The sequence below is a fragment of the Bos indicus genome, chromosome 12 (assembly GCF_029378745.1).
Source record: "Bos indicus isolate NIAB-ARS_2022 breed Sahiwal x Tharparkar chromosome 12, NIAB-ARS_B.indTharparkar_mat_pri_1.0, whole genome shotgun sequence".
Taxonomy (NCBI): domain Eukaryota; kingdom Metazoa; phylum Chordata; class Mammalia; order Artiodactyla; family Bovidae; genus Bos; species Bos indicus.
In genome coordinates, this window is record NC_091771.1 from 12,619,030 (window position 1) to 12,763,208 (window position 144,179).

A 144,179-nucleotide genomic window follows, 5' to 3' on the forward strand; every position below is an offset into this window, starting at 1 on the left:
AATTATGGGGTGTAATCATTAAAGTGGATGATAGAGCACTTCTTTGTGGCCATGGATATTTTCTGTCCCTAAAGAACAAACTACTCAATTCATAATTAAAAAAAAAAAAAAAAAGTGATGTACTTAACACGTATTCCATCTCTGGAACACTACTTCTTCCTACTCTGATCCTAACCCCAGGACTTTTGGGATTAGGTGGATTTTAGAGATAGGACGAGTCTATTTGATACACAAATAATCCGTAATTTAAAATCAAAAGCTTAAGGATTTATTTTTAGTGTCACCAAATAGCTGTGGATGTTAAATGTGACAGCCAAAAAAAAAAAAAAAAAAATAGGGTTCAACTTTTACTTATCAGGGTAATATTTATTTATGAAGAGTATTTATTCATTTGGGCTTCCCAAGTATCCCAAGGGCTTCCCTGGTAGCTCAGATAGTAAAGAATCGGACTGAAATGCCAGAGACCTGGGTTTGATCCCTGGATTGGGAAGATCCCCTGGGGAAGGAAATGGCAACTCATTCCAGTATTCTTGTCTGGAAAATTCCTTGGACGGAGGAACCTGGAGGGCTACAGTTCATGGAGTCTCAAAGAGTGGGACACAACTTAGAGACTGACACTTTCACTTTCAAGAGGCTCAGTGGTAAAGAATCTGCCTGCCAATACAGGAGACACAGAAGACATGGGTTCAATCCCTGGATTAGGAAGGTCCGCTGGAGAAGGAAATGGCAACACACTCCAGTGTTCTTGCTTGGGAAATCCCATGGACAGAGGAGCCTGGTGGGTTACAATCAGTCCATGGGGTTGCAGAGTTGGATATGACTGAGCAATCAAGCATGCGTGTATTTATTTGTGAAAAGGAATACTTAAAATAATATCAAGAAAAAACAAGACACACATATGCACATACAATGCAATCTAAATAATATAAACATATTGATATGAATATACAGATAGTCACATGCCAAATTATTTATATGAATTTCACCAGTGAGATATGATGAGTGGTTACTTTCTTCTTAATATTTTAATATATTTTTTCATATAGGGGCATATAGCTTTTTAAATTAAAAATTTATAATAAAAGTATTAAAATGACTGTGGGCTGGATTGGGTTAACCACCAAGGAGAACATATTGATGGAAAATGCTTTTAAATACTTGAAATGAGATCCTTGGGTAAAATGTGTGGCTACTTGCTCCCAAGAGTTATGGAAAAAGGATGCCCACTTTTCTCCCTGAAAGTTTACTGAATCTGAGGTGTGGGCCATCCAGGTCACTGGTACCTCTTATGTTCTAAATACCTGTTAAATTACGGAGACAGAGCAAGGATAGTTTAGCGTTGCAGCATGCAATGCTCATGTTTTTTTCTCTTGACCATGGTTTTTCTGGAAAGTGCTTTACTACTGACATGGCTTGAAAATTTATCCCAAGGACATAGCTCTGTTGGTAAGTTCTCTATTGTTTACTACTTTACTACACTCAAGTCCCCTTTCAGTATAAGCCCCTGTTAGCCAAAGAATTGATGCTTTTGAACTGTGGTGTTGGAGAAGACTCTTGAGAGTCCCTTGGACTGCAAGGAGATCCAACCAGTCCATTCTAAAGGAGATCAGTCCTGGGTGTTCTTTGGGAGGACTGCTGCTAAAGCTGAAACTCCAGTACTTTGGCCACCTCATGTGAAGAGTTGACTCATTGGAAAAGACTCTGATGCTGGGAGGGATTGGGGGCAGGAGGAGAAGGGGACGACAGAGGATGAGATGGCTGGATGGCATCACTGACTCGATGGACGTGAGTCTGAGTGAACTCCGGGAGTTGGTGATGGACAGGGAGGCCTGGCGTGCTGCGATTCATGGGGTCGCAGAGTCGGACACGACTGAGTGACTGTACTGAACTGAACTGAACTGAACTGATAGACGGTGGAACCCTTGAGGGCTGAGTTCATCTACTTCTCACAAGGCTTCCTATGCATTGTGCAGTGAGAGGTGCTAATGGATTAGATGACAGCTTTAGATAACAAAGCCAGAAGCAGCTTAAGCTGAACGGTTTTTTTTACCTTGCAATTGGCTGTGACCTCTACTCTCAAACCCTGAGGTCCAGCTTTCTCAGGGATATAGACCCAGACTAGGATAGGTAGGCATCAGAAGAGGACAGGAGACTCTCCTAAGGTTTTCAGTTGCCTTTGAGGTTCTCAAAATATGGCCAGCTCTCTTTGTGACCCTGTGGACTGTAACCCACCAAGCTCCTCTGTCCATGGGATTCTCCAGGCAAGAATACTGGAGTGGGTAGCCATTCCCTCCTCCAGGGGGTTTTCCCAGCCCAAGGATGGAACCTGGGTCTCCCACACTGCAGGCAGATTCTTTACCATCTGAACCACCAGGGAAGCTCAATATGGCAACACTAAATAACGAATGGAATCACATACTTGGGCAAGAAAATACATATCTCCGGAATAAAGTTAAAGGCAATATCATTCATTTCATTAATAATTTCAATTATTTGGAGGCAGGACATGGAAGAGGGTGTGTTATGGAGCAGGAATTTTATTCCCATGGATCCTGACGAAATACCACTTGGACCAGAAGCAGCCCGTATCAGTCTTCGTTTTCCTAAAGCCAACTTTGGGAGAATTGGCCTGGATGCCGGGGACCCCTCAGAGCTTCCCTGGCCTCTCCGGGGACAGTCTGGATCCTGAAGATGCTTCCTAATTTATTCTGGGCAATGGGAAAAGAGGGAGCCAGGGGAGAGAAGTAGCAAATGAATTGTTGTAACTGATTTGCGACATTTTGGGTAAAGGTTTCCAGGGGAGGAAAAACAGCTCCCATCTTGGGCAGAGGAGCGCCTTGGTGTTTTTTCTGGCTGTGTGTTCATGGTAGTAAAAAGAAGACGGCGGTAAAGAGGTCATATCCCTCCCAAGAAGTCTATGGCCCTATACAGAGATGGAGCTGGAAGAGGTCTGTGATCATTTACTGGAGATGCCGTAGCAAGGTTCCATGGACTAGGGGCTTAAACAACAGAAATCCATTTTCTCACAGTTATAGAGGCCAGAAGTCTGAGATCAAGGTGTCAGGAGGGGCGGTTCCTCCTGAGGGCAGTGCGGGAAGGATGTGTTTCAGGCCTCCGCTTTAGCTTCACACCATCTGCCCTTTGCATGAATTTGTATCCAAATTGCTTCTTCTTATAAGGACCCCAGTTACATTAGATTAGGGCCCACCCTAATAATTTCATTTTATCTTAATTACCTCTCGTCAGACCTGATCTCTAAATATGATCACATTTTGAAGTACTGGGGGTTAGAGCTTCAAAAAATACAAATTTTGATTTGATTTCTGTGGCATTCTTTTCCATTCTAAGTAAGGTGCTTTTATGTATAAGAGAATCATTGGAAAATACCCTGATTCTGGGAAAGATTGAGGGCAGGAGGAGAAAGGGGCGACAGAGGATGAGATGGTTGGATGGCATCACCGACTCAACGGACATGAGTTTGAACAAACTCCAAGAGGTGGTGAAGGACAGGGAAATCTAGTATGTTACAATCTATGGGGTCGCAAAGAGTGGGACACGACTCAGCGACCAAACAACAACTTGTAAATATGCTAGAGTAGATGCACAGTGCCTTAGAAATACTGTTGTTGGGTTTTTTTTTTTAATGAAAACATCTTTATTCTTCCCTAGACATAAGAGTTTTCCAAATTGAATCAAATTAGTGCTCTAATCTCAAAAAGATATAAATTTGGGAGGATATACAATTTGATCCATAACAAAGCTCATTCATTTCTGGCTGTGGTAGACTCTGGCAGAGGAGTATTTCTCAGTCTTCAGAGTCTATAGGTCTGGGGTTCTCCACTCTTTATCCTAGTGGGAGAGGGGTGGAGAAAACCAATCAGCAAACACATTGCATGCAAAACTTCAGTCTTACAACAGGGCACTGCGTGAACCACCCACTCAACCCCAGCCTAGACTGGGGACCTGCTCTCCTTCTAAATGGAGCAGTTGCAGAAAAAGCAAAGTTCTATGGTGAATCCAAAATAGTCCGAAACTATGAAGCTGGGCAGTTTGGCTGTGTGGTGGAGCCCATTAATTATAGTGTGCCCTGATCCTGTTTATTTGTCTAAACTCTTCTCAGTGTGGCAGAACCGCCCCGCTTAGGCATTAAGCAACAAGAAAACGAGAGCCCGTGTAGTGATGGTCGTCTGCCTGCGGCTGCAGGTCTTGGTAGGGAGGAGTGGGAAGGCAGGCCGCATCTCACTGGGCTGGGGCCCTGGGTGACAGAAGTTCAAGGGTCCCCTAGAGAGAGACGTTCCTGAGGGCCGTGGTGGGTTGCCCGGAGTGGTCGCCAAGACCAGCTGCCATCTTGTTTATCATCAGTCAAATGCTTTGTGAGCAAAAGCGATGGGTTGTGAGCCAGGGGGTTGGGTGACGAGGTGAAAGGAACACAAATCCTTTCCTAAAATGCCTTTTGTCCCTGTCCCAGACTGCGGTAAAAGAGAGCAAGGACCAGCTGGCCAGACTTGTTTGTTTAAGCTGTTGACTAATCTCTGAGTTCATGGGCTGACTTGGTTCATGAAGTTCTTGAACTTTTATTATCCTTGGACTTTTGGTGCAGTAAAAATGAAATAAGAAACTGGTGCTTTTCTTTAAAAGAAACGTATGGGATGGAGTGAATGAGATGTTTGAATTCAGAGACTCAAGGGATTCAAAGAAAATTTGCGTGGTGTTTTTTGACAGATACCCTGTGTCAGGCACTGTGCTAGGATATGGAACTGGAGTCAAGCTGAATTTTCTTCTCAGGTCCATCAAGAACTGTATTCACGTGGGCTGGCTCTAGAGTTATTGGGTCACAGTGATCCCGAGTTTCTGTGAAATGATGTTTTAAATGCAAAATACTAAGAAGCATTTCTAAATCAGTGTTAAAGAAAAGTGAATATAGATCTGTACTTTCCAATATGGTAGCCACCTATCTCGGTGGCTGATGAGGGCTGAGGAAACTAATTTCCTCAGTTGAACTAGCCACACTTCAAACGCTCTCTAGCTATGCTTGCCTAATGGCTACCATATTGGATGACACAAATCAAGAACATTTCATCATGGTAGAATGCTCTGTTGGGCAGCACTGGTGTAGACAATGAACAAAGAAATACAGATTCATATGGAATATTTATCACTTCAAAACATTTTGCCAACTGCAGCCTATGACATCTGGAAAGGCCAGGTAAGATTTTACATTTATATCTCAGGACTGGAAACATCTTTAAAGATGACCTAGATCACCTACCTAGCTGATGATTAATCCACTCTGCAACAATTCTCTGTCTATTTGGGGCTTGAAAATTCTGAGAATAGACAGTTGCTTTACAAGGCATTGGATTTTGTTCTGTGAATTCCCCCTAGTCCAAAATGGCTGATCTAATTCAGTACAAGGCCCTTAGCAATGTTACTTTTCTTCTTTGAAAATATTAAAGAAGTCCATATTCTTATTAATACCTTTTATAGATGCCTCACACAATTTCATTACAATAGTGTATAGGAAGAATAAATGTCAAATGCAAATACAAATGTCAATAATAAAATGAGATTTTGTGTCAACAAGGACCTACTGTATAGCACATGGAAATCTGTTCAATGTCATGTAGCAGCCTGGATGGGAGGGGAGTCTGGGGGAGAGTGGATACATGTGTATGGATGGCTGATCCTTTCCCTGTTCACCTGACACTATGACAGCATTGCTAATTGGCTATTCTCCTACACAAAATAAAAAGTTTATTTTTAAAAGAGCTGAGGTTATGCAATTGTCTGCTCTGTGTCCTATGGTATGCTTACAACAACTTAAAATTAGGTCTGGGCATACTAACATGAATGACCAAACAGATGACTTACTACTAATACTGATCTTACACATTTCTCAATGATTTTCTTTCTCAAAAATATTTCACCATTGAAAAATGAAGGAATTTTCCAGATAAAAAGTTAATAAGTTTTCTTTTTCACACTCCCACATCATCAGAATGGAAAATTCAAGCTTGATGGAAATATTTCCATAGAATGTCTAAGCTTAATTAAGCAGGGCATACTGACACAGCCAACTTTCTATGAGGGTCTTGCCCTCAGCCCTGGAGTACTGACCCCGGTCATCACACCCCCGAGGCTCACTAGCTGTGGAGCTCTGCAGCCACTCTGCTGTGCGATCCTTACTTGTTCAGTCATTCTTCAACTCTTCCACTGCTCTCACCAATCATTTCTAACTGCAGTTGGCCATCCTGTACCACAAGGGAGATTTTCCTGTTTCAACGCTTCTGTTTCTTTTCACATGTACAGAATTTATGTTTGAAGATAAGAGCCTGAAACAACGATTCTTCTAAGATTCTTAATTACCGCCGCTAAATACAGGACATAGGCTTTGGCACAGCTCTTTTCCTTCGTGCCTGTCCTCCTACTTCTAGTCCTGACTGATGATGACAGACAATCTCCCTGGCTGACAAATGATGCTGCATAGTACTCACAGGAATAACATCAAAAAGAGGAGGGGGAGGGCAGGAGGAAAGAAGAAGAATGAGAAAAACAGCAACCTGCATGGCACCACTGACTTGCAGGAGGCAGAAACCTGTGGGTATCTTTGACTTGGTCCCTGTGCCTCACTGTCCACAGCCAGCCAGTCACCAAATCCAATGCATTCCATTTCCTAAATGGCTCGGGAACCCATCGCTTCTCTCTACTGCTCTTGCCATCACCTGTGTACCCAGGTGGGCGATCAGAGAGGAGACCATCTGAAGATGGTATTAAATGGACTCCATCCACGCACATATAGAGAACACACTTATGGACAAGGGTGGGGGAGAGGAGAGAAAGGGTGAGATAAATGGAGAGAGCAGCATGGATGCATCTACACCACCATATGTAAACAGACAGCCAATGGGAATTTGCTGTATGACTCAGGGAACTCACACTGGAACTCTGTAATAACCTAGAGGGGTGGGAATGAATGGGAGGGGGGAGGGAGACTCAAGACGGAGAGGACATATGTACACCTATGGTTAATTCATGTTGATGCATGACAGAAATCAAACTGATATTATAAACCCATCATCAATCAATTAAAAATACATAAACATCTTTTAAAAGTAAAGTAAAAAAAATAGCATTAAAAAATTAAATAAATAAAAGGACTCCATCTGAAAAAGGGCTTTCAGCCAGAGACAGACTGTGGTCAGAAGACAATGGGATACACTTATTAGTTGTAGAAACTGAGGGGGAGAATTATAAATATTTACCCAGAGGAGGGGGAACAACAGAGGCAGTGAAGGAGGGATAATGCACTTTTTTTTTTTCTTTTTGCATTTATTAGGTTTCTGTTCTTTCAATGTAACTGTGACATCTGTCTTAGAATGTAAGCCCTACGGGGACAACATCATACCTCCTATGCCTACCACAGTGCCAGACTCATCGCCGGTGTTCAGTAAGTTCTTGTTGCATGAATAATTATCAGCATGAACAAAAAATGCAGGGGTTTGAAATAAATAGCACAGTGCATAGGGAAATTATAACTTATCCTTTATGTTCTAAAACTAGAACTTTAAGTACAAGGCAGTGAGTGATGGGCGATGAGACTAAAGGTACAAGTGGGAAAAAAAATTAAGAAGGCATTTGTAAAGAGCTCGGATTTTATCTGAAGTGATCATAGGCCACTGACCAGTTTCAGATGGGAGAATGACACAGGCAGCTGCTCATGATGATTAGATTCTTCTGGAAACAGGCAGTAGCAGAAGGTTGGCAAAAGGACAGCAGGGAAGCCACTTTAGTATGAGAGGCAAGAAATGACGAAAGGCCGATTCAGATACAGATAGCGGGGAACAATAATTTTGGGAAGATGGCAGCATCAGCAAATGTCTTTGTCACCCTCTGACTCTCAATAAAACAGATAAAATGCAGGAGGTTTACCTGAAATTTCACATCCTGAGGACTCAGCAGAGAAGCTGAAAAGCATTGGCTAATTTCTGGATGAAATTACTTATGGCAATGTGTAGATCTAAGAATTAATAGATTCCATAAAATCTTAAAAAATAATCCCATAGCTTACTGAGAGACTCTGGCCAGGTGATACCCGTGCATCCTGAAACACACTGGGAATTATTTGAATCCCATCAGACGTTCCTAAGTCAGCCTCCTGGTGAGAAAACACCTTAAAAAAAAATTGGACTATAATTGCTTGACAATGTTGTGTTGGTTTCTGCTGTACAACAAAGGGAATCAGCCGTATGTATACAGATATCCCCTCACCCTTGAACCTCCCTTCCGACCTGGCCTGTTTCACCACTCCAGGTCAGCACAGAGCACCGAGCTGAGCTCCCTGCGCTATACAGCTGCCCTTTCATCCCCACTTCCCGTGTGTCCATCACTGCCTAAGATGCCTCCAGTAACCGATACACACAGGTCAAAACATCACTGAAAGGACCTCAGAAACTTGATAGAGGAGCCAGCCCAAGTAAACGAACTGCCTTGCAGAGTAGAGATGAATGTAAAAATGGTTGTAAGGAGAATTCTTAAAGAGACACAAGAAAGCATTGCAAAAGATCAATCAGAGAGGGAAAAAAGACTTCTTAAAATAAAATTTAATTCTGAATTTAAAAATCCAACAGATGACTTGAAGAATAGAATTGAAACTTCTGAAAAATGAAAACAAAGACCTAGAAGATCAAATGAAAGTGTACATTCCTGATGAAAAGTAAAAATAAAACAAAAGAATATTACAAGTTAAGTGATCATGAGATCATTACAAGCGATCATGAGAGATACACCTGAGAGACCCAATATAGTGAAAACAGGATTTCCAAAGGGGAGGAAAGGAGAAATAATAATTACTTTCTGAGCAAAACTGAAGAGGGGAAAGATTCAGATAACATTTAGGAGATACATAAAGTAAGGTTCTTCACTATCATTAATCCCATTTGATGATGTTTTCAGAAACAGCTACAATCCCTTTGATTAATTCCTGTATTTCCCAAAACTTTAGTTAAGAAGTCTAATACTTCAGATGATTTCATCTCAAGAATAAGTCTGTTCAGTTCAGTTCAGTCGCTCAGTCGAGTCTGACTCTTCGTGACCCCATGAATTGCAGCACGCCAGGCCTCCCTGTCCATCACCAACTCCCGGAGTTCACCCAGACTCACGTCCATTGAGTCAGTGATGCCATCCAGCCATCTCATCCTCTGTCATCCCCTTCTCCTCCTGCCCCCAATCCCTCCCAGCATCAGAGTCTTTTCCAATGAGTCAACTCTTCGCAGGAGGTGGCCAAAGTACTGGAGTTTCAGCTTCAATATCATTCCCTCCAAAGAAATCCCAGGGCTGATCTCCTTCAGAATGGACTGGTTGGATCTCCTTACAGTCCAAGGGACTCTCAAGAGTCTTCTCCAACACCACAGTTCAAAAGTATCAATTCTTCGGCGCTCAGCTTTCTTCACAGTCCAATTCTCACATCCATACATGACCAGAGGAAAAACCATAGCCTTGACTAGACAGACCTTTGTTGGCAAAGTAATGTCTCTGCTTTTGCATATGCTATCTAGGTTGGTCATAACTTTCCTTCCAAGGAGTAAGCGTCTTTTAATTTCATGGCTGCAGTCACCATCTGCAGTGATTTTGGAGCCCAGAAAAATAAAGTCTGACACTGTTTCCACTGTTTCCCCATCTATTTCCCATGAAGTGATGGGACCGGATGCCATGATCTTCATTTTCTGAATGTTGAGCTTTAAGCCAACTTTTTCACTCTCCACTTTCACTTTCATCAAGAGGCTTTTGAGTTCCTCTTCACTTTCTGCCATAAGGGTGGTGTCATCTGCATATCTGAGGTTATTGATATTTCTCCAAGAATAAGTCTGAGATGATGTTAATTAGTTAAAAACCTATCAAACACAAACAACAAGTTCCCACTGCACAGCACAGGGAAATGTATTCAATATCCTGTGAGAAATCTTAATGGAAAAGAATATGAAAAAGAACATATACATAGATAGACAGATAGATAGATAGATTTCAGGCACTTTGTTATAGAGAAGAAATTAACACATTATAAATAGACTATACTTCAATAAAAACTTGTTTTAAAAAGCCCTATCAAACACCGTTGCTTCCTAAAAAGCTGGAGGTAAAATGACTTCAGATAGTTCCAGCATTGTGCACAGAGGAGCCACACCACTGCAGGCAGGTTACTTCCTTCCTACGTGATCAAGATTTCTTTTCACCTCCACTTTACCATTCAAGATTCCCTGGAGTCTCATAATTTACCATTAGAAATGCACTCCTGGACTTTCCTGGTGGCACAGCGGACGGGAATCCACCTGCCGATGCAGGGGACACGGGTTTGATCCCTGGTCCGGGAAGAGTCCACCTGCCGAGGGAAAACTAAGCCAGTCAGCCACCAGCTACTGAACACTGCACACTCGAGAGCCCGTGCTCTGCAACGAGAAGCCACTGCAGTGAGAAGCCCGTGCACCGCAAGCAGAGAGCAGGGCCGCTCTTCGCAATTAGAGAAAACCCACGCACAGCAACGATAGACCCAGTGCAGCCAAAAAAATAATAAATACAATTAAAAAAAAATAAATGCACTCCTTTAGGGATATAGCAGTAAATTTCACAACTGAATGCAAACATAAAAGCTTAATTCAACCGCCTTTCGACACAAATCAATGTTAACTTGTTACAGTTTATTAGTTCATTTGTTATCACAAGGGAATGTGATGAGAACAGATTGCTTATAAAGGGTAATGGAAATGATAGGTTAGATTTTTAGGGAGGTCAGACCCAGATAGGGGATTTCAATGGGTCCTCAGAGAACGATTGAAACAGCTTGGACCTTAGATCAGAAGAGGCAGGGATGCTCAGGGGAGAAAGAAGAGTGTGTCCAAAATAAAACTCACCACATCTTTTTGCCCCAATCTACCTAACACCTAATTTTTCTCTTGTGTTCTCTTTCTTTAAGATTCACAATGACTTGGGAGTTCCCTGGTGGCCCAGCAGTTAGGATTCTGGACTTTTACTGCCTTGGCCCAGGTTCAATCCCTGGTCCACACAATACAACAAAAAAAAAAAAGAAAAGAGAAGATATTCACAATGTCTGACTTCATCACTAAAACGTTTTATATTCTTTATATTCTGGGTTTAGGGCACGTCCACCCTGCTACCCCAGCCAATACTCCTGCAAGCCACCTTCCATGTTCACTCATCAAGTTCTATTTTTTCTCTTACATATTTAAAAATGTCTCCAAGACCTTTGGATCAAGTGTTTGCTGTATCTAACAGAACTAAGCTGTACTGTGTACAAAGTGCCAAGATGTGCCTCCATCTAACAGATTACTGCTACTGCTAAGTCACTTCAGTTGTGTCCGACTCTGTGCAACCCCATAGACGGCAGCCCACCAGGCTCCTCTGTCCATGGGATTTTCCAGGCAAGAGTACTGGAGTGGGGTGGCATTGCCTTTAGTGGTTCTCTAAATGTGGTCCTCAGACCTCTGAGGTCTCCGAGACCTTTTCAAGGGCTCCTCCAGATCTAAGCTATCTTTATGGTATTACTAAGATCATAATTTGCTTTTCTACTCTGTAGCCATTTGCACTGATGGGTAAGATGATGGAGCCATAGCATAAATCAGTACAGTTGATGTGAAAGTGAGTTAGCAGTCATGTGCTCATCACTGCTACACACTTCAGAGTTGGTTTTTTTTTTTTTGACAGCTTCACTTAAGAATATCCTTGATGGAGTAAAAACTATTATTTTTCCTGTCTTAATACTTGAATACACATCCTTTTTATATTACATGGAACAAAATGGGATGTATGCCGTTAAGCACTTCTGCTACATAACTAAGTATGACTGTCATGCGAAAAAGCACTCAAGTGATTGGTTCGAGTTGCCAGATGAATTAATGGCAAACATTATGCTTTTCAGACTTGGGTATCTGGCAGATATGGTCTGAAAAATGAACAAAGTGAGCCTGTCAATCTAAGAAAAGCAATTGGCAGTATTTTTTTGCCAAGACGATGCAAGCTTTCAAGGACCAATTAGAATTTCAAAAAGCTCCTATTTGCCTCTCTGAACTTAACAGCTTCCCAATACTAAAGACTTTTCTGATAAAATCCGTGGTGATATTAGTGAATGCAGGTTTTTGATATTGTATAATGAAATAGGTCAATACTTAGAAAATCTGTGGAACTCAGTAAATGAGTATTTTCCAAATGACCAATGCCTGATGCTACAAAATCATTCCTGGGTAAAAGATTTATTCAAATAAAAATAGAGATAAAGATAGCCTTGAAACAGAGGAGGAAAATTTCACCGAAGGTTTTAGATTCCACAGTACAGATAATGGCTAAGAAGTGACCAGTTGTTGAGTTTGGCGGTAGTATGGCACCCCACTCCAGTACTCTTGCCTGGAAAGTCCCATGGATGGAGGAGCCTGGTAGGCTGCAGTCCATGGGGTCGCTAAGAGTCGGACACAACTGAGCGACTTCAGTTTCACTTTTCACTTTCCTGCATTGGAGAAGGAAATGGCAACCCACTCCAGTGTTCTTGCCTGGAGAATCCCAGGGACGGGGGAGCCTGGTGGGCTGCTGTCTATGGGGTTGCACAGAGTCGGACACGACTGAAGCAACTTAGCAGCAGCAGAAAAGGAAAACACCCTGTATAATTGTATCAGGAAAAGCAACTAAAATATTCCTATTTTTTTCAAACTATATGTTTGTGTGAGGCTGTATTTTCTTCATATACGTTGAGGAAAAAAATGTGCCACATCAGAGTGCAGAAGCACTTAAGAAAATACAGATGTCTTCTATTAAAGAGATTTGCAAGCATAAACAATCCTATTCACCTTTATTTTTATTTTGAAAGTGATACATATTTCATAAATGATGTTATATATTGTTACCACAAATGAGTAGACACTTCTGTGAATTTTTAATATGGTAAATATTGACAGCTACAGGCCACATTAACAAAAAATGCTTTGGGAAGTTTCCATTGTAAGAAAGTAAACAAATTCTGAGGCCAAAAAGTTTGAAAGCTGCTACAGTGTAGATAATTACATAAAACTGAAAGTCACCCAAGTTCAAATTTTCTGAAGTTCTACAAGCTTGATATTAATTTTACAAAATTGGCATTAAAATTTCTATATGTGTGCCTCCTTATTGTCCAGGTATGATAGGCCCTTACGTTTGCTGTGCTTCCCCAGTTAAATTGGGTTATTGGTATAGAAAGTGATGTTATTTGGGCAGTTTCCTATTTGACACTTAGTATTCTCCCTAGGTCAGCCCTCTGTTATCAGAATGTCAGAAACACATTATGTTCTATTACTTATTCATTCATTCCACAAACCATCATGAAGCACTGTGGGAAGGCGGAAGGAATACAAAGCTCATGACTTCCCTCAGGCAGCCTGCAGTCTAGTGGGTGAGACAGAGACAGAGAAGAAAACGAAAGATCATAAAAACAAGTTTCACAACTACAATAAACATATTCACATTGCGTCATAAAGGATCAGAAGTAGCGCTCAGCCTGGGGGTGGGGGGCTAGCAGGAAAAGCTTCATGGGGACAAAGGACCTTAGCTGAATGCTTGAAAATAAGGCAATGATCAAGTGAAAACGTCAGGGCAGATCACTCCTGGCAGATGACATCGAATGAGTGCAAGATATAAAGGCATGAGGGGCTGTCCACGTGGCTCAGGGGTACAGAATTCGCCTGCCAATGCAGGAGATGCAGGTTCGATCCCTGGGTCGGGAAGATCCCCTGGAGGAAGAAATGGCAACTCACTCAGTATTCTTGCCTGCAGAATCCCAAGGACAGAGGAGTCTGGCCGGCTACAGTTGCTGGGGGTCATAGAGTCAGGTTGACTGAGTGCCTGTGCGCACATAAAGGCAAGAACATGCGAGGGTGAAAGCTGTCCCATGTTGCTGGGGCATAAAATGTGAGGCCGGAGGGGAAAACATGCAGCAGGAAGGAAGCAGGAACCAGAGATGATCTAAGACGCGGTAACCAGCTTGAGAGTTCACTGATGGGCCAGTGGGGTTTAGGGCACTCCAAGAGGCCCTGGCAAGAACAGAAAACTGCAGGTCTGTGGTGATAACTTGGACAGCCAGCATGATGCTTTAAGAAGGATTTGTACTGTACATCGCAAAGAACTCTGCTTGATACTCTTCAATACCCTAAGTGGGAAAAGAATTTGAAAAAGAACAGAGACATGTGGATGTATAACTGAATCATTTTGCTGTACACCAGAAACTAACACAACCTTGTCAATCAACTATATTCCAATATAGAATTAATAAAAATAAATGGATCTGAATGCTTTTCTCCAGTTTGGCACAATCTTTAGTATCCTCGGTGGTCTTGTTCAGATCCCTCCTGCTCTTTCAGTCCCTCTCAGTTCCCCCTCTACTGACTATTTTACTGACACTCAGGCCATTTTTGTTTCACTGTCCATTCGTGTCCTATAGATGCTTCTCATCTGTTTTTTTTGGGTTTTTTTACCCAACTTTGTTTCTTAAACCCTTGGTATGTGAAGCCTCCCTCCCCCTGGAAAAAAGATGAGAACTCTTTGGAAAACAGAGAATTCCAAATCCCTTTATTGGAGATTTACAAAATACATGTGTACATTAATGTCACCGATAAGATCTGTGTTAAACAAAAAGCAACTACTGTAATTTTGTTTAATGCAGAATTTTCCAAAGGAAGCCGACCATGGGACCACCCCATTTATTAGGCAAATGTTGAATAATTAGGGAGTGGAATGTTGCCAAATGAACAAAAAAATTAATAGGTCAGAAAATTTCGTTACCATTGAAGAAGCAACACGTGGACTGACATTGGGGTCTCCAGTCCAGCCTGTGGATGTGGGAACACCGTGGGATGGCATCTTTGGGATAAGAAAGGAAAATAACTGCCGTGCAGGTAAGAGTGTCACATGAAGAATTCCGTAGGAGTGTAATTTATGGGCCTATGCATGAAGCTACTGGGTCAAGCATTTGTTGTGGTTGCTGATTAGTCACTCAATCATGTCCAGCTCTTTTGTGACCCCATGGACTGTAGCCCGCCAGACTCCTCTCTCCGTGGGATTTCCCAGGCAAGATTACCGGAGTGGGTTGCCATTTCCTCCTCCAGGGGACCTTGCCAACCCAGGGATTGAACCTGAGTCTCCTGCATTGGTAGGCAAATTCCTTACTGCTGAGCCACCAGGGAAGTTTGGGCCAAAGGCGATTCAGAGAGTTGAGGGAACTCGTTGTAATCTGAAGAGCAAGATGCCAAGGAATAAAAGACTTGTATAAAGCATTGGAAAATGGGACTTCCCTGGTGCTCCAGTGGTTAAGAATCTGCCTTCCACTGCAGGGGACGCAGGTTCTGTCCCTGGCCTGGAACCTAAGATCCCACATGCCCAGGGCATCTAAGCCTGCACACCGTAACTACTGAGCCAGCATGGCAATGAAAAATCTCACATGCCCCAACTGACAAACCTGAGGCAGCCAAAAAGAAACTAAGAAATATTTTAAAAAACACTGAAAAAGAATGGATAGGGCTATACATGAAAATCACTGTGGGTTTAGTAGTTATCACACATTTTAAAAATCTTTGAACTCAATAAAGATTTGTAAAAAGGATGAAATATAGAATTGTTTCCCCAAAGAAGAAAAATAATGAAGAGGAAGAGAGGGAAAACAACCCTGATTTCCCAAAGTGAATAAACAAAAAGTAGGAAGAAACCTAGGACCTCGCGAAGTAGACACGTTTGCTGTTTCTCTACTGGAGTTTGAAAGCTGTTCTCCCGTTTCCCCCATCAAACCTGAGATGCATACACGTATACATGCTAAACACAATTTTTAAAGTTTACTTATTTTTAATTGGCGGAGAAGGCAATGGCACTCCACTCCAGTATTCCTGCCTGGAAAATCCCATGGACGGAGGAGCCTGGTAGGCTGCAGTCCATGGGGTCGCTGAGGGTCTGACACGACTGAGCGACTTCACTTTCACTTTTCACTTTCATGCACTGGGGAAGGAAATGGCAACCCACTCCAGTGTTCTTGCCTGGAGAATCCCAGGGACGGGGGAGCCTGGTGGGCTGCTGTCTATGGGGTCACACAGAGTCGGACACGACTGAAATGACTTAGCAGTAGCAGTAGCAGTATTTTTAATTGGAGGACAATTACTTTACAATGTTGTGTTGGCCTCTGCTATACATCAACATGAATCAGCCATGGGTATACATACTTCCCCTCCCTCTTGAACCTCCCTCCCACCTCCCACCCCATCCCACCCCTCTAGGTTGTCACAGAGCCCTGGGTTTGATCTGAATAGGAACAAATCATTTCATTTGTTTGGGTCCTTTTTTTTTTTTTTAACCCATCCCAGTTGCTCTTCTTCAAAGCATGATGAGTTCTAAGTGTTCAACCGAGAACACAAACTTTGGTGACTCAGAGATGTGCCATTGTGAAAAATCTCCCCTCTTGGAAGTGTCCTTTCGAGAACTATGCAAAAAGGGGACACAAACTGAAAACATACGGACACAAACTGAAAACATCCGAACTTTTTAACTGTGTTTACCTTGGCCAGCACCTCCATTCTCTCCTACTGAAAAAGTTTCAAAATCTGTGAGCAATGTTCATATTTTCATTTTCTCGCCAAGGGGTACAATTCTGAAGAGAGACTTTTGAAAAGCCCTAGAAAGTTTTCCTTAGCAAGGAAACCCAACATTTAAGGCCAGCTCAGCTTTGGGTAACATTCTCCTTTCCTGATTGGCAGCAGGATGGGCCCTCCTGGGTGGCCCACCTCCAAGTGTATACTCTTATTTTTAGGACATTGAAGGAAAATAACTGCCAAGCGGTAGGAATGGCATATGACCCAAATCTCTTAACATCTATGGTCCTATATGTGACCTTACTGGATCCTCCCTCTGTACCATTTCTTTCTTCTTCTTCTTTTTTTTTAAGTCTGACTTGGTTCCTATAAGCTTTCTGCTGCCACATTCAAAATCTGCCTCATTTAAAGCCACTTTGAGGGTGCAGAAACCAGGGTTTGGGGGAGAGGGTTCTGGTTTCCTAAGCTTGCCAAAATACATAATCAGAATCTATATTTGGAACCTATATGCTAGAGGCTGCACCCTCAGTGCTCCTGAGGATGCTTCCTGCAGAAAAAAAAATGGCGGGGGGGGGGGGGTGGGGGTCGTGGGAGGAAAGAGGAGGTGAGACAGGCAGGAAGGGCCTTCAGACATCACTAAGTCCGACTTTTTAAATCCTGTAGGGGAAACTGAGGCTCAGGGATGCAGACTGACTCAGGAACGTCTGTAACGTCACCTTCATCCTTGACCAAGGCATTGCCTCGCCTCTCCCCCTACCCAGCTCTTGGACTTTCAGAAAGCCCATCTCCTCGAGCTTCAGACGGCGGGCAAGTGGTGTCTGGGAACCGCTGGACCAACCCACAGCCTCCACCCCCGAGGGCCCCGACGGGGAGGGAGGAGGCCTTTGAGTGAGAGAGGCAGGGAGGGAGGGCGAAAGGAAGGAAGGGGAGCCCGGGGTGGGAGTGGAAGAGGCAGCTTCGCCCGGGGCGGGTTGGCTCGCGGGGCCAGCCCTCCCGAGGCGGTTTATAAGAGTTGGGGCGGCCGGGAGCCCTCCCCGCCGGTCCGCGCGCCCCCGGAGCAGCGCCGGGTTCTGAGCGCCCCGCGTCGAGGCCCGCCTGGCCGCGCGCCGGCTCGCGCCGCCTTCGGACTTGAGCGCGCGGCAGCCCAGCCCGGGAGGGAGGCGAGCGCCGGAGCGAGGGGGCCGAGCGCCATGCGCCGCGCCAGCAGAGACTACACCAAGTACCTGCGCGGCTCCGAGGAGATGGGCGGCGCGGGCGCCCCGCACGAGGGCCCGCTGCACGCCCCGCCGCCGCCCGCAACCCCCGCGGCCGCCGCCGCCTCTCGGTCCACGTTCGTGGCCCTCCTGGGGCTGGGGCTGGGCCAGGTCGTGTGCAGCGTCGCCCTGTTCCTCTACTTCCGAGCGCAGGTGAGTGCTCGCCCCACAGGGCGCGCGGGTGGGGCGCGCCCACCTCGACCCGCCAGCACTTGGCAGGAGGTGGAGTTTGGTTCCCCCCCCGACCCCGGCCGGGCTTCCCCGGATCTTGCATATTCCGGAGGGGAAAGGGACTCTTAAATAAAAGAGAACGTGTGACTGCGGCGCAGCCGGGCGCGGGGCCCGGAGCGCTGGCCTCGGTCCCCGCGGGCGCAGCCCGGCCAGGCTGTTTCGCTGAGGCTGGGCTCGCCCGGCGTGGTGCGTTTGAATTTCCCCCGTCGAGACCGCATTGGTCGCTCACCTCTTTTGGAAACGATTACGCGCTTTTCTCCCCTTCTGTATCCTTCTTGGAGCAAAGAATGAACTTATTGATGTTCACTTAGGAACAAAATGGAGCGTCTCCAGTCAGGCGTCACCGACCTTTTCCCTTCCCACCCACCCCCCAGAGATTGCGGGGTCCTGGGGCCGGTTGCTTTGCACCGTGCCGGGGTGCGCGCGGAGCCGAAGGTCGCAATGTGTGCGCTGCCCGCAGCCTCTGGAGCATCGGGTGGAGATGCCCAAGGCATACAGATGGACCAAAAGACACAGAGCGGCCAGGGACGCCTAGTCTTAGGAACCGGGCTCCTCTCGCTCTGGGTGAAAGAAGAGAGAAGGGCCCACGTGCCTTCCCACGAAGGTGGGCGGAGGAAGGAAGCGAGACGTGTGTGGAGGTGGTGAAGTTCTCTGCCCTGGCACAGCCTGGCGACAATCTAGCAAATAACCAAGCTTTTCAAAGATGGGGAAACCGGCTAGGGACTGGGGAGAGATAGTAGAAAGGAAGGGGTAAATTTGTAACATTATGCTTTCTGGTGGTTTCTGCTCTTGTGTTTTCTTGGAAATTGCTGTGCAGTTGCTTGGATTCATTCAAATATTCTTGTCTGGTGCTGTGAACTCTTTCTCAAAGGAAGTGGGGGGCTGACTGTGCATTTTTTTTTATGGGAAAAGAGAGTTGGGTTTGGACTTCATTGGTTTTCAGATTCAAAGGTGATTACTAAACCAAATTGGATGCATGAGACATGGCATTGCCTGGATTGTACAGGTTTTTGACATGTGCCAGAGTCCTGAGCTTGTCATCATAGACTTTTTGCTAAGTATTCAGTATCCACTAATTTGCATTTTGTAGAACTAGTTTATGAACTGAGACAGAAGTAGACATACTATGCACAGTATTTTAGAAAATTTGTATTTGTATGTTAATAAACATATTTTCCTGTTGAGAAAGTTTTTCTAAAACCACAACTTTCAAGTAGTTTTCTTGCAACGTTGTCATTCAGTCGCTCAGTCCTGTCCCACTCTTTGCGACCCCATGGACTGCAGCAGGCTTCCCTGTCCTTCACTGTCTCCCTCCCGGAGCTTGTTCAAACTCATGTCCATCGAGTCGGTGATGTCATCCAACCCATCCTTTGTCGCCCCCCCTTCTCCTCGTGCCCTCAATCTTTCCCAGCATCAGGGTCTCTTAGATTACACAAATCTATATGAAAGTGATGAAACATTTTTCTTTCATTGGACTGCACTGCAGCCAAAAATGGCTGATTTATCCATTTTCTCATCCGGTATATGGTCCTGCCCCCTCCCCCGTTTAATTCTTACATACTGAGTGCCTGCGCTGCACTTGGCACTATTCAGTGGTGCGGAATACGAGTTAAGAATCATTTAGTCAACATACAGTGCCCATCTGCTGTGTTGCATGCATGATGCCAGGTAATGATGGGGACTATAACAAAAGACTTTAGATTCCTAGTCAAATAAGAGAGAAGCATTGAGGAAAGAGACAGAAGATGCAGTCGTTCCCTCTTTTTAAATTTAATTAATTAATTAATTTTTATTTCTTGGTCCTGGGGCATGTGTGTTCTTAGTTGCCACCAGGGATCAAACCCAACTCCCCTGCATTGGAAGGGCAGTGTCTTAACCACTAGACCACCGGGGAAGCCCCAGTACTTCTCCGTCTTTTATCTCTTCTAACACCTTAGCGTTACGGCATTTTCATAGCAGGAATTGTGAAGTGAGTATTCAGCACTGAAAGAGCTAGGGGATGAATGGATTGTAGGGACCAGGAACAGCTTAGATTGACAGGAACCATGGAAATGTGACCATTTCAAAAAGAATGACTTGCTGGGCTGTTGAAGAAATTGTTTGACCTCTTTGTACGGAGTCCCAGTATTAATGGTCTGGCGGGCTGAGAAGTCTAGCCTTCTCGTGATCGTTTAGCAGTCTTGACGTCACATGGATAACAGTGAAAACTTCCAACAATTTTTTTCAAAGTCCACATGTAAGTTAATAAGCCTGGCTAGAAAAATTTCATTTGGAGAATTTAATGTCATCGAATTTCTGGGTACAGTTTTCCTAGATGTCATGAAGATTGGGATTCTCCAATATTTATATAAAATGTATTAGCCATTATGCTGAACCCAGCTTTGGGCTGCATTTTTAAAAAGTGGCTTTCTTCAGTAAAGAGTAATATTTGGAACAATGTTTTCATAGGAATATCCCACTAGATGTGGTTAGGTTTTGCTGAGGATGATATCTAAAGAAGTCCTAGACATTTAGAGATACATTCAGAAGAAGGTACAAATGAAATAGAATGTTTGGAATTTGTTTCAAAATAATAACATGTTTGCTTATAGATCCACTGGTAACTGTTGAAACTCTATGGTCAGTACCTGTAGGTTGAGTCTACAGTTCTTTACACTTTTACATTTGCTGGAAGCCTTCTTTGAAAGTTCTAGCTGAGAGAATAGACCCAGTTTGACCTGACACTGGTTGAATGTTTTCACTTACATCAGTTCCTTTGGATGAGAACTTGGTACCAAATGAGAGATAGATTTTTGATTTCCACTCAGTTTGTGGGTCACTTACTTGGGATTCCTGAGTGCATTTGAGTTAGAATGAAATCATCTAATATCAGGTAGCATGTTTGCAGTTTATAGTAAAAAAGAAAAGAAAATGGAGCCAGTTTTATTGTTTTTGTTTAAAAGTGAGAGAGGGAAGTCCTGAAAATCCTCAAGAATCACAACATTGTTAGTTGGCTATACCCCATTAAAAAAGTTCAAAGAAAAAACAGTTCAATTTAGTTTTAAATGCATTCAGAAAAATATCCCCAAATAATGTAAAAAAAAAAAATTATAGTGACTTAAAACAAGTTTCCCTTTCTCAACTCATGTTTGAATAGTTAAAAGTGAATGTGCCTCCCGAATGTTTGCAGATTGCTTGTGCCTAGATTAAGGAAAAAAAAAAAAAAAGTACTAGATCCAGTGTAGATTGGCTTTTCCCCCACCAACCTTGCCAAAGAAAAAATAGCGTGTGGTTTGTGCTATATATTTACCACATAGTATTCATACTTCGGTTTACAAAGAAAAAAATCCCTTCCAAAAAGTTGCTTTTAAATATTGATGTGTATTTAAACACACACACATATACACACAACATCCATATAACCATATTCAAAGTTTAGAACTTAGCTATAAGATAAGTTTTTCAGAAAACTCAATCTCTCTTCCCTTTTAACTCTTTCCCCAAACCCTCAGCATGCACACCAACCTCCCTGGGCTGTTCTTTACCCAAGAAGGAGAGCCGTCACTACCAAAAGTCTGATGTGGAGGTGTGTGGGCTGGCGGCTTAAAAAACCAGAAAACGCAGCAGCACAGATGGCAAGCATCCTGCCTCATTTAACCCTACAAGCGATGAAGTTTCAAGGAAGCTTTCAGACTGAGTTACTTGCATGTGAACCACACCATCTGATACATGTATTTTTGAAGTCCAGTTTAAATCAGATATTCAAGATTCACTTAATATTTTCAGTCATTTCTAGTACAGTGAATTCATTTGTAAGTCAGTTTACTGTGATTTGGGGATTCCCTGGTGGCTCAGACAGTGAAGAATCTGCCGGCCGTGCAGGAGACCTCAGTTCGATCCCTGGGTGGGCAAGACCCCCTGGAGAAGGGCATGGCAACTCACTCCAGTATACTTGCATAGAGAATGCTATGGACAGGGGAGCCTGGTGGACCACAGTCCATGGGGTGCAGACAGTCAGACCCGACTGAAGCAACTTAGCATGCACGCACATGGCTGGCCCTGCACCCCTGCACCTCTGCTCCGCCCTTTCTCCTGGTCTCTATTTGCATGCACGGAGAGTTGCAAGGGCAGCAGACTAACATAGACATTTGGTTGTAGATGAAAAATAAGTTCCTAAGACACTTGCACCACTGTGTCACAGTGGCATGTTCACATTAGCCGAGACATGAGGACAGATGTCCACTGACAGATGACTAGATTAAGACAATATGGCACATATAGACAATGGAATATTACTCAGCCATAAAGAGAGTGAAACAATGGCATTTACAGCAACATGGATGGATCATTCTTACTGAAGTAAATCAGATAAAGACAAATACCATATGATATCACGTATATGTGGAATCTAAAATAGGACACAAAGGAACTTACTATGAAACAGATATAGACTCAGACATAGAGAACAGACTTCTGGTTGCCAAGACAGAAGGTGTAGGAGGGACAGATTGGGAGTTTGGGATTAGCAGATGCAAACTGCTATATATATATACACACACACACACACACACACACACACACACACACATATATATATGTAAAAAACTCAATCACTTTGCTCTACATTAGAAAATAATACAACATTGCAAATTAATTCAATAAAATAAAATTTAAAAATAAATTTCTAATGTATGACCCTTAAGTAAACAAAATAAGTGAGTATAATATCAAACTGAATGATGTCACACTTTCATTTCGGAAAATAATTGGTAACATTTATATATGTTTAGCTCTAAATGTGCTTCCCTGATGACTCTGGTAAAGAATCCACCTGCCAATCCAGGAGACGCAGGTTTGATCCCTGGGTTGGGAAGATCCCCTGGAGAAGAAAAGGGCAACCCACTCCAGCATTCTTGCCTGGAGAATCCCATGGACAGTAGATGGTGGGCTACAGTCCATGGGGTTGCAAAGAGTCAGATATGACTTAGCAACTAAACAACAAACAAGCCCTACATGACCATCTGAAACAGTGGTTCTCACTTACACATTAGATACACTCGGGGAGAGAGATTCAGTTGACCTCAACTCTTAGGGATATTGAATAAATTGGCCCAGGGTGGGACCTGGGCAGGGCTATTTTTTAAGAGAGAAAAGACTAAAATCTTTGCATCATATTTCTCTTCATTAAACCTTTAGCCATTATTGACCATATCAGTATTTTTGTGCTAGCTGATATTACTTGTGAAAAAATTTTAAAAGTGGGTATCCAAGGAAATTTGGAGACATTTTAATAGTAGACAATTGATATTTGTACCTTTGGTATTTGAAAGCATCCCTTCTCAAACCTTAACGTGCAAGAGAATCACCTCGAATCAGAGTTAGAATGCAGATCCACAGGCACTGCCCAGGGTGGGACCTGGGCACCTGCATTTCTAACAAAATCTGGCTGATCTTGTAACCCTGAAGATGACAGGACTATACTTCCCACAGCAAGAGTCATGGGGGCTACTGTTTCTGTTGATGGCGCTCAGCTTGTCAGCGGGGTTGGAGCTTAACCAATGTTAGGGTCCCCAGGCGTTTCCCCACTAATACCACACTGTCTCTCTAGCTCAGCGGCTTTCTGGTGGTGAGCCAACTGAGGCCTTCGCAGGAAACTTCTTTCTTGAGGTCTAAACCCAGTGACCCTTCATATCAGTTGCCCAAGCCTCTCTGGTTTTGTGGGAAACTTACTGGTGTAAGTGGGCTTTTAAGCAGAACTATGGAATGGAAAGCTTGCCTTATATGAAATCTCAGATATTATGATTCGTACTCATTATCTTAGAGACATAAAAGACAAATATGGGTGGCAAGTAGTTTTGAGTCCTGAGTGACACCTCTCCCGTGATTTTAGACGTTACCAATCCTTTAATGTACAAGAGTGGAATGATAAAATTTGCATTGGTGGGTGCACATTTGTGGAAAGGCTATCATTTTGTTTTGAGAGTTTTGGATATGGGTAGGGTACTTAGTTTACTTCTGACAGCTGGTTCATAAATCTGCACATCTTCCACTGACTTTTAGAAAGATAATTAAACCAGGGATTGAGAGAGCTGGTATTAACTGACTGTGCTTTGGTTATGGCAGACTTAGGTAATTCCCTCCCCCCTCCTTTTTTTTTTTTAAAATCTAGCCTGTACCTAAAAAGCAAGTGCACATGAAGTACCTTGAAGTTTTTGAAAGGAGAGAATGATAAATTAAGCCACTATTATTAAAACAATTAGGTAGCTAATTACCTCTCCTCTTTACTTGACAGTTGAAACCACTACAAAGGCTCGTCAGAGCCCCAGGAGGAGCTGGCAGACAATTTAAAAAGTAATATATAAAGAAATGCTTGTGCTGGTACCTGTTGTAACTAGGCGACCAGCTATAACTCTGTGGGGATATTTTGGGTGGGACTATCCCACGCACTTCAAGAATTTTAGCATTCCCTCAGCATGAATATGTATAGGTTGCTCATGAGCCCCCTTCACCCCAGCTGATCCCAAGCATCACCAAACATGTTTTCAGTCACCTTCTGAAAGATGTAGCTCTCCCATCTAAGAAAACTGGTGAGAGGTTCAACAAAAAGGGAAACTGCTTCTGGCTGCAGGTTTTCTTTGGGGCTAGGAAATGGATTTCTTCGGCTGATTAAAACACACATTGATTAAGGGAAAAGGCTAGGCAAACATGGCAGCTGAACATGATGTTAATTTCACCTGATTTATGTAGGTTTCATGCTTTGAATATCCAAGTGGGCTTCATAATCCCACATAGCGTGCTCCTTAGGACTTAAAAGGCTTGCTCTTCCTGTACTGAACACCGGTAGTTTCGTTGATGCCCTTCCCCTCAGTGAGGACTTGAATAACGTCAGACAATTTTGATAATTTCCCCTTGAATTAATGTGTACACATGTGTTGTGGATGATAGTCAGATACTCATAAAAGCAAATTAGAAGTCAATGTTTGCACCAACTGGAGGGTAATTGTATTAACTGTTAGCTATTGGGAACCTGCATTCATTCTTCCAAGAATGAATTCTGTTGTCTTAGTCACACTTGACTCAACAGCAGAGTGATCAATGATAACCACTCTTACGTTCTCACACTTTTTTCCCCTTCTCAGATGGATCCTAACAGAATATCAGAAGATGACACTCACTGCATTAATAGAATTTTCAAGCTCCATGAAAACACGGATTTGCAAGACACAACTCTGGAGAGTCAAGACTCAAAATTAATACCTGATTCGTGTAAGAGAATTAAACAGGCTTTTCAAGCAGCTGTGCAGAAGGTGAGTCCACATTGAGATGATAAGTCAAGAGCCCTCACTGACTCTACTAATGCTGAAAATTAAAATTGGCTAAGTGCTGTTGACTTTGTTCTTTTTTATTTTAATAATTTGTAAGAGAGCTAAAGAGAATTTTTTTTTGAGGGATTAGCAGAATCCTGTTGAAGTTGGTAGTGGTTAATTGGGCTTCCCTGGTGGCTCAGATGGTAAAGAATCTGCCTGTAATGCAGGAGACCTGGGTTCCATCCCTGGGTCAGGCAGATCCTCTGGAGAAGGAAATGGCACCCCATTCCAGTATTCTTGCCTGGAGGATCCCACGGACAGAAGTGCCTGGAGGGCTACAGTCCATGGGATTGCAAAGAGTCAGACATGACCGCATGGTTAATTATAGTGACCATCGGTGTTCATGCAAATATTCTTTCCTTTCTTTCTTTCTCTCCCCTTCCTCTCTCTCTCTCTTTCTCTTATTTTGGAGGAAGCATTTAAATTCACTCTTGAAAGGAGGACAGGGATGGTCTGTGGTAGTCAGGGAGCCAGTGTGCTGGTTTGAAATCCCTGCCTTAGAAACCATTCTCTCTGCTCAAGGATTCTCTACTGGCTACTTCCTTTATGTTGGGTCTTGAAATGGGAAGACCCCCTATTCCCCATCTGTGTGTGGATCCAGGGTTCTGTGGAGAATAAGTATTAGCTGGTCCTCTGTTGTCATCTGACTTGTGAGGGGAAGTGAAGTAGAGCAGGAGTTGATGTTGGGGGAGGGGAAATTCTCTGGACCTTTTCTGATTTTCCAGGAGAGCTGAGTGAGAAGGGAGGGGATGGGGATACAGAAGACAAATGACTTGTCTACAGTGACAGCCTCAGTGGAGAAATGCTGGAATAACTGCCTGTTTTGTTTTCCTGGATACAGTCCCCTGAGAATTCTGCAGCCTTGGCATTATTTTACTTACTGACTCCAGCAAGAACTGGGTAGAGCCCCCCGACTCCAGGGTGTGCGCATGCGTCCACATTGATGCCTCGCATAACACATCTGATGGGTTCTTGCGTCTGCTTGGACATCCCAACCTCTAGTTTGCAGCTCCCCGGGCTAACTCTGATAATCTCACAGTAAATTCTAAATTTCTCAAATGCCTCAAACCTAAGTTGAAATTCGAGTTTCTTTTTAAAAAATTCACAAGTACTAATCACATTTTTTAAAAAGAGGATATTATTGGATATAGAGGTAGGGAGAGATAAAACTGTTTTGTATAACCCTTCAGGCTGGTATTTGCTATATTTCAACAAATTTAAGAAACCACAAATTTTCAACTTACTTTATTATTTCATGCATCACAAAGAGAGAAAAAAATTTGACAAAAGAATTAAACATAATCATTATAGATTCTAGTTGCATCCAGTTCAGAGATTCTGAAATATAAAAATATATTTATCATAGAATCAAAGAAGTATATATCGTTCTAATATCTATAAGAATGTTGTTTAAAAAGATTGTGTTTTCATTATATTTAGTGTGTAGATGCTTAGCTTTATGCAGTAGATGCCTATTTTATTTATTTTTGATGCCTATTTTAAAATGTAGGTTTAAGTTGGATCTTTTGATCATCTATTATAATTTTTGAGCTATACAGCAACAGTAATTCCATTAGTCTAATTCATTTTTAAATGTTCTATAGCGTTTTCTTTTTCTGCTTTTGCAAAAAATTAAACTACTAAAAACAAGAGAAAAATGAATAACTTCTGATTTTTCACTATTGGAAGCAATTGGAAATTGAATGACTGCTATGCTGTATTTACCTCATCTTAGGTTAGGTGGCGGAAAAGGCAATGGCACCCCACTCCAGTACTCTTGCCTGGAAAATCCCATGGATGGAGGAGCCTGGCAGGCTGCAGTCCATGGGGTCGCTAGGAGTCAGACACTACTGAGCAACTTCACTTTCACTTTTCACTTTCCTGCATTGGAGAAGGAAATGGCAACCCACTCCAGTGTTCTTGCCTGGAGAATCCCAGGGACAGGGGAGCCTGGTGGGCTGCCGTCTATGGGGTTGCATAGAGTCGGACATGACTGAAGTGACTTAGCAGTAGTAGCAGTAGGTTAGGTGGCACAGCAGTAAAGAATCTGCCTGCCAATGCAGGAGACATGGTTCAATCCATGGGATGGGAAGATCCCCTGGAGAAGGAAATGGCTACCTACTCCGGTATTCTTGCCTGGAGAATTTCATGGACAGAGGAGCCTGGAGGGCTACAGTCCATGGGTTCACAAGAGTCAGACATGACTGAGCAACCAACATTTCACTCTCACTTTCAAGTCTTTCCAAGTAGTGCTAGTGGTAAAGAACCCGCCTGCCAATGCAGGAAATGTGAGAGATGTAGGTTCAATACCTGGGTCAGAAAGATTCCCCCGGACGAGGGCATGGCAACCCACTCCAGCATTCTTGCCTGGAGAATCCCATGGACAGAGGAGCCTGGCGGGCTACAGTCCGTAAGGTTGCAAAGTGTCAAACACGACTGAAGCGACTTAGCACGCTTTCTTATCATTTTAATCATGTATATTTTGTGGGAGAAATTGTAGCATGTGAAGTCAGACTTATGTTTGAATAAATGTGATCTTGGGAGAGTACTTGATATTTCTTCACTCTGGCTTCCTCATCTTTAAAAACTAGAGTTCACAATCCCTCTGTAATAGGATTGTGGTTGATTTGAATAAAAGATGTAAAGGACCTAAGCACAGTCCTGGAAATAGAGTATGCACTCATTAAATGTTTATATATTACTTTACCACCATTATTACTAATTCATTGTTATTGTTGATGATTTAATCAAAGACATATTTTTAAAGTTTAGATAGAACATGTTTGATCATTTTTCTAAAATTGCATTAAAACAATGCAAACAGCGAAACAGGTTGCAGAAAAGCACTGGGATGTTTTTATTACGAGCAACAGTAAATGTGTTAAGTACATATTATCCTTAGGAAACTTCCAGGTCTATTTAAGACTTAGACTTGATTTAAATAATGCAGTGATTCAGAATATAGAGAGCCTGTTCTTGAGACATTTATAAGCTGTGTTGTGAAGGACAGTATACTAGGGGAGGAAAGACATAACATTTGCAAGACCCTTAATTTAAAATTATCTTCAAAAATTCTGATCCACAGTGGGAAAGGGGACTTACTGCGCTGTACACTGTGAAATCTAACACTCAATTAGCTGTGCAGTTGATTTAGAATATGATGTTAGTTTTGGATATACAGTGATGTGATTCAGTTATTTTTCCCACATTGTAGTCCATTATAGATTATTACAAGATGTTCAGTATAATTCCCTGTGCTATTGTATGGATAGTAGTTCGTATTTGTTCATCCAGGACTCCTAACTTGCCCCTCCTTTCTTTGATCCCTTTGGTAACTATAAGTTTATTTTCCGTCTGTGAGTTTATTTCTGTTTGTTTATAGATTTATTTGTATTATTTTCTAGATTCCATGTATAAGTGATATAATATTAAGAGAGAAATGAAATACTGCCATTAGTAGCAACATGGATGGGCCTAGAGAATATATATAGTGAAATAAGTCAGAGAAAGACAAATTCCAATTCATTTTTATTATTTTGTTCTATGTTTCATTTTTGTTCACTTTTAATCCTGCCTCTGAGATATTGAGTAACCTATCTGTAAACAACAATTACAGGTACTAGAGGTCGTGTATTAGTTCAAAACTGAACCCCTAATTAAGGTAATTCTGGTTATGTAAATGATTGCTTCCTAATTTTCTATTTAGATCAACATATATTGAATCTCCTTACAATGGAAAGAAGACAAACTTTTAATTTCATTGGTACCCTGGTTCTTAAAAATTATGCTTTGGGTTTCTTCTGGAAAAATGAGTATGCAAAATCAGCCAAGATAATTTAGAAAATAAGTAATATTAAGAACATATACCATTAATGTTTACTTATGGGAATGCAAGGATGATTCATTTTAACAGGTCAAAGAAGAAAACGTTATCATTTGCTAGATAACTGAGAAGTGAGTGACACAATTTTGCACGTATTTCTGCTGTTTAAAATCCATTAGAAAGTAGAACTAGTTGGATTCTTGATGTTATCCTAAATAGCTCAAACTAAAAGTTAGCTAATGATGAAAAATAGGAGCATTTCTCTCACTATCAGGAACACAACAAAGATATCCACCGTCCCCATGTTATTTAACATTGTTCAGAATGTGCTAGCAAACACAATTACATATAGGAATGAAATAAAATATATAGAAGGTGGAGTTTGAATGTGATGTGCTTGTATACTTGGGAAAATTCAAAGGAACTGAGAGGCTACAAGAAAAATAAATCAGTTTACAAAAGTAATAGGTAATAATCACTAGCTGTCCCCATTTCAAACAATAATTAGAAAACATGAATGAAAGATTTCATTCATAATTTTTAAAAAGCCCAAAAAATTCATTTAACAAGGAGTATACAAAGCTTAAGAATCGGACACGACTGAGTGACTGAACTGAACTGAACTGATACAAAGCTTATGAAAATAAAACCAGAGAACTCTACAGAGACTTTTAAAATAGGATTGGATAATGTAAAGATGGAACTGTGCAAAGTCATAATCCATAAAAGAGAACAAACACCTTAATGTAGACCTCATTGTGTGTGTGAATATGATTGTGTGTATATATATAATTTAATATAATATAAATTATTTTGTATAAGTGGGTATAGTTTGGGTTATTAAAAAATGGAATTAGGACAGTTTGCTATTTTTAAAAAGTGATAGTGTTACCTCATGTCTTGCGTGCGTGCTAAGTCACTTCAGTCGTGTTCAACTCTTTGCCACCCCGTGGACTGTAACCCACCAGGCTTCTCTGTTCATGGGATTCTCCAGGCAAGAATACTGGAGTGGGTTGCCATTCCCTTCTCCAGGGGATCTTCCCAACTCAGTGCTCAAACCCAGGTCTCCTGCACTGCAGGTGGATTCTTTACCATTTGAGCCACCAGGGAAGCCCGCAGGATGAGTAGAACTTTTTATTAATTTCACATTTATTTTTGTTGTGCTATAGTATTTTACATGTTATTCATGGGTAATAATGTTACACACAGGTAATCCTTTTTAAAGAATAAGAAACTGTCATAATATACCATTGTGTGTTTGAAAGTAGAAGATGCCATTTTTTCCCCAACAAGAGACTCTTTAGGTCAAAGCTGCATGCTGTTCATATCTTATCATTAGAGTCAAGCAATGTTCATGAAGGGTGCTACTGTGCTAGGCACTTTGCTATAACTTCTCCAATAACCAAGGATTTACCTTTCCCTTGAAGTGAAGTGGAAGTTGCTCAGTCGTGCCCGACTCTTTGCGACCCCATGGACTCTACAGTCCATGGAATTTTCCAGGCCAGAATACTGGAGTGGGTAGCCTTTCCCTTCTCCAGGGGATCTTCCCAACCCAGGGATGGAACCCAGATCCCCTGCATTGCAGGCAGATTCTTTACCAGCTGAGCCACATTACCTTGGCCAAACAGTGATTTGCCACATGTGTTATCCTATGATAAGGATTATTGGTTAATGTGACAGCCTACGCATCTTGCCAGAATAATCAGACTTCTCATTGCTCTTGTTGATGCTAAAAATAGAACAGCAGGCGTGCACAGGTAGGTGTGACTCTGAGTTTTAGTTCTAATGCAGATATTGGGTGAACCCGTGAAACAAAATGACATTGGCGGCTGCAGTCATTACTGAGAGCTCGCCCCATCCAGTGGTAACAAATGCCAGACATAAGCACAGTATCACATTCTGTGTGTGCAAAAACTGCTGTTTACCCAGCCCGTCTTTGGTCAGACTAGTAATGCTGTTTTTCTCCCTTTTTTTGTTTGCGGCTGGGTTGTCTTGGCTTTTTTTCCCCTTTAGCACAGAACTCTGAAAGCCTCTTAGTGATCTAGCTCTGCCAACCACAATTTACGAAGTCTGTCATAACAGTCTATGACAATAAAGAAAACACTAGCACAAATAGGGTGTCCAATTTATAAAGCAGTTCTTGTTCCGGCTTTGGTGGCCTCTCTGGCCTCTGCTAGGCTGAAGAGCGATGTGGGCGCTCAGGCCTGAGCAGGGGTGCGTGGCCCTCAGACCTCCCGGCCAGGCTCAGTTTCTACACTGTTTATATATCCTGAGACCTGGGAGGTAACTCTACTTGATGTTGCTGTTAAGTTTAAGTGTTCGTCGCTCAGTCGTGTCTGACTCTTTTCGACCCAATGGACCGTAGCCCCCCAGGCTCCTCTGTCCGTGGGATTCTCCAGGCAGGAATACTGGGCTGGGTTGCCATGCCCTCCTCCAGGGGGTCTTCCTGACCCAGGGACTGAACCCATGTCTGTTACGTCTCCTACATTTTCCGGCTGGTTCTTTACCATAGTGCCACCTGGGAAGCTCTGATGTTTCTATGCTTGCTTGCTAATGTCACGTTGGGTACCTGTTTGTGAAAAACTTCCGGAAACTTATTTTGAAATGTATCTGAAAGGGTGATACGGAGCAGAGAATCCATAGACAAATCAGTCACCTTGTTCTCCAGTGTGAAGGGCTCAGTGCATTCAAGGTGACCCTCTAGGATGTGGGAAGGAAGGATGGTGACTTACATGTATGCGTGCGTGCATGCTAAGTGGCCTCGGTGGTGTCCCACTCTTTGTGACCCTATGAACTATAGCCCGCCAGGCTCCTCTGTCCATGGGATTCTCTAGGCAAGAATACTGCAGTGGGTTGCCATCCCCTTCTCCAGGGGATCTTCCCGACCCAGGAATCGAACCGGCATCTCTTACATCTGCCCGCATTGGTAGCTGGGTCCTTTACCACTCGCGCCACCTGGGAAGCTCTTACATGTATATGTATTTTTTAATGTTAGCTTTAGAATATTTTATAATGTATCTAATATTCAACAATGTTTTAATACTTAAGTAAAAAACTATGTAAGTTTGGGAGCATTGAATTTTTTCCTTCTCTCAAGAAACTGCATAATCAGAAATGTTTAGAGGTCTTGGAACAAAACTGCAACTCCATCAGGACAAGAGCTATAGCCTTTTTGCTCACGTTTGAATATATCACATCTGACTTAGACTCGAGATGGAAGGAAAAAAAGGACTGATGACTTCTTAAATTCCGTAAACTAATTTTTTAATTAAGCACAGGTCTTTGATCAGTTCATAAAGCCATTCATAAAGTTGTAAGCCTGATTTTCATGCATTGGTTGTCTTACCAATGGTATAGTTGATAATTGTTACTATTATAGCCTGAAGCAACAGTACCTCCATTGTTGCTGTTGTTTAGGTGCTAAATCGTCTTTAGCTCTTTGTGGCCCCATGAACTGCAGCGCACCAGGCTTCCCTGTCCTCCACTATCTCCCGGACTGTGCTCAGATACATGTCCATTGAGTTGATGATGCTATCTAACCGTCTCATCTTCTGCCGCCCTCTTCTCCTGTTGCCTCTATGCAGTCATATTTTGTTGAAGGTTATCTTTAGGTGAACTTCTTGCTTTAATCATGTTTTTGGCCCCTTCATGGCTTGTAACCTATATAGAGGCAGGGCCATAATGGGAACTGGAAACATGGCTCTGGCTTCTTACATGCTCTTACAAAACTCTCTATTTCACCCCAGAATATAAAAGCCAATGGCAATGACTACCAATAAACTATGTTGTTAGCACATTCCTAACTAACCATTTCATGGAGTCAGTAGGTCACTGAGCCTCAAAACATTTACCAAAAATGGGGAGTCAGACCAGAGTCATAATCATCGAACAATTGATTCTTACCTGGAATTCTTATTTTCTTCCTCAGGAATCAGCACATTAGTTGATCTCCTTCAGGGTTCACAGTATATGTGAAACTATCTCCTGATACTGAGAATGATGTAGCCAGAGATTTGCAGTCCTTTGATCCTTGGTCATGCGTTCACTGTTCTTTAGTACAGTCTGTGCTGCTGTAACAAAGAGACCCATCACTCAGTGGAAGAAATAAGATAGAAGTCTTTTCTCTCATGTGCAAAAATCTAAAGGTAGAAGTTCAGGGCTGGCAGGAAGGCACCTCCATCCTCATCAGGTGCTTTCATCTCTGGATCCAAGTTGTCTTCTCCAGACGTTGTCACTCCCAGAAAGTGGAAAGGGAGAAAGAAAGGGTCAAGGCAGTACTTGGAAGTGGAGACATTATCATCTCTAGTAGTGTCTTGTTGTCTGGAACTTGCTCGTAAGCAGACACTTGGATGCAAGGCGGGCTGCACATTGTCGTTTCTGGTTTAGCAGCTGTTGGCACCAAAGCTGGAGCAAAGAGGGTTGCCTATCACTAGTTGCAAAGAGGAAAGGATGGATTCTAGGAGGACAATGACTGGTCTCCGATACTCACTAAATCCTGTTTAGGCAGGAAAGTGGGCTCACTGTGTGAGCAAGAGTTAACTCTAAGTACATACAAGTATACAAAAAATTGAAACAGTCAAGATTTCATTTTCTAAAACTTAAAGTACTTTAGGATTATTTAGATTCCAAAAGAGAGGAAATTTGAAAGTAGATTTAACAGCATGCATCTTCCTGAGGAACTTCCAAAGGTTTGTTTAATCCATGTATCTGAGATCTTTGAATAAATTTTGATTATCACTTTCCCAGTTTTTGGTAGGTTTTGTGGGTTCAAGAACATAAATTTAAAACCAGAAAGTTCATCAGACTGAGTGGTTGTTTTTTCCATCTGTCAAACTGATTCCTTAGAATTCCAGTGTCAATTATTACAGGAAACATATTTCCACTTTTAAAACCAAAGTCTATAAAAAAGCATGTAAAACTGAGTAGATCTTAACAACTTATGAAATTATAAGCACTGCAGTTGTTATATAGACATTATTTTTATTTGCTTTTTAGTTAAATTCACATGACAAAAACAAGAGGAAAAATTAAACCCCGTTCATTATCTCTTTGCCTTTGTATATAAGAGTATGTGTCCCAAGAAAGTTTCTTGTAAACCCACAAGGCAGCTTGGGGTTTGGGGGCACTGACGTTCCCAAGTCAAGATGTTAGTCATGTAGTGGTTTTCCAATGGGATTTCATCCCTGCCATAACAGTTTTGGGAACTGCAATTCAATCAACCCCAATCATATCTAGCATTTATAAAAGCTGCCTTTATGGGAAAGCCAAAGCACGACCCACAGAATTTTCCTACAAAACCAAGCCATCTACTGGTTTTTGTCCAACAATGACCCATTAGCTGTGATGGGCTCAGTCACAGGGGAGACCCAGGGCAGAAGGTAGGAGGGTTTCCAAAAGGGAAATAACCAGTGAGTGGTGTTGTAGGAGTTGGGCTTATCTTCATGCCAGAAGTACTCCAGGGTAGAAGAAAAGATATTCTGGCTTGACATTAAAAAAGAAAACAGAAGACCAAGGGCATGCCTAAAAGAGGAGCATCTCATTATGTGACATAGGCTCTTGGGCTGCAATTCCAGAAGTCAGTAAGACTGCGGGTCCTCAGTTGGAGGGAACCTGGTGAAGGATGCTTGGATTGCTCCACCAGAAGCGGCTCCTCCTAGGAGAGGGCCAGCCTGCGGAGCTGGAAGAGAATGATGTGCCCTTGAGCAGCATTTCCCAAACCTGACTTGATCTTAAAAATCACTTGGGGAACTTGTTTAAAACAGAAACGAAAGGCTCCAAGATCTGTTACAAAGATTCTGATTTGGTAGTTCAGGAGTAGACTCTATGATTTGGGAAATCTTTCTTAGAAGGGCTGGTCTGTCTTCGGGAAGGTTTCAGGGTAAATACTGACCAAAGAGGTGTTCTAAGCATCTTATGGAGAAGGACATGGCAACCCACTCCAGTATTCTTGCCTGGAGAATCCCATGGAGAGGAGCCTGGCGGGCTGCAGTCCATGGGGTTTCAAGAGTTGGGCACGACTTAGTGACTAAACCACCACCAAGCATCTTAGGAAGAGGTGAGAGCCACTGGGGGACAGGGAAGCCACTGGTGAATGACATGACTATATTTGAGAAGCAGGATTCAGCCTGTGTGTTACGGAGAAGACGGGTCTTGGAAGTCGCACAGAACACTCTATGTCTGAGATGTGTGCTGTGCTGTGCTCAGTCGCTCAGTCCTGTCCGACTCTTTGCGACCCCATGGACTGTAGCCCGCCAGGCTCCTCTGTCTACAGGATTTTTCAGGGTTCTCATAACCTCTTCCGATGATCTTCCCGACCCAGGGATCAAACCCAGGTCTCCTGTGGCTCCTGCATTGGCAGGTAGATTCTTGACCACTGCGCTACCTGGGAATCCCATATCTGAGATGACCAGGCAGCAAATATTTGCTTGAACTTTTCAAGATTCAAGGTCTGAGAGGTCCATCCTCACATAGCTTCCTTATCACTAGGGTGCTCCCTCAGTTCTCGGGTTTTTCTCTTTGAGAGCGCTGGGTGGTGATGGTGGTGGTGATGGTGGTGATGGTGATGCGTGGTGGTAGGGGTGATGGTGGTGATGGTGGTGGTGATGGTGGTGATGGTGATGGTGATTGTAGGGGTGATGGTGGTGATGGTGGTGGTATTGGTGATGGTGGTGATGGTGGTGGTGATGGTGGTGATGGTGATGGTGATGGTAGGGGTGATGGTGGTGATGGTGGTGGTATTGGTGATGGTGGTGATGGTGGTGGTGATGGTGGTATTGGTGATGGTGATGGTAGGGGTGATGATGGTGATGGTGGTGGTGATGGTGATGGTAGGGGTGATGGTGGTGATGGTGGTGATGATGGTGGTGATGGTGGTGATGATGGTGGTATTGGTGATGGTAAGGATGATGGTGGTGATGGTGGTATTGGTGATGGTAAGGATGATGGTGGTGATGGTGGTGATGGTGGTTTGTGATGGTAGGGGTGATTGTAGGAGTGGTGATGGTGATGGTATTGGTGATGGCAGGGGTGATGGTGGTGGTATTGGTGGTGGTATTGGTGATGGTATTGGTGATTGTAGGGGTGATGGTGGTGGTATTGTAGCAGAAGCAGCAGTAAAAATAATGATAATTATAAACCGTAACACTCATATTCATCAGAAACTTGATGAACTCAGAACCTTTTCTCCTCCATGCGTATAAATGCTTCTCATCCGATCAACCCTTTTGTGGTGAAGGACAGAGCCGTCATCTCCATCACCCCAAACCAGAAGCCAGAAGATGGTCTTACAGGCTTCCTCTAACTTTCTTACCTCACCCTCACCTGTGGGTTCTACCTCCTTCCTAAACTTTCAAGCACTTCTCTCTGCACCGTGTCACGACCGTTGGCCCCTCAGTACAGGCGTCACCGTCCCCATCATCACTGTTCACCTGGACCACTGCCAGGCGGCCGCCCTGCCCTATCACACTGCCTCTAGCCCACCCTCTCTACAACTCAGCGATTTCTCAGATGCCAGTTGAAACGTGTCTCTTGCTTTCCTGCTCACGAAAATCCTTCAGTGGACCCTTGTAGTCCTCAGGATAAAGTCTGAGCTGCTGAAGATGGAACACCAAGTCTTTTGTGTTCTGGGACCCTCCTTCCAAGCTCCGCCTCTCCAGCCTCATTATCCTGTGGCTCCATCTCCTCACGCTCCTCGGCTGTGCTCAGCAGCCCCACCTCAGTAAAGGGTTAGAAGTTCCCTAACCTGGCTGTGCCCGTCGCCACCCTCCACTTCCTGCCTCCTTCCCGTGACTGTAAGCACAGTGAGGGCAGAGAGGCTGTTTGTCCTAGATGCACAGCGTCTTGGCCTCCCGCAGGACACCCTGCCCTTGCAGCCATCCGTGACCTCTGCGGAATGGACGGCTGGGTGGATGGATGAAGTATAGGTCTCTGCGCGTGTTCTGTGTGTGCCATTCCAGGCTTCTCTTTGTGTACAGTTTTTATTTGTCTTTCAAAATTTAGCTCAACCATTTCTTCACACACACAGAGGTGAAAGTGTTCATCACTCAGTCGTGTCCGACTCTTTGTGACCCCATGGACTGTAACCCACCAGGCTCCTCTGTCCATGGGATTCTCCAGACAAGAATACTGGAATGGGCTGCCATTTCCTTCTCCGGGGGATCTTCCCCATCCAGGAATTGAACCTGGGTCTCCTGCATTGAAAGGCAGATTGTTTACCACCTGAGCCACCAGGGAAGCCCCCAGTGATGCCTACCTGCCCACCTTTGGGGTAGGAACCCCTGTGGTGCACACTTGGGGCTTCTTGTATTCACCCCAGCATAGCATTGACGCCAGGGGCCTGGTGCTGGCCTGGTACACCCAAATGCAAGCTTTCCAAGGGCAGAGACTCTCTGATGTTTTGTTTCTCTACCCAGTGGCAGGTATGTAGTTGGTGCTCAAGGAATGTTTAAAGAACCAGCTTAATGAATTTATGAGTGATCTGTGCTCAGCCTTGCTCTTGATGTCATCAAGCAGATGATGGTTTAATATTGCAAGAAGCTGGCCACATTATCAGTGCCCGGAAGATTCTCCTTAACGGCTGGAGGGCGTTCCCAAGCGTGGCTTTTTAAGGCATGAACGTGACAGGGACTGTGAGGCTGGAGAACCCTCACGGCCAACCTCTCCCCTCCCTCCCTGGCCTCACTGGTCCACAGTGGCTGCCCTGGTACCTCTGTCCCGCTTCAAGCTCCATTCCTAGCAGTCAGAGATACTGTGGGGAGAGACTATGCAAATAACCTTCGGTTGGGGGGCGGGGAGGGGGATGAGGCTTTGTGGATGTCAGAAACTCTGCCAGTGTGCGGTGGCATGATTATGTTGAAAAGTGGCAAAAGAGGACTTCTCTGGCAGTCCGGTGCTTGAGAATCCACCTGCCGATGCAAGGGACACAGGTTCGATCCCTGGTCCTGGTAGATGCCGCATGCCATGGGGCAACTGAGCCATGCACCACAACTATTGAACCTGTGCTCTAGAACCCAGGAGGCACGGCTACTGGAGCCTGTGTGCAATAGAGCTCATGCTCTGCAACAAGAGAAGCCACCGCAGTGCGAAGCCCTCCCACCGCAATGAAGAGTAGCCCCTGCTCGCCGCAGCTGGAGAAAAGTCTGTGCACAGCAACAAAGACCCAGGATGGCCAGAAGTAAAGAATGAATTAATTAATCAAAAAATAAAAGTGGAAAAGAGAGCAGAGATGCAGTAAATAGCACAGTTAGCCCAAGATGCTCCACTGCATTCAGTCGGCTAAGCCCTTAGATGAAACTTTGTAACAAGTACCCTAGCGCAAGACATTTTAAAATTGAGCTCTTTATGAAGACTAATATTGCTGTCATAAGGCCACTTTATGAAAACTCGAGGGGACCTTTAACTGTAGCAGAAACTTCCTCATTTAAACCATGAAGGTTAAACAATAAAAACTAATTTTCTATTCCCAGTATAGCCATCGCCCGGCCAGGAAGGCATCACTCTGCTTTAGGAAAACAAGGGCATTGTATTCTTCAGCCCTTCGGTGGGTAGAGTCCATTATCTGTGTGCAAAGACATGTCTTTTCCAATCAGCAGCCTCTTCTGGGAGAAATGAGCCCCTGCTCACCACCTGTACTTAGTGGGAGAGGAGGAAACTGGTCCACATCCTGGTAAAGCTCTTCCCTGAGAATTTCCAGGGATGGTCATGGCTGGGGTGGGTGATTCAGTGAGGAGACAGAGATGAGGAGATTCAGAATGGGCTGTGTGAGGGTGGAGAGGCAGAACCCCTATTTGGCTTTGAGGGATTTTTTTTTTTATTGGAGGATAGTTGCCTTATAGTTGGAAGGTTTGATTCTGAGGCTGTAACTCCAGTATTTTGGTCATCTTATGTCAACAGACAACTCATTGGAAAAGCCCCTGATGCTAGGAAAGATTGAGGGCAGAAGAAGAGGGTGTCAGAGGATGAGATGGCTGGATGGCATCGCTGATGCAATGGACATGAACTTGGGCAAGCTTCAGGAGATGGTGAGGGCCGGGGGGCCGGGAGTGCTGCAGTCCGTGGGGTCTCGAGTTGGACACGACTGGGCAACTGAACAACAGCAATTGCTTTATGATGTCATGTTAGTTTCTGCTGTACTGCGAAGTGAATCAGTCATATGTGTACGTAACACCCCTTCCCTGTTGAGCCTCCCTCCCACCCCCCCTACCCCAATTGTCTAGGAGAGAGAATTTTTTAAAGCAATAGGGTTTGGTTAAAAATAACAAATTTTAGGGAACAAAGGGTCAAATTACAAATTCAGGTCTGAGATGGCTCTTACCTTCAGGGTTAGTGGGGCATCTGTCGTATCTCCCCCCGCCCCGACCCAGACACTCTCGGAGCCCTGGACCTCACCCCTCACCCCCACCCCAGGGGGATGGGTGGAGCTGCCCCGCCCCCTTCCTAGTGCTCCTGCCCTGGTCCTGGCAGCCGGTACCCCCAGGGGCTCTGGGCCTGGGAGCACAGGCTCCACTCTGCCTGAATAACAGACGTTTAGGTGGTGGTGTGCAGTTGCCCAAGTCGTGTCTGGCTCTTTGCGACCCCATGGAGGGTAGCACGCCAGGCCTCGCGGTCCTTCACCATCTCCCAGAGTTTGTTCAAATTCATGTCCGTTGAGTCAGGGATGCCATCCAACCATCGCATCCTCTGCCGCCCACTTTTTTTGCCTTCAATCTTTTCCGGCATCAGGGAACCCCTTAATGGCTCCTGTCCTTAAAGTTCTTTGCCTTGAGGTGTTTTCAGAGTCTTAACCATTGACTCTTCACAACAAGCCAGGAGGTCTCCGGCTCCATCCAGGTGCATACAAAGTGTCCCCCGACATCCTGTGGATTAGAAATTCCAAAGCGAGCATTAGCGGAGGGACAAAGAGGGGCTGCGACATCGATTGTAAATCAACCCTAACCTTGTCTCTTGGACTTCCCTGGCAGTGGTCCAGTGTCAGTGTAGGGGGCGTGGGTTCAACCCCTCATCAGGGAACTAGAGCCCACGTGCCAGGTAGCTCGGCCTAAAAAAAACCAATCCTGTCTCTTTTGTTGTTCCATAGCATCTGGTGGTTATTCTTTCTGTGCTTTGTGAGCCAAGAATGCCATGGAAATAAAATCTTTGCAACTAAAGATGAGCTCTCGATAAGACAGTAAGATCTCTCTCCAGGGGAGGAGCTGTGTGCCAAGTCTGCATGGATGGAAGCGCAGGAGACCTGCAGGAGATGACTCTGAAGTGGTGCCATGTGGCTTGAACACCCAGAGTGTTCTCAAGGGTGATGGGCTTTGAGGATGCAGGGGAGGAGTGGCAGGAGAGCCTGGGGTGGTAACCAGCCCAGTCATGCATGGCCCAGGTTAGGAATTAGACTTGTTGCTCAAGTCTGCCCGCAGCCCCTGGAGGGTTTTCAGAAGAGAAGGGACTTCATCAATAGAGGAACGGATGAAGATGTGGTACATATACACAGCAGAATACTACTTTGGCCATAAATATTAATATTTATATTAATTGCCCATATATATATTTGTATATAATTGGGCAATATATATAATTTGGCCATAATATTACTTGGCCATAAAAAGAATGAAATAATGCCATTTGCAGCAACATGGATAGATAGACCCAGAGATTATCATACTAAATGAAATGTCAGACAGAGGAAGACAAATACCATATGATATTGCTTATATGTGGAATCTAAAGAAAAGATACAAATGAATTTATTTGCAAAACAGAAATAGACTCATAGACATAGGAAACTAACTTATGGTTACTGTCGTGGTCTGGGCGCGGGTTGGAAAAGAATTTCCAGGCATGAGGCAGAATGAGAGGGAAATAAAGTTTATTAGAATAGGAGACACTGTTAGAACAGCGGGCTGGCTCAAGGGAGAGCCGACGTTGAACAAGGCTCCTTAGTCCACTTTTATACCCGGGATACAAGGAGTGGGGTAGGGGTCTTGCGGGTCATTTGCTATTGGATGAGGCATATATACTGAGTTGGGGGAAGAGTAAGGCAAATGGGTAAGAGGGGAGACAGGTTATACCACTCAGGAGACTGAAATCCATTAATAGTTACAACACGGGGGAGGGAAGGATGATAAGGGTCCAGTTTATCCGTTCCTGCATTCCAGGACCCTCCTTAGTTTTATCTGCTCTTTTATCCTTGGGTCCCACAGTTACCAACCGGGAAAGACAGGGGAGGGATAAGTTAGGAGTTTGAGATTAACATATACACACTACTATATATAAAACAGATGACCAGCAAGGACCTACTGTGTAGGATAGGGAATGTTACTCAGTATCTTGTAGTAACCTATAAGAGAAAAGAATCTGAAAATGTTTATCCACACCTGATGCTAGGAGCCAACTCATTGGAAAAGACCCTGATGCTGGGAAAGGTTGAAGGCAAGAGGAGAAGGGGGCAGCTGAGGATGAGATGGTTGGATGGCATCACTGACTCAATGGACATGAGTTTGAGCAAACTCCGGGAGATAGTGGAGGACAGGGAAACCTGGGGTCACAAAGGGTAGGATAGGACTTAGCGACTAAACACACACATATATATCTATGTATAGATATATAGTATCCGAATCATTTTGCTGCACACCTGAAACTAACACAACATTGTAAGTAAACTGTATTTCAATAAAATTTTTTTAAAAAAATTTTTAAGAAAATAGAAGATAACGGCCTTGCTCCCTTTCAGACTTTCTGACACTCACTCTAGCAGCATTGGGCTGGTTTGAGGAAAGCAGGAGCCCAGAAGAGGGGGTAGGAGGCTATTATAGTAACTTTGGAGAAGGCAATGGCACCCCGATTTAGTACTTTTGCCTGGAAAATCCCATGGACGGAGGAGCCTGGTGGGCTGCAGTCCATGGGGTCTCGAAGAGTTGGACACGACTGACCGACTTCACTTTCCCTTTTCACTTTCATGCACTGGAGAAGGAAATGGCAACCCACTCCAGTGTTCCTGCCTGGAGAACCCCAGGGATGGGGGAGCCTGGTGGGCTGCAGTCTATGGGGTCACACAGAGTCGGACACGACTGATGCGTCTTAGCAGCAGCAGCAGCAATGAGAAATGATGACGGCTTGAAGGAAGGCAGTGGTCCTCTGGCTGGAGGCATGAGGATGGATTTCTGAGCTCTTTGCAAGGTGCAAGTCTGCAGGATTTCTCTGCAGGAATAGGAAACTGGCTATTCATTTTCAGAAACAACCCTCGTGTGGCATTCATGTGCTAACTCGGCTGATGAATACACTATTCTCGTAACTAGGTTGGAGAAGAATTACAGGAAGGGTATCATTAAGATGTTAAAATGAATGCATTACATATGTTAACAAGTGTATGAACCCTGTATTATATCTGGCAAACGGGGTGTTAAATCCTTGTTCAACCAGCCAGATGTCCCTGCAGCTGCCTTTGGGATTGCAGAGGGAGGCAGCCACCTGAGACCCCAGCTAGGAGCTGGTGCCAGTGGCTTCCAGAAGCATCTGGCTAGACAAATTGCTCCTCCTGTGCTCTGACTGACAGGTACCGCATGGATGGCGCAAGTCACATCGCAGTGCTCAGGTGGGCTCTTTAGTCTGATGAGACCAGACTCCAGCGACTTGACTTTTCTCAGGGTTATCTTTACAGTTGGGAGTATCCTCAGTGAAGATTTGTATCTGTTTATCCATATGATTTTATAAGACCAAATTAATAACGTTCACTTTTGAATTGGAAGGCTCAAAGTCTTGTTGGGGGCGGTTATCCAGCTGAGTTTGCAGAGGCTGGGTTGAGCGTTTGCTGTCAATGTTTAAATAACCTGGAGCAAAATTCCCATGACTGCTCAAAAGGAGCTGAAAATGCTGACAGGTGTTTATATTTATTCTTATGGAGTGCGATCTCTCCTAAGTGGCTCTGATATATTAAGATTGAGCCAGTTCTGGGATGTCTCTCCCCTACTTCTCTTTGGCAAAATGATCCGAAAATAATATAAGATGTTCAGGGGCGCCTGGCACAACAGTCTCCCCATCACACTCCCGGGAATCGTACTTAGATGTTGAATTAAGGCGGAAGTTGAAGAGAAGCCATCCTAGAGACCACAGTTACACAATCCTATTGATCTTTTGTGTACTCTCTTTCTTGAAGGAGAAATTGTGAAATCCCAACATTTTTCTCTGAGTGAAATAAAAAGTGGAAATTAAAGAAAAAGGAAATATCATACCGGTTGTTTTCTTGTCCAAATGTACTGTGACGGCAAAGATGAAAAAGTCAGTGCAGTCTAAATAGGAAAATACCACAAGGAGATTTTCAAAATGTTTGGTAATTTCCTCATCATCTATTGTTTTTAGAACTTTGTGGAGTTGGGGCAGAAGGCAGTTTGAAACCTGCAGTCTGGCTTGTCAATGTTAGACAGTGTCCACTAGGTGGCAGCATGTCAGAGGATTTCTTTTATCCTTGAATTGGCAGTGATTTCTTTGGCTGTCTACCAGTAGTTCGGTTTTTCTTTTTTGTCCCGTTTTGAAGGGTTAAATGAAGCTCTCACAATTTAGACGCAAATTATGCTTATTTAAAAATGCATAAATTAGCTGAAAAGCCTTCTTGTTATAGTGTGACCATAAATATAAGTTCATTCATGCATGGGATTTTCCTAGGAACTTACAGGTAAGATCCTACCAGTCCTGAGTAGGTTTTGGAAGCCAGCGGGTAGGTCTCTTTGTCCTTGAATGTGACAGACGCTAAACATGCTCTCTTCTGAGAAGGCAGATCGCCGATGTTCCTGGGGAACAGGACGCTGGTTTTTCTTTAGGAGTTCTCAGCCAACAGAAGATAGAGAGGGCGGTCTGCCCAGCTTTCTCACCCTGGAGACTGTTTCTGGCTTCTGCTGGAGGCTGTTCGCTGGGAGGCGTGTCAAACCTCTCTATACTTCTTTATGCATAGCTGTGGGCATTCTGGATGACAGGAGGGAGACAACCTATGATTGTACTGTGTGTGTCAACTTAAAAACGATTCCCAACCTAGAAGTGGAGAGTTACGTTTTATTCAGTGGGAATTTTTAGGACCTCAAGCCTGGAGACAGCATCTCACATGACCGCGAGAGAACTGCCCTGAGGAGGCGAAGGGAGGAGCCAGGTTATACAGAAGTTTTGCGACCAAGGGCCGGGAGTCTGAACGTCAAACAATTAATGCTAATTAAAGGAGACGGATAACTGAAGTTAAGGCATTGAGCGCTTTCCTGTGTGTGAGAAGATGCAAGAGTCTGGGCTCACTCAAATCATTCCCTTGATATGCCCCTCAGCTCTGGGGCTTCCCTGGTGGCTCAGCAGCTAAGGAATCTGCCTGCAGTGCAGGAGACTCAGGTTCAACCCCTAGGTCCGGAAGATCCCCTGGGGAAGAGAATGGTACCCGCTGCAGGATTCTTGCCTGGAGAATTCCGTGGACAGAGGAGCCTGGTGGGCCACCGTCCACGGGGTCACAAAGAGTGAGAGGCTCCCGCTTTCGCTTTTCACCCTGTCATCTGGGGCCGCGCTCCCGTTTTCCCGCCCTGAGTGTCTCGCCACAGGGTGTGGCTGCTTTTCCCGCCCTGAGTTTCTCACCACGGGGAGCGGCTGCCGCCTGGTGTTCTTTGCTTTCTGAGCTCCCTCGGGGCTCATCCACTCATCAGCGGGAGTGGCTGCGATCGCCCGGGACTATGAACATCCTTGTTTACTGATCCAGCAGGAAATATTCCATTTCTCAATGTGTGTCCAGGGAGTTAACTAAAAAAAAAAAAAAAATTACAGCTGGGTTTAAAATAAGATAAAACCCATAAAACATTCCTTAAAAGATCTCTTTTATGTGAATAATTTGTTCAGAGGAAAGGAGTTTGGATGTTCTTTGTAGTGTCTTCCCCAAATTAGACAGATCAGATCTTTCTGAATTCAAAGAAACCAGAAGCAGTGTCTGAATGATAAGATTTAGGACTAAAGAACTCTGCGAATTTTAAAACACTCTAATTAATGTGACAAAAGGAGAGGACGGCTGTGGATGAAAATAAATGTAAATGCAAAGCTTGGGAGATAAATAGAATTGTACTCCTTCAGAAGAGTCTCCTATAATCTTGAAAATTAAGAATATTAGGAGGCCATTCAAGAGAGAACTGCATGGTATGTACATAGTCAAGTATCTGAGCTTTGAGAAAAGGGACCAGGGTGGCCCTGCTCTGTGGCGGGACCTTGATGGAGTCACTACTGGAGATGTGAGGCCCCCACACCCAGGGCCTGCCTGGCTGAGTCCGGAGGCTCCTCCACCCGACAGGCAAGCTCTGAACTCCTCCGGCAGGTTCTGAGCCTGCTGTTCTCTGAAGACTCCCTCCCTCCATCCCAGGAATTCTGAGACCGTATTTCCTGATGTTGAGGTTCCTTTTTGTCAGATCCCCTGGTCCAGGTGGGCGAGAGGGGGAAAAAAAAGACTCTTTCCCCCTCTCCCCACTTAGGTTCACCAGTGGGGGTCCTATAAATTAGACTGACAAAAGACAAGTTAATAAGAGAAGCCATCCCAGTTTATTTAATGTAGGTTTTATGTGACACAGGAGCCTTCATAAGGAAATGAAGACCCACGGGAATAGTTAAGCTGAGTCGGTTTTATACTCAGTTTGATGAAGAGTGGAAAGGTGTAGGGAAAAAATGGGACAGGACAGGGTCTCAGTGAAGGGTGGTGCACTGGGGGAAACTCAGCAAGGCCCGTTCCTTCATTTTTTTTTTTTCATATTTAAGCTGGATCTTGCAGCAATCACTTTTTCTCCCAAATAGGAAAAAAATAGGATAATGTTTTTGTTAATTAACCTCAGACACAGCTCTGTAATATGATTTTTTCAGTATTTGTTATCCACATAGTCTTTGTTCCTTTATATGAAAATTGCATAAACTTTTTTTTTTTTGAACTTTTTATTTTATATTGGCATATAGTTGTTGATTAATGAGGAAGGCATGGCAACCCACTCGTGTTATTGCCTGTAGAATCCCCTGGACAAAGGAGCCTGGTGGGCTACAGAAAGGGGTTGCAGAAAGTCAGACCTGACCAAAGCAACTTAGCAGGCACGCACACATAGCCGATTGACAATGTTGTGATGGTTTCAGATCGACAGCAAAGTGACTCAACTATACATACACATGTCCATTCTCCTTCAGTTTCCTCTGGGTGTTGTCCCATCTTAAGAGATGAAGAGGCTCCCTTCTTCCAGATGGGGAAGGTACCTCTCACCTGAGGGTCTATGACCTGCTTCAGGGAGAAGAGGGAGGCCAAGAGGTTCTTCCTGCATCCACCATTTCTCAAAATCATATAAATCACTATATTTGGGGGCAGCATGTCCAGAACTCCATCACAGGCCACTGATACTTTCCTGCCAGCCTCCTAGAGTATAGTCTTCTAAAGAGGAGCATGTGCGTGCTCAGTCATGTCTGACTCTTTGTGACTCCATGGACTGTAGCCCAGCAGGCTCCTCTGTCTGTGGGATTTCCCAGATAAATTGTGAGAATATAATCAATGACTAAATAGAGCTCTCACCAAACCACCATTCATGGAAATGCTCAAATAGTAATGTTTCTCTATGCCTGCTACATATTAGAATCACCTGGGGAGATTACTGTAAAAAAAAAAAAAAAAGAAAATCCAGCAAGTCAATATCAGACTAACTGAGTTAGACTGGCTGGAGTTGGGCCAGGGCACCCCCAAACTGTAGTCTCTTTGTTATGTTCATGGTTAATGTGTACACATAAATAAGAATGATCTTAGAGTTCAAAAGATTGGAGGTGGGGTAAGAATATAAGAACAGACATTGAGTCTACATTTTTTGTACTTTGCTTTTCATGTGGATGGTTTTTGAGAAACCTGTATGGCTTTTGAGAAGAAACTGCAATTCTTGGATGCCCAAAATTGTATAACATGAAAGCAGCATTACCTCATGGGTCTTTTGCTTGAGTTTTAATTCATCCTGGGTCATGACACTTTTTTTTTTTTTAAAGCAAACATTGAAAGTGCTTCAGAATGGCTCTGGTTATTGCATTTTCTTGTAATAAAGAGATTCTATGACAGCACTGACCTAGCAGCTGCTGATTAAATGGACAGAAGTTCATTCCTGGGTGGGAGAGAACAAACTTTCCCTGCCCACTTAATCAGTGACTTTTGTCTGCTGCGTCTCTGGCCTGGTCTCAAGCTTTGAGAAACTCTCAGAGGTGCACATCTCTGAAGTCTTTGGGGATGGGAGTGGGGTTGCTCTTCTCAAATGGAGGCCCCAGGTCAGCCATGCCAGCTCACCTGCGAGAAATGCGCATTCTCAGACTCCACCCCTGGGAAGTCAGGCTTCACATTCAAGGCTGAGAACCTTCGAGCTAGCACAATGGTTCTCTCCTTGTCTTTCTCAAGAATAAATGTGTTCTGCTATTCTGATTTCCTGATATATCTCCATGTATAACACTTTCCAATTAAAGGAATCATACAGCTGTTCAAAAAAAAAAAAAAGAATAAATGTGTTCTTCTCAACAGGAAAGCTCCCAGCAGGCAGGCGTTCGCAGGCCTGTGTCACACCGGGTGCTGCTCCCTTCTTCCATCCCCAACCTCCTTTTCAACGTGATTCTGGGGCTCCGGCAGGAGATGAGTACGCGTCTTTCTACTTCGCTGTCTTGAACCCCGTTCCCCCCTCTTCCTTCTGATGATGAGGTCCATCAGGGCTAGAGGGAGAATGAGAGGCAGCTTGAAGTCTCTGAACTCCTGTCATCCAGGTTCCGACTCCTATTCCGTCTTCTCAGAGCTAGTAATCAGATGAAGATACGTTATAGACACCTATAGAAATAGATAAGGAGATGCACAATGTATAAAGATATATTTAATCATAAATATGTAAAGCTATATACACTGTATAGTAAACATTTCATATATTGGGTTGGCCAAAAGTTTCATCCATAAGATGGTACAGAAAAATCTGAACAAACTTTTTGGCCCACCCAATATGTATCTTCACTTTATATGTATAAATATATATAATGAATAAAGATACATTATGTATGCAATATATTACACATTTGTAACAGATGTATACAATGTATCATTGTGTATATATAAATGCATAAATACACACACACTGTAAAATAGGTAGGTTGTGCATGTATAAATCTTTGTTGAGATTGCAGGGAAGGCTAGGAAATTCCAGAAATCAGGATCCCATTGGGAACCCAGAGATCATGAGAAGAGAGTCAAGGGATGGGCAGTCAGCAGGGGAGAGAAATAAATCTTGGATGGAGTGGGAGAAGGAAAGGGCCTGGTGAGGACCACTGGACAGCCCCAAAGGACCAGCCACCATTTGCCCCAGAACTGTGCAGGGCAGTGCCCTGAGCAATAAGGGCAGCAGGTAGTCCTGGATGAGGCTGAAAAGTTTCCACTGAAAGTCAGAAAACACATCTATGGATACCAAAGGGAAAGGGGAGGATGGGAGGAAGTGGGAGGCTGGGACTGACTTACATACACTATCAATACTGTGAATAAAGTAACTAATGAGAACCCACTGTACAGTGCAGGGGATCTACTGAATGCTCTGCGGTGACCTGAAGAGGAAGGACGTCCACAAGGGACGGGATTTATGGATCTGTGTTCATTTTGCAGGACAGGAGAAATTAACACAGCAGCGTCAAGCAGCTATACACCAATAAAGTTTTTTTAAAAAGATCCCAATGCGCAAAAAAAAAGAAAGTTAGTCACACTGCGTGTAACTTCTTTAGGCTGTTAGAACAGGTAATTGAAGACAGCACTGCTGTGTCCTCCAAGGGCCTTTAAAAATAAGATTCTCCATGTCTGCATCTCCATTGCTGCCCTGCAAACAGATTTATCAGTACCGTCTTTCTAGATTCCGCATGCATGAATTAATATGTGATATTTGTCTTTCTCTCAGGGGAAGAAGGGAGTGGGACGGATGGAGAGAATAGCACAGAAACAGATACATGACCATATGTAAAATAGATCGCAGGTGGGAACGTGCTGGGTGACACAGGGAGCTCCACCCAGATACACGCTCTGCGATGACCTAGAGGGGCGTGGTGGGGAGGGAGGTGGGAGGGGTGTTCAGGAGGGAGGGGACCTGTGTATGCCTGTGGCTGATTCATGTTAATGTGTGGCAGAGGCCAACACACTATTGTAAAGCAATTATCCTCCAGTTAAAAAATAAAAGTAGCTTAAATGCTCTTCTCTCTTGGGGATCCTGAAGGCAAACAGAAGAATCAGTGTAATTTTATCACTTCTGTTAGCAGTTGGAAAACTGTGTTTCTGCCTCTATCTACCCACCCATCATCTGTCTCAAAGCCCTTGTCTCCACACACTCAAAGAACTTGAGCTATCTGGCCCATCTTTTAAACATTGTGGAGGGTGGGGTAGTTATCATGGATCATCACCCCAATAACACAGAAATTCGGATTCTCTCCAGAGTGTTTCTAGTGTTAATATTACTAATAATTTATTTTTAAAATATCTATGTATCTGTTTATGTGTCTGCATCGGGTCTTAGTCATCGTGCCATGTGGGATCTTTCCTTGTGGCAACAGGCTGCATAGTTGTGGCACAACTTAGGGCTTAGGGCTTAGTTGCCTCTCCGCATGTGGGATCTTACTTCCCCGACTAGGGGTCGAACCCGTGTCCCCTGCATTGCAAGGCGGATTCTTAACCACCCAACCACCAGGCAAGTCCCTCTAGTAGTATTTACATGTATGGCTTTACCAGAGCCTTTGCTAAGTGCCTACGTGTATGAGCTCATTGAATCTTCACAACCACCTATGACAGAGGCCCCCTGTGGTCGGGGTGTTGTTAATATGTATGTTAGTACATCCAGGGGCCTGGGAAGGGACTTGACCTGAAGTCAAAGCCTGAAGTTTCATCTGCATCACTTTACTATTTAATAGGAGCTAAGGTCTTGATTCGGAGAAGGTAATGGCACCCCACTCCAGTACTCTTGCCTAGAAAACCCCATGGATGGAGGAGCCTGGTGGGCTGCAGTCCATGGGGTCGCTAAGAGTCAGACACGACTGAGCGACTTCACTTTGACTTTTCACTTTCACGCACTGGAGAAGGAAATGGCAACCCACTCCAGTGTTCTTGCCTGGAGAATCCCAAGGACAGGGGAGCCTGGTGGGCTGCTGTCTATGGGGTCGCACAGAGTCGGACACGACTGAAGCAACTTAGCAGCAGCAGCAGCAGCAGCAGCAGCAGTTACCTACTGGACCCTTCACTGTCAGGGCTCAAATAGAGACAGGCAGTTAGCTATACTCTTTGTGTGGGGTTTCCCCAGTAGCCAGAGGTAAAGAATCTGCCTGCCAGTGCAGGACACATGAGTTCGATCCCTGGGTCGGGAAGAGCCCCTGGAGAAGGGAATGGCAACCCACTCTGTATTCTTGTCTGAGAAATCCCGTGGACAGAGGAGCCTGCGGGCTACAGTCCATGACATTGCCAAGAGTCAGACACGACTTAGCGACTGAACAACGACAATGCTTTTTATGTACTTGAGCTCTTTTTGTTTCTGCCTTGAGCTTCTACACCTCTATTTGTGGCAATATTTTAAGTTAATTACTGGTGATCTAAAAGCTCTTGGACATCCATGTAGTACTTTAAATACACCGTGACTTTTTAAAATAAAAAATTAACCACTGGGAGCCAGGCATCTTTCTCTTTCTTATGGGGTGAGCTTCAACGTTAGAACAGGAATTCACTAATGAAATAGACATAAAAAGAGCCTCCCTAAAGATTTAAGAGGGTCATACATTCTGTGGTAATTGTTATTTTCCTAGTTAACTTCATCTTCCTTTGTGTACCTGCTACAAATGTTTCATTATGTTTGGTGATTCCATGTTTTATAATTTACACTGTCTTTTATTTCCTCTTACTGTCCGAAGTATTTTGTTGAATAGTATGTGTGTAATCTACTTTTTAAGTACATCAGATAATTCTTTGGAGATGAACTTCCCCTGATGACTACTTAGAACATCAAGAAATTTTACTACCTATGTATTTTTGGCATATTTTGAGGGAAAGAGGATTAATTTATTGTATGTCTAACAGTCCTGAATTCTTAACTGCCTTATCAAAAGAGTGAGTGTATAAACCAGATTTTTTTTCTTTTTATTGCAGGAAATGCAACATATTGTTAAATCACAGCACATTAGAGCAGAAAAAGGTAAGCGTGGACCTGTACAAATATTTGAAAACCCCTAGGGTGACTCCTCCTTGGGCTAACGTGGCTTCTCTTATCTCCAGCCATGGTGGAAGGTTCATGGTTAGATCTGGCCAGAAGGAACAAACCTGAGATTCAGCCCTTTGCCCATCTCACGATTAACGCCACTGACATCCCATCAGGTAAGTTCCGTTTGCATCCAGCCTGAACAATATTTCAAGAGTCATTTGTCACCCCAGCTGAATACTCAGACCTATTCTTAGCCTGTTACCAAAATTTTGAGAGCCCGTAACTTCTAGACCAGAAGAAAAGTCATCTGGTCTTTGGTTTGTCATCCACACCATGGAAACAGTGATTCTCAATCATGCAGGAATCCACATTATCACTATATTCATTTTCAGACCATCAGAGTGACTTTATGTTAAACAACTGCCAGGTGAGGTGATATAGCTGAGAAGAATGGTCTCTTGGTATACTCATCTCTGTTTATCCAGGCCAAAGTTGACAAATCCCCGTGACTGGCCTGTGAGGTGCATGAATTCCTCCAGGTAGTCATATACTCTGGGCTTCCCAGGTGGCTCAGTGGGTAAAGAATCCACCTGTAATGCAGGAGAAGTAGGAGATGTGAGTTTGATCCCTGGGCTGGGAAGATCCTCTAGAGCAGAGCATGGCAACCCACCCCAGTGTTCTTGCCTGGAGAATCCCATGACAGAGGAGCCTGGCAGGCTGCAGTCCACAGGGTCGCAGAGAGTCAAACACGACTGAAGTGAATGAGCACACACACAGTCATACTCAGCCGTCTCCTGCAGAGTGCCAGGTAGAAGCTTAGCAGAGTGATATTTCAGAGGCAGGGGCCCTCTAGAAAATGAGGCACACTCCTTCTCCAGGGGGTTATCATTATTTTTCAGGCTAGATATTTAGCTCAGTGAACTGGAGACCTGATTTTCTTTTGGAAAGAGGAGACTCAGAGCTCTGCATCTACATCTACCCAATGTAGTCCATCATACAATCCCCAACGGTTACTTCACATGAGGCTAGGTGAACTTAAAAAAGATTACAAAGAACCTTACAACAGTGTTGACTCCATATTGGCGCTTGCCATCTGCCTCTACAAGGATTAGATCACCTGCTGTTATAGCTATCGGCCTTCAATACCCCCTGAAGGGAGTTCAGGGTGGGGATCAGGAATGAGGTGCTCTGTGCTCTGGGAAAACTGGCAAAACAGGTCTTTAGATAGATAGATATTTTCAGGATCTGATTTTATGAGCTAGATATGTGTATCTTTTCATATCTAGGAACGCACTAAATCCCTTCATGGTGACCTCAGCTCCTCGTGACTAACAGAAAACTTTTGCAAAGATACGTGCTTGATTGCACTGAACTCCCCCTTCTCCAAAATCATATATATTGACCTTCCCACTACCTCTTTGGAGCAGTTTTTCAGAGCTGTCTGAGGCGCTGTCTCCCAGGCTGCAGTCCTCATTTTGCCCCAAATAAAGCTTAGCTCGCATAAAACTTAACTTGCAAATCTCACAATTGTGAAATTTTTTTAAGTCAACAGTAGAGTTAACATGGAACATTACTATCGTTATACTATTTATTGGATACACACTATGTGTCAAGCATTTTGCTTTGTGTTCATTATCTTTACTTCTAACTATCTCTAATTCTACAACCCAGCAAAATAGCGATTATTGTTCAGATTTTGCAACTAGGGAAACCAAGACGCACAGAGTGTAAGCTACCTGATCCAGGCTACAACAGGGCAGGCTTAGAAACTGAATTCCACTCTAGCTGATTCCCAAGTCTGTGCTTTTTACTCTGTGGATTATCACATAAGTACCTTGTGGCCAGTTGGCTTTGTCGGAGGGAAGTACATTCAGTGTCCTTATGTTCCTCCCTTCCTGTAAGAAGTAGATGAATGCAGTTGTATAGCAGGTGTCTCGGGTCTGACTGCCTGGGTCTGAGGCCCCACCGCACTCCTTCCTGATTGGGTGACCGTGTGTGTACTATCGAAATCCTTTGTGTGTTAGCTTCTTCAAGGGGATGGTAATAGTATCTACTTCCTGCAGCAGCTGTGAAGATTTAACCAGCTCACGTACTAACATGCTTATGTGGAAATGAGCACAGAGTAAGCACTCAGTGAATGCAATTTGTTATTTAAAGTTTAATTAAATAATTATACATATTCTTTTTTTCCAAAAAAATTATTCAGGGCAAATTTTTCTTGTGCTGTGCTGTGCTCAGTCACTTCAATCGTGTCTGACTCTTTGTGACCCCATGAATTGTAGCCCGCCAGGCTCCTCTGTCCGTGGGATTCTCCAGGCAAGAATACTGGAGTGGGTTGCCATTCCCTTCTCCAGGGCATCTTCCCAACCCAGGGATTAAACCTGAGTCTCCTGCATTGCAGGCAGATTCTTCACCCACTGAGCCACCTGGGAAGCCCAAAAAGTTACCACTCCCATACCAGGAGTTGAACCAGGGCCGCCTGGATGAAAACCAGGAATCAAGACCATATGGGAAGTGCTAAATCTTAAAAAAATCCAAGTTTTAATAAACAGTTTTGAAGCCACTATTATATTTAATAGTATGGAGCACAAAGGAATTTTGCCTGACTGCAGACACAGAAAGTGAGCAACCACCTCTGTGATTTTCAGAAGATTTTCCTCAACTCTCTCTCCTGTCCCAGATATTTGCTTCAAAAACAAATTTACTCTTTCTCTGTCTCTCTCTGTGTATGTGCCTTATGGAACTGTTCTAATTTTCTGAGTGGAAAACTGTTTTGCATGTTCGCAGAGGCAATCAAATTAATACTGATCCATCATCTGTGTGTGCTGTGAATGCACTCTGCATTTATCTTTTTGGTTCATTTTAAATGGCATATGATAAACATTGCGTTAGACTGTGTGCCAAGGTCTATTTGGCAATGACAAGCATGTTTTAGTTATAAAGCTTTCCCTCCAGGCACCTAGCATCAAATCATTGCCAAAAACAAGGCAAAACTCCTGGACATTTTCTGATGGTTATTGAGCTTGAGATGGAGTGAAATGAACTAGTGTATGCTTCTGTTTAAGAAAATAGAATTTGATCTTCTGGCTCCTGGACTCATTTGAGTTCAGTGACTCCTTGAGTTCATTTATCTCCTATTTGGACCAGGATTGGATACTTTGGAGAAAGATGGCTTTATGTTTGCATGTTCACTTGGGGTCTCTTTTTCATACTTAGTTGTTCAGTCATGTCCTACTCTTTGCAACCCCACAGACTGTAGCCCGCCAGGGTCCTCTGTCCATGGGGATTCTCCAGCAAGAATTCTGTAGTGGGTTGCCATTTCCTCTTCAAGCGGATCTTCCCAACCCAGAGATCAAGTCCTGGTTTCCTGCACTGCAGGTGGATTCTTTACCATCTGAGCCATGGGCTCCCCTGGTGGCTTAGATGGTAAAGAATCTGCCTGTAATGCAGGAGGCCTGGAAAATTCTGTGGCTAGAGGAGCTGTTTCATACTTATTTGTACTTATCTACATATATGAAACGAATCAGAATCTGCCTTATACTGATACATTTCAAAGCTTCTTGATTTTTCATTGGGGAGTATTTCATGAGGTCGGGATTCATGGCTTTCTTAAGGGGAGCTCAGGCTAAATATCTGGAGAGGCTTCTCTAATAGCTAATAGCAGTGACTCGGGGTTGGGGAGGCTGGGAAGGCTGAAGGTCCTCTAGTGAGAGAAACTCAGGCTTGCGTGTGAGGTCCTCCAACCTGAAGGGGGCGCTCTTCTTGTCTTTTCTCCCCCTGGCATCTATTCATGAGCCCTCCAGTTGACACTGATGGCTTTTCTCCTCTCTCCTCTGCATACTGTGTGCATTTCATTCTTTGCTTGAACAGTTTCTCTCGCTCACAGTACTCTGCCTTTTCTCAGCCCATCCACATTTGATCCAAGTGCTCCCTGTTCTCTGTCACTGGGCTGAACTCACCTGATCACCATTAATTTCTGCAGCTTCCACTTGCAAGTTGCTTTAACTGAAGTTCAACCATGTGTTATGTGACATGCAGAGATGAAAATGTTACATTTCTCATTTTGCGTGCCCATTTCTTATTTTCTTCCCTTCTAAGTCATAAGCGCCTTGTGGGTACTCTGCTTGATATAATTCTTAATTATGGGTAGAATGAATGTCCATAGGAAGCACCAGTCAAATATTTACTGAATGACTGAATCGATCAGGGAATGGATAAGAGTAAGTCTGTAGAGCAGGAAATTAGGATACTCCTTCCACTTGAGGTAACAATGAGAGTGGCAGGCGGTCAAGGTTTCTACATTCTTCCCTGCCTTCCCAGACCTATCTCCCAGCCCTTGGTCTAAGGCTAGCTGATCCATCCCATTGAGAGGATAGACCCCACCTTAGGCATTCCTTTGCTCTCTGTTAAGGACCACCATGGAAGGAAGATGAAGTATAAGGCCAATAATTGATTGGATAAAAGATTGAATACACAAGTAGGGGAAGAAGGAGGTAACCATCTGTTGATCTGAGATAGGAAACACCTTGAGTTTTATTAGCTTGTCATTGGACTAGGTGGCTGTTTACGAGCCCGGAGAAATAACTTTGCTAGTCTTTATGAATCGGAGAAGGCAATGGCACCCCACTCCAGTACTTTTGCCTAGAAAATCCCATGGACGGAGGAGCCTGTAGGTTGCAGACCGTGGGGTTGCTAGAGTCGGACACGACTGAGCGACTTCACTTTCACTTTTCACTTTCATGCATTGGAGAAGGAAATGGCAACCCACTCCAGTGTTCTTGCCTGGAGAATCCCAGGGATGGGGGAGCCTGGTGGGCTGCCCCATCAGGGTAGCCCACAGAGTCTATGGGGTCTCACAGAGTCGAACACGACTAAAGTGATGCAGCAGCAGCAGTGTTTATGAGGATGTGATGAGTAGAGTCTGAGAGTCTCATTTCTGACTCAGTTGGGACCATGGAATGATACTTATATTTGGGGTGCATTCATCTGGGATGGTCTGAAGTAGGACCTTGGATGAAAAAGTGTGAGTGTCCTGCTGGTTCTGGAGGCCACGGTGCTTGGGATGGCTTCTCAGACTCGCTGTATCGCCCTCCTGTGGAAAAGATGTGCAGTTCAGGAAATCTGTCCTATTTCTGAACAGAGGGATGGGAAGCATTGACTTCTTTGCCTTTGAGGCCTAAGGATGAGTGGCCCTACTGCAGCTTGGATCCTCCTGCACTTTTTTTTTTTCTTCCTGGTGGAGGAAGAGCCTGGTGTTGAGGTCCCCAGACCATATTCCAGCTGCCCAGTGGCCCTCTGGAGGTGTTCTAGAAAAAGATGATGTGAACACCTTGATTTCCTGAGGATTCAGGCCAGTCTTGAAAGGTAGCTAGTGTGGATTTCTGATTCTACAGGGTTCACCCAAGGACCCACTCTAACCAAAGGGTTGTCAGCTCTGATGGATCCATGGAATTTACTTTAAGTTCCATGGACTGATTTCTCTTGGCTGACAGGCAGCAAAGAACTTCTCCCTGGCTGCAGAAACTTCTCCTAACCCCATTCTGAGACTCCTCGGCTCTGTTTTGCCTTGTTGGAATTCTAGCAGATGACAACCTTGATTTATCACAAGTATTTACAAAATCCTCTGGTGGAAAACTTTGGATTTTCCACAGTATAACAGCTTTTTTCTCCACTAGATGAGACCTTTTCCAGTTGGATAATGGGTATCCACATAAATATAAATATTTGATTAATGGGGTTTATCGTGGATTTATCATGTCACAATTTTTAAAGAAGGGCTTCCCTGGTGGCTCAGTGGCAAAAAAATCAGCCTGCCAATGCAGAAGACATAGGTTTGATCCCTGAGTTGGGAAGATCCGTGGAGAAGAAAATGTCAACCTACTCTAGTATTCTTGCCTGGGAAATCTCGTGGACAGGAACTGGGTGGGCTACAGTCCATGGGGCCATAAAACAGTTGAACATGACTTAGCAACTAAACAGCAACAACAACAATTTCTAAAGACCTAGTAAAATACAATAAAAGACCTGAAATATTCAAAGCATTGGACACATTTAGGAGACTTCTAGAAACTTCCACTACTCCAAAAACAGGGGCATGAAGATCAGTTGTCACATTTCAAGTGTGAGAAGGGGCTAAAGGAGAATTCTGGTTTCTCAGAAGACATTTTAACCATTCTTTGGTCTTTACAAAAGACTGCATGAAGTTGTGAACCTGGGGAGGGCCATGCCAAGGATGTTTTCTCTGTGAACTTCTCTAGGGGAAGCTTTTCATTCATGTGAAATTGGGAGGCATTTAGGCTGTTGGAGGAGGAGAGAATCAATGGTGATGAGAATAGAGTTTAAGAGTTTGATTTTTTAGTCAAAGTTGCTGTGACCCAAATTTTCAGCTCCTTCTATATACCTCTCTCTGTGAATTAAAAGAGAAGGTGGGGCTATGTGAAATCTGGATATTCTCTTCCTATACTTGTTTTTTGCTTTCTTGATTCAGCTGCCTTTGGCTGATTCTCTTCCTTCGACCTTTATGCTCTGTAGGCTGAATCCTATTACTTCTTTAGGTTATTAGGCTCAGTAGCTGGTGGCTCAATGGTAAAGAATCTGTCTGCAATGTAGAAGGCTCAGGTTTGATCTGTGGGTTGGGAAGATCCCCCAAAGAAGGGAAGGGCAACCCACTGCAGTATTCTTGCCAGGAAAGTCCCATGGACAGAGGAGCCTGGAGGGCTACAGTCCTGGGTTGCAAAAAAGTCGAGTCCTGGACTCGACTGAAGTGACTGAGCACACAAGCCCAACAAAATCATTCTTGATCCTTCTGGAAGGAAGTAATCTCTTTCCTTTGAATTCCCTTTGCAGCATCTGCACCTTTCTTATCAGGGCCCGTGCCTTGCTTCCTGTCTGAACATATATCATGCTTACCCTTTGTGTGCTGTAGGCTCCTTGAAAAAGTGAGATTGTGTCTTTGTCCCCTCTCAGGTGCCCAGCAGACAACACAGGGACATATTAATGTACTTGTACTTTCCTTTTAGAAAATAAATCTTGAGAGGTCGTTCTCCCACTGGAACAATGACCGTCTCAGTATGTCTTTCTGCAACCTCTCAGAATTGTGAAGATTTGCTTCTCGTTGCAGGAGTAAGTTTCAAATTACTTGCTTCTCCTTTGCTTAGGTTCCCACAAAGTGACTCTGTCCTGCTGGTACCATGACCGAGGTTGGGCCAAGATCTCCAACATGACCTTCAGCAATGGGAAACTGATAGTTAACCAAGACGGCTTCTATTACCTGTACGCCAACATCTGCTTTCGACATCATGAGACTTCGGGAAACCTCAGTGCGAATTATCTTCAGCTGATGGTATATGTCACCAAAACCAGCATCAAAATCCCCAGTTCTCACACTCTGATGAAAGGAGGAAGCACCAAGTACTGGTTGGGGAATTCTGAATTCCATTTTTACTCCATAAACGTGGGAGGATTTTTTAAGCTACGGTCTGGCGAGAAAATAAGCATTGAGGTCTCCAACCCTTCACTACTGGATCCAGATCAAGATGCAACATACTTTGGGGCTTTTAAAGTTCGAGATATAGATTGAGCCCCATGTCGGGGAGAGTTTTCCCGTGTTTCCTAGGATGTATAGAAAACTCCCAAAGCAAGTCAAGAAAGATGTATATAGGTATGTGAAACTACTCAGAGCTATGACCCAAAGGGTACAAGAAGACCCTACCCATGCCTTTGACTCTGTAAGGAGCAAATATATTTACAGCCAATGGGAGATGTTGGACTCAAGGTGTATAAAAATCTAAGGGTTTTCTTACATAATGGTTCATAAATTTTGTAATGAGTTCCTAGAATTAAAGCAGATTGGAGGAGTTATGGCTGTCTTTGAGAAAAACTGCCTTTGGGCAATGGGAGGGGTTAATTCTCTGGCTCTATAATCTGCTGGTTATATACCACCATGCAGTTGAAGTGGAGAGGGTGTCTTTTAATTGCAAACTGATGACCATCTGAAGGGTTAAATTCTTTTGAATTGTTACATCTTGCTGGAACCTGCAAATAAATACTTTTTCTAATGAGGAGAGAAGAATATATGTATTTTTATATAATATCTAAAGTTATATTTCAGGTGTAATGTTTCCTGTGCAAAGTATTGTAAATTATATTTGTGCTATAGTATTTGATTCAAAATATTTAAAACTGTCTTGCTGTTGACATATTTAATGTTTTAAATGTACAGACATATTTAACTGGTGCACTTTGTAAATCCCCTGGGGGAGAACTTGCGGCTAAGGGGAAGAAATGTTGTTTGTTAATATCAACTGTATTATATTTCTCCATTCTTTTTAACTTAATAGATTTTTCAGACTTGTCAAGTCTGTGCAAAAAAATTAAAGTGGATGCCTTGAATAATAAGCAGAATGTTGGCCACCAGGTGCCTTTCAAATTTAGGAGCTAATTGACTTTAGAAAGCTGACATTGCCAAAAAAGACACATAATGGGCTACTGGGCTGTCAAGAGTATTTATATAATTATTAAACAGGTGTTTTTTTCCTACAAGTGCTGCAAATTGTAAATTTTTTTAATGAAAAAGTTATCAGTGGCTTACGGCAAAGAAATTCCATTTTTAATTTAGTGGAAGTTATTTTATACTATACAATAAAAACATTGCCTTTGAATGTTATTTTTTTGGTATGAAAATAAATTTATAGGAAAACCTGCCTTGTGAGTTTGTGCTTCTCTTTTATGTCTGTCTTGCTCTATGATCCTTTCTCTTCAATATGGTAATGTGGCTTCTATCTTTCCAAAAGTTATTTCTCCCAGTAGGGGGAAATGCAGATTTAATTAAAATTAGGAACAGATTCAGTTAAATTAATGAACCTCAGAATTTGAAAAATAATTTACGAGGGATTTGTATGCAAGACTGTAGCCAGAACATAGAGACTTTACCACTCAGAAAAGAAAAAAAAAATTGTTATGCTTACACTGTGAGAAAAAAATAGTGCTTTGCACAAGTTCATAAGGCCCCATAGAACAATCATTTGACCTGGAGGAACCCCTGAACATTGTATCCTTCAGCAGGAAGGATACACTAACAGGGATGTGTAGAAGAAGCACTAACTGTGCTTGTTAACACTGTGAACAGGACAGGATGTTAACTAACAGGACAGATGCTTGTCCTCGTGGAAATTTATGTGAGGGAGCCATCAATCCCGTGTTGGTTACTCCACATGAGACAGAAGAAAATGAACGCTTGGGAAGACAAGGGAAGCTATAATTCAAGGCACTTTCCATTTGTGGATAAATGTGTCTTGATGGTTGTAACAGGATAGAAGGAGAAAAGAAATATTAATAGCAGAGGTTACAAAGAAAAAAATTGTAATTTTTTTGATGGTGGGACATTGATAGCAGGACTTAACCATTGACCAAAATACACCTATTGTTTTCCAACTGTCAGTAAGTCTGAGGTAGATTGGTACAGTCCCTTGGCCTGCAAGGAGATCAGTCAGTCCTAAAGGAAATCAATTCCTGAATATTCATTGGAAGGACTGATGCTGAAGCTGAAGCTCCACCACCTGCTGGAGCTTGGCCACCTGATGCAAAGAGTTGACTCACTAGAAAAGACCCTGATGCTGGGAAAGATTGAAGGCAGGAGGAGAAGGGGATGACAGAGAATGAGATGGTTGCATGGCATCACCAACTCAATGGACATGAGTTTGAGCAAGCTCCAGGAGACGGTGAAGGACAGGGAAGCCTGGCGTGCTGCAGTCCATGGGGTCGCAAAGAGTTGGACACAACAGAACAAGATTGGTACCAAATGCCACTTCAGTGTTACATATCCCAATTGCTGGTCCTAATTATTCTTCATTTAATAAAATATTAACTTTGAGGGGCAGTTGGAGAATGTCTTTTTTCTCCACTGACACACAATCTTGTCATGTAGAGAGCTTTATTAGCTTCTTGGCTTCTAGAATATGATTCTATTTTTCCAAAGATGAATAACATTCATTCAATCGTTTGCAGCACCAACTATGTGCTAGGAATTTTACCAAGCACTGCGGGTACCATGGGCGTCCCAGGTGGCACTAGTGGTAAAGAACCTGCCTGCCAATGCAGGAGATGTAGGAGACACAGGTTCTATCCCTGGATTGGGAAGATCCCCTGGAGAAGGGCATGGCAATCCACTCCAGTATTCTTCCCTGGAGAATCACATGGACAGAGGAGCCTGGTGGGCTACAGTCCATAGGGTTGCACAGAGTTGGACATGATGGAAGTGACTTAGCATGCACGCATGATCTTGGATATTCTTCTTGCCCTGAGGAATCTTCATTTCACTGGAGAGCCATCCTAGTAAGAGTGTGGTGAGTTCCAGGGCTTGGACATCTACAGAATGCTGTAGGAATAGCAAGGAGCCCATTGGACCCAATCTTAGGGATCACAGAAGTTCTAGAAAGGAAATCAAACTGGATGGGAGGGGGGCTGCACAACTCCAAAAGTGGATATAGGCTACCCATCCCCACTTTTAACTTAGAGGTAAGTAACTTGCAGTCTCTCAAAGGTGAATCTAGTAAGAAGACAGATGGTGGCACCTGCCAGACTGGAGAACTAACGTGGCGGATGATGTGCAATGCTGAGAGAGATCGAGAGATCCTCTGGAGAAGACCTTGGAAATTGAGCCGAACCTTAATGTGAATTTCATGTATGTTGACAACCCGATAGGTAAGAGACTTTTAGAGCTTCACTGGAATAAATCTGTGACAATGTAATGTTGGCTTATGCCTTGAAGGCGGCAACTGATATGCTGGAAGCAAGTGGATATGCTAGGAGGTCCGGAAAAGGCTTGTTCTCTTCTCTAGTGATGCTCAAGGCTTTCCAGGATCTGAATGTGAAGTGAAAAGTGAAGGTTAGTCTCAGTCATGTCTGACTCTTTCTGACCCCAAGGACTGTAGCCCACCAGGCTCCTCTGTCCATGGAATACTCCAGGCCAGAATATTGGAGTGGGTTGCCATTCCCTTCTCCAGGGGATCTTCCCAACCCAGGGATCGAACCCAGGTCTCCCACATTGCAGGCAGATTCTTTACCATCTGAGCCACCAGGGAAGCCCCAGTTTTCCCACTCACATGCTACTTTTTACTCCTCCTGCCTTTTCTTCTCATTGCACCCCCTTTTCCTTTTCCACTCTTAGCGTGTTAATCCTTTCTTCTTTCCCCCTGGTCCCTGGCTCTGGCCTCAGTTCAGTTCAGTCACTCAGTCGTGTCCAACTCTTTGCGACCGCATGAATCGCAGCATGCCAGGCATCCCGGAGTTCACTCAGACTCATGTCCATTGAGTCAGTGATGCCATCCAGCCATCTCATCCTCTGTCATCCTCTTCTCCTCCTGCCCCCAATCCCTCCCAGCATCAGAGTCTTTTCCAATGAGTCAACTCTTCGCAGGAGGTGGCCAAAGTACTGGAGTTTCAGCTTTAGCATCATTCCTTCCAAAGAAATCCCAAGGCTGATCTCCTTCAGAATGGACTGGTTGGATCTCCTTGCAGTCCAAGGGACTCTCAAGAGTCTTCTCCAACACCACAGTTCAAAAGCATCAATTCTTCAGGGCTCAGCTTTCTTCACAGTCCAACTCTCACATCCATACATGACCACTGGAAAAATCATAGCCTTGACTAAACGGACCTTTGTTGGCAAAGTAATGTCTCTGCTTTTGAATATGCTATCTAGGTTGGTCATAACTTTCCTTCCAAGGAGTAAGCGTCTTTTAATTTCATGGCTGCAGTCACCATCTGCAGTGATTTTGGAGCCCAAGAAAATAAAGTCTGACACTGTTTCCACTGTTTCCCCATCTATTCCCATGAAGTGATGGGACTGGATGCCATGATCTTCGTTTTCTGAATGTTGAGTTTTAACATTAACTCTTAAATTAAATGGCCTCAGAGGGCCATTTAATTCTCCCAGGGCCCTTGGGGAACTGAAGGCTGCTGCGCTTGTTTGCGATGGACCATGTGGGCACTCAGCACAGCGCGGTGAATGTTGAGGAGTGACTCAGTATGTCAGGAAAGCAACACATAGTGGATGCTATGGAACCATTTGCTCATTTTAACTACTCCATTTCAATTTTCTTCGCAACACCTGCCAAATGTGAAACAAGGGAATCATGCCAAATTTGAAGTCATCTGTCTTCCTGAGTCAGTTTTCACAGCTATCCCAGGTCCATGCATCCTTGTGTCTTCCCCGAAACACTGTATGTGCAGCCATTCTTGTCTAGCCAATTTTCTTTCCTCCTGCTTCCTTTTGTCTCATTCATCTCCATCAGGTCATGCTAGAGAACTTTCCAGGGAAGATCCATTTCCCCAGTGACTCGGGGGGAACCCAAGCACCTCATGCTCCATCTTCTCTGTGTGTTTAATTATTGATGTGACTAGAGATGGTGCATGCGTGCTCAGTCATGTCTGACTCTTTGTACCCTATGGGCTGTAGCCCACCAGGCTCCTCTGTCCGTGGGATTTCCCAGGCAAGAATACTGGAGTGGGTTGCCATTTCCTCCTCCAGGGGATCTTTCCTGACCCAGGGATCGAACCTGAGTATCCTGCATTGGCAGGCAGATTCTTTACCACTGAGCCACCTGGGAAGCCAGGCTGGAGATAGTGGCCTGGGGTTATACATACGCATTTCAGGGACTCAACTTTGACTCAACCTGCAGTTCCGTGTTTGCCTGTGGAGTCACTGGGGGCTCTCCAAGAATGTTTTGATTTCCTATTTGGCTTTGTTGATAGATCCTCTAGCTTCCTTGCAATGAAATTGAAATATGTTCCCTAGTAGTTGCATTTATAAATGCTAATTAGTTATTGATTCACATTATGATGATTTAACCGTGTGTCACTTTGTATAATAAAAAATTTCTACACAGTGAGTGTTAGGTGTTAACTATAAAACAGAAATCTATCCTTTTGATGAATAATACTTTTATGATACTGCTGCTCTCCAAGTCTTATAATTTAAAAATTCTATTTCCTAATCATCTACCCTCACCTTCCTTCACCTTTGTTGACCAATTTTTTTTCCTGTTCTCACTGCACCTTGACCAGCGCTCTGGCTACTTGCAGTGACAAGCACTTTGATATGATCAGATGTGGACCATTCACATCATTATTCACGTGCTACTGGCTTTCCATATCTATAGAAAAATCCTGTAGAATCTTCTGTTTTGAAACTTCAAAGAGGTCTCCCTTGCTGCTGGCAAAGGAACAAGCTAGAAGTTACTTACTCCACTGGTAGCACCCAGAGCTAAGATATTGGGGATCATGACCGATTTCAGACCTCATGCGAAGAGTTGACTCTTTGGAAAAGACTCTAATGCTGGGAGGGATTGGGGGCAGGAGGAGAAGGGGACGACAGAGGATGAGATGGCTGGATGGCATCACTGACTCGATGGACGTGAGTCTGGGTCAACTCTGGGAGTTGGTGATGGACAGGGAGGCCTGGCGTGCTGCAATTCATGGGGTCGCAAAGAGTCGGACACGACTGAGCGACTGAACTGAACTGAAGTTCTCCTGATATAAAATAATAGATATTTCAGTCTCCCTTCTCAGGGTCTTAAAATCATGAAATGTCATTCTGTTGGGCAAAATCCATTTTCTTCCTTTTCCTGTGGATTCTGAAGAAGCTTCATTTCCTCAAAAGACTGATCTCAACAATCCCAGGTTGGAATGAAAGCACCTCCCAAGACATGAAGATATTTTGGAAGAAGAATCGCAGATGTGGGCATCAGCCAGACTCAAGTTTGGAATCTGAGCTCTGTTGCCTAGTAGCTAGCTCTGAAAAGGCTAGCCACAAGTTGAATTTCAGTTTCTTTCCTTGTAAAGCAGGAATCTCCCTGTGTTGAAGAGTTGTCAGGATTAGCAATGTATGCTGTGTGCTCAGTCACTTAGTCATGTCTGACTCTTTGTGACCCCACTGTCAACCACCAGGCTCCTCTAGCCATGGAATTTTCCAGATAAGAATACTGGAGTGGGCTGCCATTTCCTACTCTAGGAGCAATGGAGGAGCTCAAGTAGTAGCCACCACTTTTATCCTCTCATCCCACTTACTATATCTTGAGTCGCAGGTCAGGACACAGTCTTAGTTCTCTCTAGCTGCCCAGGCACAGCCTGTCTTGAGCAGAGCACTGTGCTCTGCATCATGGGAGACAGCAGTGGAGAGATGGTGTTAATCTCCAGGGCAGCAGGGTGGTCACGTGGCTGATGGCAGGAAGGGCAGAAGGGGTGAGAGCTCAGAACCATACCCTATGGTCACCCTTTGGTAAGTTACCCGTGAATCTTTGGTAAGTTTCTAGCATCCTCATGAGTTCTGTTTTATTGCATTTCCAGTAGGAACCAGTGTAAGGACAGCGTTTGCCTGAACACTGTGAGATACAGAACAGAGCAGCCTGCAGAAGCAGGAGAGGAGGGAAATGCAGGCCACAGCTGGAACCTCAGGGTGGAAGTGCTGGTACTTTGAGGCAGGGTCCTTGAACCTTCTCTGGGTGGGGAAACCTGTCCTGAGGACATCTGATCAGGTTGAAGAAAGAGTATTCAGATTTAGAAGGAAAGCATCCTGACGCTAATAAGTAAAAGGAGAAAAGTTCACACACAACTCTAGAGGAAGCACAAATACTAAATAAATGCGTCTTACCAAAAATGTCCAAATGAGGAAGTACATCATGAAATAGGCAAGGGACATCTAGAGGGGTTTATTCAAGTCCCAGGGCTTCCCAGGGGGTGCAGTGGTAAAGAATCCGCCTGCCAATGCAAGAGAAGCAGGAGATGTGAGCTTGATCCCTGGGTCAGGAAGACCCCCTGGAGGAGGAAATGGCAACCCACTCCAGTATTCTTGTCTGGGAAATCCCATGGACAGAGGAGCCTGGCGGGCTACAGTCCAGTGGGTCACAAAGAGTCCGACAAGCACTGAGCATGAACATATTCAACCTACTAAATATTTCAAATCCCAAATCCCAACCATTAACTGGACCAGATGCTCTGGTATCCTCCTTTCAAGGGCAATGGCGTCCGGGGCGGGACTGGGAAGAGGCTGGGACTGGGGAAACTGTAACTATAGGAGTGACCCAAATTTCCCAGATCTGTGACTTGCATGGAGGCAGATCCCCGAGGGGACAGACAAATATGAGACTGTTGCTGTGTTATGAAGATGGGGTTATGGATGTTTTCTTCTTTTCAAAACTTCCCTGACTGTTCTTACACTACCACTGAACTCGATAATAAAGAGCATTAAAGCTGATCTTTTCAATAGAGAAACAGCACTGAAGCTTTCGGCACTAAATGAGTCTAGAGCCCCATGACGCAGCCCTGTGTGCTTTTTTGTTTTTTTAATTGAAGAACAGTTAATTTGCAATGTTGCGTTAGTTTCAAGAGTATAGCAAAGTACCTTCATTCTTTTTCAGCTTCTTTTCTGTTATAGGTCATTACAAGATATTGAGTATATACAGTAGGTATACTGTTCTATACAGTAGGCCCTTATTGTTTACCTATTTTATATATAACAGTGTGTATATGTTAATCCCTAACTCTTAATTTATACCGCCCTCACCCTGCTGTCTCCTTTGGAAACTGTAAGTGTGTTTGCTATGTCTGTGAGTATATTTCTTTTTGTAAATAAGTTCATTTGTATCACTTTTTAAGATTTTCCATATAAGTGATATTATATGATACTTACCTGTTTCTGCCTGATTTAGTTCACTTCATATGATCATCTCTAGGTCCCTGGGGTATGATTTTGAAATGGAGTACCCTAGAAACTTGGGGAACTGGTTTAGAATGAGAAGAAGGGACTTCTTCATAGTGTGTTTTCTCTGTTTACAGCCTTCCACTCAGGCTGTGTTTGAAATTAGGGGCCAACATGCCCTGCAGGAGCCAGGCTGAGCATCCAACATTCATTCCCTCCTGACACTCGCCTTTTTACCATCGTTCTGATTTTAGAAGGCAAGATGAGGGAGCAGGACAGTTTAAGGAAGAGTCTTTTCCTAAATGTGTTAAACCCAAGAGGCTTGAGTTAATTTTTTAAAGATGACTTGACAACTCGTTCATCTTGTTTTCTGCCCTCAACAAGGGACTATGCTTGACAGACAGGGACAAGTTAATTGTAATGTTCCCTTAGCAGGCAAGCTCCTTGGGGAAAGATGGAAAGATGACATCCTTGTGGCATGGCTGTTTAATAAACTGTGTGGGTTTTGTTTTTGTTTTTTTTAAACTAGATTGTTAAGAGGAACTCAACAAGTCAGCTGAACACTTTTGTTCGTGATATAATAAGAATTGGTGATAAAGGCTTTTGTTATAACAGAAACTTCAGGGACTTCCCCAGCAGTCCAGGGGTAAGACTCTGTGTTCCCAATGCTGCTGCTAAGTCGCTTCAGTCATGTCCGACTCTGTGTGACCCCATAGACAGCAGCCCACCAGGCTCCCCCATCCCTGGGATTCTCCAGACAAGAACACTGGAGTGGATTGCCATTTCCTTCTCCAATGCCTGAAAGTGAAAAGTGAAAGTGAAGTCGCTCAGTCGTGTCTAACTCTTAGCGACACCATGGACTTCAGCCCACCAGACTCCTCTGTCCATGGGATTTTCTAGGCAACAGTACTGGAGTGGAGTGCCATTGCCTTCTCCATGTTCCCAATGCAGGGGGGCACAAATTTGATTCCTGGCCACAGAAGTGTGATCCCGCATGCTGCATGGCACGGCATGGCCAAACAAACAAAGGAACACCAGAAACTTCAATGTTTTAAAATCTAGGAATTTTTATTTAAATCTGAAAAATTGGCCACAGAAGTCCAACCTGGCGAGCTGTAGCGTCTATAGAACATCTACTGGCCTGAGAAGAGGGTTAACCTCCTGACTCAAGCACAGTGAATGAGTGAATGAATGTCTTTAGTTGTGTCTAACTCTTTGCGACCCCATGGACGGCAGCCTTTCGTCTCCTGTGTCCATGGAATTCTCCAGGCAAGAATACTGGGGTGGGTGGCATTCCCTTCTCCAGGAGATCTTCCCAACCCCTGGATCAAACCCAGATCTCCTGTATTGCAGGCAGATTCTTTACCATCTGAGCCACCAGCAAAACCCTCTGACCCAAAACCATTGCAAATTTTCTGCTTTTTCTATCAGTAAAAGCTGGCTAAAGGGAGGAAAACAGGCATACAAGATAGAAAATCTTTCTTATTTGTGCTTTATCGGGCTTCCTTGGTAGCTCAGATGGTAAAGAATCCACCTGTAGTGCAGGAGACCTGGGATTCAATCCCTGGGTTGAAAAGTTCCCCTGGAAAAGGGAATGGCTACCATCTCTAGTATTTTGCCTGGAGAATTCCATGGACAAAGAAGCCTAGCAGGTTATAGTCCATGGGGTCACAAAGAGACATGAATGAGGAACTCTCTTTAGGTTTTGGAGAGCCTCCTACATATTGAACATTCAGTTCAGTTCAGTCGCTCAGTCGTATCCAACTATTTTCGACCCCATGAACCACAGCACACCAGGCCTCCCTGTCCATCACCAACTCCCGGAATCCACCCAAATCCATGTCCATCGAGTCAGTGATGCCATCCAACCATCTCATCCTCTCTCATCCTTCTTCTCCTGCCCTCAATCTTTCCTAGCATCAGAGTCTTCTCAAATGAGTCAGGTCTTCGCATCAGGTGGCCAAAGGATTGGAGTCTCAGCTTCAACATCAGTCCTTCCAATGAACACCCAGGACTGATCTCCTTTAGAATGGACTGGTTGGATCTCCCTGCAGTGCAAGGGACTCTCAAGAGTCTTCTCCAACACCACAGTTCAAAAGCATCAATTCTTTGGTCCTCAGCTTTCTTCACAGTCCAACTCTCACATCCATACATGACCACTGGAAAAAACATAGCCTTGACTACACTGACCTTTGTTGGCAAAGTAATGTCTCTGCTTTTGAATATGCTATCTAGATTGGTCATAACTTTCCTTCCAAGGAGTAAGCGTCTTTTAATTTCATGCCTGCAATAAACATCTGCAGTGATTTTGGAGCCCCCCAAAAATAAAGTCAGCCACTGTTTCCACTGTTTCCCCATCTATCTGCCATGAAGTGATGGGACCGGAGGCCTGATCTTGGTTTTCTGAATGTTGAGATTTAAGCCAACTTTGTCACTCTCCTCCTTCACTTTCATCAAGAGGCTCTTTAGTTTTTCCTTCACTTTCTGCCATAAATGTGGTGTCATCTGCATATCTGAGGTTATTGATATTTCTCCTGGCAATCTTGATTCCAGCTTGTGCTTCTTCCAGCCCAGAGTTTCTCATGATGTGCTCTGTATATAAGTTAAATAAGCAGGATGACAATATATAGCCTTGATGTACTCCTTTTCCTATTTGGAACCAGTCTGTTGTTCCATGTCCAGTTCTAACTGTTGCTTCCTAACCTGGGTATAGGTTTTTCAAGAGGCAGGTCAGGTGGTCTGGTATTCCCATCTCTTTCGGAATTTTCCACAGTTTCTTGTGATCCACACAGTCAAAGGGTTTGGCAAGTCAATAAAGCAGAAATAGATGTTTTTCTGGAACTCTCTTGCTTTTTCAATGATCCAGCAGATGTTGGCAATTTGATCTCTGGTTCCTTGTGCCTTTCCTAAATTCATCTTGAACATCTGGAATTTCACGGTTCATGTATTGTTGAAGCCTGGCTTGGAGAATTTTGAGCATTACTTTACTAGCGTGTGAGATGAGTGCAATTATGCAGTTTGAGCATTCTTTGGCACTGCCTTTCTTTGGGATTGGAATGAAAACTGACCTTTTCCAGTCCTGTGGCCACTGCTGAGTTTTCCAAATGTGCTGGCATATTGAGTGCAGCACTTTCACATCATCATCTTTTAGGACTTGAAATAGCTCAGCTGGAATTCCATCACCTCCACTAGCTTTATTCGTAGTGATGCTTTCTAAGGCCCACTTGACTTTGCATTCCAGGATGTCTGGCTCTAGGTGAGTGATCATACCATCATGATTATCTGAGTCATGAAGATATTTTTTGTATAGTTCTTCTGTGTATTCTTGCCACCTCTTCTTAATATCTTCTGCTTTTGTTAGGTCCATACCATTTCTATCCTTTTTTGAGCCCATCTTTGCATGAAATGTTCCCTTGGTATCTGATTTTCTAGAAGAGATCTCTAGTCTTTCCCGTTCTGTTGTTTTCCTCTATTTCTTTGCATTGATCGCTGAGGAAGGCTTTCTTATCTCTCCTTGATATTCTTTGGAACTCTGCATTCAAATGGGAATATCTTTCCTTTTCTCCTTTGCTTTTTGCTTCTCTTCTTTTCACAGCTATTGTAAGGCCTCATCAGATAGCCATTTTGCTTTTCTGCATTTCTTTTCCATGTTTTCCTCTATTTCTTTGCATTAGGGCTAGGGCTATTTTTACATAGTCTATTTTAATCCTCACTGCAATTCTATGTAGTGACTTTTATGATCCCGATTTAGAGACTCATAAATAATAAATGATATATGTGTGGTGTGTGTCTGCCTGTCTGTGTGTGTGATTGGGATTTGAGTACAACAATGTACCAGGCTCTCTTCAGCACTCCTGCAGTCATGGACACTGATGTCAGTCTTCTACCTGAAATGTCCCTTTCCCTTTTCCCTGGCCACATTTTCACCACCCTTCAGATCGTTGTGTGAGCCCCACCGCCTGCATGGACCCACTAGTCATCTTTTCCTTGTGAATTGAATTTCCATTGTTTGCTGTTATTGTGTTTGTGTGTGTGCGTGTGTGTGTGTGTCTATCCTAGTGATTCCTCTTCTCTCCTTTAACCTTGACTGATATATACTGTCCAAATCAACTAATGTGAGTATTCAGTCTAATAATTCATTCATTTAGCCAAGAATTATTTAGCACTGCTCTTTTTGTGTTTTAACCAAATCTAAGCGTCAGGTATCTCTTGTCTCCCATCAGCTTTAAAATGCATATGTATTGGCTGCCCTGGGTCTCTGTTGTTTGGGGCAGGCTTTCTCTGGTTGCAGAGAGTGGAGGCTACTCTGCAGTTGTGCCGTGGCTCTAGTACACATGGGCTCAGTAGCTGATCCAGGCACGTGAAATCTTCCCAGATGAAGGACTGAACCCATGTCCTCTGCTTTGGCAGGCAGATTCCTAACCAGTGGACCACCAGGGAAGTCCTCTTATGACCTCTTGATTGTCTCCTATGTTTTGGTCTTGCCTTGCAAAAGGGCTGTGAGCTGCTTCACTACAGGAAGAGTCATTCTCTATGCCTCCCGTGTATTCCCAAACATGTGGAGCAGAAAATGGGGGAAGGGTGAAAAGAATTCCATACGGGATTGTTGAGTAAATGATTTATGATGTCACCTGGGTCCTCAGTTAATCGTGAGCAGCCACAGCCCAATTTGTGCGTGTGGTTCTTAAAAGCTCTCTGAATTTTGGCCCCAACTTCTTGCTGGGGCTTCCCAGGGCTGGGTGAGTGGTGGGAAGAGGAATGAAACCAATGGGGCCATGTCCACATTAGGAGTTCATCCAGGTGTGCTGCCTTCACTTCAAATCCCACGGCAGGGTAGGTAGGGCCGAACGGAAAGGAGAACAAATGCGATGTTTCGAGATCAGAGAGACAGTCTTGTCTCTGCAGTAACTGTCTCAAACTTTGGATCAGCCACTTAACCTTTCTGTAGCTCCACTACTCTATTCACAGAGTTAAAATAGTAATCACGACTTCACTTCCCTTGTGTGTTTGAGAGTTCAAGGCAAATGAATGCACAAACCTGTCAGAGGGAATAAATTGGACTATGGTGTGAAATGTGTCACAATTTTTGAGGGCAGTTAGACCAGCTACACAAGTGGATCTGATGGGCATCTAGCAGCTGTCTGAAGTCCAGCTCATTCTCACCCTCTTTAGCACCATCTCCCGACTAGGAATCATTTCCAGGGGAGATTTTAGGGGTTCGTGTGATCGGTTCCTGTGTTGGTCTCTCTCTATGTTGACTCAAGTCTTCAAAGGAGTTCTACCTCAGTTTGATATTTGAAGTGGTTTTTCTCTTGTTGAGTTCTGGTTTCATATCTCAGAGGTTGAGCTCATCTCTTCCCAACTTTCCCTTTTTAAAGTGGAAGAGAAAGGAGGCAAGGCAGAAAGAGAGTGTATTTTCACCACAGTGGCAATGGATTACTTTCTTTATCCTGCAGGCAAAGTAAAAATGTCCTCGAGGTAGCAATGAATTAGAGTCTCAGGACCAAATCCATCTTCTCCCCTCCCACCAAGCCCTTCTCTACTTCCTTCTCTCAGCCTGGGGGAGCTGATCAGCCTTCTGGTAAAAATGAGGGGAGTCCATGGAGATGGCAGCCGAGATAATTCTTCATTTTAAAAAAAAAAAGTGTTTTTAAAAACCATCCCCATCTAAAATCCTCATAAGCTTATAGTGTCTAGCATTTCATAAGGACTCAATAAAATATTGAACAAAATTTAAAACAATTTTTAGAAAAATAAAAAGTCTTAGGATTCCTGGAGATATGTGTATTACAGTAGAAAGAAAATTCCCCAATAAAAAGAATAGCTTATAAACAGAAGCATTTCAGAAAGCAAAAGTTGGTTAGAAAAAAAGTATTTTGTGTTGTGTTGCTGTTATTTGGGAGGTATAACTCAGGATGCTTATATCTGCAAGTAACAGAAGACCCCCAACTCAAAGACCCCCTCAATGTGACTTGAACATTGAAGGGACTAGGAAACTCGCTTTTTTTGCATTGTAAGAAATCCAACAGATGATCAGGCTACAGGCACAGTATGTCAAGGCTCCGGATTTGCTTCTTACTGTTCCCTCTGATCCGCTCTCCTTCCTATGTCGGCGTCACCCTCTAGGTATCAGAAGATAGTCACAGCCATTCTGGGAATCCAATCCAGATACAACAATGTTCAGAGGAAAAATAATAAGCAGGACTGGCCCACGTTCGGCCAGTGCCCATGAGGGGCCCCCAGTGTGAAGGGAGTAAGTTTTGCAGGTCCTACAAGTGGGCTTCTACTCAGAAGCCAGATGAGAGCAGAGGGAGCTCTATGCCTCGTTTCTGGAAAACCATATTTATAAGGGTTTTTTGTGCCACTGTTGTGCAGAGAAGGCAAACTGGAAGATTTCTCTGCAGCAAAGCCCTGTGGAGCACTCATCCACCCACAGCTGTGTGACCTTCACCTGAACCTTTCCCTCCCTGCTTACTTGGCTTAAAAGTAATGCTTTGGGGCTGGATTTGCAGCCTGCACACATTTTTCTGAAATCTGAAATTCTCCTTCAATTTTCCACTCTAGCCAATACATTTGAGGCTCTGGTACAAAAACTTCCTGTTCTTTGAATAGGCACCCTTGCTGGCTTGCCAGAGGCTTGTTCTTCCAAACCTGTTTGGCTGCTCAGAATGCGAACCCAGTAGTCATTTCAATGCTGAGATGACTTAGCAATTGCTTTGGATCAACTTCGAGACTGGCCCAAAGGACTGCAAAAATCGGTCGTTGAGACGATGGAGGAGAAACATGCTTCAGCTGACTACCAGTCGGGTTCGTGTTGGCGAGTTGATGTGGCCAGATCCCCATCTGTTCTTCCCTTCCCAGCCCCCACCTCTGCCGGCTTCCAACCCCCTTCACATCCTCACGCGACAGGACAATTTTCTAAAACATGATCACAGTCATGTCACTCAGTGGAGCCATACATCATTTCTCAGTGACAGCGGATGAAGTGCAAAACAGCTCCCGGCGTCAACCTCTTCTCCTGCAAGCCTTTCTCCTGAACTATGTGTCCCCTGGCCTGTACAGGCTATGCTCCCATCACACTCGTGGGGAATTCCCTGAAAGTTCAGTGGTTAGAACTCTGCATCCTGGCCGGGGAACTAAAATCCCATAAGCCATGCTTAGTGGCCGAAAAAAAAACAAACAAACAAACAACCACATTCACGCTTTTACAACTGTGCCTGCTACCCTGGGGGAACTTCCCCTTCACCATCTCGTATATGCCCCTCATCCTCAGAGGTGCAGATCCAACATCACCTTCTGCATGAAGCTTTCTTTATTCTCATGACCAGCGGCCAGTTGGTCCCTCCTATGGGCCCCTGGGGCACGTTGCTTTAGTGCTCAGAAGTTAAACTGTATTCCTGTTTGTTCTCGCTAGAGCAAGGACTGTTTTTTATCCACCTTTGTGGCCATGGTACCCAGCCTGGTGACCAGCAGCTAGGGGCTGTCCAAGGAATATTTAATGAGAGAGGGAAGGAAGGAAGATGGAAGGAAGCAGGAATGAAGGGAGCTGGTCAACTGCTGCTGCTGAGTCGCTTCAGTCGTGTCCGACTCTGTGCGACCCCATAGACAGCAGCCCACCAGGCTCCCTCCAGGCAAGAACACTGGAGTGGGTTGCCATTTCCTTCTCTAGTCCTAAATGCCAATACTCCTCATCTCCCTCTCGAGTCTTGTCTCTAGCCAAGAGTATAATGAAGACTGCGGGTAATGCAAAGATCTGAACGGTAGCATCTGGAGGGTGTCTACCTGCCCCAGGCAGCTCTTTAATAGCCAGCCTAAACAGCCCATGCCACAGCCTTCTCTCTGTAGAACAGATGCTTCTCACTTGCAAATGTTACACCGAGAATCTTTTCTGTGCTAGGCATGTGCCGAGTGCCATTAGGAAAAAAAAAAAAAAAGAATTAGACATGGCCTTTGGTGGCCTGTTTCAATTTAGTTAGCTCAGGCTTCTCTTCTGGATACTTCAGATTCCGTCCGCTTTTCTCATGTCATATACTTTCCCTTTTCTTTACTTCTGTGTCATTTCTGAACCCAGGATGTCACAGCACAGAGTCCAGAAAAATGCCCCTATTTTCACATCTCACTGAGCCTGAATGCACAAGTCTGAGGGTTAGGCTCTTCTTTTGTTTCTCTCGGCTCTCCTTCCCAAATCGCCTTTTCACAGTATGCTCTCTCTCCTCTGTTCGTCGGACTCCAGTTACACGTACATTAGGCCGTTTACTATTTCCATCCCACACTCCCTTCTGCATTTTCCATCATTGTTGATCTCTGTGCTCCAGTCTGGGTATTTTCTACTGATCTGTTTTCCAGCTGTCTCATCCCAGCTGGCGCTGTGTCTTATTGCTGCTAACCTCTTTTGAGGAGTAAATTTCAGTTATGGTGCTTTTGAGTTCTAGAATTTCAATTTGATTTTTTTCATAAATAGTTTTCTGCTGAGCTTCTCTCCCTTGTCATCTATTTTTGAACTGATTAATCTGTGTTTCATATGTTCAATACCTTCAATATTTGTGTCACAGCTCTTATTATTATTGCTACACACACATGCAACCCACCCCAAACTTCACTGTGTAAAGCAACCATGTAGCTGGAATCATTTAGAGATGTCTTCACTCATGGCTGGCCATTGATGCTATAGGCTTGAGGGGCTTTCTGATAGCATGGCTGCCTCAAGGTGGCTGAATTTCCTACATGGTGTCACTTGGGAAGCTAAATAGAGATTATGGGGATCGGAGGGTGGGAAAGTAAGTGTGTGGGGAGAACAGTCAGACGGTTCTGGCTGCAGGGTCAGATTTTAGCACCCAAAATACTGATGTTCAAACAGTAAGTAGTAAGGGCACATGAGCACATATCTCATCCCACACCCCCACGCTATGCCAAGCTGCAAGAAAGTGAGAGATTACATTGTAACAATAATTTATATACTATTACATAAAGATAATTAACATTTACCAAGTGACTACCAGGTACCATCAAGCCTAACATACTTGAAAAATAATTGCTATTATTATCGTCACTTTAAAGATTTGGAAGCTGAGGCAAGAGAGTCAGAAACTTGGCTAAGGGCACACAGTAAGTGGCAGAGCCTGATTTCAAATCCAGGCAGTTGTAGTCCAGAGGTCACTAGGCAACACAGTATTAGACACAATACGATGGGCCAGGAACACCCTGTCTTCCATTTTCTATCCACATTCTGTCTAACACCAGGCAGCAGGAGTTACTGGGAGCCAAATGCAGGCATTACCTTTAGGCGGGAGAGGTCAGACTTCACCATCCCTTATGGTTACCTAATCAAGGCCCCCAGTGACTCCCCGCGGGGGAAGGCTGGATTTGGAATCTGGATTTAGTCACAAGATCTGGCTCAAGTCTGTGCTCTGGCATTTGCTAGTTCTGTGACCCCGAAGAAGCCATGTAAAATGAAGATACTAATCCTGTAAATGATAACTGGGGCTTCCCAGGTGGCGCTAGTGGTAAAGAACCCACCTGCCAATGCAGGAGATACAAGAGGCACAGGTTTGATCCCTGGGTTGGGAAGATCCCCTGGAGGAGGGCATGGCAACCCACTCCAGTATTCTTGCCTGGAGAATCCCACGGACAGAGGAGCCCGGCAGGATATAATCCACGGGGTCACAAAGGGTTGAACACACAAGCGACTTAGCACGCATGCATCTTCGTGACTATGGAATTGTAGGAGAGAGAAAGAGTGAACAGGCTTGCCACTCCCCCTGCCCCCCACCATGGCTGGGACAAGCAGGGAGAGGGGCAGCCACCAGCCAGAGGAGGACAGCATTCAGACAGAGATCCCTCTGACCACACAGCCGTGAAGCAGTAAATGATGCAGTGAAGTGTGTAAGAAGACAGTGCATAAGCGGACAGGAAGTTCTTGCACAAAATGAAAATGAGCAAGTTGAAATCTTCTCTCTCCCCTGACTATGCCTGCTGGGGGCAGAGGTCAAGGGCCGAGGGTGGGCTTCTCCTCCCTCCCAATCCCCCCACAACCCCGTCACCATCAGGGTGTGTATGTGGCGGCAGGGAGGAGGTGTACAGTGTCTCCCGGGAGGATGGGGCAGGGATGGGGGAGGCAGCAGCAGGTGGGACCACGGGTGAGCTGACACTCCAAGGTCCCAGCTCACGTTCCACTGTCCTATCAAATATTAGTTGTAAAGCAAAGCAATCCAAAGATAAAATTACTAGGAAGGGTAAACCATTGGCCGCAGAGCCTTAAAACCCTCAGTGGCAGGACCACACAGACCTGACCTGGCTCAGGCTCTGGGCAGCTGTGGTTGGGTGGGAGACTGCAGCAAAGCCTGGCGGGCTTGGCAGAGGACATGGGGCTGCATATCTGTCTGGAAGTCTTCCAAAGGCAACATTATAGATTGAAAACACAAAGGATTGTTTTATTAGGTTCCCTGCCTTGGATCTACAGGTTCAGCCACCTCTGCCCTCTCCTGACCAAGAATGGTCTTTCTTTTAGCTTTTGCTGACCACCCTCTGTTGGGAAGGGGACTTCCCTGGTGCCTCAGTGGTAAGGAATTTGCCTGCCAGCACAGGATCCGCGGGTTCAATTCCTGATCCAGGAAGATCCCCTAGAGAAAGAAATGGCAACCCGCTCCAGTATGCTTGCCTGGAGAATCCCATAGACAAAGGAGCCTGGCAGGCTATAGTCATGGGGTCGCAAAGAGTCAGACACGACTGAGCGACTAAATAACAGCCACCTATTTTGAGGAGGGTTTGGACACTGATGTTAAATTCTTAATTAATTATTAGAATTTGAGGGGGTTGAATTTCATTTTTTTCAGCTTTACTGAGATAGTGACATAACATATATAAGCCCAAAATATACAAGATGATGATTTCATACCTGTATACATTGCAAAATTATTACTAGAATTTTAAAAATAAATATTATTCTTTGGATGATTCATATTTCTTAAAAAATGTGCAGTCAGAATGTATCAAGTTCCCTAAAAAGTCAGCATCTTTCAACAGAGAAAATTCTATCATAGAAGAACCAGTATGAGAGAGAAACATACGTAAAAAGATGTTTATCAAAGAATCATTAGTTACAACTGCAAAATACAGAAAAGTACTTAGTTATCCAACAAAAAGTTGGGTTTCAAACTCAGACAAATCCAGTCAACTTTGGCTGCCTCCAAAGTTCATCCTTAATCTTGAGACTATACTGTTTTCCTAATACCATCACTTATGTAATTATTCCTTTGTTGGATAACTAAGTACTTTTCTGTCGGAAGATATGTAAGGATCTTCCTACTCTGCTATCTTGATCATGCCCCTCTGGGGGAAGTTTTTTAAATATAAAAATATTAAGTATTGGAGACTGATTATATGGGAAGGCAGATTTACATACTTAAACTGAAATTACAACCCACTACACTCTTTCCATAAGGCAAGTAGTCAATTCTTTAAAATGTTTGTATGTGGCATTCTCTTTCCAAGTATACCTCTCTTAAGTAAGTCAGCCAGAGATGTACATAAAAACTGTTCAATAAAGAAGATCAGTAAAGTATTACCTATTACAGCCCGCATTGGGAAGCAATGATTCATTGGTGTGGAAGAGCTCTATTTGCAAGCCTGTATACATCTTGCGTTGAGTATCAGACCCCCACCCCCACCAAGTTTTAACAAGACACAGTGGTCTCCCACTAGCCTCACAATGGAGTAGTGAGTAGGAATGATGTCAGTGACTTGAGAGTCACATCCATAAAAGGAAAGGAATCACTTCCCTCCACCAGCTCCGAGCTGGGGTGCAGGTATGGTGCTCACTCATGAGCAAGCAGACCATTTGTCCACAGCAGGAATCTAGCAGGTAAAGGAACAAAAACCAGAAGATACCTGGGTCCCTGGATGATGTCATGAACAGAGACACTTTCATGTCCCAGAGTCTGTATTTTATGAGAGAAAATTTCAATCTATTTTGCAATATTGTATTTTGGGGTCTTCTGTAACAGCAGCTTAGTCTTGAATCATTAAAAAAATATATATTGGGATCAGAAATACTACCCTGCAGGGGTTAAAAAAAAAAAAAGCACACTATATCACTTTAACAATTGTGTGATCCTTTAACAATTGTGTTAAGACGGGTCCTTTAACAATTGTGGGACAGGCAGTGAGGAGATGATATCGCAGGCAGAAAGGCTGATGACCTTTGGCAAACCATAGGGAAACACTGGTCAGACTGGTTCCTGTGATGACCTGGAAGATAGGTTACATGCTTACCAGTTCTGCTGCTCTGGGGTAAACAGTGAGATAAAACTAGAATACTGGTTTCTGGTGGCTGATTCTTGCTGCTTTTACCAGAGGGCGACACAGTTTGGCAAGAATTTGTCAGTTTCCAGCTGAGACAGGAGGAAATACAACCCCGGTAGGGATGTCCCCTGTGCTTGGGGCTGACATCTGAATTGACTAGAAGTCTTGTAATTTAGGCCTCATGGAGCTGGAAAATTGATCTGCTTCAGAACCATAAACAGAAAGAGATAAACTGTGTCTCGGAGCCTTTCTCCAGGGCCTGTTGTTAATGGAACCAGAGGAGCCAATACGATGGCAAATATAGAATTAAGCATGTTGTTGTCTCACCCTAGCCTGTTATTTTCAATGACCTCAAAGTTGCTACTGAATTAGAGAGAGAATGGTCCAAGTTTAGAGATGAGTAAACAATTGCATTCATAAACCTAAGGCCGATGCAGACGAGATCGTGGGCTATCCTTACATGTTCATGGAAATGACTGGGAGCAGACAGTCTAGGAAACTGCTAAGAACTTTGAAAGAATTATGGGATCAAAGAAACCGCAAACCTGGCCTGCCGAAGCTGTAATTTTCTGGTCCCTAAAGCAACCCCCAAGAGAGTTGTGTGTCCCCAAGTAAGGCAGGCTCCCCCACACTCACTGTAGCTGTGGCCACAGAAGTTAGTGGACAAGCAGAGTCTCTGAGAGGTCAGTGGACAGAGGGCTGTCTCCCAGAGAAGAGAGGCAGTGTCTACAGACCAAGGAATTTTCTTCCTTGGCCGTGGTGGAGACTTGTCGTAGCTCCTTCCCAGTAAGATTTCATCACTCTTAAGGACCATAATGATTTTTTTTTTCTCCCATTTACCCTTTTTCCATTTGGTTTTGTTTTTAAGTTGCAGCTATCTTGCTTGACTCCCCTGTTGAACACTTAAGTATGGGGAAGATGCCAGAAAACATGTCCATGAATTTAAAATTTCCCAGATCTGGGCACCTCCAGCACTGATGGAGAGGACTTAAAGCCACCCAGAAATCTTGAACTATGAGTTGGATACAGTAGTTAAATGGTTTTTGAGGCTGTCCCCTTGGTGAAGGAGTGAGTCTGTTCTACGTGTGGTTAGCGGGACACAGACGAGCGATTGGAGACTTGAGAGCTGGGCTGGCAATGGCTCCCAGTATCCATTTTCTCCTTATATTTAGTAACAAGCTATGCCATACTGTGGCCAAAGTACTGGAGTTTCAGCTTTAGCATCATTCCTTCCAAAGAAATCCCAGGGCTGATCTCCTTCAGAATGGACTGGTTGGATCTCCTTGCAGTCCAAGGGACTCTCAAGAGTCTTCTCCAATACCACAGTTTAAAAGCATCAATTCTTTGGCACTCAGCCTTCTTCACAGTCCAACTCTCACATCCATACATGACCACAGGAAAAACCATAGCCTTGACTAGACGAACGGGATTGGGGGCAGGAGGAGAAGGGGACGACAGAGGATGAGATGGCTGGATGGCATCACTGACTTGATGGACGTGAGTCTGGGTGAACTCCAGGAGTTGGTGATGGACAGGGAAGCCTGGCGTGCTGCGATTCATGGGGTCGCAAAGAGTCGGACACGACTGAGCGACTGATCTGATCTGATCTGATGCCATACTGGGGTTTTACAAGATACATGGTGGGGCAATGGGGAGCTAGCTTTTCCCAGCCTCCCTTAGAACTAAATGTAGTTGTGGGGTTGAATTTTGGCAAATGGCAAGTGGGCAGAATTAAGAAAAGAACAAAATCACTACCAAAGCACATCCTTAAAAGAGGAAGCTGCTTGCTTTCCTCTTCTGTATCTCTTTCCTTTTGGTTGCAACACGATGTGATGCTGTTGGGTCTGCTTCAGCCATGTGGACCAGAGCAATGCCTCAGGGATGTGGGTGCGGACCTGGGTCCCTGGGCAACCACAGGCACAGAGCTGCCTAAGCCCCCTGGAAACCCTGTCCACCACACATATATCTATGAAAAACAAAAAGACAGGTATCATGATGGAACAACTGCACTTGGGGGTTTCGTGGTAATAGTAGTCTAGCTACCCTAAAATCTCAGGATACAAAAGAAATCCCAAACCCAAATGTGACTGATGACCTCACATTAAATATATACACTATCATGTGTAAAACAGACAGCTGGTGAGCAGTTGCTGCATAACACAGGGAGTCAAGTCTGGTGCTCTACAATGACCTAGAAGGCAGGGATGGGGGAAGGGGAGGGAGGCTCAAGAGAGAGGAGATGTATGTACAGTTATGGCTGATTCGCATTGTTGTTGTATGCCAGAAGCCGACATAACATGCAAAGCAATTTTCCTCCAATTAAAAAATAAATTTTAAAAAATGTATGCGGGCATAGAAAGAACCTGAAAAGTTAAGTGTCAAAACATTTATTTCTGGATAGTGATAGTATGAATAATTATAGTTTCTTCTTTGTATTTTTCCATATTTTCCTGTTTTTACTTTGCATAAATATTATTTTTATAATCAAACAGGCACCTATTGGCTATTTTTTTCAAGATATGTAACCACAATCACACGTTTCTCTCCCTCACTCTTCAGTACTCATATTTTCTCCAATGGCCAATGCTTTTTCAAAGCTGGAAGCATTAGACCAAAAAAATGCCCCGAGGAAACTCTAAGTGCTTTCCCTTATCTTTTAATGCCATAAGACCTGCTCAACGCTTGGCTGACATCTATCAGAAGACTTCAAATTTCATAGGAAAACTAGAAGAATAACCACCAGCCGATTGCCACAGCTTAAAAACAGCCCTCAGACAGCTGCTAAGGCACCTCAGACTAACAAAGCAGGCAGTTACAGGGAAGACAAATGACCTATTGAAAATTTGCCCACATTTTCTTTCTCTCCAGAGCCTATTTGGCAAACATGCCTCTCATGCTTTATACATGGCTGTCATGATTGTTTTCAGAAAGTATTTTCATGATCTGCTAAAATCCTTTCTCTCTTCATACACCCAGTCATTCACTAGAAGGACTGCGGTTAAATCACCTCTTTATCCCACCCACTTTCTGTGTCCTGACCATAGGTATTTCCCGTCAATGACTCCAGCAATGACTAGCCTCCCTGCTTCCTGTCTCACCTCTTTTTAGTGCAGTCTCTACACCAAAATCAGAGCTGTCCTTTTAAAAGACATATCTGATTCTGTCACTGCTCCACTTAATGGTTTCTATTGCTTTTAAGGTCAAGTCTAGTGATTCACAGATCCTTCATGATCCAAGCTGCACCTACATCTACAGTCTCCTCTCCAAACACAATTCCTTAATCCCTCTGCCCCAGCAAACATACCCTAATATTCAATGATTGTGATAATAATTCTATATCATTTATAATATATTGTGCATGCTCATTTGCTAAATTGTATCTGACTCTTTTGTGACCCCATGGACTGTAGCCCACCAGGCTCCTCTGTGCATGGGATTCCCCAGGCAAGAACACTGGAGTGGGTTGCCATGCCCTCCTCCAGGGGATCTTCCAGAGCCAGGGATTGAACCCGTGTCTCTTGCATAATGGTGACAGTTTGGATATGCCAAAGAGAAGCCATAAAGTGCTTCCTTTAAGTAAAAAGATGAAAGTTTTCAACTTAATAAAGAAAGAAAGAAAACTATGCTGAGATTACTAAGATCTATGGTAAGAATGGATCCTCTATTCATGAAATTGTAAAGAAGGAAAAGGATACTTATACTAGTTTTCCTGTTGCACCTCGAACTGCAAAAGATACGGCCACAGGGCATAATAAGGGTTTAGTTAAGATGAAAAAGACATTAGATTTGCGCAATAAGATATGTGGAGAGAGACCACATTCACATAACTTTACCAGAGTCTATTGTTACAATTGGTCTATTATTTTTATTGTTAATCCCTTACTGTGCCTATTTTATAAATTAAACTTTATCACAGGTATGTATGTGTAGGATGAGGAAATACTCTTGTATTCTTGCCTGGGAAATCCCATGGGTAGAGGAGCCTGGTGGGCTACAGTCCATGGGGTCACAAACAGTCGGACACGACTTAGTGAATAAATAACAATGCGTAGGAAACAACAATGCGTAGGAAAAAAAACAAAAAACAAAACCATGGTATATACGGGGTATAGAACTATCCGTGGCTTCAGGCATCCACGGGGGGAATTAGATCGTATCACTCATGGAAAAGGCAGGGGCAGCTATAATCCATTCTGCCCAGATACATCCCTGGAGAGCCAGGGAAACAACGCGGGACTTTATTTCTAAAAGAAGGAAAGAAAAATCCTGAGGTTTTCAGCGATGTACTTGAACTCACCTAGTTGGAAGAAATGGTAACAGTGAACAGCCTAACGCGCAAGAGTCTTGCCTGGTATAACCCATCACCCTGCGTACCCTCCGTCACTTGCTTAGAAATCAGTAGCTTTGGAGAACTATGCCACCGACATTCATCACTCTAGACTCCAGCTCTCGAACCATCCTACCAGACATTATTTCCTCTTTTCTTTAAAATGATAATTGCAAACCTAGAGGCATTAAATAACTTTAATGTCACAAAACCACCAGGCTGGAAGTATTCCAAGGTCCTGTAATTTAAAGGGCTGTACAGGCATAGCCAGGTGATGTTGCCGACTCAGTTTCAAACCACTGCAATACAGCGCACATTGCAATAAGGTGAGTCACATGAATTTGTTGGTTCCCAGTACAGATACACATACATGTATACATAGTTAGGTCTACACTGTGCTATAGTCTATTAAGTGTGCAATAGCATTATGCTTATAAAAACAATGCACACACCTTAATTTTAAAAATGTTTTATTGCTCAAAAATGGTAACCATCATCTCTGCCTTCAGTGAGCTGTCATCTTTTTGCAATAGTAGCATTAACGACTGTTGATCACAGATCACCATAACAACTATAATAATAACGAAAAAGGGTGAAACATTGTGAGAATTAGCAAAATGTAACTTTGACACAGAGACCTGAAGTGAGCAAATGGGGTCGGAAAAATGGCACTCTTAGACTTGCTCAATGCAGGGTTGCCTCAGATCTTCAGTTTGTAAAAATGCAGTATCTGTGAAGCACATTAAGCAATGTGCAATACAACGAAGTAGCCTGCCTTGTCTTTAAACCCTCACCATCCCGCTGTGCTTTGCTGCCTTAAAAGACCATATGCAGTCTTCAGCAACACAGTGAAACCCGTAGGGATCACTGAATTCTAAACCATAGCCTAGATGAGAGGTACAAGAAGAATGTCAAATATATGACCTCTCTTACATCTCCATGAGTTGACAAGATGATTTTATAGATAGACGTGACATGTGAAAAAAACACTGGGATACATGTCAGCATGGTGTATGAATAGCGTGACCATAGCCACCTATACCTATGTGTGAGCTCATCTATACATGGAGAGGGGATATAAATCATACATAAATATGCCTCTGCTCTCCCCTAAGCAAATTCAGATACTGACCTTGTGTTCTGCACTTCTTTGGGTCAGACCATTGCATTGATGAGGGCCATGCTTATATGAGAGAAGTCGGGCATTTCACCGAAGGAATAGGGTTCAGATCTTCCATTTCTAATCAGACCAGTGGTTCTTATTTGTCTGCAGTGGCAAACTAAAAAATTCTTCAGTAGTCTGCCAAATTCCATCAATGCATAAGACTCATTGTGTTCTAATTAAAAATATGTCCTGTTGGACTCCCTGGTGGTCCAGTGGTCAAGAACCCACCTGCCAACGCAGGGAACATGGGTTTGATTGCCAGTTCAGAAAGATCCCACATGCTGAGGGGCAGCTAAGCCTGTGCGTCACAGCCACTACCCACACCCTAGAGCCTGCCAGACTCGACTACCAAGCCTGTGAGCTCAGAGCCCATGCTCGGCCACAAGAGGAGCCACGGCAATGAGAAGCCTGGCACCACGACTAGAGGAAACCCACATAGAGCAGTGAAGACCCAGCGCAGGCCCAAATAATAAATAAACAAACGGTAACAAGTATATATGTATCCTGTAGCAACGACTATCCGTAGGAACGTTGTGCTGTAACAGCACAGCTATGTGCTGTGCAGGGCAGCATTCCTCTTAAGTCAGAGATACCCGGTACAGAAGAACAACAAAGCGACATCAAGTAAGTCCCAATGCTTCTAGGAATGTAGGTGAATTTCTTCCCTTGGTTTGGGCAACAACAGTTCTGTTTGAACAGAGACCCAAGGCCCAAGGGATACCAGGGAATAGGATGGACACTGCGGATAGCCTTATTGGAATCTGTGACACAGTGAGACGATCTAGTATTGATAACACCTAAACGAGTGCTGACCTCATGAGGGCCATTTTGTTCTGTTCTTAATTAATTTTTATTGGAGTATAGCTGATTTACAATGTTGTGTTAGTTTCTGTTGTACAGAAAAGTGAATCGGCTACACATACTCATATTTCCACTCCTTTTAAAGTCCTTTTCCCATAGAGGCCATTACAGAGTACTGAGTTCCCTGTGCTGTATGGTAGGTCTTTATTAGTTATCTATTTTATATATGGCACTCCACTCCAGTACTCTTGCCTGGAAAATCCATGGACGGAGGAGCCTGGTAGGCTGCAGTCCATGGGGTCGTGAAGAGTCGGACACGACTGAGCGACTTCACTTTGACTTTTCACTTTCCTGCATTGGAGAAGGAAATGGCAACCCACTCCAGTGTTCTTGCCTGGAGAATCCCAGGGACGGGAGCCTGGTGGGCTGCTGTCTATGGGGTCGCACAGAGCCGGACACGACTGAAGCAACTTAGCAGCAGCAGCAGCAGTGTATATATGTCAATCCCAATCTCCCAGTTTCTCTCTCCCTCTTCTTTCGCCTTGGTAAACATACGTTTGTTTTCTACGTCTGTGACTCTATTTCTGTTTTGTGAATAAGTTTATTTGTACCATTGTTTTGGATTCCACATATAAGTGATCTCATACGATATTTGTCTTTCTCTGCCTGACTTAGCTTTACTCAGTAGGACAAACTCTAGGTCCAACCACGTCACTGCAAATGGCATTATTATAGTGCCATTTTGCATCTTAAAATTCCTTGAAGTCATCTCAAAACCTCTTGTTATTTGAGAAAATATCTCACCAATACAGAAGAAGCTGAAAATTACCATTTCAGTCTGACTAAAAGGCAATCTTTATGCTGGTTTGGAGTGAGTATTTTGGAGTCAAGTTGCTCATTTTACACTGAGAGTTGATTTTTACCTCACTTCACCCCTTTATGTTGTTGTGAGGATTAAATGATACAATGTGTAGAAAGCATTTGGTACCACATCTGGACACATAGTGAATGGTAGATCTCAAAAAGTGTTGATTACTGAGCAAGCCCGGGTGAGGGGATAATATGGATGGGATTATGCCAAAGCTCAGACTTACTGGGAAGTTCTCTTTAGGGCTTGAAAACTCTGTGGTCTAGTTTGTTACCATCTCTTCCTAACTAGGCAAGTTCAAGTGAATTGCTGAAAACTTTAGGATTTTTCTTTTCTACATTTTGACAAGGACCATGTCATTTCTGTGGCTCCCCAGGAATCTTCACAAGTGGGGTAACTTACTATCACCATATACAGGGTTCACGTGAAGGTGCCTTACAGCAACGAAAATGTCTACAAGATTTCCTTGTAGGGTCAGGAAAGAAAAACTGAAAATTCTTCATACTGCACTCCCCATGGCTTCCCAGAGTAGATTGTATTTTAGAATAGAGAAAACCGCAGGGTGTAAATGTTCTCTGGGAATCACTTGCACGCACGTCTAGAAAGCACACCAAAAGAATAAACTTCTTATACGCGGTCTTCAGTCCTTTCATCAATAATTTTAGCTTCAGCCCTGTCAGACTCAATTGGTCTGGCTGTAAGTATAGCTTTGCAGGCAAGCTAGTTCTGGTTCAGGCAGCAATAAATCACTGATAAGCACAAGAGAACTCGGTTTTCTTCCCAGAACCTAGTCTCAAATCATCTCTTAACACATGCCCTGAAACTGGCATATTTTAGCTGACTGCCAAAAAAAGAAGAATATATCAGCAAGCCAACTGGCCTCTGACCTACACCTAGTGATGAAATCTCTGCCTCTAATGACTTTCATTTGAAGCTTGGAGAAAAACACAAATGTGAACAGAAAATGCAGTAACATAAAGATTGGCCATGCGAGAGAAGTCCTTCTCAACTGTCTTCAATAGTCCAGTTATCCTTGGACGCAAGCCCACTGTTGAGAGCAGGAAGACCATAGAGTGCAACTTCTTCAGGTCCAGTGTTTCGGGCTTCTTACCTCCTGTTTACTGGGGCAGAAGGGAACTTAGGAGACTGAGCAGCCGTGTCTGTTAGACAAAGGCTTATACAGACTCTATCAATGTCCTGCATGTCTATACAGACTAGATCAGGATCCTGCATGTTGTGGGTTATCACTGGCAGATTCCAAACCCCAGAAAGTCCTCCTCCCACTCTTCACCTGCCCCCTTTCTTCCCTTTAACAGTAACAACCTTAAAGAAAAAAAGAGACTGCTTCTAATATAACTAAATTACATTAGAAAAATATGCCTTTGAGACAAATGTGCTAAAATCGTAAGACAGTTCAAATTGTAGGCAAGATCCAGGTGGCAATTATCTCTCCTAATAACCTCATTTCCATGATTAGTCGTCACTGTGATTGACAGCCGGCCGTGAAACGCCTGTGTAAGTCAGAAATCTGGGGAAATGCTGAGGCAAGACGTCTGTGAGCTGGCTTGGGACAGTAGAACTGAAGAACATCCCTCGGATGGCAGTCTCTCACATCACAAGAACCGTCACTTTCAGGACATGATAACTGTGTGTAGAACAGAGGCTGCTTGTCTGACAAGCCTGCTGCCCACTCCTGCTAATCCTAGCCCCCTGCCAGTCAGATCATGACCCTGTCTTAAATACAAGCCCCACATCTGTCCACTGAATCCTCTGACCTAGAGGTTGGCTAAAGCATAAATAACTCTTACTGTGGTGTTAAACTGGGATTTGGGTCTGGTTTCTGTTACTCACTATCTGGGTGACCTAAAGTAATCTAGTCTGTGAGATGGGGACAGAATGGGGATAGTCTTCGCTCCGCCCAGTTTATGAGGTTGCGAGAGGCAAGTGAGCACACGGCTTTTATGTGTTTTGTGGATGAGAAGAGACGTAGGATGGAAGAGGTGATGGGGATGCTGAGGTACAGAGTGTTTGCGTCAACAGTTTTCGGTACAAGTCAGACCGTGGGTGTGGGACACTGTTGTGCCCCTGTCTGTTCATCTCAACAATACGGAAGGATTAGTCTTTCATCGGTACTGGCTTCCCTTGTGACTCAGGTGGAAAAGAATCTGCCTGTAATGCAGGATACCCGGGTTTGGTCCCTGAGTCGGAAAGTTCCCCTGGAGAAGGAAATGGCAACCCACGCCAGTGTTCTTGCCTGGAGAATTCCACGGACAGAGGAGCCCGGCAGGCTACAGTCCTTGGGGTCACAAAGAACCAGACACGACTGAGCAACTAACACTCAGTCTTTCATCAGATTGATTTCCTTTCTCTCCTAGGTGCACAGCTAGATTGAATTTCCCATTCTCCTTTCCTCTTCGATATAGCTACCTAGTAAATTCCTGCCAGCGGAACGTGATGGAATAACCAGTCACTACTGGGATGTGTATGTCATTTGGGCACTGCATAACTTAAACCTGGGGAATCTGATTGGACACAGCCACTCTCATTTCCTGTTGTGCGTTGATTTCCACATGGAAACTGCTTTTTCTAGCAACAGTGGCTGAAAACCTAGCTTCAGAAAGACACAGCATTATCAGTGATACCAGCATCACACTGATGTAAGGTGTTCCTCTTTTTATCCTCTCTTTCTGATAGCAAAATAGACATCCATTCATGAACAAAAGCACCTTTGTGGGTTTTGTGGGATCTAGTGTCATGAGCCCCAGGACCTGAGAGGAATCCTGCCCACCGTGCATCCAGTAATAGGCAGACAGACCTTGGTATGGGCTGTGGAATGAGGGAAGCCAGAAAACCTGCCCTAACCCCTCTTGCTACAATGAGAAAAAAAAAAAAAAAATATATATATATATATATATTATTTTTTTTTCAGAAAAGTGCTGACTCAGCAGATACACAAGCCAGAGACAGATTTGCAGAGGCTCAACCACCTGGGAAGGAGATTCCAGCAAAACACTGGAGCAAAAAATATATATATGTGTGTGTGTATATATATATACTCATGTATGGATGTGAGAGTTGGACCATAAAGAAGGCTGAGCACCAAAGAATTGATGCTTTTGAATTGTGGTGTTGAAGAAGACTCTTGAGAGTCCCTGGGACTTCAAGAAGATCAAACCAGTCAATTCAAAAGGAAATCAATTCTTAATATTCACTGGAAGGACTGATGCTGGAGCTGAAGCTCCAATACTTTCGCCACCTGATGTAAAGTGCCAACTAACTGATGCTGGGAAAGATAGGAGGCAGGAGGAGAAAGAGGCAACAGAGGATGAGATGGTTGGATGGCATCACCAACTCAATGGACATGAGTTTGAGCAAGCTCCGGGAGATGGTGAAGGACAGGGAAGCCTGGCATGCTCCAGTCCATCGGTCTCAAAGAGTTGGACACGACTGAATGACTGAACAACAACCACAAAAAAAAAATAAATATATATATATATATATATATATATATATATATGCATCCATGCTAAGTCACTTGGTCTGGGACCCTGTGGGACCCCATGGATTGTAGCCCACCAGACTCTTCTGCCCATGGGATTCTCTAGGCAAGAACCCTGGAGTGGGTTGCCATACCCTTTTCCATGGGATCTTCCTGACCCAGGGATCAGAACCATGTCTATTATATCTTCTGCATTGGCTAGTGGGTTCTTTACCACTAGTGCCACCTGGGAAGCCATATATATATATGACTTTATCATAGTGGAGGTGGTGGCAAAATAAACTTTCCCAGACACTTCTACCAAGGAACACTGCACAGAGTTTGATCCATATGGTGGTGGCAACCTCTCCCTCAGGAGAAAAGGATAGCAGTGAGTGAGTACCTGGCAACCCCAGCTGTGGAGAAACCCATTTCTCTCCAGCAGCACCCAGAGTGCTGAGTCAGAAACTCCATGACTAGGGGGCAGGGGAGATTGGGAAAGAGGCAGAAAAGGGACAAGGTTCCTACTGACTGTGGTTGTCAGGAAGTCCACCCAGGACCCTCTGGGATACCATGCTCAGGAATCTCCCCAGGCCTGTGGGCACCCCCATTAACCAAGTGCTAAACCTGTGCCTCCTCCAGTTCCGTGGCTGACTCCTTGCACATGCAGCCATGTGTGGTAATGAGAGCTCTGGTAGGCAGGGAGCATGCTCAGAAAAGAGGGTATAGGCTGTGGGCAAGAGAGAAACCACATACTTGAGCCATAGCACCACCTTCTGGAAAACAAAAAGAAGACTCCAGTAGCCAGCTTGGGTGACTTGAAAGAACCAGAGAAAATGTGAAAGCTTAAGAATCCAGCCACAAGAGGGAACAAGAAGAAGGGAACAAGAACCCATACAAAGACAGATAAACCCGCAGATAATGCCACCAAACATAATACCCGTTCTGAAAGTGTTAGTCACTCAGTTGTGTCTGACTCTTTATGACCCCATGGACTGTAGCCAGCCAAGCTGCTCTGTCCATGGAGTTCTCCAGGCAAGAATATAGGAGTGGGTTGCCATTTCCTTCTCCAGAGGATCTTCCTGACCCAGGGACTGAACCTGGGTCTCCTGCATTGCAGGCAGATTCTTTACCATCTGAGCCACCAGGGAAGCCCACCCATTCTGAAGGCAACAAGCAAAGAGGAGTTGGGCTTCCCAGGTGGCACTAGTGGTAAAGAAACCACCTGCCAGTGCAGCCAATGCAAGAGATGCAGGTTCAATCCCTGGGTCGGGAAGATCCCCTGGAGGAGGGCATGGCAACCCACTCCAGTATTCTTGCTAGAGAATTCCATGGACAGAGCATGGCAGGCTACAGTCCACTGGGTGACAAAGAATCGGAATGCACGCACTGTTTCTTCAAATGCAAAAGCAGCAATGCAAATCTACAAGGGATGCGAAAGATCAAGAAAACATGCCATTGCAAAAAGAAAAATAATGATTCTTCAATTATCATATCATTATTATCATAACTGAGCTAAAAGGTTAGGTGATGTGGTGATAAAGAATTCAAAATATATGTTTTGAAGAAACTCAATAAGCTACAAAAAATGGAGAAAGATAATTCAATGAAATTTCAAGAAAAAAATACATGATCAAAATGAGATTTTTTCCCCAAACATATAGATATTATTAAAAAAAAAAAAAAAAAGAGGTCTGGAGCTGAAGAACATGAAGAATGAAATTTTTTTAAAAGTGCAATAAAGATCATCTGCAGTACAGTAGAGTGAATAGAAGACAGAATTAGAGGATTAGAGGAGAGAAAATTTGAAATAGCCCGGTTAGAGGAGAACAAAGGGCAAAGAATGAAGAATGCCTACATGATCTATGGGATTCCATCAAAGAACAAGTAGCTGAATATTCAGTATTACAGAAGGAGAAGAGAGCAAATCATGTATTTAAAGAAATAGTAGCTGAGAACTGTCCAAATCTAAAAAGAGAATCGGACATCAAATTTCACAAAGCTAATAGATCACACTATTGTATCAAAGATCTTCTCCAAGACACATTATGATTGTTGCTCAGTTGCTCAGTCGTGACTCTTTGTGACTCTATGGACTGCAGCACGCCAGGCTTCCCTGTCCTTCACCATCTACCGGAGCTTGCTGAAACTCATGTCCATTGAGTTGGTGATGCCATCCAATCATCTCATCCTCTTTTGTCCCCTTCTCCTGCCTTCAGTCTTTTCCAGAATCAGGGTCTTTTCCAATGAGTCAGTTCTTCACATCAGGTGGCCAAAGTATTGGAGCTTCAGCATCAGTCCATCCAGTGAATATTTAGTGTTGATTTCCTTTAGGATTGACTGGCTTGATCAATTATAATATAATTGTCAAAAATTTAGGGTAAAGAAAGAATTCTAAATGCAGTCAGAGGGAAAGAAAGACATTACAACCTACAAAGGAACTTCCATTAGCCCATCTATAGATTTTTAGCAGAAATCCTACAGACCAGGAGAAAGTAAAATGACATAATCAAAGTGTTGAAAGAAAAAACTGCCAGTCAAGGACACTCTATCCAGGAAAGTTATCGTTCAGATGTGAAAAGACAAAAAGAAAAGAAAAGATTTTCCTAAAAAAAAGAAAAGCTGAGGCATTTTACCATACTATTCCAATTTTGCAAGAAATGCTGAAAGGAGTTCTCAAGCTGAAATGAAAAGACATGAAAACATACAAAAGTATACCATACACTGGCAAAGGTAACTATAAATCAGATGTAGAAAACTTAAAACCTCTAAGAGGATAATGTGTTAACCACTGAACTATAGTATAAATATCAAAGAAAAAGACTATTAAAAATTATAGCTAGTGTACTGGGTAAAAGAATACACAATATAAAAAAGTAAATAATGAAATAAAACTATTAAAGGAGCAGAGTGAAAAGAAAAGATTTTGTAGGTGATTGAACGAAATGTGCTATCAGCTTAAAACAGACTCTTTTATCTATGAGATGTCTTCTGTAAGCCTCATGGCAAAGTGTAAAACATAAAATACTTAGGAATAAATTTAACCAAGAAAGTGATAGCCTTTTCCCATCAAAGGAGCCAGGATGCTCTTCAGTTCAGAGACTGAACCAATATAGAAAAAAATCCTAAAATCTGTGTGAAATCATAGATGACTCCTAACAGCCAAAGTATTCATGAGAAAAAATAAAGCTGGAGGCATTGCACTTTCAGATTTCAAGGAAAACTATAGTAATTTTAATAAAATAGAATGGTACAAGTAAATAGATATACACACTAGTGATACAGAATTGAGAGCGAAGAAATAAACTCCTGCATATGTGGTCTAATTTGACGAGCAAACCAAGTCTCCTGCATTGTCAGACAGGTTCTTTACCACTAGCGCCACCAGGGAAGCCCTTGCCAAGGAAACCAAGAACATTCAACAAGGAAAGGATAGTCTCTTCAGTAAGCTGTATTGAGAAATTTAGATAGCCACATAAGGAAAAATAAAATTTAATCCTTATGTTATACCACTCATAAAAATTAACTGGAAGTGGATTAAAGACTTAAACATAAGACTTGATACTCCTAGAAGAAAATATAGAAAAGAAACTCCTTGACATTAATTTCTTAAGCATGATAACAAAAGCAAAAGTAACCAGTGCAAAAGTCAGTAAGTGGAATTATATAACACTTCTGCAGAGCCAAAGAAATGAACATGAAAAGGCAACCTACAGGATGAGAAATAAAATATTTGCAAGCCATATATCAGATAAAGGGTTAATATAATTATATAATACCTCATATAATTCAATGAGGAAATACAAAACAATACAATTAAAAAATGGGCAGAGAAATTAAATGGAGCTTTTTCCAAAGGAGACATTTAAATGACCAATAAGTACATGAAAAGATGGTAAACATCACTAATTATTAGGAAATGCAAATCAAAACCATGAGATGTCACCTCACACGTGTCAGAATGGTTATCACCAAGAAGACAAGAGGTAACAAGTGTTGGTAAGGATGTGGAGATAAAGGAATCCTTGTACACTGTTGGCAGGAACATAAATTGGTGTAGCAACTATGGAAAACAGCATGAAGTTTTTCTAAAAGATTAAAAATAGAACCATCATATGGTTCAGCAATTCCAATCCTGGGTATATATCCAAAGGAAATGAAAACAGGAGTTCAAAGAGATATAAGTATTCCCATGTTTACTGCAGCATTATTCACAATAGGCAAGCTATGGAAAGAATGTAAGTGACCATCAATGAATAAATGGATAAAGAAATGTAAGCCTCATACACACACACACACACACACACACACACACACACACACAGAGGAATACTATTCAGCCACAAGAAAGAAGGAAATCCTGCCATTTGTGACAACATGGATAAACTTTGAGGGCATTATGCTAAGTGAGATAATTCAGATAAAAGAAGTACTATATGATATCACTTATATGTAGAAGCTAAAAAAGCTGAACTTGTAGAAAAAGAGAGTAGAATGATGGTTACCGACAGCTGGGTTGAGGGTGTGTAGGGGAGGTTCCGGAGAAGGCAATGGCACCCCACTCCAGTACTCTTGCCTGGAAAATCCCATGGACGGAGGAGCCTGGTGGGCTGCAGTCCATGGGGTCGCTGGGAGTCAGACACGACTGAGTGACTTCACTTTCACTTTTCACTTTCATGCATTGGAGAAGGAAATGGCAACCCACTCCAGTGTTCTTGCCTGGAGAATCCCAGGGACAGGGGAGCCTGGTGGGCTGTCCATGGGGTTGCACAGAGTCGGACACGACTAAAGCGACTTAGCAGCAGCAGTAGCAGGGGCAGTTTGAAGATGTGGTTTAAGAATATAAACTAGGAACTAGTAGATAAATAATTCCTGGAGAGCTAATGCATAGCATAGTGATGACAGTCAACAATACTGGGTTATAAACTTCAAAGTTCCTAAGAGACTAGATCTTAAAAAACACACAAAAAATGATGTAATAGAGGTGTTAGCTAATGTTATAGTGGTAATTTATACTGTAATATAAATATGTGGCATGTCAGTACATCATATAAATTAACCTTACACAATGTTATATGTCAATTGTATTTCAATAAAAATAATAGAGGACTTTAGAAATGAGAAACGGTTTAATGACAAAACTGCAATTACCTTAAGCTAGCAGTTTTTGCAGTGTTTAACAAAGGGATTGTATAGCTGTGTTTCCTTAAAATGTTTTACATAGCTTGTGGCACCCCTGTGAATTCACTGCAGCACACAGCAAGGCGTGCACACTTTGGAAACCATGACTCTCTTGTTTTTCTCCAACTACCAGTTGGATGGAAAGAATTTGAGGGCTTAGAGACTGGAACAGCAAGATGGAGACTGGACCCTGTGTCTTCATGGAAGGAGAGGCATTCCAGAAAAACACTTAAGAAAGGAACTCCTGCTTCAGCCTGGAATAAGAATGAGATATAATTGGTTTTGACATGCTGCTGCTGTTTGAGGGTTGTTTGTAACAGCAGTTGCAAATGCTGACTCTTAAAATTTCCAAATTGATGAAACATCTGTAGGCCCAGTTTTGTAAATCCAAGCTTTGCTTCACACTGGATGATTCATTCCTGCAGGGAATGAATGTTAGATTACTTAGTCTCCAGCCTTGGTGACTTGGTTTATCTATAATGTCTTGGGAAAGCACATACAATACACTGAGGAAGAGGGTCTTTCTCTAGAGACAGGTGTTCTCTGAGTCAACATAGTATTTGCAAAGTAAGCAAGAGTGTTCCTCAGTGACCACATTAGCAAGCAAAATGCAAATGTTCTTGGGGGCTTTGGGGTTGCTTGTTTTCCGAAAGAAGAAAGTATTGTTAAAAAAAAAAAAAAAATTCAAGCAGGAGAGTTGGTCTGGCCTTCATCCGTGAGCAAGGACATGCGCTCTGGCTGATGAGATGTAAAACACACCATCACAGGAAGTGACGCTGGAGCAAATTGACAGTCTAGCTCACTCATATAGCATCAGCATTGGGAGCTGGTGTTCACGGCTCAGTGCTGGGGACTTAGGGGCTCTTTCCTCTGAAGTAGGTCACGTTTTCAACTTAGGTCTTGTTTCCTGACCTACCTAGAGAAGACTGTAATTCAAAAGCAGGTAAATGTTTCTGGGAGAGTTTCCATTTGATTTTAACCTTATTAGTTACAGCTCTGAGATTCCCTCCCAATTATCCTGGAGAAGCACAGAGCTAAAAGGATGACATTCTTCACATTCTTGTAAATGATTAAATGTCACTATGCTTCTAGAAACCTCATAGCATACATACATATACAACATCTTGATGGTTTTAAGCAAAATACTGAGGCTCTTTGATTTCACAAGTTTAGCCCAGATCTTCTCCCTTTTCACCTGTTTGTTGACTTACTTCTTGCCCAGACTTCTGAACAGAGGTCATTCACTGCTGGCTGTGGATGGAAAAATCTGGAATGGACCTCCTTGGCCCCATGAATTTTAGGAAATATTACAGAGAACTTGTGGTTCTTTGCAGGTGTTTTCATGAAGATGATGAGAGTTTTCATGAGAGTCTGTTTGCCTCAGACCCATTCACACCACTGAAACCTGCTTCCATGGTGTCTCCCAGAAGAGAAAATAGTATTGTACCTTTTGATTGCTTTCATCTTTATTAAGGTATAATTGACAAATAAATTTGTAATATATTTAAAGTCTACATCATGGTAGTTTTGATGTCTGCTTTTTTAATGTTGTAAAATAAAATTTAAAAATAGCTGAATTAAAAAATTTTTTTTATGGATGAGTATTTAATGGCACCCCACTCCATTACTCTTGCCTAGAAAATCCCATGGACGGAGGAGCCTGGTGGGCTGCAGTTCATGGGGTCACAAAGAGTCAGACACGACTGAGTGACTTCACTTTCACTTTTCACTTTCATGCATTGGAGAAGGCAGTGGTACCCCACTCCAGTACTCTTGCCCGGAAAATCCCATGGACGGAGGAGCCTGGTGGGCTGAGGTCTATGGGGTCACATAGAATCGGACACGACTGAAGCGACTTAGCAGCAGCAGCAGCAGCAGCATCTTATTGTTTATCTGTGGCTAATTCCATTCTATTAGTTATCTATTTTGGCATGATAAGTTACCAGAAAATTTAGCTTAAAATCACACCTCTGTGAAACAGATGCAGACTCACAGACTTAGAGAATGGTTGCTGGTGGGGAAGGGTAGGGGAAAAGGATAGTTAGAGAATTTGGGATGGACATGTACACACTACTATATTTTAGATGGATAACCAACAAGGACCTACTGTATAGCACATGGAACTCTGCTCAATGTTATGTGCCAGCCTGGATGGGAGGAGAATCTGGGGGAGAGTGGATACATGACATGTATATGTATGGCTGAATCCCTTTGCTGTCCACCTGAAACTGCCACAACTAGTTCATCGGCTATATTCCAGTATAAAATTAAAAGCTTTTTTTTCCCAGACTCACATCTCTGTGTTCTGAGCTGTGCTCAGGTTTTCAGGAATCTGGTACAGCTGGAGCGGGGAGGGGGGATACAGGGAGGAGGTGGGGAGGAGGGCAGAGACTGCTGGACATTGTTGAGAGCCTGGTAACTGGGGGTGGAGCTTGAGGTAGGGGAACATATTACTTGGACTTTGGTCGGCATTGCCTGGGGTTGAGCCTCCCCAGACCAGCATCACATGCCTTGGGTTCTGGCTCACATCTGTCCACTGTTACAGTGATTCCAGCAAGGCTGGGGGAGCCACCTTCCCCAACAGAAGCCACAGGGTAGGAAGCTTCTGGGGAGACACAGTGGACAAAGAGATGCTTCTCTCCCCAGTCTTCTGCACCAGCCTCTCCATCATGTACCCAAAGTGCCATGGTGGTCTCTACAGCAAGCACTGAATTTTTTTTTAATATTTTCTGAGTTTTATTTCTCTTGCCATTGAGTCAAATTAAAAGATGGCAGGTCAGAAAGCAGGAGGCTGATGCTGAGGCTGGAAATTTGACTGAGTAGGATCTAGAGTGCTTGGTATGGAGCTCACTCATCTATCAGAACTGAATAAAGAACATGGGTTATTGTGGCTCTGTTCCTGGACATTTAGATGACCATGGTTACTTCTCACCATTTTCCGTTTCTCCATTTGTAATAGATTAAGTGGAAGAACTCACACTGTAATTCCACAGGGCACACATCATGTGCTCAGCAGACTTTTTGTCTCCCTGACTTTTACCATCTGGTGTTCTATGCTTGAATGTGCTCTGTTATGTGGCAAAAGGGACTATGCAGATGTAATTAAGTTACTAATCAACTGACTTTAAGGCAGAAAATGACCCTGAGTTACCTAGTTAACTCTGATACAATCACATGAGCCCTTGAAAGCAGAGCTTTCTCCCAGCTCTGGGCAAAAGAATTCAGAGTTGAAGCACAAGGATTTGATGTGCTGTTGTTGGCTTGAAGATGGAGGGGCGCAAATGGAAAGTGTGAGAAGGGACTGAATTCTGCCATCAACCAGTGGCCTTGGAAAAGGACCCTGAGCCCCAGATATGGACTGCAGCCCCAGCAAACACCTTGATTTCAGCCTGGTGAGACCACGAGCAGAGAACTTCTGACCTACAGACACAGAGGTAAAACATTTGTGTAGTTTTAAAGCACTAAGTGTGGGGTAATTTGTTACATCAGCAAGAGGAAGCTAATACACATCATGAAGTTCTTTTGGATCAGAGATTACAACCATGTGTTAAAGGGGAGGGTTGCCTCTCAGCTTGTTGAGGACCTTCATGAATGTAGAGATGGGCAGAGGTAAAAACAAATAGATTCTTTCTGCTTTTCTGCCTCGCCTCTAAGTTCCATTTGTCATTTATTTTTCACTTGTTATGTACCTTACACCAAATGCTTCCCATGCTTTCTTTTGTTTAATAGTCATGATTACCTTGTAAATAATAATTTACCTTTTACTTAAGAAATGGAGATTCTGAGGATCTAGATAATCTGTTCAAGTTTCCACCCGTAGCATTTGTGAAATTTGAGCCCAGATAGCATTACCGTACTGAGCTAATTTCCTGAATCTGTGGGGTTGACCTAAATATTAGTTGACAATCAAGAAGATAAATAGAAATTTGCAAAAAAGGAACTATGGGATCCTTATGTTAGTTAAAACTATGGACTTTATGTTAAAGTCCATCTTTATGGACTATGGTAAATGCACTAGATCAAAAACTTTGAGATTCTTCAGCATGTTTGAATATTTGGCCCTTTGTTAGCTGCCAGAAGCTGACGAAAACCCAGAATTCTTATTTCTTAGTTGCTGGCTTCCAACAGTTATTTCCATGGGAACGTATCAGAGCTGCAAAAGCAAGTTAAGTGCCTTAATATCATCACTACCTAATGGCTAGAACTTCCCATGTTTCAGTCTGCTGCTGCTGCTAAGTCACTTCAGTCATGTTCAACTCTGTGCGACCCCATAGGCGGCAGCCCACCAGGCTCCCCCGTCCCTGGGATTCTCCAGGCAAGAACACTGGAGTGGGTTGCCATTTCCTTCTCCAATGCATGTAAGTGAAAAATGAAAGCAAGTCGCTCAGTCATGTCCGACTCTTCGAGACCCCGCGGACCGCAGCCTACCAGGCTCCTCCATCCACGGGATTTTCCAGGCAAGAGTTCTGGAGTGGGTTGCCATTGCCTTCTCCGATGTTTCAGTCTAGCTAGTATCTATTTCTAAGGGGAAAAGGGAGGAGAAATGGAATCATGGACTTTAAAGGAAATGAACTTATTTCATCTCTGTGGTCTCTTGCTGGCCAAGAATAGAATCTTTGCTTTCTAATAGGCATTTGTGTGCATGCACAGTCACAGTCGTGTCTGACTCTTTGCCATCCCATAGAATGTAACCCACAAGTCTCTTCTGTCCATGGGATTCTCCAGGCAAGAATACTGGAGTAGGTCGCCATTTCCTCCTCCAAGGGATCTTCCCCACTCTGGGATTGAACCTGCATCTCCTATGGCTTCTGCACTGGCAAGTGAATTTTTTACAACTGAGCCACCTGGAAAACCCTCTAATTGCCATTTTAGGTAAAGAATAAGAAGAAAAGATGTCTGTGAACTCTGCCTCAGGGGATAGTTATCAGGAAAGTTCTACTTCTTTGTATCATCAGTCATTGTTACTGGCTGACACTATTTGTTTATTGCTATGTTGATGAAACTAAAAAGCCTCTTGATGAAAGTGAAAGAGGAGAGTGAAAAAGTTGGCTTAAAGCTCAACATTCAGAAAACGAAGATCATGGCATCCAGTCCCATCACTTCATGGGAAATAGATGGGGAAACAGTGGAAACAGTGTCAGACTTTATTTTTTTGGGCTCCAAAATCACTGCAGATGGTGACTGCAGCCATGAAATTAAAAGACGCTTACTCCTTGGAAGGAAAGTTATGACCAACCTAGATAGCATATTCAAAAGCAGAGACATTACTTTGCCAACAAAGGTCCGTCTAGTCAAGGCTATGGTTTATCCTGTGGTCATGTATGTGAGAGTTGGACTGTGAAGGCTGAGCGCCAAAGAATTGATGCTTTTGAACTGTGGTGTTGGAGAAGACTCTTGAGAGTCCCTTGGACTGCAAGGAGATCTAACCAGTCCATTCTGAAGGAGATCAGCCCTGGGATTTCTTTGGAAGGAATGATGCTAAAGCTGAAATTCCAGTACTTTGGCCACCTGATGCGAAGAGTTGACTCATTGGAAAAGACTCTGATGCTGGGAGGGATTGGGGGCAGGAGGAGAAGGGGACGACAGAGGATGAGATGGCTGGATGGCATCACTGACTCGATGGACCTGAGTCTGGCTGAACTCTGGGAGTTGGTGATGGACAGGGAGGCCTGGCGTGCTGCGATTCATGTGGTCGCAAAGAGTTGGACACGACTGAGCGACTGAACTGAACTGAACTGAATGTTGATGAAAAATTAATCAGCTGATCTAAGAAAAATGGAAAACTTTACCAGAGCCAAATTTTAACATTATAAGCTGGGAATAGCATCTCAGAAAGCTCTGAGAACTGTTCTGCCCCTTTTAAGTCAAGGCAGTTATATAAGGTTCTGGAGACAGAGGGCTGTAGACAGTTTATACAATCTAGATCTAGGAATCATCATGGCCTCTTCTGAGATCAAGAGGGAATGTTATGTTTTAAGGATTTGTCTTGTTTATCCTAAGAAAATGTTGCTTGTTGTCTTTGAGCAGGTATTTCTGCCCATGGGAGAGGTTTGGGTGTTACATAATGCAGATACACAACGCACACTAAGGAAGAGAGGGGAGTCAAAGGGCAGAAAATAATTTTATTTTTAAATTTTTCTTGTCATGCCACAAAATATGAATTTTATTTCTCAGCTATAAATGTCAAAGATCAATTTATGCAAAGATCAAATTAATGCAGGCATTAGACACTATAAAATTATCTTAAAAATAGAATGATTACCATTGGTCAATGTGAGTGAAGAAGGCTTCCAGGAGAAAGGGAATCAGAGGTTTCTCTGTAATAGTCTTATGGATGTCACGAAAGACATATATAAAGGAGGCTCCATATCCTTTGTCGTTGCTCCTTTTCTATAGAGGGTTAAATCCCTCTCAAGCCACTGTAGGAGGGTTAATCAGACAATAAGTCTCAAAAGCTTTAGATGCTCACAAATTGACTTTCTCTTAAGAAGGCTTGTAAACAAATACTGTGTCATTATAAGACCATTACAACATCTTGGGTGGGCTTTGGCTTTCTGCCCAGAGTTTGGAAGAAGAGATAATCAGCAAGTGTGATCAAACCTCTCCGTGGCCTGTGGGTCCCTGAGGCTGTTGAAGCTCTCATTACATCCATCAGCTGGTGACAACTCTGGGGCGCCCACTGTGTTCTGAGCACTCAGCGCTATGGGAAGCATTCGAGCAGAGAGAAGATGGTTCTTCTGCTCTAGAAGAGTTTTGACTTTTCCGGGGCAGTCAGGAGCACACACATGAAAATAAGTAAGAAGATAAAAGAGAAACAACCATTTTGCCACACCAAAAAACTCCAAACCACATTTTCCTGACATAGTTATCTGTCATTAGCTTGATTCAAGTGATTGCGTGGTCAGAGTTAGATGGAGTTAAAATGGGAGATACATGGAAATGTGGAGATTTGGGCAGGGTACAGGGAAGAAGGAAGAGAAGAAGCAGCAGCATCATTCATAGGAGTAGAGGTTAGTGTAGGGTCTCAGAGGTAAGAATGAGAGGTGAGAGTGGAGGAGGTTAACGAAAGTTGCTTGGGCTTCACTGGTGGCTCAGTGGTAAAGAAACCGCTGGCCAATGCAGGAGATGCGGGTTTGATTCCTGGGTCGAGAAGATCCCCTGGAGAAGGAAATGGCAACCCATTCTAGTATTCTTGCCTGGGAAATCCCATGGACAGACGGGCCTGGTGGGATACATTCCATGGGTCACAAGAGTCAGACACGACTTAGCAATTAACCAACCAGCAAAGGTTGCTTAGATTAGTACCATGAAATCAACACTGGGAGTGAGGACAGCTCAACGTCATGGGGACAGTCAGTTACAGAACCCAACATCTTGAAGTTCAAGATCAAGAATTTTCTTTTGCTTTGAGGAAATAAGGTATTTCTACAGGTTTCTGAGAAAGAGCCAGACTTCACTGAACAGAGCCAAGAATGTAAGCAGAACAAGAAGAGATGCCATCTTCTGGATCACCCAGTGGATACCATTTGGGTCCCAGTTCTTCTGTAAAGCTTGTCATGCCTCATCTTTTCTCTGAACATTTATCATGTTTAGAGGTTATACTACATAATCTATCACTTGATCATTCTCTTATTTAGCTTGTTCATATAACATGAAATCAATGTTAGGGCCATGGCTGACACAAATGTTATGCAATTAAATAATTGTTACCATCAAGGAAGTGTTTTCTATAGGAAATAAAGGGCTATGCAATGATTTTTGAGGTTAGGCTTGCTTGTGGGTGAGCACAATTTGCTTCTGATTACAGTGTGAACTTCGGACCTCCTAGGGGGCACCAGTGGTAAAAAACCTGCCTGCAATGCAGGAGACAGAAGAGATGTGGGTTTGATCCCTGGGTCAGGAAGATCCCCTGGAGGAGGGCATGGCAACCTACTCCAATATTCTTGCCAGGAGAATCACATGGACAGCGGAGCCTGGCAGGGCTACAGTCCATAGGGGTCACACAGAGTGGGACACGACTGAAGCAATTTAGCATGCACGCACAGAATATAAATGTCACAGGACTGAGGCCATTCATTAACTTGCATACTGGAGCAAAATGACGCTATTGGTATTTTGTCATTTATTTTGCTTGTCATTGACATTTTAAACATTAGCTATGACTCCCACTGTCTTCTACTCTTGCTCTCAACTGCCATGCTACCTGAGAAGAGTGAGGGGCCTGGACCCGGGTTCCTTTGTCCTGTCAACTTGAGGCTCTCTTACGACGATGATTGTCAATTTAACCAGAAGAAGACCTTGGTTAAAACAAATTATCGTAGGGAAGGGAGTGGTACTCTGTAAGCCTGGATCAGACCCTGGGGAGAAAGGGAAGGATGGAGGAGAGCAGGGGTTGGGGGGCAGGGTAGCTGGGCTGATGGTAACACTCAGAAGATCTGTGGGACAGCCTAAGATCTCAGCTCCCTCCTTCTGTAGGTAGAATAGGACTCCAAGTGCTTTGGTTTGAAATACAAATAATCCATGCAAATGTGGAACAGTGCTTAACCACACGAAGGACACAGTGCTTATTTAATTTCCAATAAGTGGATTGGAAGAATCAATATAGTGAAAATGAGTATACTACCCAAAGCAATCTATAGATTCAATGCAATCCCTATCAAGCTACCAATGGTATTCTTCACAGAGCTAGAACAAATAATTTCACAATTTATATGGAAATATAAAAAACCTTGAATAGCCAAAGCAATCTTGAGAAAGAAGAATGGAACTGGAGGAATCAACCTGCCTGACTTCAGGCTCTACTACAAATCCACAGTCATCAAGACAGTATGGTACTGGCACAAAGACAGAAACATAGATCAATGGAACAAAATAGAAAGCCCAGAGATAAATCCATGCACCTATGGACACCTTATCTTTGACAAAGGAGGCAAGAATATACAATGGAGAAAAGACAATCTCTTTAACAAGTGGTGCTGGGAAAACTGGTCAACCACTTGTAAAAGAATGAAATTAGAACACTTTCTAACACCATACACAAAAATAAACTCAAAATGAATTAAAGATCTAAACGTAAGACCAGAAACTATAAAACTCCTAGAGGAGAACATAGGCAAAACACTCTCCGACATACATCACAGCAGGATCCTCTATGACCCACCTCCAAGAATATTGGAAATAAAAGCAAAAATAAACAAATGGGACCTAATTAAACTTAAAAGCTTCAGCACAACAGAAGAAACTATAAGCAAGGTGAAAAGACAGCCTTCAGAATGGGAGAAAATAATAGCAAATGAAGCAACTGACAAACAACTAATCTCAAAAATATACAAGCAACTCCTACAGCTCAATTCCAGAAAAATAAATGACCCAATCAAAAAATGGGCCAAAGAACTAAATAGACATTTCTCCAAAGAAAACATACAGATGGCTAACAAACACATGAAAAGATGCTCAACATCACTCATTATCAGAGAAATGCAAATCAAAACCACTATGAGGTACCATTTCACGCCAGTCAGAACGGCTGCGATCCAAAAGTCTACAAGCAATAAATGCTGGAGAGGGTGTGGAGAAAAGGGAACCCTCTTACACTGTTGGTGGGAATGCAAACTAGTACAGCCACTATGGAGAACAGTGTGGAGAGTCCTTAAAAAACTGGAAATAGAACTGCCTTATGACCCAGCAATCCCACTGCTGGGCATACACACTGAGGAAACCAGAAGGGAAAGAGACACGTGTACCCCAATGTTCATCACAGCACTGTTTATAATAGCCAGGACATGGAAGCAACCTAGATGTCCATCAGCAGATGAATGGATAAGAAAGCGGTGGTACATATACAAAATGGAGTATTACTCAGCCATTAAAAAGAATACATTTGAATCAGTTCTAATGAGGTGGATGAAACTGGAGCCTATTATACAGAGTGAAGTAAGCCAGAAAGAAAAACACCAATACAGTATACTAATGCATATATATGGAATTTAGAAAGATGGTAACAATAACCCTGTATGCGAGACAGCAAAAGAGACACTGATGTATAGAACAGTCTTTTGGACTCTGTGGGAGAGGGAGAGGGTGGGATCATTTGGGAGAATGGCATTGAAACATGTATAATATCATGTATGAAACGAGTCACCAGTCCAGGTTCGATGCATGATACTGGATGCTTGGGGCTGGTGCACTGGGACAACCCAGAGGGATGGTATGGGGAGGGAGGAGGGAGGAGGGTTCAGGATGAGGAACACGTGTATACCTGTGACGGATTCATGTTGATATATGGCAAAACCAATACAATATTGTAAAGTTAAAAAATAAAATAAAAACATTGGGATATTTTTGAAAAGTTTTTGAATGGGAGGGATTTGGTGAGAACACTTTCTAAATGACAGCACCTTTGGTTTGATTTGAAATTTTAACTCAGTGATGAACTCTCTAGGTACAGCTTGCAATCCAGATTTCTAACATGTTACAAACATTATCAATATATATTTCTGTACTGATACCACTCTAATGGCAGAAAGTTAACTAAAGAGCATCTTGATGAAGGTGAAAGAGGAGACTGAAAAAGCTGGCTTAAAACTCAACATTCAAAAAATGAAGATGATGGCATCTGGTCCCATGATTTCATGGCAAATAGATGGGGAAACAATGGAAACAATGACAGATTTTACTTTCTCAGACTCCAAAATCACTGTGGATGGTGGCTGGAGCCAGGAACTTAAAAATACTTGCTCCTTGGAAGAAAAGCTATGGCAAACCTAGACAGTCTATTAAAAAGCAGAGACATCACTTTGTGACAAAGGTCCATATAGTCAAAGCTATGGTTTTTTCAGTAGTCATATATGGATGCGAGAGTTGACCATAAAGAAGGCTCAGTGCTGAAGAATTGATGCTTTTGAATTGTGGTGCTGAAGAAGACTCTTGAGAGTCTTTTGGACTGTAAAGAGATCAAACCAGTCAATCCTAAAGGAGATCAACCCTGAATATTCATTGGAAGGACTGATGCTAGAGCTGAAGCTCCAATACCTTGGTCACCTAATGTGAAGATCTGACTCATTGGAAAAGACCCTGATGCTTGGAAAGAAGATTGAGGGCAGGAGGAGAAGGGGTAGCAGAGGATGAGATGGTTAGACAGCATCACTGGCTCAATGGACATGAGTCTGAGCAAACTCCAGGAGAGAGCGAAGGACAGGAAATCCTGTCATGCAACAGTCCACGGGATTGCAAAGATTTGGGCAGGACTTAGCAGCTGAACAATAACAACAACTGAAAAATGGCACGAAAGACCAGCATACCAAAATCTGATCACAATGACTGCTTCTGCAGATTCAGCTGAAGTCAAGCACACCCAATTCATGTTCCTACTGTCCATGATAAAAACAGCCAACACTCATCCTGTGCCAAATACTATACCATGTCTTAACAGGTTATTGTCTCATTTGGTTTTCATCATGATCCTGCAATGTGGGTTCTTTTACTTTGTCTCTTTTCCCAGAGGAGGAAAGCAAAAATTTAGAGAAATTAAAGATGAACCATATGAAATTGCTAATATTCAGCTGGTTTGGAACTTCAGATATTCAGTCTCATATGGTTCAATCTGATTAATGTGTCCAAGGTCGCATGATGGACAAGTGGTGAAAATTAGCCAGAGCATCTCACTCTCAAGCCCAGGGGCCTTATCCACTAGACAATACTGACTGTATGTAGCTGAAAGATGAAGGTGAGTGAGCCAGGGGTCAAGATTCTAAGATAAGCCTTTGAAGGCAAATCAGTTCAGAGCAGTTCAGAAAAAAACTTTGTGTAAAGTCTAGGGAAGCAACATGAGTCAGTTTGTGTTAGCAACAGGGTTGGAGTAAGCAGAATTCTGACCACTCAGCTTTGTATTTGCCACCAAATTGCTGGAAGTGACTTCTTATTTAAATCTCATATTGTTCTGTTAATGGATATGATACCAGTGGTCCTCTTGAGGGATGCTTTCAAAGGGGTACCTAAGCTGAATGGACCAGGAGACAGGAGCCACTCAACATTTCCAGCAAAGAAAGTTCAAGCCCTAAGGATGCTTCCCAAGAGGTCGGCCTCACTGAGTGGGAGGGAGCCCTGGGCCAGGCTTCTCTTAATATTCGGTAGGATGGATGAGCAACCATTTTCCCTTTCTAGATTGTTCGCTCCTTCAGAGCTGGAAATCGACAATGATTCAAGAGTTGTGACTCATTTTGACGAGCCTGCTTGTCATTAACACAAATCAGAAGAAGTTGAAAGCCCATCTCAACATCACGAGGTCAAACACAGGCTGCTGTCACTGGAAAAACTCCCCAGGCACTTGCTTTCACAAGCATTGTTATGAGGAAGAGATTCAAAGAAACGTTAGGCAGAAGAAGGTTTGTACTTCCCACGGTGTATGCAGCCAGGCTGCAGATGAAAATGATAGCAATTTATTTTGAAATTTGCTCTTTAATTCTGATGGATTTTCTAAGCAAATGATTTTGAATCCAACAGCTGCTGGGTGAGCAGAATGTGCTAGAATAAATCAATCTTCTGCTACCTCCAGAGTGGTGAATAATATGTCTTGGTTAGTGCAGTAAAGATTCCTACCTTCAAAATACAGAGCACCAGGCACAACTTGCCTGTGATTGCAAATATTCAAATGACATGTACGGATCCTGCAAAGACTGAGTAATAAATCGTAGAGCAGCCAAACGCCTTCCCATTTGCATGGATTTCTATTGACTTGAAAGAAAAAAGAAACAAATGAGGACAAGCATAATCAAAAGCCAACTCTGGGTGTCTATTATTGTTTTTGACCTGGCCTGGTCTTACAAACGTGGGACCTAGCCTAGTCTTAGAAAAATTTAAATACAGGGTAACGTGGTCTCTGCCAGGGGAACAGCTTATTGAGAAGCAGGTCCTAGAACACTCCCAAACCTACTCTTACCAGGGTTCATCCTACAGGTTCTGGGCAAGGAGAACATGCCCCTAACGCATCTCCAAATAGAAAGGGATATGATGTCCTGCTCTCCTCCAAAATAGAATCTTGGAGTGAAGGGAGTGATGGGGGTGGGGTGGGGGGGGGAATGTGCTCAATGTAAGGAGGAGAAAATAAACAATGGTCAATGGGAAAAGAGGAAAAATCAAGGAACCAGGACAAGGAGGTGGATTTTTAACAGTAAGATATCCAAGTTTTCACAATGCAAATGCTCATAAGACTAAATAAAGCACGACAGAAAAAAGCACTTATTTATTTACCTTCAAAATCCCTCTAGATTTAATATGTATAGGATTTTATTTGTTTATTCATTTGGCTGTGTTGGGTCTCAGTTGCAGTATGTGGGATCTTTGCTCCGTCATACGAAGTCTTTCAAGGCCCTGCACAGACTCTCTAGTTGTGGCTCAGGGGCTCAATTGCTCTGCACCATGTTGGATCTTAGTTCCCCAACCAGGCATCCATCCAACCTGCATCCTTTGCTTCAAAAGGTGGATTCTTTACCCCCGGGCCACCAGGGAAGTCACAATATTTAGGATTTTAAAATACTATATCTAGCTATGCCTAGAAGACCCACTGCCTAGGAATAAAAGAATATTGTTTTTTAGAAAGTCAGATGCCTTTACCCTTCCTCTGCCTGATCCCCTGTTATTTATCAGAAATCAGAAGTATGCGTTGAAGAATCCAGGGATCTGTGTTTCAAATCTAAAGATTTTGATGCAAAAGGAAAAAAAAAAGTGTAGGACTATGGAAAATAAATGACAAAAGGAATCATTGTGTGTATTTTGAGGCCTTGGATATCTCTACAAGATTAATCCAGGTGGTTGTAAACTTGCAAAATACAGAATATGTCTGTGTATAAAAACCAAGCATGACACCTTTCTTTTGGAAACCTATTATTCCAGGACCTGGGTGTTTAAAGTGCTCCACGCAGTTTGGGTAAATTGCTTTCCAGGCTCCTTCTTCTCAGTGACTGGGCAATCGTGAATGCATCCTCGTATGGGAGGTAAGGCAGTTTTGTTGTGGCATCAATGGAAAGACTTGAAAAGGCTTCTACATATAACCAGAAACCATAATTCCTCATCTTACATTTCATGTCACTTCAGTCAGATTGCTTTAGGCCTCCAGGTTCAAAAGTTAGATTGAGCAGCTGGTGTTCCTTCTCCATTCATCATAAATACAGAATCAAAACACAGATCCATCACATCTGTTAACAGATAAATAATGTAAAACACACCCTGAGTAATCGGAAGGTTAGCGCCACCTTTGTCCATTCAACTGTCAGACTGTCCTCAGGACCTGGTTTTGCTAAAGAATATTCAAGCATATCTGTACACATGAAGAGATTGTGATGGAAAATCGTAGATACCATGTATTGATACCATCTATAGAGTTGGCAAAAATGTTTCCTTCAGTTCTTAAGGAAAAATAAAAGACACATTTTTCATTTTCACAAAGAACTTTATTGAACAATGTATTCACAGTTTTGTTCCACTGCTGCTGCTGCTGCTAAGTTGCGTCAGTCGTGTCTGACTCTGTGCGACCCCATAGACAGAAGCCCACCAGGCTCCCCTGTCCCTGGGATTCTCCAGGCAAGAACACTGGAGTAGGTTGCCATTTCCTTCTCCAATGCATGAAAGTGAAAAGGGAAAGTGAAGTTGCTCAGTTGTGTCCGACTCTTAGCGACCCCATGGACTGTAACCTACCAGGCTCCTCTGTCCATGGGATTTCTCAGGCAAGAATACTGGAGTGGGGTGCCATTGCCTTCTCCGTTCTGCAATTTTTTTCAGGCAACTTCATAATTCCATCTCCCCAAAACTTTTTATTTTTTATGCAAAGAACTGTTCTTGGTGCCTTGTACAGTCTTCCAGGGAATTGATTTTTTTCCATTAAAAGAATCTTGCAAAGACTAAACCAAATCGAAATTCTGAAGGTGCAATGTCTGGTCAATACGGTGGATGAATCAGAACCTTCCAGCCAAGCTGTAACAGTTTTTGCCTGATCATCAAAGAAACATGCAGTATTACATTATCCTGATGGAAGATAATGCATTTTCTGTTGACTAATTCAGGATACTTTTCATCAAGTGCTGTTTCAGTTGGTCTAATTGGGAGCAGTACTTGCTGGAATTAATCATTTGGTTTTCTGGAAGGAGCTCATAATAGAGGACTCCCTTCCAATCCCACCATGTACTCAACATCACCTTCTTCGGATGAAGACCGGTCTTTGGTGTGGGTAGGGGTGGTTCACTACATTTGCCCCCTAGTCTCTTCCATTCACATCATTATACAGTATCTGTTTTTCATCACCTATCACAGTTGGTTTTAAAAAACAGAATATTTTCATTGTGTTTCAGTAGAGAATCACATGAAGAAATATGGTCAAGTTGTTTTTTGCTTAACTTATGTGCAACCCAAACGACAAAGTGATTAACATAACTAAGCTGGTGCAAATGATTTTCAATGCTTGACTTGGATATTTTGAGTATGTTGTCTATCTCCTGTGTGGTGTAACACTGATTGTTTTCAATTAATGTCTCAATTTGACCTCTATCAACTTCAACTGGTCTACTCGACTGTGGATCATTGTGCAGTGAGAAATCTCCAGCACGAAACTTTGCAAACCACTTTTAATGTGTTTGATCAGTCACAGCACCTGCTCCATACATTACACAAATCTTTTTGTGTTTCAGTTGCGTTTTAACTTTTTTTGAAATAATAAAGCATAATATGCCGAAAATGTTGCTTTTTCTCCTTCCATCTTCAGTATTAAAGTGGCTACACAAAAATTCACTAATTTTGATAAGTATTTCTTAAATGCATGCTGATATGACAGCTGTCACAACACAATCTAACAAAATTGTTTCAAATAAAGTTAAAGACAGCTAAATGTTACTACAGCCATCTTATGGAAAACACCAAACTTTTTTGCTAACCCAAAAGATTTGGTCTAAATTTGCATGCTGCTAGCTCACCCAGAGATTCCAGCTGTAATTCTGCTGGATGTTTTAGCTTCTAAGTCTTACTACTTATAGCCTTGGGGAAATCACTCACTGAGTCTTAGTTCCCACGTGTATAAAAGAAAAAGCTTGGATTTCCAGACTTTAGACCTCATGCTAATGAGTCAGATGGTGCAGTGGCAAAGAATTTGCCTGCTAATGCAGGAGATGCAAGAGATGTGAGTTCAATCCCTGGCTTGGGAAGATCCCCTGGAGAAGAAAATGGCAACCCACTCCAGTATTCTTACCTGGAAAATTCTGTGGACAGAGGAGTCTGGCGGATTACAGTCTATGGAACTGCAAAGAGTCAAACCCAACTACACAACTGAGCACAACAATGAGTTCATAGATACAGATTCAAAGTTCTTTGGCTAATTGGGATTACTGTTGGGAAATGGTAACCTCACAATGACCCTGTCTGCTGTCTGGTCGAAGTATAATCCATAGGAAATGCTCACAAATCCTTTGCTCCTAAAACTCCTGGTAGTGTAGACCCAGGGCAGTGCAGTCATCACTCTCCACCACTGTCATGGGCAACTGGAACTTTCCCAGAAGGGTGTCAGCACTGGTCTTCAGGGTGTATACTTTCTAAGCAGTTTCCAGAAAGTCTTCTTCATTAGGCTTGAGGTGAGAGGACTAGCAACCTTCCTCTTGGAGGAATTGGAAGGGAGGAGTGTTGGAGAATTAGCATAGCAATAGTTATCAAATGAAATTGCTTCAAAAGGTTCTCTCGCTCTTATATCCTTTCAGACTCGAAGGGGCTTCCAAGAATATTGAAATACTACAAGTGGGGAGGCTCTGCCTCATACTTTGGTATCTGAACTAGGAAGAAACTGATTAAACCTTCTGAAAAATACGTAAATCATTTCAGTTTACATTGAAATCACTTCTTCAACTACTCAAAGCGATGCTCATCTACACTCAAAATATCTCCTTAGCAAAAAGCCTTCTGCTACCAGGCTCCAGGAGACTGGGGGTGGCAGAGGGTGAGATGGTTGGATAGCATCACCGACTCAATGGACACGAATTTGAGCAAACTCCAGGAGATAGTAGGGCATAGAGCAGCCTAGCTGCTACAGTCCATGGGGTTGGGACATGAGTTAGTGACTGAACAACAACCAGTCTCAAGATATCTATTATAATTTTTTTTCAAAGACTTCCAAAAACATAACCGATTCAACTAAGAACCATGCTTTCATTCGCATTTAAAATAACACCCATCAATTCAGAAAGCAGGCAGACTATCCACAATCAAGACTATCCACATTCAGAAAGGTCTCATGTACTTCTGTATTTGTGCAAGGATGTATATTTTGTGCGTGTGCTTAGTATTTCTTAACTGGTCTTGCTGTCATTCCTCAAGTTCTCTAAAAGTGTGACGTTCAGCCATTTAGAGGGGTACAGAAAAAGGCACAAGATCAATGTGAATGATGCTGGTGATTATTGCAGAGACGTGAACTGAGGACAAAGCCTCCTTACCCTGTATTCAAATTAAACAATCTTCACAAGAGGAAGAGAGTGTAATTCCTTCCGGCAGAGGGATGCAATGAAATAAACTGATGTGACAGATGGCCACACCATAATCCACCCTAATTACCATTCACTAGGATACCAAGTTACATCTTGATCAGGACTGAACACAAAGTGTGTGAAGAAACAGCATTTCCATTAACCCCATCCAGAATAGATGCACTTCTTCACCTTGGTGGGGGAACTTGGTAGGAAAACGAAGCCATGATGATCCATGCTGAATCCAGTTCCAAGAGCAGACAGGGTTTCAAGTTCAGGCTGAGCCCACCCAGGGAAGGGCAACTGTTTTCAAAGAGAAACTGAGGCTGTGTAGGACATAGAATGGTGAACCTTAGGGGGCCTGAAGACCCTTATATGGGACAAGGTTTAGAAGGGGAGAGTATTGCTTTCATCTCTGTACTTGAAGAAAGGCCATTTCCTGATAAGAGGACAAATCTCCTTGCTTGTGTATCATTTCAGTGCATCCATGCTGTCTCTGCTGTTAGTGTGAAAAGCCTTTTAGCTTGAGTTGAAAAGAAACCAGTGGAGAGAGAGAGAGAGAAAAATAGAAGGAAAATGAGTGTACACGGCCACCTGCTTTCCTGGGTAGATAGAAAGCGTCAAAAGAAAATACATGTGAAGTGCTTGGGGGCATAATAAATATATGGCATTCTTTTTTAGTACTGTCCTTCAGGATGTTGTTGAAAAAAACGCTTTCATCTCCTAGGGCTGTGTGATCATCAATTTAAGGGAAATTGCTTCCACCAGCTGATGACGCCCAAATCCATATCTCTAATTTCAGACCCCTCTTTAGAGCTTGGTGCCCATATATCTAGGGTTTTATAGGACACTCATTCATATAGGCATCCAACAAGCATTTCGTAGGGTGTGCCATGTGGCAGGAAGGGTGTAGTGAGGAATCCACATGGTTCATCACTTAGTGTGGGAGACAAAGTAAAAAAAAAAAATTAAAACTTATAAAGCTGGGGAGCAGAGACAACAGGAGCAATGAGCAGGAGCCTGACCTGCCTGGGGTCGTGGAAACCATGGAGGTAATGACACTAAAGCCAAGACCTGAGATCTGAGGAGGGATTACTCAGGGAAAGCTCAGGAAGCAGAGGCCACAAAGATGGAGGAACAGGGAGGGGACACAGTCTTTGCAAATGCCTGGAAGGAACAGAGACTGTGGGATATTGGGGAAACAAATAACAGGGCAGTTTGGTGTAGCAGGGACATCAATCATGCTTCAGGTCTGGCCCTCCTTTCGTATCTCTCTTCTTGTGAATGACATGACCATCTTCCCAGTCACCCAGGGCATCTTCCTGTTTGCCTCCTGCAAGTCCAATAAATCATCACCTTTCTTCTGAGAGCCTTGCAGATGGGCTTCCTCCTCCCTGAGCCCACCATCTCTCCCTGAGCTGGCGGCGACCGTCCCTATGCTCACCCTCCTGTTGTTATCTTGTCTTTCTTTCGGCGGTGACTTACATCACTGACGCAGGGCTCGCTCTAGAAGGTGGATGGCACCATCTCTTTACCCACCAACGAATACTCATGGCCCTCCAGATTAACCCCTGCTCCATTGTGGGCCAGATGGAGGTCTGGTGTGATTTGCCTTCTGCACAACCTTTCAGATCCCACTCTATGGAGCTGCTTCAAAAGTGTGAAAGTGTTAGTTGCTCAGTTGTGTCCAACTCTTTGCAACCCCATGGACTGTAGCCAGCCAGGCTCCTCAGACAAGAACACTGGAGTGGACAGCCTTTCCCTTCTCCAGGGCATCTCTCTGACCCACGGATCGAGCCTGAGTCTCTAGCATTGCAGACAGATCCCTTACTGTCTGAGTTGCCAGGGAAGCCCTGACCAAGGAGCTGCTTCATGTGAGGGTTGCTTTGATGTGTTAACATGAGCAAATCACAGGTGAGCCTAGATATTAAGCTATGTATTATTTCTGGCATTTCTGTGAGGGCACTAGGATGAAATTTGCATGAAAATCAGTGGACTCAGTAAAGGTGTGCCCTCTCCAAGGTGCGTGGAACTTGTCCAATCCATTGAGGCCCTGAATAGAACACGAAGGCAGAGGGAGGAAGAATTCCAGCCCTTCCTGCCTCACTGGGGGATCAATTCTCCTGCATTCTCATTTCTCAGGCCTTCAGACTAGGACTGAATGATACCACTGTCTTTCCTGGGTCCCCAGCTTCCAGATGGCAGACAACAGTGCTTCTCAGCCTCTGCAAGTACAGAGCTGATTCCTTAGTTTCTATCTACTTAAATAAATAGACTAGGTCTGACTCTTTGTGGCCCCGTGGAATGTAGCCCACCAGGCTCCTTTGTCCATGGGATTTCCCAGGCAAGAATCCTGGAGTGGGCAGCCATTCCTTTCCCCAGGGAATCTTCCCAACCCAGGGATCAAACCCAGGTCTCCTGCATTGCAGGCAGATTCTTTACCGTCTGAGTCACCAACAAAGCCCTAGATACCCTGGGAAATAATAAGCATGAAATATGAAACTTGAGAGTCTGGCAAGACCTGGTAACTGAAATGTATTAGTCAAGGTTTTCTAGAGAAACAGAACGAATATTTTATATACATAGCTCTCAAGTTTCATGCGTCCTGCTTTTTCTTTCCAAGATGTCCCCACATTTCCTGTCTAGCTAACTCTATTTATTCTGCAATTCTCAGTAAAAAATATTGCCATCTCTGAACAGCCCACTTTGGTACATCCATTCCCAGCCTGAGTGGGGGGCCCTGTGTCCTTCTGGGCAGTCTGTGCTTGCTTCTCCACAGCATAAGTCACAGCATATCTCTTTACTGAGTCTGTCTGTCTTTCTCACTGGGTTCCAAGTGCTTTGGGGGTAGGTATGCTATGGTTTTTCCTGTGGTCATGTATGGATGTGAGAGTTGGACTGTGAAGAAGGCTGAGTGCCGAAGAGTTGATGCTTTTGAACTGTGGTGTTGGAGAAGACTCCTGAGAGTCCCTTGGACTGTAAGGAGATCCAACCAGTCCATTCTGAAGGAGATCAGCCCTGGGATTTCTTTGGAAGGAATGATGCTAAAGCTGAAACTCCAGTACTTTGGCCACCTGATGCGAAGAGTTGACTCATTGGAAAAGACTCTGATGTTGGGAGGGATTGGGGGCAGGAGGAGAAGGGGACGACAGAGGATGAGATGGCTGGATGGCATCACTGACTTGATGGACGTGAGTCTGAGTGAACTCCGGGAGTTGGTGATGGACAGAGGGGCCTGGCGTGCTGCAATTCATGGGGTCGCAAAGAGTCGGACAGGACTGAGCGACTGATCGGATCTGATACATTATTTAATATCATATTAACTTGAGCACAGCATGGTGTCCCCAGGCATTCTCTAGTTCTATCCTGCTTCCTGGTTGTCACAAGAAACGTTTCTATGTATTATCTGCTCCACTATGACGCAGGCTTTGTGACTCCAGGGAGTTTGTCTGTTTTGTTTAATCTTCAGCTTTCACAATATACCTGGCACAGAATAGATGTCCAAATCGTTGTGGATTTATTGAATGAAAGAATGAAGTTAACATTCAAGCCCATATCTTGGCTTTGGCTCATTATTTTTTCAACATGGCAAACACTTTTTTCCCCTAGTTTTCTTTGACATGAGATTTTCTAGTAACTGACTGTGTAACTTAGGACAATCCTTTCTCTGGTTCAGTATTCCCATCTGTGTCATCATGATTTTTTTAAATTAAAGTTTCATTTGTCTGTCTTACAGGGGTGGGGATGTGTTTCCCATCTTTGCATCCCTAGCCATGATGCTTGATAAATATTTATTGAGTGAATGAATGAATGATGGAGGTGTGGCGTCATGCTTATAAAACAACCTCCTTCATTAAATTTTCATGAGGAGTAAATGAATTTATAGATGTACAACATTTAAACAGTGTCTGGCACATGGTAAATAGTTGATAAGTGTTAGCTATCCTCTTCCTCATCAAAATTATTTCCATTCTCACTTTATATTCCCTAATCCTTTCAAATCACACCTCTTAAAGATTTCTCCTATCACAAGGACTTCAAATAACACCTATCTCAGGAATTTTAGGGCCCATAGGACTGCCTCGCGCATAGTTCCCAGCACAATGCTTTGTTGCTGTTCGGTCGCCCAGTCCTGTCTGACTCTCGGCGACCCATGGACTGCAGCATGCCAGGCTTCCCTGTGCCCCACCATCTCCCAGAGCTTGCCCAAGTTCATGTCCAGTGCTAGGTTGTTTTAAATGCTTCATCAGAACAACAGTTTGGAATCCCCCTTTTAAAATACTTGCATCTTCACGATACTGGATGCTTGGGGCTGGTGCACTGGGACGACCCAGAGGGAGGGTATGGGGAGGGGGGAGGGAGGAGGGTTCAGGATGGGGAACACAGGTATACCTGTGGCGGATTCATTTTGATATTTGGCAAAACTAATACAATATTGTAAAGTTTAAAAATAAAATAAAATTTAAAAAAATACTTGCATCTTTATACACAGGTCATCTTTTCAGATTGGCCACTACTGAACCGATTTGCGCTTTTCAGTAGAAAGCGAGTTTTTTGTGTCTGTTCCTCACACTTTCGTTATGAATAACAGTTATGAGCAGGATAACAACAGCATTTCTATTTTTATACATGACATTCATCCATCTGCTTTTCCAAACCTGGCACCTGAGCAAGATACATTTCACCCTAGATTTAGAAAGGAGCTGAAATTATAAAAGAAAAAAAAAAACCATCCTCAGGTGCTCCAAGAAGCAAATAAACACCAGGCTGGACTGTAGCAGCCATTTCCATAGAGATGTTAAAAGGCCAATCTGAGTGTGCAATTCCAGGTACATTGGAGAGAGGCAAGTCACACTATTTTTAGAGCTGGTGGCTTGCAATCCTATGGTGCTAATAAAAGTTTTCATACCCTGGAAATTTACTACTAATAAAATGAGGTCTTTCTGGTGTCTGTGATGAATACTGGTGAGTACTGAGTAGGTTGTCTGATGCTGGTTTGCGTGACTGTCTATACGCATAAAGTTTAAGCATCGTCCAAAAGATGGCACTGTTTATTCGTTTTTTTATCATACTTAATTACAAATGTTGTATCGTGCAGGCACATTAATGAACTAAATGAAGATGGAACAGAGATATCATCCGCCACACAAATCAAACTGTCATTTTACTATAGGTCTTTTCTAACTCTTCATCTTGTTCCTCGGCAAATGAATATGCCCAAGCTATTAAATGTAGTAACTGCAATGTCAGCAAATCTTTTACTTATTAAGTACTTTTTTTTTTTCTGTCTGAAGGGAATTCTGGAATCCACTTTTGAAATCATTACAGATGCATTATAGAAGAGGGGTAATCAAGACATATTTAACATTTTAATCCTGAAAAGCTTGATTTTCAAACATGAGTTCTCTAGTGATCACAGGGAAACCAGAACTGGTAGTTGTGGGTCACGGGCTATTAGAAAGCATTGTTCTCGTTTTTTCCTAGATTCCAAATATATGCTTTAACATACTGTATTTGTTTTTCTCTTTCTGACTTACTTCACTCTGTATGACAGACTCTAGGTTCATCCACATCACTAAAAATGACCCAATTTCCTTCCTTTCACAGGTACTGATGAACCTATTTATGCAAGGCAAGAACGGAGACGCAATTGTAGAGAACGGACTTGCGGGCACAGGGTGAGAAGGAGTGACGGAATGCATTGCGAGAGTCGCACTGACATTTATACACCACTGTGTGTAAAACAGACGGCTAGCGGGAAGCTGCTGTGCAGCACAGGCGCTCAGCGCGGACCGCGAGGGGCGGGATGGGCGGCGTGGCGAGAGGGAGCCCCAGGAGAGAGAGGGAGATGTACACTTATGGCCAATGCACTTTGTTTTACAGCAGAAACTAACGCAATATTGCAAAGCGACTATAGTCCAATTTTTAAAAAATAAAAAGAAAGCATTGTTCTTTGAAATTCAGTTCAGTTCAGTTCAGTCGCTCAGTCGTGTCCAACTCTTTGCGACCCCATGAATTGCAGCAGGCCACGCCTCCCTGTCCATCACCAACTCCTGGAGTCCACCCAAACCCATGTCCATCGAGTAGGTGATGCCATCCAGCCATCTCATCCTCTGTCATCCCCTTCTCCTTCTGCCTCCAATCTCTCCCAGCATCAGAGTCTTTTTCCAATGAGTCAACTCTTTGCATGAGGTGGCCAAAGTACTGGAGTTTCAGCTTTAGCATCATTCCTTCCAAAGAACACCCAGGGCTGATCTCCTTTAGGATGGACTGGTTGGATCTCCTTGCAGTCCAAGGGACTCTCAAGAGTCTTCTCCAACACCACAGTTCAAAAGCATCAATTCTTCGGCGCTCAGCTTTCTTCACAGTCCAACTCTCACATCCACACATGACCACTGGAAAAACCATAGCCTTGACTAGACGAACCTTTGTTGGCAAAGTAATGTCTCTGCTTTTGAATATGCTATCTAGGTTGGTCATAACTTTCCTTACAAGGAGTAAGCATCTTTTAATTTCATGGCTGCAGTCACCTTTGTGAACAAAAGGTAAAAACTTCAAAATAACTTTTTAGAACAAATAGGTGATTAGGCATGATGACATTGGTTAAATCCCAAGATATACTGGGGGATAGTTCCTTGTAGGAGTGTGGCACATGGTTTTTTAGGAGCATTTCTGACATTATGATATATATATATATATATATATATATATACACACACATATATATGTAAATAAATAAATATATACATATATATTTATTTTTCTGGCTCAGCATTTCTTTAGAAAATCACCTTCCCCATTCCTGAGTTACTTCTATTTATTTTCAGTTTATTGGTTAAGGCAAGTCAAATGACAACCTTACATTTAGTGGGGCAGACAGAGTCAGAGCGGCTGTGTCCCCAAGGGGAGGAAAACCAAATATTTTGATAATGTGTACTATTAACTAAAATTTGAAGGGGATCTTCACAAGGCTTGGAAGCAGAAGCCAGTGAGTGGTTTCACTAAGCTGGTGGGCGGGGAGTTCAGGGGGGAATGAATCATCATGTGTGGAAATGAATAAAATTCCTGATAAAAACTTTTTTTTGAATGAGCACAGAATCATAGCGGGAAAGTACATTGAGTGTTCATTAATGCACATAATAGGGTGGGTAGGAATGGTTTTTACTCCAATGCCTTCAAAGCCACTTGTCACTAGGGCTAGATCAGAGCTTTATAGAGTAGAAAACATGTCCCCTGTACACAAAAGAAAACATTCAGGAAACTAGTCTCCTTTCTGATACTAGCAGAAAGCAAACAGCATTCATATGTATTTATTATGGTAGGTAGTACTTGAAATACATCAATTATTCCCAGAACTGCAAGAGAACAGGCAGGTGGTAAACTGCAGGGATGGGTAGCAATTAAGAATTTCCAAGAACCAACAAAGATTTCTCTTATGTACACTTATTAACAGCTGAAATTTTATAGGAGGAAGTGCCAGAAATTTTAATTGTCTGTTTTTCTTTATCTTTTACTTCCTATTGCATCCTTCCATATTTGTAATACTGCATAATATGTTCTCAGTGGTTTCCATATAATAACATGTGTGTGTGCTTAGTCGCTCAGTTGTGTCCGACTCTGCAACCCCATGGACTGTAGCCCCCCAGGCTCCTCTGTCCATGGGGATTCTCCAGGCAGGAATACTGGAGCGGGTTGCTACGCCCTCCTCCAGGAGATCTTCCCAACCCAAGGATCGAATCCAGGTCTCCCACACTGCAGGCAGTTTCTTTATCATCTGAGCCACCAGGGAAGCCTAAGAATACTGGAGTGGATACCCATTCCCTTCTCCAGGGGATCTTCCTGACCCAGCAACCAAAGCAGGGTCTCCTGCATTGCAGGCAGATTCTTTACCAGATGAGCTACCAGGGAAGCCCATAATAACAGGTACTGAAGTTATCTAAAGAGCTAAAGATAGGACTCAGTGACATAGGGAAACTGCTTAGATGCAGATGAAGCACTGAAAAAAAAAATACCTAAGAGACTAATTGGGACAGGTTTGTTTTCTGTTTCTAGGCATATATGCAATAATGTTGTTGAGCATTTGGTTTCCCTTGATAGTACACATCAAATGAGAACTGTTTGATACCTTTTATAATATACTTTAGGTGAGCATCAAAAAGTGAATTTGGTCATAAGGTTCACCTGCCTCCAGCTACCCAACGAATATGCCTGTGTGCTCAGTCATATCCAACTCTTTGTGACCCCATGGACCTGGGCCCACTAGGACCCTCTACCTATGGACTTCTCCAGGCAAGAATACTGGAGTGGGTTGCCATGCCCTCCTCCAGGGAATCTTCCCGACCAAGGGAGGGAACCCGCATCTCCTGTGTCTCCTGCACTGGTAGGCATATTCCTTACCACTGAGTCATGTGGGAAGCCCACAACGAATAGAGGTGCATAATAAATCTTACTGTGAGAATTAAATAATAGGATTTATGTAAAGAACTTGGCATAACATCAAGTTAAAATTTTTTCTAAAATTTTACGTACTTTATCTCCTTAAACCTCATGATAAGTAAGCAGAAGAAATACTATAGGCCTCACCTAAGAAAATAGAGGTTCAGAAAGTTTGAAGTATACTTAGGGAGGAGGTACAAAGCCTAGGTCTACTGGTGTCCAGCTCAATGAAATTTCCCTGGCCATTCCTGTGCACATGACTGAGAAGGACTCCTATTTTTATCAAGTGGTAAGGTTAACTTTAAAAAAAAAGCATTTTATTCACTTAATTATTTTAACACCAAAAACATTTGGTATTGGGGTATAGTCATTTAGCAATGTTGTGGTAGTTTCAGATAAACAGCAGAGACCCAGTCATATGTATACATGTATCCATTCTCCCCCAAATACCCCTCCCACCCAGGCTGGCATAGAGCATTGAGCAGAGTTCCCTGTGCTATATGTAGGTCTTTGTTGGTTATCCATTTTAAGTATAGCAGTGCGTACATGATCTTCCCGAAGTCCCTAACTATCCCTTAAGAAGGACTCCTGTTTATATGTATTTGATGGTGAGCTTCATATATATAAATAGCTAGGGTTTGTATAGAGCCTACTTTTTAAATCAAACATGAATTTAGGTATTGTAGTGAAGGTATTTTGTAGATGTGGTTAGCATCTAAAGTTGATTGAATTTGAGGAAAGGAAATAGCCCTTATTAATGTGGTGGGCTTTGTTTAATCAGTTGAAGGTCTTAAAAGCAAAACTGAGGTTTCCTGAAGAAGAAATTCTACTTCCAGATTGTAGCATTAAGCTCTGTCTGACAGGAACAGCGATTCAGATGTAGAGAATGGACTCGGGCACAGCAGGGGAAGGAGAGGGTGAAACCAAGAGAGAGAGCAGCGCTGATACACATACACACACTCCCAGCTGTGAAGTAGGTAGCTGGTGGGAAGCTGTTGTGTAATTCAGGGAGCTCAGCTTGGGGCTCTGTGGTGACCTCTAGTGGTGGGATGGGGAGGTGGGAGGGAGCTTCAAGGGGGAGGAGATAAATGCATACGTAAAGCTGATGGATGTACAGCAGAAACCACACAACGCGGAAAAGCAATTATCCTCCAATTAAAAAAACATGCAAACAAAAAAAGACCTGCCTGAGTTTCCAGCCTGCTGGCCTGCCTTAAAAATCTTGACCTTGCCAATTCCCACAATCACATGCTAATTCCTTAAAGTAAATCTCTCTCTGAAACATGAGTTTTAATCTCAAGTCATTTCTAGGTAGTGTAGTCAGGGTTCGCCATAGAAACAGAACCAACAGAATACAAATGATGAATGTATATACATATATAATATAAATATATGTTTTTATATATACGTATTTATCCTGTGTATAAATATTGGGGCTTCTAGGTGGCGCTGGTAGTAAACAACCTGCCTGCCAAATGCAGGAGACCTAAGAGACTTGGGTTCGCTCCCTGGGTTGGGAAGATCCCCTGGAGGAGGGCACGGCAACCCACTCCAGTATTCCCGCCTGGAGAATCCCACGGACAGAGGAGCCTGGGGGGCTACTTTCTCACTTTGCCTCTTCCAGTCAGCTGCACTGCCTCAGACTGCTGTGGAGTTAGGATTTTTGCATTGCTACTTTGGAAGTGTGGCCCATGATGTTAGATGGGTGGACTCTGGCAAGTGAGAATACTTAAACGACAACACAGACCCACAGATACGTACATCCCCTGACGTCTCACATGCGGAAGCGCTTCTTGACTTTGGATATAAAGCTCTCCTGGGAAGATGATCTCCACAACTCCGAGCCACATGGCGCTCTTCTCGATCCCATCTCCTGCAGTTGTACTATAAAGGCTCAGGAAATGAAAACTCTTGCTTTGTCGTTTTCTTCCAAGCCGAGAGGTGTAGACATGCCTCTTCCTTCCCCCTTAGGCAAGCTCTTATGATTGTGCCCATGAATTTACCTCATGGCATGGATTCCCAGGACAACACTTGGATCTGGCATTTCACTCCTTCCTGCCCATTCAGGAACCTCCTTCTGTAACCACCCCTCCTTCCTCGACAAACTTTACTCATAATGATAAGGGAAAGCGAAAGCATTAGTCAGCCCTCAGTCACGTGTGATTCTTTGGGACCCCGAGGACTGTAGCCCGCCAGGCTCCTCTGTCCATGGGATTCTCTGGGCAAGAATACTGGAGTGGGTTGCCATTTCCTTCAGAGATCAAACCCGGGTCTCCTGCATTGCAGGCAGACTCTTTACCATCTGAGCCACCAGGGAAGAGATAAGGATGGTGGTAATAATAACCTCCATATAGAAACCATGGCACTGAATCAAGTTGCAAGTCTGTGAAGACACTGTAACCTTTTCATTGTATAAACGCGGCAACTGCAGCTTAGAGAAGTGGCATATGTGCCCACGGCTCCGTATGCATTTCTTTCCTAGAAAAAAATCTGCAGTTCAAAATCAAGTCTGTTTGAATCCAAGAGTATGAAACCATTGAATCCAATAGTAATCGTAGCACAAAAGGCATGGTGTCTTGGTTTCTTCAGCCTATTTTTGTTATAAAGCTCAGCCTCACAAAAGTACAATTTACAAAGTGTTACCACAGGGTCAGGCACATCCTCATGAGTCCCTGGGTCCTGCCTCATCAGGTCTTCAGCCCACGAATCTCTTAGTGTAAGCTGGCACAGTTATGGGAGGAGGTGTCCTCTCCCGTGACAACTTCCTCCTCTTTAAAAGCCGAAGGCAGGTATTATGTGATCTCACTTATATGTGGAAGCTAAAAAGGAATGATGCAAATGAACCTATTTATAAAACGGAAATGAACCCAGATCTAGAAAACAAACTTACGGTTCCCAAAGGGGACAGCAGGTGGGGAGGGGGAGATAAATCAGGAGTCTGGGATTAACAGATACACACTACTAAAAATAAAACGGATAAACAACAAGGACCTACTGTATAGCACAGGGAACTATACCCAATATCTTGTAATAAACCATAATGCAAACACATCTGAAAAAGAATATATATATATATATATAACTGAATCACTTTGCTGTATACTTGAAACTAGCACAACATTGTAAATTAACTCACTTCATTTTTTTTAAGTCAAAAAAGCAGCTATACTCCAATAAAAATTAATTTTAAAAAAGAAAAAAAATCTATTTTATAAGTATATTTTTAAAGCATTTTGCTAAACTTTTTAACATTCTAAGGAAAGTTTAAAATTTGTTTTAATAAAGAATACAGAGATAATTATTTAAAAGAATCAATGGTCGACTCTTGCCTATAGAGTAGAAAACTCATGCTTGGAAGTGGCTCTGCTTGCAACCTGGGTTTTCCTGGGCTTTGTAGTTATGATACTGAGGAACACCTGCTATGCGGATGGCAGCCTCCACATTTCTCCACAGTCGTTTCCCATCACAGACTCCTCCCATCCCTGCCATAGGTTTGTGCTGTCTAATGCTTGGGACGTTCATGAATGGTGAACCTTAAAAGACCCAAACTGAAAGTGAAAAGCACAGGCATTAGAGCCAGACAAACTTGAGATGGAATCCCTGCTTCCCATCTGCTCAGTGCATGAGCGGCGACGAGCTGCTTAACCCGCCTGTGCTCTGTTCTCCCGCGGGAAATGCAGCTCCCCACTGCCCCATGGGTTGGTGTAAGGAACGTAGTGCATTATGCACGTAGAGAAGTGTGCAGAGCTCAGCGCGTGGCAAGTGGTAAACCCTCGCTACAGGTACTGATTTTCATTCCTGTTGGATCCAGATGTTTGCACCCACTTTCTGTAAATTACCTCCCCCCTGTATATAGTCTTATATTTCTGTTTATTGTCGCATGGGCCAAACTGCATGCTCCTTACAATCGGGAGAGTGACGTTCACCTTCAGGGTTGACCATACAATTGCTCCATAAATACTTATCATGTTGACTGACTGAACTCCTACTGTATGTGGTACATAAAATTAAGCAGTGGACCCCAGATGTACCTATCTTGGAGGAATTTGTGGTTTAACAAATAATTTTTAAAGAGGTAGTCTTTTTTTTCTCTCTCTTCTGCAGTTCAAATTTACTCGCTGCTAGAAATGAACTATGACTGGAAAGTTAAGCACATGTGTGCTTCTGTTTCTTTGGTTAACATGGACAGGCCTAGTAAATAGTAGAGCCATGACCTGAAATGAAGTCTGGAGAACCTATTTTCTGTGCTATGAGTGACTGTCTCCCTGGCTGCCCCTCTGAATCTGGGTACCAATGAGATGATGAGGTAGATTAGGTAGATCTACCAATGTGGTCAATGTCATCTGTTAAGTACTGGGGTGTGCTTACCCACTTTGAGCCTCACAATTCTCTCACCTGTAAAATGGGGTGATCATCCTGCCCATGTGAGGATGAAATTAGGCTGTGTTAAAGCGTCTGGCAAGTGACATCTATTAGGCACTCAGTGGGTAGCAGCTAACATTCTTTAGCTTCAGCTCGCAGCTCAGTCACAGGATCCTTGATGGATGGAGCTGCCCTCCTCCACGGATTGACTTCTTGGCTCCCTCTCCTCTCCTTGGCAGGGGCTTCCCTGGTGGTTCAGTGGTAAAGAATCTACCTGCAATGCAGAAGACAACCCAGGATCGATCCCAGGGATGGGAAGAGGCCCTGGAGAAGGCAATGGCGCTCCACTCCAGTATTTTGGCCTGGGAAATCCCATGGACAGAGGAGCCTGGTGGGCTACAGTCCATGGGGTTGCAAACACAACTTAGTGACTAAATAACAACTCCCGTTGGTAGGGATGGCTCCTGTCTTGCTCACTGCTGTCTCTCCAGCACCTTCTGGTGAGTGGCACGTGAATGGAGCTTTATATTTCAGTGTTTGACAAATGAAGATTCTATTATAGATGCAGGAACCACATGGCTTCTTCCTATAGGAATTTTCTCCATTCACGATATGGAAGGTGCCCAGCCTGCCACAAAAGGGCTTCTATAAAACACCTATGAGATTTTCTACTCTTTAAATATATTTATATCTATAATTTTGTTCCTCAAAAATTTAAATATAAAATTATCATATGATCCTACAATTCCAGTTCTGGGTACATTTCTAAAAGAATGGAATTAAACAGGGGAATTAAACAGATATTTACACTTCCATGTTCATAGCAACATTATTCACAATATCCAAAGGGTGGAAATGACCTAAATGTCAGTTTGGGATAAGCAAAATGTGGTATATATACACACAACAAAATATCATTCAGCTTAAAAAAAAAAGGGTGGGGCGGGGAACACAAAGGAACTCCCTGATGGTCCAGTGTTTGGGAGTCCATGTTTTCACTGCATGGGGCCTGGGTTCGATCCCTGGTCAGGGAACTAAGATTCTGCATGCCACACAGACCAGCCAAAATGAAAAACAAAAAGTAAATATCATGTCAGTATGCTTTCTTAACAACAAAAAAGGAACACAATTCCAGTACCTGCTGTATAGTATGGATGAACCTTGAAAGCATTATGTTACGTGAAATGTCAGACACAAAAAGACAAATGCTGTGATTCCTTTCACGTGAAGTATCTAGAATAAGGAAATTCCTAGAGACAGGAAGGAGAGCAGAGGTTACCAGGAAGGGAAGGCAGAAGGGAGAGTTATTCTACAATGGAGAGTCGTTTGAGATGGAAAATGGGTGGAGATGAATGGGAATAGTGGATTACACAACAGTGGGAGTCTACTTAATGCCTCTGAATTGCCCTTACAAATGGCTAAAACGGGAAGCTTCATGTTATGTATATTTGCCACAATACAAACAACCTTACGTAGGATAGTTGAGGCCAGTAGGAGAGTCTGCTCTGCTCAGTGGGAGCAGGGGCAGGGAGGAGGCCACCCCGTGGAAACTCCAGCTCGGTCAATGCTCCCAGGGCTGCCGGGCGTTCTAATTACCACTGGCGCTCGACTGTTCCTCACAGTCTCAGCTGGGGGCCATGTCACTTGGCCCCTGTCGGATCCTGATTGCCCCGTAGAGCTGCCTTCCCCGCTGTAATTGTCTTTTCACATCACCACGGTAGAAGGACAGCAATCATTTGCTCGAACCTGATTGCATCCTCAACATGACACCGGCTGCTGGGCGTAACAGCATGCACGGAATTCAGCTGATTTGAAATGTTTCCTCCAACTGGCTTTGTCCCCACACCACGCCCCAAGCCTATCTTCTCCACTTCTTTGGCTTAACTGTGTCTTCCACTCTTCTCAATATGGTCCAGCTGTCAGGGTAGACATGGTGTCTATGCCCCTCTGAATATCCTATTGATATCAGATATCCATATCAGAATAAGCCTATTTATACTGCATATCAGAAATGATTTTTTATTTCTTCCTTAGCTGCCAGAACTGTTCCCATCACTGAGAATCAAATCTATTCCACAAGCTCATATATCATCATTACCTACAATACAGATTCTGAAATCCAAGCAGACCTGGCAATTTTATTGATGCTCAGAGCAGAACAGAGCCCAGGTCACCCTGAATCCGTTGCGCTGGCTTTGCCTTACTGACAACAACATGTCACTGACAAAATTACCGGAGAAAAGATGACTTGGTAAGTTCAGCGCAGAACGTAACTTGTCAGTGACAGGGGTGGGATATTTTTATCCTTCTAACTCAATGCTAATGAAGTTGGTGGGAATAACTCCTGCCTGAAAAGGTGTACCTCAGGGAACAGGGAGAAGCAGAAAAGCACTAGAGTCGGCTTGTTCTCAGAGTCATTTTTCTCGATAGAGCTACAATTTAATCAGGGGATCTTACAAAGAGCCGAGAAGTTGGGGACCCAGAGCAATAACCAATAAGGCCAGATTTGTCACTCATAAGCATGGCCCCTGGATCAGCGCTGGGAGGCTGAGCTAATCCGTCACACCTGGGTCTCAATTTTCTCACTTGTGCAGTGGAAGTTGTACTGTATGGCCCTTTGCTCTTTTGAGGATTACATGCTGTTTATTAAGTGACTAGAGATCCAAGATGAGAAAGACCACACGATCATTTTAACAAGGGTTGAAGTGGGGAAAGAAAAATGCTCGCTCCATCATGACAGGTTACTGTCTGGCTCTATAAGGGGATGCGAAGGGGGAAGGGAGGGAGGGCAATCAGAAAGGGGAAAGATGTCAGTTGACTGGAGGAAGATGAAGGAAAGAAGAAAGAATAAAGACATCTGTCAGGAGTCCCCAAACTTATCCTCAGGTGTGATGATTCACTGAAAGGATTCACAGGACCCTGAAAACATGCTATACCCATGGTTATGTCTGTTATGGAAAAAAGATGCAGATTAAAGTCAGCAAAGGAAAAAGGTGCTGCGGAGACCAAGCACAAGGCTCCCAGCTGTCTTCTCTCAGTGGAGTTTAGTAGACAGCACTCAATTCTCCCAGAAGTGATGTGTGACAACACATTAATTAAGTACTGCCAGTCTTGGTGTGCAGAGTTTTCTTGGAGATCAGTCAGTCGCATAGTCGTGGAGCACCCATATAAGTGACCTTGACTACTCAGTCTCCAGCCTCCTTTGGAAGTCAAAGTTTCAGGAATACAAAAATACATAAGCATAATATTAGCATAAATGATCTATTGTGGCTTAAGGTCCAGGTACACAATGACATGGCTATCAGGTAGGACATTTTATGGGCCCAGAGGTGACGTCTCAGAAGCCACTTAAGGACCAGTCCTTTCTTGGATGTGCTCTATGTTCAGGCACCCCTGTCTGTCAAGTTAAGCCTTTACTGCACAGACATGGAAAGAAATAGAGCCTGAATCCCTACTACTCACCCATCTTAAGGGCTGTTCTTGTTAAGTTGCTCAGTTGTGTCAGACTCTTTGGATCTCATGGACTGTAGCCTGCCAGGCTCTTCTGTCCATGGGATTTTCCAGGCAAGAATACTGGAGTGGGTTGCCATTTTCTTCTCCACGGGATCTTCCCAACCCAGGGATTGAATCCGTGTCTCCTGCATTGGCAGGTGGATTCTTTACTGCTGAACCACCAGGGAAGCCCATCTTAAGAGTAGGTCCCTGCTAAGTGAGCTTAACTTATGCACATATGCACTAGCACACGACTAACATTACAGTTACCGCAAACACACAATTCATCCATTACCACTTCTTTCTTTCAAGTGTTTCTCAACTGACTTTATTTTCAGGTTAGGAGAACGTTTTACCTTCTCTTGCTACCTTCTCGTGTGTTTCTTTTAAAAGTCAAAGACAGCATAACCCAGCATCTTTCGCTTTTCCTTGACTGCCTCTATGTTCAGGGTTAAGTTTCGTGCTCATTGTAGCGACTTTCCTCAGCCTGTTTTCTGACATAATTGCTGTCTTCTCTTCCCCTTTTCAGTATGACAGAGTAGAAAAATCAGGACTTTGGAACAAAGGTATGGACTCAAATACTGGCTACTCAACATGCTGGCTGTGCGACTTTAGATAAGCACTTAGCCCATTCAAACATGCTCTCATTGGTAAAAGGACTTTTCAAAGTTGTTGTAAGGATTACAGATAAGGATATAAAATGCCTCCTGTTTGATGGGTGCTAAATAAAGGGTGAAAGTGAAGTGAAAGTCATTCAGTCATGTCTGACTCTTTGCGACCCCATGGACTGTAGAGTTCATGGAATTCTCCAGGCCAGAATACTAGACTGGGTTCAGTTCAATTCAGTCACTCAGTAGTGTCCGACTCTTTGCGACCCCATGTACTGCAGCACAGCAGACCTCTCTGTCCATCACCAACTCCAGGAGTTTACTCAAGCTCATGCCTATTGGGTCAGTGATGCCATCCAACCATCTCATCCTCTGTTGCCCCCTTCTCCTCCTGCTTTCAATCTTTCCCAACATCACGGTCTTTTCCAATGAGTCAGCTCTTTGCATCAGGTGGCCAAAGATTTGGAGTTTCAGCTTTAACATCAGTCCTTCCAATGAATATTCAGGACTGATTTCCTTTAGGATGGACTGGTTGGATTTCCTTGCAGTCCAAGGGACTCTCAAGAGTCTTCTCCAACACCACAGTTCAAAAGCATCAATTCTTTGGCGCTCAGCTTTCTTCACAGTCCAACTCTCACATCCATACATGACTACTGGAAAAACCATAGCCTTGACTAGATGGACCTTTGTTGGCAAAGTAATGTCTTTGCTTTTGAATATGTTATCTAGGTTGGTCGTAACTTTCCTTCCAAAGAGTAAGCGTCTTTTAATTTCATGGCTGCAGTCACCATCTGCAGTGATTTTGGAGCCCCCAAAAATAAAGTCTGACACTGTTTCCACTGTTTCCCCATCTATTTGCCATGAAGTGATGAGACCAGATGCCATGATTTTAGTTTTGTAAATGCTGAACTTTAAGCCAACTTTTTCACTCTCCTCTTTCACTTTCATCAAGAGGCTCTTTAGTTCTTCACTTTCTGTCATAAAGGTGGTGTCATCTGCATATTTGAGGTTATTGATAGTTCTCCCGCAATCTTGATTCCAGCTTGTGCTTCCTCCAGCCCAGCGTTTCTCATGATGTACTCTGCATATATGTTAAATAAGTGCAGTGACAATATACAGCCTTGACGAACTCCTTTTCCTGTGTGGAACCAGTCTGTTGTTCCATGTCCAGTTCTAACTGTTGCTTTCTGACCTGCATATGGATTTCTCAAGAGGCAGGTCACATGGTCTCTGGTATTCCCATCTCTTTCAGAATTTTCCACAGTTTGTGGTGACCAAACACTCTAAGGCTTTGGCATAGTCAGTAAAACAAAAATAGATGTTTTTCTTGAACTCTTGCTTTTTCAATGATCCAACGGATGTTGGCAATTTGATCTCTGCTTCCTCTGCCTTTTCTATTCTAAATCCAACTTGAACATCTGGAAGTTCATGGTTCACGTATTGTTGAAGCCTGGCTTGGAGAATTTTGAGCATTACTTTACTAGTGTGTGAGATGAGTGCAATTGTGCCTTAGTTTTGAGCATTCTTTGGCATTGCCTTTCTTTGGGACTGGAATGAAAACTGACCTTTTCCAGTCCTGTGGCCACTGCTGAGTTTTCCAAATTTGCTGGCATATTGAGTGCAGCACTTTTACAGCATCTTCTTTTAGGACATGAAATACCTCACCTGGAATTCCATCACCTCCACTAGCTTTGTTCATAGTGAGTGGGTAACTTTTCCCTTCTCCAGGGGATCTTCCCTACCCAGGGGTCGAACTCAGGTATCCCACATTGCAGGCAGATTCTTTACCAGCTGAGCCACCAGGGAAACCCCCAAAAGGGTAGCTATTCTTATTACCCTTTCTTTCCCCCTGTATTAGTGGATTATTTTTACCTCTCTGCCTGAAGGTTTTGGGGGAGTTAAATTTCCTTAAATCTCAATTGGTAGTTGACAGGATATGAACATATAAACAGCTTGTGAGAGTCTGGGTTAGTCACTTTATATCATGGACGCAAGAATTGGCCTCCCAAGTCTCTGGTTGCAGGGAGTATACTCTACTGATGGCCCTCTGCTTTTCTGTACCTGAGCTGAGGCCACCTTCTTATGGGCTGCTCCCTGATAAATGTCACAGGAATAGTAAGGCAGCCCATTCTCAGCAAATGTCATATCCGTCTGACAAACAACTTTGCCCCAGTGGCCTTCCTGAACTTTCCTTAGAACTAACTGCACTGCACCACCCTTATGGCAGAAAGTAAAGAGGGACTAAAAAGCCTCTTGATGAAAGTGAAAGAGGAGAGTGAAACAGTTGGCTTAAAGCTCAACATTCGGAAAATGAAGATCATGGTATCTAGTCCCATCACTTCATGGGAAATAGATGGGGAAACAGTGGAAACAGTGTCAGACTTTATTTTTTGGGGCTCCAAAATCACTGCAGATCGTGACTGCAGCCATGAAATTAAAAGATGCTTACTCCTTGGAAGGAAAGTTATGACCAACCTAGATAGCATATTCAAAAGCAGAGACATTACTTTGCCAACAAAGGTCCATCTAGTCAAGGCTATGGTTTTTCCAGTAGTCATGTATGGATGTGAGAGTTGGAGTGTGAAGAAAGCTGAGCGCCAAAGAATTGATGCTTTTGAACTGTGGTGTTGGAGAAGACTCTTGAGAGTCCCTTGGACTGCAAGGAGATCCAACCAGTCCATTCTGAAGATCAGCCCTGGGATTTCTTTGGAAGGAATGATGCTAAAGCTGAAACTCCAGTACTTTGGCCACCTCATGTGAAGAGTTGACTCATTGGAAAAGACTGATGCTGGGAGAGATTGGGGGCAGGAGGAGAAGGGGACGACAGAGGATGAGATGGCTGGATGGCATCACTGACTCGATGGTCGTGAGTCTGAGTGACCTCTGAGGGTTGGTGATGGACAGGGAGGCCTGGCGTGCTGTGATTCATGGGGTCACAAAGAGTTGGACACGACTGAGCAACTGAACTGAACTGCACTGCATCCAAGATATTCCCAGTGGACCACCAGTCCTTCCCCCATCCTGTCTCTTTCACTCAAGTCAGAGCTGTATATGGGGTGATGTCTCTTTCAGCTTTTCCTGGAGCCCCTGTTATTTTTCTCTCACAGATGTTTTCCATCATAAGTTTCTTGCATATTTAATCTCATCCTGACATCTGCTTCGTGGAGGCTCCATCTTGCCCTAGACTGTTGACTTAGAGCATGGTGTTGACAGAATGGGCTGCTCCTTATAGGAATAAGCTTTACCTGTCACAGACGCAATATGGTACCAGTGGTTTTCTTATACTGTACTGACTCAAGTACTGGTTCTGCAAAAATTTACAAGTGCAATAACCAGAGATACTCCCTTGGGTTATTTGGTTGCACTTTGAAAGGAAAGGATGATTCACACAGCTTCCCTCTGGGTCATGAGACTGTCCCAGACAAAAGCTAACATCAGAAAGAGCACACCTGGTCCTCAGGGGGTGGATTGGGCTGCTTGAAAGTTCTGATCTGCGTGTTTTTAGGCAGCATTTCCCTTCCTTAAGCTAAACACCTCCCACCCAGGAGTATTCATTCCTCCTCAACTGACTAAATTACACGTGAGCACAGATTCTCGGCTGTTTACCTTCTCACCTCAATCAATAAGGATGTGACAGCAAATAGCTTGACATCTATTAGTTGAAGCAGCACGTTGTTGAGGTTGTTATTGCGCTCCAAGTCTCTTCAGGGAACTGAAATCAATTGAAACTACTCCAAGAGTCTGAATTTTGGACAATTTGGATGCTGCCTAGTCTCTGCCGGGCATTTCTTCTTTTGAATATGTCTGTATTGCTGGAACATTCCTTGCCATGTATTTGCACTCAGCTGGCACAGTTTACCTGTTTCTAGACACAAGCCTCAGTCACAACCATGGCCCCGATGAGGAAAGCCTCTGCTAGCACTGAAGTCCAGAGGCCTGACCAAGGGGAGAGTGGTTGGAGAGAGTATGTCAAGGATGGTCCCTGTAGCCAGGGGCAAGCAGTTGACAACAGGCGTGCTATTGGCCAAGATCTCCACCTGCAGATGGAAGCTTTGGATGGCGGAGGGGATGTCAGGTAGCTGGAAATAGGCAGAACTCCAAGCACAGTGGTGGTCAAACCCAGGAAGATTTGTCAGGAGGGGATGTGGTTCCATTCCCTGAGAAGGAAGAATCCTGGGAAGGAAAGCATACAGCCTCTGTATGCTGAGGCTGAGGCAGAAAAATCAGGAAGCCAGTTATTAGCAGGAGACTGGTGGGAAAAATAATGCAGGAGCCCATGCTGGAATGCATGGCCAGAGTGGGGACTGTGACAAGGCCGACAGTGCTCCATGGAAAAGCTACTTGGGATTATCATGACCAAGGGGAAGATTTTGTCTGATTATGGTCTGGGAGGAGGATGAGTTTCCTATAGGTCTATGGGGAGGGGCTGGGGAGACAGGAAAGGAACAAGAAAGAAAGGAATTAAGTTAAGAAAGTTCCAATCAGAATTGAAAGAGACATGTGTACCCCAATGTTCATCTCAGCACTGTTTACAATAGTCAGGACATGGAAGCAACCCAGATGTCGATCAGCAGATGAATGGATAAGAAAGCTGTGGTACATATACACAATGGAATATTAGCCATTAAGAAGAGTGCATTTGAATCAGTTCTAATGAGGTGGATGAAACTAGAGCCTATTATACAGAGTGAAGTAAGTCAGAAAGAAAAACACCAATACAGTATACTAACACATAACCCTTATGGCAGAAAGTAAAGAAGAACTAAAGAGCCTCTTGATGAAAGTGAAAGAGGAGAGTGAAAAAGTTGGCTTAAAGCTCAACATTCAGAAAACAAAGATCATGGCATCCAGTCCCATCACTTCATGGCAGATAGACGGGGAAACAGTGGCTGACTTTATTTTTCTGGGCTCCCAAATCACTGCAGATGGTGACTGCAGCCATGAAATTAAAGGACACTTACTCCTTGGAAGGAAAGTTATGACCAACCCAGACAGCATATTAAAAAGCAGAGACATTACTTTGCCAACAAAGGTCCATCTAGTCAAGGCTATGGTTTTTCCAGTGGTCATGTATGGATGTGAGAGTTGGACTATAAAGAAAGCTGAGCACCGAAGAATTGATGCTTTTGAACTGTGGTGTTGGAGAAGACTCTTGAGAGTCCCTTGGACTGCAAGGAAATCCAATTAGTCCATCCTAAAGGAAATCAGTCCTGAATATTCATTGGAAGGACTGATGCTGAGGCTGAAACTCCAATACTTTGGCCACCTGATGCGAAGAGCTGACTCATTGGAAAAGACCCTGATGCTGGGAAATATTGAGGGCAAGATGAGAAGGGGACGACAGAGGATGAGATGGTTGGATGGCATCATCGACTTGATGGACATGGGTTTGGGTGAACTCCAGGAGTTGGTGATGGACAGGGAGGCCTGGTGTGCTGCAGTTCGTGGGGTCGCAAAGAGTCGAACCTGACTGAGCAACTGAACTGAACTGATATATATGGAATTTAGAAAGATGGTAATGATGACCCTATATGCGAAACAGCAAGGGACACAGATGTAAAGAAGTCTTTTGGATTCTGTGGGAGAGGGCGAGGGTGGGATTATTTGGGAGAATAGCACTGAAACATGTATATTACCATATGTGAAACAGATTGCCAGCCCAGGTTCGATGCATGAGACAGGGTGCTCAGGGGCTGGTGCACTGGGATGACCCTGAGGAATGGGATGAGGAGGGAGGTGGGAGGGGGGGTTCAGGATGGGGTCACATGTATACCCATGGCTGATTCATGTCAATGTATGGCAAAAACCACTACAATATTGTAAAGTAATTAGCCTCCAATTAAATAAATTAATTTTTTTTTAAAGTTAAGAAAGTTCCAGAGATTGGGATACAAGCAAAAGAGTACAGCAAGAAGCACCAAAGATCAAGATCTAGGTAGAAGGACCCTCCCTGCCTCTATGGTCTGGCTAACACTTCATCGTCAAAAATGTCACAAAAGGTATAGGTTTCCTTGCTCTCTGAGCCTGTGCAGGCATGGTTCCTATGTGGGGTAGGTGCCTTCTTGGCTAATTCAGCTCTAGAAGTCTTGGTAACTTGGCCCTCCTTTTAGCTGGGCTGCACTAGACCCTCTTGTGCTACCTCCCCAGCAGCCAACATAGAGACTGGAGCTTCCCCAGGTGCCTCAGCCAACTTTGTTCAAGGGAACGCCAATCTTAGGGGATTCGTGAATGGAGGCATCATTGTAGCCGTGCCACTTTGGCTCCTTTTCCTTTCAGAGGGTGTCCAAGACTATCTGTGCATCCTTCTTCTCCTTAATAAGGAAATCAGAGGCATTTTTTGTCGGCCATCAGCAGCTCCTAAAACTATGAGCCACCATAAAGCCATTAGCCTTCCTGGTTTTCCATGCTCTCACCCAAAGCCCATTCACTCTGTGACTTGGGCCTTTAGCCTTTGTTCCTTTGACACCGTATTGCCGTATCTCTGTTAACTTTTCCTCCTTCCTGGGAACTTCCATTTTAGCTGCTCATTTGCTTCAGTTCAGTTCAGTTCAGTTGCTCAGTCGTGTCCAACTCTTTGTGACCCCATGAATTGCAGCACGCCAGGCCTGCCTGTCCATCACCAACTTCTGGAGTTCACTCAAACTCACGTCCATCGAGTCAGCAATGCCATCCAGCCATCTCATCCTGTCATCCCCTTCTCCTCCTGCCCCCAATCCCTCCCAGCATCAGAGTCTTTTCCAATGAGTCAGTTCTTCACATGAGGTGGCCAAAGTACTGGAGTTTCAGCTTCAGCATCATTCCTTCCAAAGAACACCCAGGACTGATCTCCTTTAGAATGGACTGGTTGGATCTCCTTGCAGTCCAAGGGACTCTCAAGAGTCTTCTCCAACATCACAGTTCAAAAGCATCAATTCTTCGGCACTCAGCTTTCTTCACAGTCCAGCTCTCGCATCCATACGTGACCACTGGAAAAACCATAGCCTTGACTAGACGGATCTTTGTTGGCAAAGTAATGTCTCTGCTTTTGAATATGCTATCTAGGTTGGTCATAACTTTCCTTCCAAGGAGTAAGCGTCTTTTGATTTCATGGCTTAATTTACCTCTATTGCTGATACTTACAAAAAGACTGAAGATGTAACAGGTGGTGCCTTGGGATGGATGGATGTTATGGATGTAGAACTGTCCACACACCTATCTCAGTCCCATTTTAACTTTCACATTGTGTTCCCCGATGGATTGTTGACAGTGGGCTAAGCTGATGTGTGCTGCCAGCACCTGTATTCACATCAAGTTTAGCCATTCTTTTTTTCCTCCTGTTCTTCCTCTCTCACTCTGCCCTCACTATATTTGGCTTCTCAGTGCTTTCATAACGATCTCTATAGCATCTTTAAAAACTATTCCACCTCATTTAAAATGTGGCATAAATGATGGGGGTTTTGATAAATTAAATAATAATAAGAAACCATTTCCAATATTCTGTATTTTTCCATTAAGTTCCCCCAAAATAGTGATTATAGCAGTAACATTCTCTCTCCACAGTTAATGATGTGCTAGCCCTGGTTTCATTAAAAATCTCATTATTCAAAGATTTATAACTCTGCCCAAGAAATCTCCCATGAAGTTGGAAAAAGACCCAATCTCAGTAAGAAACTTACTTTTAAAGTATTTGAGTGAGGACTGAGTATACAGTGAAGAGACTGGTTAATAAATAGACATCTCAGGATGTTTAAATGATCAGGAAAAAAAAAATCAACAACATGAAACTTAACATATGTTATTGTTGAGTACTATATGCAGGTTTAAAAGTTGTAAAATAGAAAGAATGGATATTTGTGAGTTAGAAGATCTGACTTTACTCCTGATTCTGTTCCCTAATCACTGTTTAAGAAATTTTCTGGAACTTTCTGGTTTAAAGTGACTTTATCCATCCAAAGAATGACCATGTGCTCTAATATACATTTATACTCTTAAAACATCAACTGATTATAATGTAGATATTTAATTTCCTCATTAAAAGGAACAAGGACTACTCCGCAGAAGTGGCTGATTTCAGGGTTGGAATAGTGTGGCTGAGTCTGGAATGTCTTGCTTTGCCAGAAATTAAGGAACTGCTTAAAGAAGTGCTGGGAACATGATAAAAGGAAGCAAGTGCCCCCTTGAAGTGCTCTCACTGGCCAAATATGGGACTATTGGAGCACTAACATATTTAAATATGACAATAAATTATGAGAGACAGAACTAGAGAGATTCAGTTCAGTTCAGTTGTTTGGTTGCTCAGTCGTGTCTGACTCTTTGTGTTCCCATGAATCACAGCACGCCAGGCCTCCCTGTCCATCACCAACTCCCAGAGTTCACTCAGACTCACGTCCATCGAGTCAGTGATGCCATCCAGCCATCTCATCCTCTGTCGTCCCCTTCTCCTCCTGCCCTCAATCCCTCCCAGCATCAGGGTCTTTTCCAATAAGTCAACTCTTCGCATGAGGTGGCCAAAGCACTGGAGTTTCAGCTTTAGCATCATTAAGAGCAAATAATAAAGCAAATGGAGCAAAATGTTACAAAAATACATTTTTTTCTAATTTCTTTAGGAGGAAAGTTAGGTCATTTATGTGAGATTTTTCCTGTTTCTTGAGGCAGGCCTATATCACTGTAAATTCCTTTCTTAAGACTGCTTTTGCTTTGTCCCATAGATTTTGGAAAGTCGTGTTTCTATTTTTCTTTCGTCTCAAGGTATTCTTTGATATCTTTTCTGATTTCTTCGACTCATTGGTTGTTTAGTAGCATCTTGTTTAGTCTCTACGTGTGTGCGGTTTTTTTCTTCCTGAAATTGATTTCTAGTTTCATGCCGTTGTGGTTGGAAAAGATGTTTGATACGATTCCAATCTTCTTAAATTCATTGAGACTTGTTTTGTGGCCTAGCACATGATCTATCCTAGAGAGAGGTCCATGTGCACTTAAAAAGTCTGTGTATCCTGTTGCTTTGGGGTAGAATGTTCTCCCTATATATATTAAGATATTTGGTCTAATATATCATTTAAGGTCATTGCTTCATTATTGATTTTTTTCTCTGGCTGATCTATCCATTGATATAAGTGGAGTATTAAAGTTTCCTGCTATTATTGTACTGCTGTTAATTTCTTTCTTTGTTTCTGTTAATATCTGTTTATATACTTAGGTGCTCCCATGTTAACTGCACATATATTCTCCTCTTGTAGTGACCCCTTTATTATTATATAACACTCTGCTTTATCTTTTGTTATAGACTTTGTTCTAAAAGTTGATATGAATATTGCCACCTCAACTTTTTTGTTATTTCCATTTGCATGGAAACCCTTTAATATTCCCTCACTTTGTGTGTGATTATAGCTCTGAAGTGAGTCTCTTACAGGTAGCACATAGATGGAGCTTCATTTTTTAATCCATTCAGCTACCCTATGTCTTTTGATTGAAACATTTAGTTGAATTATATTTAAAGTGATTATTTATGGGTATGTATTAATTGCCATTTCATTACTTGTTTTTCTGCTTGTTTTTGTAGTTCTTATCTGTTGTTTCCTTCTTCTTCTAGTCTTTACCTTTGTGGCTTGATGTAAATTTTTTAGCATCATATTTAGGTTCTTTTCTTTTTGTTTTTTGGTGTATTCACTGTAATTTTTTGTTTTGTTTTATTTCATTTTGTCTTGTTTGTGGTTGTTGTAAGGATCCTTTATACCAGCAGACACGTTATCTATTTGTTTTAAACTGGTGATCATTTAAATTAAAATACACTCTAAAAGATTTACATTTTAATCTACCCCCACATTTTATATTTACTGTCATGTTTTACATCTTTATCTGTATCCCTTAACTGTTTTTTATAGTTTATTTTACTGATGTTTACCCTTTGTAATACTAACTTTTAAGTGCTTGATCCACTGCTTAAACTATATATTTACCTTTACCAAGGGGATTTATTTCCTTCATGTATTTTCCTCCTATTTCTTATTATAAACCTTTTTTTTCTTAAAGAAAGTCTTTAATGATTTGTGCAAAATCAGTTTAGTGGTGATGATCTCTTCATTTTTTGAGAAATTCTACCTCTCCTTATATTCTGAATGATATTCTTGTCAAGTAGAGTATACTTAGTTGTAGAGTTTTTCCTTTCAGATCTTTAACTATATCATCCCACACCTTTCTGGCCTTCAAGTTTCTGCTGAAAAGTTCCCTTGTATATGACTGTTTTTCTCTTCTTGATATGAAATTTAACTTTTGCCATTTTAATTATGATATGTCTTAGTGTGGGTCTCTCTGGGTTCAGGTTTCCCTGATAGCTTAGATGGTAAAGAATCCACTTGCAGTACAGGGACCGTGGTTTGCTTTCTAGGAAGGGAAGATCTGCTGGAGACGGGATAGGATACCCACTCCAGTATTCTTGGGCTTCCCTTCTGACTCAACTGGTAAAGAATCTGCCTGCAATGTGGGAGACCTGGGTTTGATCCCTGGGTTGGGAAGATTTCCTGGAGAAGGGAAAGGCTACCCACTCCAGTATCCTGGCCTGGAGAATTCCGTGAACTGTATAGTTCATGGGGTTCGCAAAGAGTCAGACGTGACTGAACAACTTTCACTTCACTTCACTTCTTTGGGTTCATCTTGTTTGGAACTCTGTGCTTCCTGGACCTGGATATGTTTCTTTCCTCAGGTTAGGGATGTTTTCAGCCATTATTCTATCAAATAAATTTTCTGCCTCTCTCTTCTCATTCTGGGGCAAATATTAGTCCTCTTGACATTGTCTCAGTTCGGTTCAGTTCAGTCACTCAGTCATGTCCGACTCTCTGCGACCCCATGAACCGCAGCATGCCAGGCCTCTCTGTCCATCACCAACTCCCGGAGTCTACCAAAACCCATGTCCATTGAGTCAGTGATGCCATCCAATCATCTCATCCTCTGTCGTCCCCTTCTCCTCCTGCCCTCAATCTTTCTCACTATCAGGGTCTTTTAAAATGAGTCAGCTCTTTGTATCAGTATTGGAGTTTCAGCTTCAACATCAGCCCTTCCAATGAATATTCAGGACTGATTTCCTTTAGGATGGACTTGTTGGATCTCCTTGCAATCCAAGGGACTCACAAGAATCTTCTCCAACACCACAATTCAAAAGAATCAATTCTTCGGTGCTCAGCTTTCTTCACAGTCCAACTCTCACATCCATACGACTACTGGAAAAACCATAGCCTTTACTAGATGGACCTTTGTTGACAAAGTAATCTCTCTGCTTTTTAATATGCAGTCTAGGTTGCATATTAGGTTGCATATGCTTTCCTTCCAAGGAGTAAGCGTCTTTCAATTTCATGGCTGCAATCACCATCTGCAGTGATTTTGGAGCCCAGAAAAATAAAGTCAGCCACTGTTTCCACTGTTTCCCCATCTGTTTGCCATGAAGTGATGGGACCAGATGCCATGATCTTAGTTTTCTGAATGTGGAGCTTTAAGTGAACTTTTTCACTCTCCTCTTTCACTTTCATCAAGAGGCTCTTTAGTTCCTCTTTACTTTCTGTCATAATGGTGGTGTCATATGCATATCTGAGGTTATTGATGTATCTCCCAGCAATCTTGATTCCAGCTTGTGCTTCTTCCAGTCCAGTGTTTCTCATGATGTACTCTGCATAGAAGTTACATAAGCAAGGTGAAAATATACAGCCTTGATGTACTCTTTTTCCTATTTGGAACCAGTCTGTTGTTCCATGTCCAGTTCTAACTGTTGCTTCCTGACCTGCATATAGGTTTCTCAAGAGGCAGGTCAGGTAGTCTGGTATTCCCATCTCTTTCAGAATTTTCAACAGTTTCTTGTGATCCACACAGTCAAAGGCTTTGGCATAGTCAATAAAGCAGAAATAGATGTTTTTCTGGAACTCTCTCGCTTTTTTGATATCCAACGGATGTTGGCAATTTGATCTCTGGTTCCTCTGCCTTTTCTAAAACCAGCTTGAACATCTGGAAGTTCATGGTTCACATATTGTTGAAGCCTGGCTTGGAGAATTTTGAGCATTACTTTACTAGTGTGTGAGATGAATGCAATTGAGTGGTGGTTTGAGCATACTTTGGCATTGCTTTTCTTTGGGATTGGAATGAAAACTGACCTTTTGCAGTCCTGTGGCCACTGCTGAGTTTTCCAAATTTGCTGGCATATTGAGTGCAAGCACTTTCACAGCATTAAGAATTTGAAATACCTCACCTGGAATTCCATCACCTCCACTTGCTTTGTTTGTAGTGATGCTTCCTAAGGCCCGGTTAACTTCGCATTCCAGGATGTCTGGCTCTAGTGAGTGATCCATCACACCATCGTGATTATCTGGGTCATGAAGATCTTTTTTGTATAGTTCCTCTCTGTATTCTTGCCACCTCGTCTTAATATCTTCTGCTTCTGTTAGGTCCATACCATTTCTGTCCTTTATTGAGCCTATCTTTGCATGAAATACTCCCTTGGCATCTCTAATTTTCTTGAAGAGATCTCTAGTCTTTCCCATTCTATTGTTCTCCTCTATTTCTTTGCATTGATCGCCGAGGAAGGCTTTCTTATCTCTCCTTGCTATTCTTTGGAACTCTGCATTCAAATCCCATTAATCATTAATCATTTTTTTCTGTTCTGATTGGGTGATTTCCACCATTCTGGCTTTAATGTTGCTTGTGTGTTCTTCTGTATCATCTAATCTGTTGTTAATCCCTACAGTGTAGTTTTCATTTCAGTCATTATATTTTTATCTTTGATTGGTTCCTTTTTTATATTTTTTAGGTCTTTGTTGAAATTCTCACTGTGTTCCTCTATTCTTTTTCCAAGTTCAGTAAGCATTATTAAAACCATGCTTGGAATTCTTTATTAGGTAAATTACTTATCTCCATTTCATTAGAGTTTGTTTGTTGTTGTTGTTTCTCTGGGATTTTATCTTGTTCTTTTGTTTGGAACATGTTCCTGTATCTTCTTATTTTGTTTGACTTTCACTGTTTGTCTCTATGAAATCAGGTAAAGCAGGCATCTATTTTGGTCTTGAATGTGTGTCCCTGTGTGGGAGCATCCCTACACTGTGTGTGCCCAGTGGCTTCGGTGGGAGAGCTAGGTCTGAAGCAACATGGTCTGAAGCTTCTGCCAGAATTTGCCAGGGCTATTACCTTTGCAGGAGTGGACTGAAGCCAGGTGAGGGTGAGGGAAGTGGGTTTGAGCTGGAGCTGGGTGCAGGTCAGTGGAGACTGCCTCTTTGGCAAGGGCTAGAGCTTGGTGGTGAGAAGGCACTGGCACCCCACTCCAGTACTCTTGCTTGGAAAATCCCATGGACAGAGGAGCCTGGTAGGCTGCAGTCCATGGGGTTGCTAAGAGTTGGACAAGACTGAGCGACTTCACTTTTACCTTTCACTTTCATGCATTAGAGAAGGAAATGGCAACCCACTCCGGTGTTCTTGCCTGGAGAATCCCAGGGACGGGGGACCCTGGTGGGCTGCTGTCTATGGGGTCGCACAGAGTCGGACATGACTGAAGCGACTTAGCAGCAGCAGCAGCAGAGCTTGGTGGCAGCCATGAATTCTCCCACTGTATGTTGGTGGCTGCCACCTAGGCAGTTGGTTGATGGGCAGCTGGAGGGCTTGCTAGGATGGTCTTGGAAGGCCAGCTACAGCATCAGGCACTTTCTCTGTGCTGGAACTGGCAGCAAGCAAATCTGTGTGTGTGCCCTTAGAGGGCAGATATTGGTTTTCTGCAGCCCTCTGGCAAGTCCCTGGAGAAGGAAATGGCAACCCACTCCAGTATTCTTGCCTGGAGAATCCCAGGGACAGAGGAGCCTAGTGGGATGCGGTCTATGGAGGCGCACAGAGTCTGACATGACTGAAGCGACTTAGCAGCAGCAGCTGGCAAGTCCCACTGGTTTTCAAAACCAGCCAAGAGAGCTTATCTTCCCAGTGCCAGACCCCTGCACTATACAAGTGCCCAACGTTGACTTGAATCTCTCAATTGTTAGGGAGGATCTTCAAGCTTGTAATATGCCCCTCCTCTTCTGGGTCACCCACTAGGGTATGGGACCCCACAAGACCTCTTCTCTTCCCTTTCTACCAATCTTGGTGGTTTTTTTTTTTTTCTATCCTTGCTTATAGGAGAGCCATTCTACTAGTCTTCAGGTCATTCTCAGAGTTCCTCTATGTGCATTTGTATTTTTGGTGTGTTTGTGAGAGGAGGTAAGCTTAGGAGCTTCCTACTCTGCCATCTTGACTCTGTCTCCTTTTTTTATTTTTCTTTTTTAATGTGCAAATTTTGAGTTACCTGACTTAAAGTTCAGGTAGGAAAAATCAAGACCTAAGAGATAAACGTGCAATGTGAGCCAAAAGTGCAATATGAGGTAAAATATCTGACCTTAGTACTTGTTCTACAGCAAACCTACATGTTCAGTAGATCATGTTAGAACACATCTAAAGTGCTGGGGTTAGTGCCTGCTGAGTTTTTCTCATTAAATGAGATTCTGAAAAACTTAGGTATATTTTCAGAAGGGTGACTAGAATGGTGAAAGGAACAAGCTATAAAAAGA

General features: G+C 43.3%; 1 protein-coding gene across 1 annotated transcript; it reads left to right on the forward strand.

The window, feature by feature from the left end:
• The first annotated feature begins 17,739 nt into the window (after window positions 1-17,739).
• On the forward strand, window positions 17,740-60,140 carry TNFSF11 (TNF superfamily member 11). Its single transcript, XM_070800025.1, has 5 exons — window positions 17,740-18,007; window positions 25,204-25,371; window positions 51,387-51,432; window positions 51,513-51,611; window positions 58,596-60,140. Exons 1-5 carry the CDS (start codon window positions 17,792-17,794, stop codon window positions 59,015-59,017), a joined length of 951 nt encoding a protein of 316 aa, XP_070656126.1. The 5' UTR covers window positions 17,740-17,791; the 3' UTR covers window positions 59,018-60,140.
• Window positions 60,141-144,179: the final 84,039 nt, after the last annotated feature.

Bases quoted from the DNA above. Each gene is read 5' to 3' on its own strand.
- TNFSF11 (XM_070800025.1), top strand. From the start codon at position 17,792: ATGCGCCGCGCCAGCAGAGACTACACCAAGTACCTGCGCGGCTCCGAG. The intron at 18,008-25,203 runs GTGAGTGCTCGC...TCCCCTTCTCAG, and splicing joins TCCTCTACTTCCGAGCGCAG to ATGGATCCTAACAGAATATC. The intron at 25,372-51,386 runs GTGAGTCCACAT...TTTTTATTGCAG, and splicing joins TTCAAGCAGCTGTGCAGAAG to GAAATGCAACATATTGTTAA.